The sequence below is a fragment of the Capra hircus genome, chromosome 11, assembly GCF_001704415.2.
Source record: "Capra hircus breed San Clemente chromosome 11, ASM170441v1, whole genome shotgun sequence".
Lineage (NCBI taxonomy): Eukaryota > Metazoa > Chordata > Mammalia > Artiodactyla > Bovidae > Capra > Capra hircus.
The window spans coordinates 102964937-103104483 of record NC_030818.1 but is presented as its reverse complement, the minus strand read 5'-3'; the positions used below and the strand labels follow the sequence as shown (position 1 = coordinate 103104483).

The 139547-nt window shown below is 57.6% G+C and overlaps 2 protein-coding genes across 4 annotated transcripts; both read left to right on the top strand.

Annotated features, from left to right (window-relative positions):
- On the top strand, positions 30768 to 34905 carry C11H9orf69 (chromosome 11 C9orf69 homolog). Of its 2 annotated transcripts, none has more exons than XM_018056083.1 (2): positions 30768 to 30853; positions 32619 to 34905. In XM_018056083.1, the coding sequence occupies exon 2, from the start codon at positions 32740 to 32742 to the stop codon at positions 33157 to 33159; it is 420 nt and encodes a 139-aa protein (XP_017911572.1). In that variant the 5' UTR covers positions 30768 to 30853; positions 32619 to 32739; the 3' UTR covers positions 33160 to 34905. The 2 variants fall into 2 exon arrangements, with proteins under 2 accessions (XP_017911572.1, XP_017911571.1); XM_018056082.1 differs by lacking the exon at positions 30768 to 30853 and adding an exon at positions 30889 to 31241.
- NACC2 (NACC family member 2) lies at positions 51631 to 132755 on the top strand. Of its 2 annotated transcripts, none has more exons than XM_018056079.1 (6): positions 51631 to 51741; positions 93834 to 94776; positions 123759 to 123923; positions 126113 to 126218; positions 126498 to 126595; positions 127772 to 132755. In XM_018056079.1, the coding sequence occupies exons 2-6, from the start codon at positions 93894 to 93896 to the stop codon at positions 128275 to 128277; spliced, it is 1758 nt and encodes a 585-aa protein (XP_017911568.1). In that variant the 5' UTR covers positions 51631 to 51741; positions 93834 to 93893; the 3' UTR covers positions 128278 to 132755. The 2 variants fall into 2 exon arrangements, with proteins under 2 accessions (XP_017911568.1, XP_017911570.1); XM_018056081.1 differs by lacking the exon at positions 51631 to 51741 and adding an exon at positions 92018 to 92531.

Sequence of the window (139547 nt, the reverse complement as noted above, 5' to 3'; positions counted from 1 at the left end):
ACCTCAGATATGCAGATGACATCACCCTTATGGCAGAAAGTGAAGAGAAACTAAAAAGCCTCTTGATGAAAGTGAAAGAGGAGAGTGAAAAAGTTGGCTTAAAGCTCAACATTCAGAAAATGAAGATCATGGCATCCGGTCCCATCACTTCATGGCAAATAGATGGGGAAACAGTGGAAACAGTGTCAGACTTTATCTTTTTGGGCTGCAAAATCACTGCAGATGGTAACTGCAGCCATGAAGTTAAAAGACGCTTACTTCTTGGAAGGAAAGTTATGACCAACCTAGATAGCATATTCAAAAGCAGAGACATTACTTTGTCAGCAAAGGTCCGTTTAGTCAAGGCTGTGGTTTTTCCAGTGGTCATGTATGGATGTGAGAGTTGGACTGTGAAGAAGGCTGAGTGTCGAAGAACTGATGCTTTTGAACTGGTGTTGGAGAAGACTCTTGAGAGTCCCTTGGACTGCAAGGAGATGCAACCAGTCCACTCTGAAGGAGATCTGCCCTGGGATTTCTTTGGAAGGAATGATGCTAAAGCTGAAACTCCAGTATTTTGGCCACCTGATGCGAAGAGTTGACTCATTGGAAAAGACTCTGATGCTGGGAGGGATTGGGGGCAGGAGGAGAAGGGGCCGACAGAGAATGAGATGGCTGGATGGCATCATCAACTCAATGAACGTGAGTCTGAGTGAACTCCGGGAGAGGGTGATGGACAGGGAGGCCTGGCGTGCTGCGATTCATGGGGTCGCAAAGAGTCGGACACGAATGAGCGACAGAACTGAACTGAACTGAGGTGATGGATATTAACTAGACTTACTGGTCATCACTTCACAATACATACATGTATCAAATCATCACTTAGGACTAATACATGCTGTATGTCAATTGTTTCTCAATAAAACTGAGGTGGGGAAAGACTACAGACTGTATGAATTAAACTATGTGAAATTCTGGAAAAGGTAAAACTATGGAGACAGTGAAAGGATCAGGGGTTGCTGGGGGTTGGAGGGAGGGAGGGATGAACAGGCGGTGCACAGAGGATGCTTAGGGAGTGAAACTGCTCCGGGTGAAGCTATAACGGGAGGTACGTGAGATTAAACTTTTGTCCAAACCCACAGACCGCAGGGCAGCAAGCCCTAATGCAAACCATGGGCTCTGGGTGCTGGTGACATGGCAATGCAGGTTCATCAGTTGTAACAAAAGGACCCGCTCCAGTGGGGCGTGTTGATGGCGGGGAGGCTGTGCATAGCAGGGCAAGGGGTACCTGGGACATCTCTGGACCTTCTGCTCAACATTGCTGTGGACTTAGAACCGCTCTTAGTCTTCTCTGGTGGCTGAGACGGTAAAGAATCTGCCTGCAATGCAGGAGAGGCAGGTTCGATCCCTGGGTCAGGAAGATCCCCTGGAGAAGGAAATGGCTTCCCACTCCAGTATTCTTGTCGGGAGAATTTCATGGACAGAGGAGCCTGATGGGCTACGGTCCATGGGGCCGCAAAGATCTGGACAAGGCTGAGTGAGTAACACTTTTCCACTAAAACTGCTCTTAAAAATAAAGTCTATTTTTAGGAAGGAGAAAGGATTCTTTACTTCTGTCACCCCTCGGCACCCACGTCCATCCCTGTCAACGTGCGATCTGCGTTCCGTCCCTGTGGACGCCGGTCCTGAGCAATCCACACAGACAGACCATCAGATGGGTGTGCTTTTGTGTCTGGTTTCTCTCCCCGAGCATGATGCTCCCGAGGTTCTCGCGTGTCGTAATGCGTGTCAGCACTCATCTCGTTCGCGAGTGAATACTGTGCCTCCTGCGGACGGTCCACACTTTGTTTATCTGAAATCTGTCGACATTCCCACCTCTTGACCACTGTGAACAGCGCTGCCTGAACAGTCCTCATGAGCGTTTGCATGAAGGGAAGCTGTCATTTCTTTCAGGCACGTACACACTGGGGGACACTGCTGGGTCCCTCATTAATTCTGTGTTTAATCCTTTGCAGAACGGCCAGATTGCTAGTGGTTTATTCTTCCATTTTCCCCCTCATGATCGAAGTCAGATATGTTCATTGTCCTAAACTGAGAAGATACAGCTGCTGCTGCTGCTAAGTCGCTTCAGTCGTGTCTGACTCTGTGCGACCCCATAGACGGCAGCCCACCAGGCTCCCCCATCCCTGGGATTCTCTAGGCAAGAATACTGGAGTGGGTTGCCATTTCCTGCTCCAATGCAGAAGATACAGAGAAGTGTCAAAAAACAAAAACAACAAAAGCCCCTGCGTGGGATCCCCCCCCTTGGTTTTCTGGCGGGGGAGCCCGTATTCACACGCCAAGACCACTCGGAGCACTGCCCTGCCTTTCGTCCTGGAGGTTAAATATTTAGCATAAGCTGTTCCTATGGTGGTGAAAACCCTTTTACGTGCCGTTTTAAACTGTATTCTGGGACTTCCCTGGCAGTCCAGTGGTTGAGACTGCACTTCGTTTGCAGGGGCACAGGTTCGATCCCCGGTCAGGGAACTAAGATCCTGCAAACCATACAGTCAGGCCGTTAATAAATAAATAAATACACAGTTTTCTGGTACTCCAGGCAGTGGAGGGGGTGGTCCCAGTGTTTACTCTGTTTACTCTGGAGCTTCTGGGCACAAAGAAGACCACGTGCCAGGGGCATCTGAGCAGAGGCTGCCCAGCAGGCGCTGTCCACCCCATCATAGCCACCCACTTTTGGCTCAGCCCCTTTTGGGGGCCACAGCCCTGGCCTTGGCATTGGCTGGCTCAAGGGCCCAGGGACGGAGATCAGGAGAGGCCCTCGGGGCTTGAAACGTAGCCCAGGCTGGCCGCTGCCCGGCCCTCTCTCCAGGGGCAACCTGGGCCCGCAGAAGTCCCTAGTCTTCCCTCTGGGTCCCCAGCGGACCCAGGGCGCGTCTAGGGGGCACAGCCAGCTCTCCCAGCCCCACCTTGCAGGTCCCCAGGAGATGAGAGGCAGCGGGGAAGGGCTGGCCTGCTCCCCGCTTGTGCCCAGCCCAGTCCTGGGGAGACGGCAGCCCCAGCTTCTGAGAGTGGCGCCAGAGCAGATTCCACTGTGTCCCGGAGGAGGGGTCCGTCTCTGGGACGTGTGGGGATGAGACCAGAAGCGCCAACCCAGTCTTCCCTCACTCTGCTCCCTGACCTTGACCGTAAGAATCCCACGGAAAGAGGAGCCTGGAGGGCTACAGACTGTGGGTTCGTAGAGAGTCAGAGAGGACTGAGTGACTCAGCTCCGCGCAGCACGGAGCCCATGTGATGCGGCAGCCACGAGGGGGTGCCGATGTTGCCCCCAGTTCATGCGTGGGACGAGCTGCTCGGAGCCTCAGGGCTGGTCAGAGGCAGAGCCCTGGAGGGCCCTTCCCTGCAGGGTCTCGGGGCAACGGTCTGCCACCTCCCAAGCGGCCCTTCAAAGAGGGGGCAGTGGGCCTCACGACAGTCCGGACCTGCAGCTCCATCGGAGCTTGAGGCCCACCCCTGGGGCAGACAGGGCCTTGAGCCCAGCCCCCAGCCCCAGGTGGAGCCCCGATCCTGGGGGGAGGAAGGTGCTGCCTCCCGTCATAAGCAGAGCTAGGCAGGGTCCCCTCATGGTTGAAGGACAGTGGAGCTGAGTCCATGGGGCTCCAAGAGTGACCAGGGTGTCCAGAGAGTAGGTCCGGGTGCCCCCGGGCAGTCCTCACCCCTCAGTCCTCTCTCGGGGCCTCACGCGGTCAGGGCCCCCCTGCTGAGTCAGCTCCGGGGACAGCCCACTGCTCCACCCGAGACAGGGGCCTGGCTGAGGACAGCTGCCCTGACCCCCAGGGGAGCCTGGTGGTGGTGGTGGTTTCAGCTGTCTCAGTCATGTCCGACTCTTTGTGACCCCACGGACTGTAACCCTCCAGGCTCCTCTGTCCAGGAGGAGGGATTCTCCTGGCAAGAATACTAAAGCGGGTAGCTGCTCCCTTCTTCAGGAAATGTTTCCGACCCCAGGATCAAACCCGTGCCTCTTACATCTCCTGCGTTGGCAGCCGGGTTCTTTACCACGAGTGCCACCTGGGACGCGTCAGGGGAGCCCCTGCCCCTCTAATCCAGACGTGCCGGGCCCTGAGCCCACAGGGTCTAGCATGGCTTTGGCCCCATGGAGGATGGACCAGGAGGCTGAGAGCAGCCCAGAAGGCAGGGGCCCATCTGTCCCGACCTCCCAGAGTCCCTTCTGTCCCTACCTCCCAGAAGGGAGTCTCCTCCACGGCCCCCAGGGTGAGGGATGCGCTGTATGTTGGACGAGGGGGACTCTTGCACTCCAGATTCTTGGGGAAATGGGGAAGTCAGGGGATGATCCATCTGTCACCTTCACGGGGACTAAATTCCCCTTTCTCTGGAAGGCTGGGAAACCTCTAGCGTTTAAAAGAAAAATCAATAATAACTCCTGCTAAAACCCAGAGCAGGACAGAGACGCTGAAGGGAAGTGACGAGGGGCCCACGCTCGTCGCCTCCCTTAGACACTGTCTCTGCGGCTCCTCCTGGCGCGGGCATCCTGTGTGCCGCAATCTATTCCGAGCGCGCACTTGGAAATTAAATTCCCTTTAGCCGAGGCAAGCCTGGCTTCAATCAGCCCAGGCACGGTTTCCGTCCCCAGCCGGCCCCTCCCCACCCGTAGCATCTTTTAAGTATGCAAATGGGGACACCTTGCTAAATGGCCAGCAGATTGATCCTGCTGTTTCATCAGGGAAATGAAATTAAAGTGGAACCGGGAGGCTGCCGGGCCGCCCCACGCGCCCTGCCCTTCAGCGGCGCGGATATTCGTCCGGACATGGCTCTCAGAGGCCCGCCTGGCCCCTGACCCCAGCCGTCCGCCGAAGGCGAGAGGGGAGTGTGGTCGTTAGCAGATGGTCCTGACCTTGAGAACTTCCGCAGGGTGCAGGGTAGGGGGGCATGCCTGCTGCAGGGCCCCCCGCTGGGTCAATCCCACCAGCACCCCTGCCCTAGCATGGGAATGCAGGCCCCTGAAGGGTCCCCTCCTGTGGCCCGTGGCCCCGATTGGACTGGCCGGTGAATGTGATAGGAATTCAGGCCCTAGACCCCAATTCTGGCTGGAATGGGGTAGGGGGATTCTGGGGGCCCAGTGCCCGCCCCTGAGCGTCCTTTCTAACCCACGTACCCATGTCATTCCGTGGACATCCAGGGCTCCTGTCCAAGCCTGTACCCCACCCTGAGCCAACCAGATTGTGGCTTCCCCAAGAAAGGCCTCCAGGGAGGGTGGGGGGCGGGCTTTAGGACCCACCAGGACGGCTCTGAGGTGGGATTTCAGGCTGGGGAACCGGGGTGGGGGTACTTGAGGCCGAAGCTTCTGCCCAGGGGCCCCGCCAGCCACCCAGCGCTCAGGGCAGAGATGGCTCAGGACCCGGTGGCCACCAGTCCCAAGCCAGAGCAGGCCTCAGGGGTTCGTCTGGGGTCATGACCTCACGCCTCCCTGCATGGCCTGCCAGCCAGGATGCAGCTGCTTCTGCAGGCTGGGGATGAGGGTGGCTTCTGAGGACGTGGCCAGCCTTTCCTGAGCCACTCTGGGTATCCCGTCCCCACTCAGGCCGCCCTGGGAGGCTAGACCGCACAGGCCCAGAGCCACCCGGGGGCCACAGCGACAAGGCCCCGAGGTGAGGGGCAGAGGGTGGAGGTGCGGTGAGCCCGTGCTCGCTGGGGCTGGGCCAGGGGGCAGGATGATGGCGGCCCACCCCACAGGGCTCAGCGCTGCCAGCCTCTCAGCCCAGCCGCCCTGGCCTCCCTGGTGCCTCCCGTCTCCACCTCAGTGCCTTTGCACCCGTCACTTCCCTCCCCCGGGGTCTCGTGTGACACATTCCTTCCTGCCACTCAGGAATCAGCTCACAGGCCACTTCCCAGGTGGCGACAGGACCAGCTCCTTGGCCTCTGTCACGACACCCCAGACTCCCAAGAGTGTTTCGCTTGTCTGTCTGCCCCACTGGATATCAGCCCTGTGAAGCCAGGACTTTGCTGAGAAGCTGCCTCTGTTCTCAGACCCTCCCACGGGCCCCCTGGGCTCGCCCCACCCTCACCTCATTTCATAGGCCATCCCCTCTAGTAAGGGCTGAACTGGGCCCAAGGCCTGGCTCGCCAGCCCGGGGATGGACTAAGGCATCTTAGTCCCCCAAAAGGGACTCGCGGGGAGACCGGGAGCAGAGTGCCGGGGGTTCTGGGTCTCCCAGGAGCCCCTCTGTGCCTCCCATGCCAGGGTGGGGAGCAGGAAGGTGCCCCCGTCTTTGATTTAGGGCTGTAATGTTAATTACGAAGCGCGATTCTCACCGCAATTAACCTGATTCATTCCCAACAATCAAGGCTACACTGCATAATATATTTAATTAGCCAGATTTCCTATGCACGTCGGCGGGACAGAACTGGCAAGTTCTCTGTGTAATACACTTAATTCTGAGATAAATCATTGTTTGGAGAGACGCTCGCACGGTCCACCCTACCCAGGGGACTGGGAGCATTTGGGGAGGGCTTGCCGGCCCAGAGGCTGGAGTGGTGGGCAATCCGGGGGCACATGGGGTCTGGAAGTCCTACCTGGAGGGTGTGGGTGCAGTGAGTGAGGGGGCGGGTCCTGGGGCTGGGGGCGGGGTGGAGGGGGTTGAGTAAGGCTGACAGACACCTGGCAACTCCTCTGAGGGGCTGTCATTTCAACAGACCTGAGAGCCGGAAGGGCCACCTTGGGATGTGGACAGACAGGCGTCTGGGGGAATATCTGAGCCCTATGACCTAGGAACCCCCGCCATGGGCTCTGGCCTGAGACTCTGGGGACAAGGGTGCCCCTGCTGTCCTCGGGGACCATCCCTCCAGCACGCCCACCTCCCCTCTCCCTCTCCTGGGCAGCGCCTCCACTCCTGTAACCAGACGGACTTCCACGTTTGGAGTTTGAACGAAAGGCAGGTCTTGCCAGGCTCTAGGACAGCTGAGTGCGAGCCCCTGGCCCCAGGTCCTCTGGGCTCTGTGTCGTCCCCTGCTGCCGCCCAGCCCTGGCTGCCCAGCTCAGGCGTGAGACCCCCCGGCCTCCCACCCGCTTCCCCATCAGAGCTCCGTGAGGACCAGGCCTCCACCCGCCAGATCCACAGAGAGACAGGGGCTCAAAGACGCAGTGCCTGGGCACAGACTGCTGGCTCTGTCCCTCACGGTGAGTTCCCGGGCGCCAGGCGCAGCCTGTGTGCCTCCCCTGCCCTCCAACAATCGCTCCCCCTTCCTGCCCCCGCCCCCCTGGCTCTGGTGACCGTGGGCACCTCCATCTGCCACTTGCAGGCCGGGCCTCGTGCATAATTCAGGCACCTTGGAGAGGCCCCAGCAAATGCGCGCAGAGGAGGCCCTGCCAGCCCGATCGGATGTCGACACTGGACACACGAGGAGCAGGACGACTGTCCTTTGCCCTGTTTGTGCCTTGGTGACCATGGGCAGGGAGCAGGGCCAGGGGTCTCTTGGGTGTGGGGGCTGTGCTGCTCCAGGGGCGGGCAGTGGTGGGCTCAGATCCCAGCCCCGCCCCTCCCCTGCCGGTGGCCTTGATTAGGTGACCACACCCCAGCCCTCAGGCCTCACTTTCTTCATCTATGAAATGGACCCAGGGCAGCACCTGCCATGTGGGGGTGGTGAGGCGTGAGGATGACCACCGAGTAAGGGCTGCCCCCAGGCACGGCCAGCCATGGCCCCTGGAGGCCCAGTGGCCAGCTCAGCTCGGGGCCGGAGTCCTGGAGACCGGGCCTGAACCTGGGCAGCTGCTGCGGCTCCGAGGATGTCCCCTCTACCTCCCAGGCTGTGCCTTCTCGCTCGATGAAACTGGAGACGTGGTTCCTGCTTCTCACATCTGACTCCAAAATGAGATCTCAGACGTCGGTCTGCAGCACCCAGAACCCCTAACCCCTGACGTGGGCCACACAGCATCTCCAAGGGGCAGGCAGCTGCGGCCACCGAGCTGAGTCCCAAAGCCTGCGGGCTCCCCTGGAAGTCTGGGCTTCGGGGCTCTTCATCCCGGCCCTGCCAACGACCACTAGGGGACGGGCCAGCTCACTGCCTCCCTCTCCAGGGAGGATATGGGGCAGGGGCTGACCCCTAAACGGCTTTCCTGGCCTGAAGCTCTGGTCTGATCACCTCAAGGAGCTCTAGGCCTGGACAGAGGGTCGGGTGGGGGCACGCTTGCTCTGCACGTCCCCCCATCTGCAGCTGGCCAATTCCAGCAGGACCTTGACCTGGCCACACGATCCCAGGACCCCTAGGCTACAGAGGTCCTCCAGGACCACAAAGATGCCCTGATTGCATCCCCACTAGGCACTCGGTCCCAGGGGAGCGAGGCCAAGCAGAACAGAGGGAGAGAAGGGGTCTACTGTAGTGTGATCACCACCAGGACCCCTGCCCCCCATCTCTTGCCAGGGTCCCCCTTGGACAGACCTTGTGCGGGGGCTCACTCAGGACCCTAGGAAACCCTCCCAATCCTGCCTGGGGCCTGAGCAGCTATTCCTGGGACGCTGCGCCCGCACCACCCCACCCCGCCCCCCGCACATCACAGCCCAGGGCTCAGCTCCTCCCAGGACCGCCCTAGGTAACCTGAGCCGCTCTCTGCTGCTGCTGCTTTTTTAAGAGAAGAGGGTGCACTCTCCTTCAATAATTGATGCGAGGTGTTAACGATCGGCCTGGAGAGCATCTGGTAGGTGGAGGGCTTTTCACGCGTGTCAGATTCAACTGACTTTGCAGAGGGAGGGGTGCCAGCCGGGTGGGGGCGGGCCCTGAGCTGTGCCCCCTCGCCACCCCCACCTCGTCCCCATGACAGGGACAGCCCCTGTGCCACGTGGGGCTTCCTGGAGCAGGGGCGTCCCTCAGTGAAGGGGGCTGCTGGGTGCCTGGGCTCAGACAGGTGCTAGCGCTGCCCACACTCCCACCCGCCCCACGCGCACACACTCCAGTGTCTCATACACACACGTGCACAGTCATACACACAGATATACCCCGTGCACACTCATGCACCGCCCATAACACACACATGCACACTGGCACGCGTGGGCACACACGTTCCGTGAGCACACTGCAGGGTGTGTGTGCACGAGCTTGCTTGCACACATGCGTGCACTTACCCCGAGGCACACGTACATGTACCACAGACACGTGCACGGTTCCTCCTGAGGGCGACCTGCCACCTCGGCTGGCCCCGGGGGCGGCAGGGACCTCTTCCAGCTCAAGGGGAAGGTTCTTCCTGACCCCAGCCTGGAGCTGGGAGAGGGGACCAGCAGTCCTGCTTGGGGAGCGGTCCTGGCAGACCCACCGGGCAGCCTCCTTCCTGCGGAGGGGACCACAGGAGCGGGTGGGCGGCTTGGACGCAGCCCTGGGTGGGGGAGAGCTGGGGGGCCCGGTGGCTGCAGGGCGCTTGCAGGGGCCACAGAGGCAGCCAGACCTCTGGGGCCTGGGAGTGGGGTTGCAGCCCTCTGGTCCCCAGGGAGGGCTTCACTCTCTCAGACCCATCAGAGTCCACGTGGGGGCGCACTCAGAATCCCCTCCCCCTGAAGTGGCTGCTCTCGTGACAGAACGACCTGGCACCTGAGCCCTTTCCTCTCATTTCCCTTCATTTAATCCTCATGACTTGGCATCATCAGCCGATTTTACAGCTGAGGAGACTGAGGCCTGGGGTGGGGAAGAACTTGCTCAGTGCTGCCCGGATTCAAGGGAAGAAGACCCTCGAGAGTCCCTGGGACAGCACAGAGACCAAACCAGTCCAACCTAAAGGGAATTAACCCTGAATGTTCATTTGCAGGACTGATGCTGAAGCTGAAGCTCCAATACTTTGGCCACCTGATGCAAAGAGCCGACTCATGAAAAGACCCTGATTCTAGGAAAGACTGAAGGCAGGAGAAGGGGACAACAGAGGATGAGACGGTTGGATGGCATCACTAACTCAATGGACGTGAGTCTGAGCAAATTCCGGGAGTTGGTGATGGACAGGGAGGCATGGCATGCTGCAGTCCATGGAGTCACAAAGAGTCGGACACGCCTGAGTGACTGAACAGCAACAACCCGGCTCCATCCCCGTGCCCACGGAGCCCCGGTGCCCCGGTGCCCAGCTGCCTGAGTCCTCATTCTTACCCCCCACTGCAGGCCCCCACCAGGTCACATGGGCTCCAGACAGCCCAGATGGCTGGCCCACAGGGCCGGTCTCCGCGTCCGGGCCCCCGTGGAGCTCAGAGCTGCTTTCCTCCTGAACTGGTGCCAATCCCCCTTGAACTCTGCCCAGAGCCCACGGGCAGGGGCGCACCTGTGGGCTGAGACTGAGGTGAAAGGGCAGCTCCAGAACTTCCAGGACTCAGGTCCTAGGTCTGAGATGGAAGCACCACCCCCAGAGTCAGGCGCTCCCCTTGTTTGGGGAGAAGGAAGAACTGGAGGGGCTGGGGGAGCCTATTTGCATCCTCAGCCCAGGGACCAAGAATGAGTGGTTAGGAAACACAGGCCAACCCCAAGCGGGAGCCTCGGCTGGCACCTCCATATTCCTCACCACCCCAGGCCCAGCCCCACCCGGGGGGCACCTCTGACCCTGGGCCCCGCAGGACTTGCCCTCTAGCGCTAGTGGCCCTGCCCGCCGGCCCCCAGGGAGCACCCACCTCCCCACTCCACTCGAGTCAATGATTTCCTCATTACGGAAACATCTCTTAATTGTCCCTAAGTTACTGGACTTCAGAGGACATCTCCAGCCGATGTTTCCGCCAACCTTGCCCCCGGGCGGCAGGGCTGTCCGAGTAAGGGGGCCAAGCTGGCCAGGCTTCCCAAGGAAGCTGCCCCCTCCCCCAGGAACTGACTGAAGGCCCCCCCCCAGGCGTGTGTCAGGATGGGGGTCCCTGACCACACAGCCCCCCCGGGTGGGGGCCTCGCTCCCAGCCTCACCGTCAGGGGCAGAGCCAGGACTCCCTGTCCCCATGTGCGTGATGGGGCCGTGGTCCCCCAAAGCCGCTGATAGAGTGAAACACACGAAACCCCTCCGTCTCCCTGGTCATTTCTAAGGCTCTCCGACCACGTGTTCCCCGGGAGGGGCTTTCCGGTGCCACCTGGTCAAGATCGCTGAAGGCCCGGCCTGTTTGGCAGAGGAGCGTCTGGTCTGGGAGCCGAGGCCACTTGCCTGCCCTCGTCCATGCATTAGCTCAGGACTGGGGTCCGAGTGCCCAGCCAGGCTGGCCGAATCTGCCTGCTCATGAAGAGGCGTCTGGACTGTAGTTCTGTAACCCCACGAAAGGGCTTGTGGCAGGAGGTCTGTGGGGGCAGGGTAAGCTTTCCAGGGTCTCCTAGGGTGGGCACTCTGCGTCCATGTGGCCCCGCGCCCCCTTCCTCAGAGCAGAGGTCTGCAGACCATGGGGCTGGGTGGGGAGCAGCGCCCCCCGGTGAGCCCACCCCAGACGGGACCTGTGACCCAGGGGCATCTTGGAACTGCCCGCCACCTAGAAGGGGCGGGGTGGGCTTCTGTGGGGGAGGGCACCACTGCCAAGGCCTGAGAAAGAGCCTCCACTCAGATAAACGCTCCGGGTCCCCAGACAGAGACTGGTGTTTTTGTTTGAACTCATCACTGCCCACTCCAATGGGGCAATCAGTGGATGGGCTAGGGTTGGTGGGCAAAGAGTAGATGAGCCCCTAGCCCTGCACCCGTGGAGGAGTTGGAGGGAGCTGCCCTGGGGGAGAGGGGGTCCAACCTGGCTCCACACATTCCACCAGCCTCACCTGGTTCAGGGACTCTGATTTCCCGCTAACTGGTCCCAGCTGGGCCACAGTCTTTCCAATGATGCTTATGTGCGGTGGCGGTGGGAGCCAGTCCCTAGAAAGCCCCTCAGGCCTTGACCCAGATCTCTGGTGGGGAGGGACGAGGAGGTGCCCCCCTGGGCCCCAGACGTGGAACAGGCCTGGCTGGGAGACCTCAGAAGGGGATCCTGCCAGTCTCCCTCCGGCAGGGTTGGGGCAGAGGGGAGGCGGGGCCACTTCCTGCCAGGGGCCGTCTCTTCTCCTGCCCCTGGGTCCACCCCTCTGGCCGGGCTCCCTGCACATCCGAAAGGACACAGAACTGCAGAAGGGCGTGCCCACAGGACTGGAGGCCTGGGTGGGGGCCTCGCTCCCAGCCTCACCGGCAGGGGCAGAGCCAGGACTCCCTGTCCAGCAACCCCTTCCAGCTTCCCCTTTCCAAGATGGACTGGAGACCCTGGGGTCTGAAAGGCAGCCTGGCTGCCTCCAGTCCAGGGGAGGGAGCAGTGGGAGGGGCCAGACCCAGAGCTGCAGGACCGCCACCCCCTCTTGCCCGGCCCATCAGCAAGGGTGACCCTGGAGTTTTCGGGAGGGCTTCCACCTCTTGGTGGCTCAGATGGTAAAGCATCCGCTTGCAAAGCCAGAGACCCGGGTTCAATCCCTTGGTCAGGAAGATCCCCTGGAGGAGGGCATGGCAACCTACTCCAGTATTCTTGCCTGGAGAATCCCATGGACTAAGGAGCCTGGTAGGCTGCAGTCCATGGGGTCACACAGAGTTGGACACACCTGGGTGACTAATCCTTCCCCTTTCACTTCTCCACATCTGCATCCACATGCTAGGGCTGGGGTGCCGGGCGCTGGCACCCAGCAGAGGAAAACAAGGGTTCCCACCCTGCTCGGCCCCAAGAGAGACATCACCAGGGCCCCTCTTCCTCGGTGGCCGGCAGGCAGCCTCTCCCCAGACCTGGCCCAGCAGCCACCCCAGCGAACCAGACTCAGAAGAGGCCCTCTCCTCCCCGGGCATCTGTGGCCTGGCCTGGCCTGGGCCAACTCGGTCCTTGGCCAGCCTCCAAGGTCACTGGGGGTGGAGGCTGCCTGGGACTCGTGGAAACATGAATAACAAGTTTAGGTTTTTTTCCAGTTTTACAACCTGGAGATAGGCTTTCAAACGGCCTCACCGCACAGAGGAGGTGGGGGTCTGGCTTTATGAGGGGAGCAGGGCTTCCCCAGGCACACACACATGCCCTGCCCTCTCCCCAGGACTCCCTCCCCAGGGAGCCTCTGGCCATGAGCGATGATGCCGGGAGGCCCAGGGTCTGTCCCTTCGGCTCATAGAATAGTGATTCTGGCCTCCCTCATTGATCTCCCTGAGATTTTAAAGCAAATTTTATTTGTTTGGGGTTTCTAGTCATTAAGTTAAAACCAGTAAAATAGAACAAAATCAATACCTGTAGGGCGCAGCACAGCCAGTCTATACGACGACGTAAAAGAGGCGGAATAAACTGCAGCCAGGATTTGAGCTGGGGGAGGGCCCGGGCTCACGGGTGGACGGCGCACGCCCTGCGGGATCTTCCCTGACCTCAAAGGGGACTCGTGGGGTTGGCGGGCTGGGCTGGGCTGCAAGGCCAGGTGTCCTCAAGCCCTCTACTCACCGAAAATTCAGAAGCTATGGAGTGTGAGAGCGTGACTCAGCTCCTAGGAAGCACTGAGCTTTGCAGACGGTGCCAACCACACAGGCTGCCCACTGCCTGGGTCCCTGAGGAGGACCCAGCCAGGACATGGCCCCGCCCTGTGCTGGTCTGACCTGCCGTTCACTGGGCACCACCCTCCAGGGCTTTATCCACTCGGGCGCCTGCCCTCACACCCCTGGGAGGAGGGCACCAACTTGGCTGAGTGCCTTGAGGTGGGCGCTGGGAGCTTGGCCGGAGCCCTGCGGGGGCAGGACTAAGCATCAGAGAACAGAGATGACCACACGGCTGCTGCCCGCGCTGCAGGGCAGGGGCTGAGGGTCTCAGATGCCACGTGGGGTGGGCGGGGCCAAGGATGGCTGATGAGCTGTGCTGGGGGCGGGACGGGGGAATGGGACATGGGTCCCAGCAGGGAGGAAAGCGTCTCACCCGGAGCCACACGTGTGCCTCTGTCCATAGGAAGTGGCTACAAAGCCCACAGCGCCTGGGGTCTAAAGCTCAGCAGCTTGCAGGACAGGAAGGAAGGTCGGCAGGTGGCCTGGACCCAACCTCTACTCATAATTCACTCGCTGTACAATTTGCCCAGCTGGAGCGCACAGGTCAATGGTTTTTAGTATATTCACCAAAGTGAGCAACCATAGTGTTACGTGCTAAGTCACTTCAGTCGTGGCCAGCTCTTGGCAACTCCGTGGACTGTAGCCCGCCAGGCTCCTCCGACCATGGGGATTCTCCAGGCAAGAAGACTGGAGTGGGTGGTCGTGCCCTCAGGGGATCTTCCCGATCCAGGGATCAAACCATCGTCTCTTGCGTCTCTGCAACGGCAGGCGGATTCTTCACCACTCGCCCCAACGGGAAGCCCGTGCCACCATCAGCGAAGTCAATTAGTGAATGCTTTGAATCATCTTGAAAAGAAACCCTGGCGTGGGTTCCAACAAGGATGGGCCCGGCAGGCACTGTGCTGAGTGAAAAGGCCGATGTGAAAAGATCAGTCCTGCGGGACCCACCCCTGTGAGGGCCTAGAGGAGTCAAACCCAGGGAGAGAGGAAGGAGATGGGGGTGGGGTGGGATGGGCAGCAGGAGGGGAGGGGAGCGAGTGACTAGTGTGGACAGGTCTCCAGTCTGGGAAGATGCGTGACCAGAGACGGACGTGGTGATGGCTGCACCACGGTGCGTGCGTGTCTGAGAACCCTGAGCTGTGTGCTCAGAAGTGGCTGCAGAGGCGGATCTTACGTCATGTGTACTGTACAACAATGTGAAAAATGAAAGAAGGAAAGAAGCCTTGCACCCCTTAGCCCTCACCCCAGTACCCCTTCCCCCCTAGCCCCTGGCAATCACTGGCCCACATTTCACACAAATGGGATCCCACAACACGCGGCCTTTCGTGTCTGGCTCCTCTCGCTCAGCGTCGTGCTTCTGAGGTCCATCTGCGTTGTAGGTCAGGGCCTCATCCCATTTCATCACCCAGTAATATTCCCCCAGTGGATGGACGCCGTTCTGTTTGTATCCGCTCATCACATGATGGACATTTGGGTTGTTTCTGCTCTGACCTTTAGACATGAAGCCGCTGAGGTCACTCGTGTGCAAGCTCCAGCGTGTTCATGTTTGCAGTTCTCTCAGCTGTGGGCCTGAGAGGAACTGTTGGGGCAAACGCTCCATCCGTGCTCTAGTGTTGGAGGAACCCCCAGACTCTTCCAAGCCCGACCTCTATTTTTTTTTTGGCTGCGCTGTGTCTTTGTTGCTGCACGGGGGCTTTCTCTAGCTGTGGGATCGGGGGCCACTCTCTGCTGGGGGTGCAGGGGCCTCGCATTGCGGAGGCTTCTGTTGCTGTGGAGACAGGTTCTAGGCACGTGGGTTCCAGAGTGCAGGCTCAGTAGTTGCAGGCTCTGGCTTAGCCACTCTGCCACATGTGGAATCTTCCCAGACTAAGGACTGAACCCTTGTCCCCTGCATTGGCAGGCAGGTTCTTAAGCACTGGACCATCAGGGAAGCCCTCCAACCTCTGTTTTTAAAAGGCAGTTTCAGGATTCATCCTGATTAGGGGGGAGCGTTTCCCTTTATAATTGTTCTCACTGCCAGGAGGGCCACTGCGTATTGGACAGGAAGGTGACCAGAACTTCGAGGTGTTTAGACATGAGAGACGGCAGCCCCACGCCCTGCCCAGGACGGTCCAGGAGTCTAACCTCACAGGTGAGCTTGGGGCCCACCACTCCTGTCTTCTCTCAGACCATGAATGGAGGCTTTTTGCTGCAAACACGACTGGTTATCTTGCCTCCCCTGCTCCCCTTGGCCATCAAGCCCCAGAGCCGCCATCAGCTGGCACTCTGCCCTCTGGGGGGGGCGGCGAGTGCTCACCGTGGTAGGGTCCCTGCAGGGCAGGCCCACTCCTCTCTCTAGCACTGGGAGAAAGCCTAGGGCAGCCGCTCCACCCAACTCAAGGCCCCACTGGGTCAGAGCACGTGTTGTCATCTTCTGGGACCTTTGATGGAGACGCCCGCCCACCCTCCAGGCGGGCATGCAGAAGCCAGGGCCCCTGCTGCAGGGCTTCTAGAAACCCCGCTGGGCAGTGGGTGTGGGAAGCCGGGAATGCCCATCTTTCCCATTAGGAAAACCGCCTGATTGAGGGGAGCCCCCAGCTTGGATGGGAATCTTCCACTGACAAAACCTAAGTTGCATGTTGCAGGGTGGAAAGGGGTGGGAGGAGGGTGGAGGGAGGGGGCAGCTCTCCAGGATGCTTTTCCTTTCCATCCGTCCAATTCCAACCCACCCTCCTCCCCGGAATTCGAGAGCGCACAGGATGGAAGTTTGGCACTTGGATTCCACAGAAAATTAAATCAATTACCAAGTCTAATAACGAACCCCAGGTTTTTAATTAAAGGAAGCTTAATTAAAGGGCGAGCCCAGCTCTGTCAATGCTCTGATCCGGCCCAGGGGGGGCTGGGAGCATCTGAGGAGCCCACGTTGGTGCTGCTCAGGGAGGGGGAGATGGACAGGCTGCCCGCGGCAGGCTGGGGTGGGAGCGTGGTGCTTCAGGACAGCAGGTGTGATGCTGGAATGGTGTCGCCCTGCAGAGGGTCAATGTCTCCTGGCCCAGCTGGAAAGACCCTGGAGTCGCCTGGCCATTTGACAGAGGAGCCGAGGCCTCCAAGAGCCAGCGGCAGCTCGAGGTTGCAGGGCAACCTCAATGCTGGGCCCAGGGCCCCCGGCGGCCGAGTCCAGCCCCGCTTCTTGAGGTGGCCGCGTCTCCTGGGTCTCACTGGCACCCACATCCAGCCTGGTCCTCTATGCCTACAGTTCCCCGCAGAGCCCCAGGCAGGGGCCCCCTTCACCCACTCACCGTCCCCTGCCCATCTGGGCTCCTCATGCCCTCCTGGCCCTGAGCCCAGCATCTTAGCCATCAGCAGAAGCAAAGTCCTGGCCTGGCCAGAGCTCTCATGCGCCCATAGAAGGTCTGTGTCAGAGTCTGGACGCTGGGTACCAGCCCCACGGGGCCTCAGACCGCCCTCTGCCCCGGCCCAGGCACTGAACTCCACCGAGGGAGTGGGAAGGGGTGGCTGCCTAGGTGGCAGGGGGCCAGCGGAACAGGCCTGAGGGCTTTGCAGGGGTGCAAGCGGAAGCTTTACTTTGGAGGCTGGGGAAGGGCCCTCCAGGGTCCTGGGCGGGGAGTAAACAGACTTGCATCCGGTCCCAGCCATCACAGAACTGTGCTTGTGACCTTTCGTCTCTTCTGTACAGCAGAGGTTTACCAGTGGTGTTTCCTGAGGTGGCCGGGCAGATCGAAGATCATCCTGGGCAGGCAATGGACGGGAACTCAAATCAAAGCAGCCAAGTTAACTAAGAGGTCCCAGGAGCACCCTTCCAGACCCTTCAGTCCCCGCCTCCCGGGCTCATGACCTCAGGAGGCGCATGCTGTTTCTGGTGAATGCCCACCCGCCGTGCCGGGCAGCCCCAGGGCCCGGAGCAAGCCCCTCACTCTGCACCCTTAGCACCAGCGGTCTGATTCCAGCTCAGTCCCAGCTGAAACGTCTAGAGGGAACCTCACCTCTTGCCTTGATGGCTCTGAGCATCCAGCTGTGGGACCCCTGCAGGAGTGGCCAGGCCACCTGGGTCCCTCCGGCTTCTCCCTTCCCCCGTGCAGCTCCCTGCCCCGCTCCCTGCCCCGTCCTCAGGCCCTAGGCTCAGGAGCACCTCCCCACACCCCGCCCAGGTGCCCAGAACCTGATCGATGCTGACTCTCTGAGCTGGAAACGTCCTACCCTGGGCGTCAAGAACTAAACAGCACAATAAAAAAAAAAGAACCTTCACTGCGATTGTCTGATCTAAATTTATTTCATAACATGCAGAATTAATAAGATACCGGCTTTAAGGCAACCATGGCAACCGAATGCAGAAAAGCTTGTCCTGGCAAATAGATTAATTCATAAATAACCCTGAAGTGCTGATATCAACAGTCGCGGGACCCTGCGGCAATGTTAATGGAGTGCCTTGCCCCTGTGCCCGCATCCAGCCAGGGCTGGGCGGCACGCCTCCACCCCAGGGGGACGGTTCCCCAACTGTTACCACGAGCTGGCAGGAGGGGGTGAGGGTTCCGTGGCTGGTCAAATGCGGGGGGGGAGGGCTTTGGCGGAGCTCTGGCTCCCTGGGGGACCCTGTCTGCAGATAAGTGGCCCTGGGGCGGGGCGGGGGGCACAGGTGAGCCACGCTGTCTCCCCACGGCTCTGACAGCCAGCTGGTGCGGCCGCCGGTCCTGCCCCCCAGGGCAGCCGTTGTCACACAGGAGAAAGCATTTGTTCATGCATGGAATCATTCACGCGCTCGACAAAAGAAAGCAGGTACAGCAGCAAGCGAGGCCAGCCAGGCAGGTGCGCCAGGGGCGCCACTGGTCACAAAATGCAGTCTGCCCACCTCCGAGCGGCCCACTCAGCACTGCGTGACCCCTGCTGTAGGCTCTCCCACCTTGACCGAGAGCCAGCCGGGCACCTTGCCTCCCAGTGGCCTACAGTTCTCCCTGTCCTGGTTCTTCCATCTGGCTTTTTACAACGAAACAGCTAGGATGGCCACGATCCAGCCCCACGGAGGGGCCCCTGTGCTGCCTGGCTGGCCAGCCAAAGGACGTGGCTAAGCCTTACTTCCCAGGAGTGGGTCCTCCGCGTGGAGGCTGGTGCTGCCTTCAGGACCTGCGTGCCAAGGCCAGTGGTCAGTCTGTGCCTGGCTGGCCCGTCCTGAGGGTGCGTGTTCCTTCATCCCCGAAGCCACGTCTCGTCATCCCAAGTGTGTGAATCCTGGACCCAGCCTGGCCAGACTCCCAAGAGAGACTCCAGAAGGAAAGGAGAAAGCCGGGGATCAGCCAGGGTAAGGGGAGGGCTGAACAGGAGGAGCAAGGGAACTTTATGGCAGCGAAACTGTTGCGTGTGCTGCTCCAATGGTGGACACAGGACGTCACACTTGTCCAAGCCCTTAGAATGCACGACTCTGAGAGTGGCCCCCACGACACTGCGGACTTTGGGTGATGCTGACTGTCAACATGGGCTCGTCAACTGTAATCAATGGATCGCTCCGGTGGGAGATAACAGGGGAGGCTGTGCCCATGGTGGGGGGGCATATGGGCCATCTCTGCACCGCCCTCTCAATTTTTGCCATGACCCTGTAACTGCTCTAAAATGATGGTCTACATATACATACCTAAGTGACCCGATGAGGGGTCACCGTCATTTTTAACTGAAGTGCTTTTGCAGAACTATGTATGAGCAGCCTTTCTTAGCTGGTCCGGGGCCGCCCCAGACCTAATGGAGCTACCCTTCTCAGGCGCTAGGTCTGCAGGTCTCCCCTATGCCTGGAAGACTCCTCTGCCCAAGAGATGTGTGTCTCACGCCCGAGGAGCTTTCCAGACACAGTGGGCAGAGGTGGCGCTGCCTGGGGTGGAGGCAGACCCAGGCTATGCCCCGAACTCCCAGAGGGAGCGGGAGTCACTTAACCCAAGCTGGGAGACCACTCACCAGACACCTGGGCCGGGATTTCTGTGGTGTGTTCCAGCAAGGCTGATGGCAAGGCTGATGGCTCCCACCCCTCAACATTCTCAGCAGCCTTACGATGTCCCCAGCCTCCAGTGCCCAGACTAGCGTGGGAGCAACGCCATTTGCCTCCTTTAATAGGGGGGCTCATAATGCCCATCCCCTGGGGGGGGGGCTCCTCCACCCTGGCAGGAGGGGACTAGTTGATCAGCTTCCTGGAGCCAGGACCCCAGCCCCGCCTTACCCGTCCTGGACCTGTGCAGTCAGGCTTCTTCCCTCGTCCCTTCTCTGCCTGTGCGTGTCCGTCTGTCTCTTCTCTCCACACACAAGCCCAGGCCTCTGTTGGGGGTCACTCCCCATCAGGGGTGTCCCTGTCCCCACCCCCCACGCCCCACCTGATGACGGCTCATTCTGTTTCGGGAGGAAGGCCGCGGGGGTGGGAGGTTCTCAGCGCTGAAGGTGGGGCTGCGGAGCGAGCCCGCCCACCCCCGCTCCCGCGGATCCGGAGAACCAGGGGTCCCAGGAGCCGGTGGAAAGGGAGAGGCCGCCCCCTAGCGCCGCCGGAGGAGCGCGGTTCTCGGCGGGAGGGAGACACGCCTCCCCCTCTCCCCGCGTCGAGGGAGTGGGTCAGTCCAGGGAGGTCTCTCGGCCGGTCAGAAGAGCGGGGGGGGACCCCGGAGTGGGCGGGTCAGGACGCATAGCTCTCCTCTTGGCGCTGCCTCCGCCCCCCACCTCCGCGTGCCCCCCAACTTGCCCTGCCCCCGGGGTCCTCATGTACAGGGGGATACGAGTGCCTCCTGGGGTCAGCGCTCTGTTCACCGCCCCCCACCCCCAAAAAGCCTGGGCTCCAGGTGCTGCTGCACTGGACTCTCAGCAGCGCATGCCTCCTCTAGCTGACGCCCTAGGGCCCGGGAAAGAGACCCGCAACGAGGAGCGCAAGCGACGCCCGGCGCCGGGATGCGCCAGCGTGCTCCCGGGGCGCGCGGGGTGCGCAGGGGTCCCCGGGGCCCTCCGCGGTCACCGGTGGTGGGCAGGGGTGCCCGGCGCCCACGCGGTCTCGGGGAGACCTCGGCCGCCGCCCGAGCGCGCATCCCGGCCCCGGGGCGCTCCCTGCCGGCCGCCGCGCGCACCAGCCAGGCTGAGCCCCGGCAGCAGAGCTGGGGGCGCCTCTGCCCCTCGACCCCCGGGGCGGGCCAGGCCTCCTGTGCGGCAGCTCCATCACCCACGCCCTCCGGGCTGAGCTGCCTCACTGCGCAGGCGCGGAGGTGCGCCCCTGCTCCTTTGAGACGCTCACCTGTCCTTGTTCTTACCGGCAGGAGGGTGAGTGTTTGGCAGTATGTTTTCTTTCGCTGCCGGTTATAAAACGATGGTGGACCTCGGTTCACGCACTCTTAGGTCTGTAACAGTGGGTCGCTGCCCTGTAATGAGAGTTGATGCTATGATTGTCTCTATTAAATGAAGGGAACCAGCGCGGGGACCACCAGCCCATAAGGGAAAGGGCCCTTGCCAGCCACTTGCCCTTAACTCCTCCTGGGCGCGGGCAGGGAGGGCTGCGGGAGGCTGTCCCCTCAGACCCAGACCATGCGAGAGGGGAGCCCCGCTGAGTATGCCCGGCAGCAGCGACACACAAGGCGAGTGCAGAAGAGCCGGTTTGTGACCACCTTAAGGACAAGCTGGATCCAGCCACCTGCGTCCTGGGCCTGAGACCCTGAGCATTCCCAGGCAGCACGGCTCTCAGGGCCCTTGGACAGGGGGTGGAGGTGATGGAGGGAGGTGCCCTGGTCCGCCTCAGTGTCAGCCTCCCCCGATGGAGGAGGGTGCTCCATGGGTGCTGAGACCCCAGAGATGCAGCCAGGACAGGAAGTCCCCGAGGGCGCTCTGGACCCGCCAGTGCTTGGTGAATGGGCTCAGGAGTGTCCCTTCATGGGGGACACTGTTCCTGGGACCCAGGAGCAGTTTCTGGATGGCGGGGGCAGGAGGGGGGCACACAGCTTTTGCTGTTCTTCCCGGAGGGTCAAAAGGCCAGTCCCTAGGACCCTTTCGCTGCTCACAGCGCCTCCATGCTGGAATGTGAGAGTCCAGGAGAATTTCGTCTCCACGGAGCAGGGACTCCACGAGAACCCTGGCGAGGTGTGCACCACCAGGCTGGGGCTGCTGTCTCTGCCAGCCAGGAAGCTGGATGGGGCCGGCATCCCCCAGCACAGGCCTGCCTCCAGGGGCAGGTGTTGACAGAAGTTTCTGTCCCTCCCCAGGTTCATTTTAGTTTATTTCCTTGCGCTAAACTCTCAAACCCCAGCAGGGCTGGAGGGTCTAGGACCCTTGACCAGGCTGGAGAGCAGAAAGAAGCTCAGAGTCCCAGTGGAGACAGCTGCAGGAGTGCGCTGGAAACGTCCGGAGGGATATCTGGTGTGATGGGGAGGGACAGGTCAGTTTCAAAGGCATTAACCCGGCAGGGACGCATGCACTCCTCGGTGGACATCCACACAAGGCCACCCACTCGGACTGTGTGAGGGCTGGGACGTCAGGCCTGAAGCCCGCCATCCACACAGGGACAGCCCCTGCAGCCTTTTTACTCTTCCTGTGCCTCTTAGGCAAACTCAAGCACTTAGAAATATATGGCTTTTATCCCCTCTGTTTTTCTTTTCCTTTTTATTGTGATAAAATATATACAACACAGGAGAATTCCCTAGCAGTCAAGTGGTTAGGACTCTGAGCTTCCGCTGCAGGTGGAGCCGGTTCAGTCCCTGGTTGGGCAACTAAGATCCCCCATGCCCGAAAAACCCCCAAGGAAACCAGGACAAGGACATCCATCGCATAACATAGTTATTAACTGAAAAAAAAAAACCTAGATCCATATGGGATAAGTTAAATTATCAAAAATACATAAATTAAGATAAAAATTTATGATCTTAACCATTTTTTTAAGTGCACAGTTCAATGGCGTTAAGTCCATTCTCATTGTGTTCCACCATCACCACTGTCCATTTCCAGAATTTTCTCAAACTGACACTCTGTCCCTGTTATACACTCACGGCCCCTCTCCTCCCCCAGCCCTGCCCCCGCCACCTACTTCCCGTCTCTATCAGGTTTGGCTCCTTGTGTGTGTGCCTGTGTGCTAAATCAGTTCAGTCATGTCAGACTCTTTGTGACCCTGTGGACTGTAGCCTGCCAGGCTCCTCGGTCCATGGGACCCTCCAGGCAAGAATCCTGGCGTGGGTTGCCGTGCCCTCCTCCAGAGATCTTTCCAACCCAGGGACCAGTCCCAGTCCCACGACTCCTGCGCTGGCAGGCTGATTCTTCGCCGCCTTGCCCTCCCACGAGTGGGATCACACAGACCTTGCCTGCCGTGCTGACTCATCCCACTGAGCGCAGTGTTCTCCAGGGTCCCCGTCTTTTGCTGAGTGAGTTCGGTGCCCTATGGGCAGACCGTCCAGGAGGCACACTGTTCTTTGACCTCAGTGGCCCTCAGTGAATTTCCTGAGACCATCCTGAGCTCAGACACTGTGTTCCAAATAAGTGTCCCCCTCTGCTGTGTCTCAGACCACCACCCTTTGTGCTTCTACGGAAGCCCACTCCTCTGAAGCCCCCAGGACAAGCAGCTTGCAGCTTTCCCCCGAGGCATGGACACTCGGGACTTTGTGGTAAAGAATCTGGCTGAAATGTAGGAGACTCAGATTCCATCCCTGGGTGGGAAAGACGCTCTGGAGAAGGTAATGGCAACCCCCTCCAGTATTCTGGCCTGGGAAATCCCATGAACAGAGGAGCCTGGCGGGCTTCAGTCCAGCAGGTTGCAGAGTCGGACACTACTGAGTGACTAAATAGCAACAAACCTGACCCCATCTCCAGGGCCTGTGTCTGTATCGGCAAGGGCAGGTGAGGCGTGGCAAAGGCAGAGCCTCGGGTGGGGAGCCCCAGCCAGCAGCCCAGAGCCTCGCCCCTCACTCTTCTGCGGCTGCAGAGACAGCAGGGGTCCAGCCACGACAATTGTCAGGGGCCCTAAGAAGTTGGCCAGCATCCGCGCTCCAGCCCAGGGGAAGATGAAATGGATGTGCACCCAGCTTTACGTGCCAGGGTGTCCATCACGGAACTGTGTACGATACCGAAACACTGGGGTCAGTGCCCGTGTCCGGTCAGAGAGGAATGATGAGGTAAGTGACAGGACATCATGTGCTGGAACATGCAGGGCCCCAGATCTGTGCAGAGTGGCCGCTGCCGTGGAACACGTTCCTTACTAAAGGCCAAGTGGGAGAGCTGTTCAGTCACCCTGTCGTGTCTGACTCTTTGCAGCCCCCATGGACGGCAGCATGCCAAGCTTCCTTGTCCTTCATCGTCTCCCAGAGTTGGTGATGCCATCCAGCCATCTCATCCTCTGTCATTCCCTTCTCCTCCTGCCTTCAATCTTTTCCAGCACCAGGGTCTTTTTTTAAGGAGTCAGTTCTTGGCATCATGTGGCCAAAGTATTGGAGCTTCAGCTTCAGCCTCAGTCCTGCCAATTCACGTTCACTCGATTTCCTTTAGGATGGACTGGTAGCAGGATGCAAACCCAGGTACCCAACAGAATCCCACTTTTGAAAAATAAAATACTAGAGCACTTTGCCAGTGGAAAGCAGGTGCCAGGGAACATAGCGTGTCCTCCTGTGTCCCAGGGCAAAGCCAGGCTGGTCCCCAAGAAACCAAACAGGGCAGCCAGGGAAGCAGGGAAGGCAGAGAGTGTGCTGATGGTTAAGAGAGGCCCTCTGCCAAAACGTGGGGCTCTGGGGTGAGGTGGGGGTCCCCAGGTGGGGTACCGAGATCCAGGCATCAGTCAGGAGCTCAGACTGAAGCCCTGAGTGGCCCACTCATCCCTGTTCAGCTCCATAGGTGCACACCAGCCTCCCTCTCTCTCCGTGTTTCTGTGTGCTTTCCTGTCTCATCTGCTAGAATTACACAAGAAGCAGGTATGGTTCTTGTTGAAACAGACTCACCAGATTTTACAAGAAAGAAACAAAGACCCTCCACAAAGACACGGTCCTCCCTTAAAGCACAAAGCTTTGTGAAGGTCTCCTCGGTGACTTCTCCAGTCTGGATGGTCTTGTTGAATGAGACGGTCTCCCGCAGGGACCAGGAGAAATGGGCACACAGCTCCGTCAGACGGGAAGCAAAGTGATGGGGAGACTGGACGGCCCGGGTCCGCTCCACATGGCGCGCTTGGCGAGCTCAGCTCCGTGCCTGCCTTGGGTCAGGCCTCGAGCAGAGGACACCTCCTCCCTCTCCAGGCCTTGGCCCAGGGCACGGGTTCACCCCAACCTGACGGCCTGCCGCCACCCTCCCCCATGAAATGGGTAAAACATTTAATTCAAAAATCTTCATTTAATCAAGAATCAGAGGGAGGAATGGGCAGACCCTGAGAGAACCATTCCCAGTCCGTCCCACTTCCCTTTGTTCTAGTAAAGACCAAGAAGGAGCTGGCACCCACGCCGATGACGTGAGCGCCAGGGCTTCTGGAGCCAGGCCAGACCAGAGTGGGGCGTGGTTCCTGGTGCTGACTTCCAGGCCCGGCCATCCAGGTGACACACGCGAAGGCCACCACCGCAGCCCCAGGGCAGCAGCTAACGGGGGCGCGAGCAGAGGGCCTGGCTGACAGGCTTGGCCCCCAAGATGGGGGTGGGAAAGGCCACCCAGTGGGAGAGGCGGGCCTTGACCTCCCAGTCCTGTCCAGGCTGGCTCTGCCCTGCTCCCCGGGGTGTGCCCGCACAGCCATCCATCATTTCTGGGCCTCCAGATTATTCTGGAGCTGATTAAATTAGCAAATGCAATCACAATCTGAAGCAAGTTAATTGAGAGAATTTATTTGGGCCTGACAGTTTTATGCATGTTTGATGAAGTATTATAAGGTTTATTTTTGATTTTGCATAATTTACCTTTAAATCCTGCACTGGGGGGCCCATCAACCATTAACGACCAAAATAAACCTCTTTTAAGATGCATCTATTTATGATTTATTTCTGAATGCAATATCCTCCAGATTTTTTTGGTGCTGTTGCCAAACTGACAAATATGTTAAAAGTAACATTTTGAGCCATTGCATTCACCCTATAAATCTTCTGGAATGTATACAATTCATTAAAAGTTTTGAACGAAGTACAAGTTAGCATTTATATTGCAACAAGTGACATATAAATGCCTGTGTTTGTCTTCCGGGCCCACCATAAAACATATCCACCCCGCCGGGGCTCCTCCGAGCCAGACAAATCGCCCACGCTCTGGGGGATGATAACTCTGCCACCAATCTTCCCTCCTGTCAGCACAAAACTGTTCAATCAACAGGAGTGTGAGCTGTGTCTTTTGTGAAATTAGCACAGGAGGAAATACAACCTGGGCCGGGGACTGGGGCCGTGGGTGCAGGAAGGGGCCACTGTGAGCGATGACCTTGAACACGCGCCTTCCCTGCCGGCTTATCGGCCTGAGTCTGGGTCTTAGGAGGGCACATCCGTGAGACGGCAAGCATGCTGCCCAGGAGGAAACCAAGGCCAAGATGCAGGGCTGTGTGGTCTCCTCCTTCCCATGGTGAGAGGCTGAGTCCCCCCAGTCTGAGAGCTCAGACCCTGGCAGCACCGCGTGGACTCTGCACCCTGAGGTCCTCACTCACAGCCACTGAGGATAAAACCTCCAGCTCACAGGTGGAGGCTGGACACCTAGGGAGGTTACGTAGATTAGCCCATCCACCGAGGAGCCTGGGGGAGGTGGGCGGGGGTGCTGGACACACTTCTGAAATCAGGGCAAGACTGTCACCGATAAACTATAATCCAGGCGCCGTTCCCGCCTGCCCCCTCGCCACCCCCAAGCCCGTAGCCAGTGTCCAGCTCGATCTGCTTTCCCTCCAATGCCCCTTACCCCTGCACTGGGCACCTAGGGGGGCCAGACTGGAGCTGGGCAAGCTGATGCCCATGGATGTCACTGGGCGATGCCAGGCTGAGGCCACTCCCCCCCCACCTGTATCCCCAGTTCTGAATGCCCAGTACAGGGCAGGCACTTCATCAACCAACCAACCAACCAACGCAAGCAGCCCTGGGCCTGTGGTGGGCCAGACACGGGCTACAGGGGGCGGAATGGGGGGTGGGCAAGGGAAGCCTCCCTGCCAGGCACCACCATGCTGAGACCGAGTGGCCAGCTCATGCCAGCCTTGGACTTAGAAGAATGGAGGACAGCCACCTGGTGGGGGAGTCAGGAGGAGGGGAGGCCAAGGCGGGAGGGGGTCACTGCACCCCTCCCCAGCTGCCTCGGAGACACAAGCCAGAGGCACAGGGACAGAGGACTTTGCCCAGTTAGAAACTGGTGGGCCAGAGCCGAAGCAGGCAGGATGGGGCCGCAGCAGCACACGATCTGACTCCACACTGCCCTCTGCAAATGCCGTCCACTGTGTCTGTGGCTCAGTGGTGAAAACATCTGCCTGCCAATGCAGGAGACGCAGATTCAATCCCTAGGTCGGGAAGATCCCCTGGAGAAGGGAATGGCAACCTCTTGTATTCTTGCCTGGGGAATCCCATGGACAGAAGAGCCTGGTGGGCTACAGTCCATGGGGTCGAAAAGAGTCACACGTAACTGAGGGCACACGCCTGCACACACGAGTCTGTGGTGACCTCCGGGGCTCAGCTGGCTCTCATGACACACCGGCCAGAGTCCATCTGGAGGAGAGGGGTGTCCTCTCCGGGTTCACGGGGTTAAAGGAGGAGTCACATCAGGGATGAGAGATACCACCCAGATAGGCTGGGATTCCGTAACCAAGGACCAGCAAGGGAGTGAGACCAGTGCCAATCAACAGTGATGTCTGCAGGGATTCTGGAGGAGATGGGCCAGTACGCGTGCCACGTATTAGCCATGGGTGGTGTGGGTGGTGGGTTCACCCAGGTTTGGGAGTCAGGCCTGACTTGGACAAAAAACTCTCTTTCCTCATCTGTAAAAGTGGAGGTAAGACGACTTCCCTTGAAGGCGGTGATGAAGATTTGAAATGACATATTCGCTCAAACCACTGGGGGATGTGACCAACCTCCCTACCCTGATGCTGTAAAACAGCATCCGTTTCGTTGCGCTCACAGGGCCCAGACAGGGCTTCCCTCCTCTGCACCACCTGGGGGCTCAGCCAGGCAGTCTCAAGTGGATGAGTGACCCAAAGGGCTGCGGTCAAAATCCCCCAGAGAGTCACCCACTCACGAGTCTGATGCCTGCGCGGGGATGCCCCAAGGCTGGGCTCAGCCGGGCCGCCCATCACGGGCTGGTCCGGGGATCCACGTGGACCTGCGTCTCAGGACGCCATGACTGGGGCTTCCAAGAGCATTCCCGAGGCTGAGGACGAGGCCGCACGGCCCTGGACTCACACAGTGTCACTTGACCTCAGGATCTATTCACTAAGGCGGCCCAGAGCCAAGGGGAGGGAATTCATCAACTCCAACTTTTTTTTTTTTTTTGGTGGTGGTGGTTTTTAGTTTTACTCCCTTGAGCACAAAATCATTTTCACACATTCTTTTCTTTTAATATTCTTTTTAAAAATATTCTCTTCCATGATGATTCATCCTCGGATACTGACTACAGTTCTCCGTCCTGTACAGGAGGACCTTGCTGGCCACTCTCTATTGGAGCGTCCATCTGCTGGCCCCAAGCCCCGCTCCGGCCGTCTCCCAACACCCTCCCCCTTGGCAACCGCCAGCCTGTTCCCTGTGCGGCTGAGTCCGCTCCTGTTTCACAGACAGGTTCGTTTGTGCCGTATTTCAGCGTCCACATCTTCTGGTACTTGTCTTTCTCTGTCTGACCTTCAGTGTGATCATCTCTAGGTCCATCCACGTTGCTGCAAATGGCATGTCGTTCTTTTTTGTGGCCGAGTATATATACACCACGTTTTCCGTATCCATTCCTCTGTCGATGGGCGTTTAGTTGTTTCCATGTCTCAGCTACTGTGAGTAGGGCTGCTATGAACACTGGCACGCAGATATCTTTTTGAATTAAGAGTTTTCTCTGCCCATATGCCCAGGAGTGGCATTGCTGGGTCACATGGAAGTCCGTCTCTTGATGGTGAGGTGACTGTAGGACCGCTCACAAGGACTAAGCAATCGCTGAAGGCTAACACGCCTGACTATGCTGTTGAGACCCTCGTGAGGATTAAACCCACTGTCACAGGGTGGGAGGTCACACCAGCCCTGCCTGAGGACTGGACAGTTGGAACATGACTGCAGAGAGGTCAGTCCCTCCCCACACCCAAACCTGCAGGGCAGCCTGATGTCAGGAGTCACTCAGCCTCTACTGTCCTGGGTGGCAAAGAGTCATTCCATGTCTGGCCCCTGAAGTGACCGGATCCTTGCTCCCCAGCAAGCACAGGGACAGTGGAGGGTGGGGGTGGCTAAGACCGTCCCAACCTGGCGGTCTGCCCGTTTACCATCCTCTGTGAGCCGTGTGATAAATGCTTGTTTAAAGCAGGGGCGAACTAGGTTTTTGCAAAGGCAGAGAGTAGAGGGTTTGCGGGCTAATGGGCCTCTGCAGCAGAGGCTATTCAGCTCCACAGACAACTGGGAGCTGCTGGGACTCGGCCCGCAGTGCCCGGGTTTACGGGCTCAAAGCACCGATGGCCTCAGGCCCTTCTTGGACCCTTCACTCGTCTCAGGCTTGGCTCTGGGACACCTCGTGCACTGTTCCAGCAGGTGGCGCCCAGCCACCGCCCACATCACAGATGTCCTCCTGACATGGGGGCGGGGGAGCGGGGATAGAGGGGTGCCTGCGAGGACGGCAACATGAGGGAGCCCCCGCTGGACGGCCCCCCCCACCCCTGCCAGGGGCAGCCTGCAAAAAATCGCAGCACACGCCTGGGGTCTTCCCCTGCCCTGCCATTGAGCTGGCCCCGAGGACACAGCCTCATCTTCGTCCTTATGGCTCTGGAACTGGCGGTGGTCAGGCTGCAGATACGGTGGCTTCCAGCCTGTCTACTGAATGAAACAACAGAACATAGCAGAGCGTGTGGTCAGGAGAAGTGCAGTCTGTGAAGCTTCTGGAGTTGTTTAATCGTGCGCATGTATGGACTAGATCATGGTGTAGAGAGACATCTATCTTACTGTGTGGCCTGTGGTAAGGAAACTGAGCCAGTGGGAGAGGCCGATCCATCAACGGATCTTTGAGCTTTTGAGGTGGAGAAAGGGTATGGTTGAGATTAGTCAGAACCACTAACTCCCACCAAGGCGGGGGCGGCCAGGGAAGGGATGGCACACAGTTGGAGGCAGTCTCCTGGAGGTGGGCATAGTGACTGGGGTTTTAAAGGGTGACTAGGAGCTCACTGGGTGGAGGAGAGGCAGAGGGACAGAAAAAGCTAGTGTGAAGGGACAAGGACGGGAGCAATGGGGCCTCCTCACAGGGCTGAGGAGGGGGCCTGGATAGGGCGTCTCCAAGGGACAGGGCTGGACCCAGATCTGCGGAAGAAAACCAGCACCCTCGGTTAGGGTGCAAAGCAGGGATCAACTGCAGAGGCCCAGCCACAGAGAAGATCAGTTTAAGAACCCTTTCTTACAATACCCTTCTTCTCTCCCATCCTCTCCTGCGGCCCCCTGACCTGATCTGGGCCCCTTCCTCCCCTCTCCACCATGACGCGGTCAGACTCTCCTCACCAGCAGAGCGGCAGCTACAGGGATAGAACCACCATGCGTGTCCCCAAGCACCGCGCTCCACCCCTAGGACAGGGCGGGGCGAGGGCTGGTTGGGGTCAGGACGTGCACGCCTGGTGCTGGCAGGTAGGGGTTCCAGCCCTGGGGCATCAGCCAAGGGGAGGTGAACACCCAACTGTCTTCTGTAAAGGATGCCCGAGGAACTGGCCTCTACTAGAGCAATCGATGGGAAAAACAACGACCAAGTCCAGGACCCCGGGCACTGGGGGTGCAACCAGCTTCTTCCACGTGTGGAGTCAGACTCTCCATACCCGACAGAACTCAGGTAGGTGGAACTTGCCAATTACATCCAAGGAGCGTTAAGTTTCCCCTATCCTGACCTCGACCGGATTAAAATACTTAAACACGTCTATACCGACATCCTCTCTCCCAGGGCTCTGTGGATCCCTACATGGGATCTTGACATCTGCGGGTGGTGTCAACCAGTCCGTCCTGACTCCCTACATTTGGGGACCTTGGGTGGTGTCCCCAATCCGCTCCAGACTCGCCGGACGGCAGACACGCAGGGCCGGGGCCAACACCAGCAGCACCACGATTCAGGCATCTTTACAGACCACAGGACCATCACTGAGCCAAACGCGCGCGCCTGCGTACTGCCCACAGCCTGGGGCACCGAGGAGCATGCGCAGAGGAGCTGCCTGGAGGTGGGGGGGGGGAGCCGTTGGGCAGATCCTCTATCTGCGCCTGCGCAGGACGGGCCGAGGCGCCGACCGGGTACCTGGGGCGGTGTTGTCCGGGGGTACGTCACGGGCCGCGCGCCGGGCGCGTACGCACGCACGCACGCACTTACGCTCGGAGGGCAAGCGCCGAGTTCCGGGCGCTCCGGGTCTACGCCGAAAAGGGGGAAGGGAGGCGCTGTCCGTTTCGGCGCGGGCGGAGGGTGGGTGGGGGGGTGTGTGTGAGGAAAGTCCTACGGTGGCCGCAGAGGGACGGCGCTACGGCTCCCACGCTGGGCCAAACGCCGCCGGCCGCCGGGCGCGGGAGACCCTGTCCTTTCGGGGCGGCCCCGGGCCGGGGCGCTTGAGGGTCCGGGCTGCGCCGTCGGCACCATGCGGCCGCCCTGCTCCTGGAGTCCCGAGGGACAGGGGGCCGCGCGGCTCGGGACGCCGGCGCGGAGAGGGCAGCCGGTGAGCAGGCGGGGGTGCCCGGGCGGGGCGGGGCGGGGCGGGGGCGGCTCCCAGGGGCGCCACGGGTTGGCCCTGCCTCTGGGGGTCGAGGGCCTAGCACTGAGCGGGCGGGGGTTGGGGGAGCGCGTGGGTGTCGCCCCGGCCCCCCACCTGGAAGCCCGTGGCGCAGACCCTTTGCCCGCGGCGAGGTGGGCAACGGGAGGATGGCTAGCAGCCCGCCCCTGGCTGCGACCCCTCAGGAGCACCAATATCTAAGTGCCATCAGATGCTGTCAGACCTGGTTCTGGCCGCAGCCTGCGGGCAGGGCTGGGCCTATGAGCAGGGGAGGGTGGACGCGGCCGGCCTCCCCTTTCCTCCCGCTCTGGCCAGAGCAGCACGTGGGCGGCCAGAGTGGGAGCTAGCAAGCACCAGCCCCTCTGCAGGCCCCCAGGCTGCACGCCACGTGACGGGAGGCCGATGCCCTAGGCAGCGCCTCTCCTGGGCCTGTTGTCAACTTTGCCGCTCCGATTTTACGCATCCTGTACTTCCAGTTCTGTTTTCCATCCACGACCCAGGCACAGCTATAAACGGCAGTTGCTAGGCAAAGCCAGAGGGCCACTTGGTATTTTCTCCTCTCCGGTGGTCCAGTCCCATGACCTGCGATGACACCACTGGGCAGCCCTGGGCTGCCATCTCCTCCTCTGCCAGGCATGGGCAGCCTTTGCCCAGTAATGCTTGCTTCCTACAGCACCCCTGGAAGCCCAGTGCTGCTGGCATCCCCATGGTGCAGAGCAGGAATAGTCTCTCAGAGGGCGAGGTGACCTGCCTAAGGTTACCCTCCTGGTGAAGGACAGCACCGGGGTTCAGGCGCCGCGGGGGGAGCCCAGAACCCTGCGCCAGCCGCCTCATCCCCAGCACTTGGCCTGTCAAGTTGCTGAAGAGAGTGACCCAGTCAGCTCAGTGGGCACACTCTCCCTCTTCCTGTCCTATGCTGGTTGCCACCCAGGGGCTTATTCTCCCTGGATAAAGCAGCCACAGAAGTGAAGGCAGTCTTGGGCATCCCAGTTGAAAGCCGGGCTGAGTCCACTGCAGGGGACTCTCCAAGCCTCTGGGGAGGGGGAGGTTAGCCGGGGTTTCTCTTGGCCCTTTCTGTCCTTTTAGCATTGACTGCACTGGGGGGTGGGGGGTGGGAGGTCTGCGCCCTCTGTCCTGACCCTTCTTCCTGGTGTCACTGATGGAATTTTGCTTCCCACGTGATTGTGGGTCCCTTCGGAGTGTCCTCAGCCTTTTGAAAACGATAACTCAGTGGCTCTCCAGTCCCAGACTCCGTCTCCTGGCAGCCCTAGGCTGTAGGTGTCCTGGCTGACCCGGCTCCCCTTCATGTCCCTCTCCCTGCAGGCCCCAGCCTCCCCCGGTGCTCAGCCTCGGCCACCCAGGCCCAGGCTCCCACGACGCCTATGCTGACCGCCGCCGGGACTCTGCCACCGCCGCGAGCTAGCGCCGCCGCCGCCCGGACCCGATGCCGGTCATGCCCATCCCCCGGCGGGTGCGCTCCTTCCACGGCCCGCACACCACCTGCTTGCACGCCGCCTGCGGCCCGGCGCGCGCCTCCCGCCCGGCCCGCACCAAGTACAACAACTTCGACGTGTACGTCCGGGCGCGCTGGCTCTATGGCTTCATCCGCTTCCTGCTGTACTTCAGCTGCAGCCTCTTCACGGCCGCGCTGTGGGGCGCGCTGGCCGCCCTCTTCTGCCTGCAGTATCTGGGCGTCCGCGTCCTGCTGCGCTTCCAGCTCAAGCTGTCGGCGCTGCTGCTGCTGCTGGGCCGCCGGCGCGTGGACTTCCGGCTCCTCAACGAGCTGCTGGTCTACGGCATCCACGTGACCATGCTGCTGGTCGGGGGCCTGGGCTGGTGCTTCATGGTCTTCGTGGACATGTGAGGGTGCCGCGGGCTCCTCTGGGGGCGGCTGATGGCGACCTGGCTGTAGCTGCGCCTGCGAGGGGTGCTCTTCTTGCCGGAATCGGTCAGGGCCCCTTCTGCCCCATCCCAGAGGAGCGACCTCCGGACTGGAAAGAGCGGAGACTTTTCTGTGAAGAGGACGCTGGCGCCCTCGCTCCTGCTGGTCTTTGCTTCAGCCCTTCTCTGTGTGCTTTCGGTGCAACATCCCCCGGGCCACCTGCTTGTGGTTCCGCCTGCACTTCCCCAGCAATTCCAGAGGGGACCCATCGGTCCAGTCTGTACTTGGAGAGCCGGCGTCCCTGTCCCTCTCCAGGACACCGGCATCACCACTGTTGGTGTGAGAGGCCCCTGGGAAGGGTGTGGTATGCTGGTGCAGACCTGGAGGGGGCTTCTCCCAGCTGCCCTGTCCCCTCCTGTGCACCCCCAGCCCCTGCGCCAGCCTTAGGGAAGCGTCAGGCTCCACCAGCTGACGCCCCACACTGCCAAGCTCTTCACTCCGCCCTGGGCCACCAAGTGCTGGCTCAACCCACAGACTGTCCTCCATATGTTACCCTGTGAGGTGTCCTGAGTTCCAGACCGGGCTTCCGTGTCACCTGGGTTCACTTGGCAGGTTGCTAGATCAGGAGGGGGCGTGCTGGTTCCAGGGCACGCCTGTCTTCCTCCTGGGCAGGTCTGCTGAGAATGTTGGCCAGATGACATCTCTTCAAGTCTGACTTTCTGAGGCGGGCACCTCAGTGTATTTCTGGCTTTGGGGGCTTTGGGGGTGGGGATGGGGGTTTCAGCCTCTTCCCTGGAGAGAACGTCCAGGATTGAGGCGTGTGTGTCACTAGCAGATGTCAGGTGGCCCGAGTGCTGTGCGTAAGAAACACCTCTTGCAGTCATGGGCACACCAGGCTGGGCCGCCAGGTGAGGGACTCGGTGGCCCTTGCTCCTGCCTCGGCAGCTGTTAGAGCAGCTGGGAGTGCAGAGCAAGAGTGAATGTGGGCCAGGAAGGAACCAGTGGGCCAGGGCGGTTCCGATTGCAGAAAGAACATACCAAAGGGCTCAAGCCTTGCCCCTCCCCTCCCCCGCCTCCATCAGATGAGGTCAGGGTGGCCTTGGGCCTCTTGGGCAGGCGAGGGGCACTCTGATTCAGCTGGGACAACAGCCAGAGGCAGGACTTAGGGCTTCAGACGGGCGACTTGCAGGCTCATGCTGCTCCACCCCAAGTTGTCCCCACAGCCCCAGGCACGGGCAGTGGCCCCTCAGCCCGGTCTGTCCCGGCTGCCTAGTGGCCAGGGGGGCTGTCAGGGCAGTTGTGTGCCGCTGGGAGAAAAACCCAAATCAGGTAAAGGAAGCAAAAAATAACTTGGCTGCAAGCCATGCTTTTTTATCTGTAGCCAGCTTCTGTCAGGCGATTGTCCACTCAAGGTCAGTGGTGGGCTCCTCGGAGGGAGTGGGGAGCGAGTCTGTCCGAATTACCTGGACGGCAGGCGAGGACCCGATCAGCGTGGATCCCACTTCTCAGCGCTGCAGAGAATCTTTTGCACTAAGTCATGCTGTTTCCTGAAAGCTTTGTTTTGTGTCAGTTGACTCCTGTTACTCTGAGGCCCCCCCTCCCCAGGTGGGCGAGTGCCCGTGGGGCTGGGGGGGTCACAGTGGTGCGGACACGCTGCTTGGTGTCCTCAGTGCCTGTGAAATTCTTTATGAAATGAGCCACCTGCATTAAACTTATTTTTTTAACATGTTGATGGCGTGACTGTTTAAGGCTCAAAAGGTTTATACCTTTTTGTAGAGGATATAACAAGCCAGAAACACCACAGATGCCGTTTTTTTCGTAAGTACAGTGGGAAGCTTTTAAAAGCGGCCATTACCAAGCTGGAGAAGGAGTCACTGCTGGACCGTGGTGGGCCCTTTGTGCCCGGAGGCCAGGGGTTCCACTGCTGGCACTTGTCCTTGGGGTTTGGCAGGGGTGGCCACGAGACTTGGTCAGTGCTGGGCGAGGAGAGCCGGTGAGGGTCATGAGGCTGAATTCATGAACCAAGTGCATACAGTCCTTATAAGACAGGACGTGCCCTCTCAGGCCGGAATGGCCGTGTGCATGCAGTGTGTACCCAGTTTCAGAGAAGACACCTGCAGGAGAAATGCTGGCGGAAAACCCAAGGTACGGTTCTTGTTTAGCCAAAAAACAATTGGAAAAATGAGACGCACGTTCTTATCTATTGGGTGAAGGCTTCCCTGACTCCCATGATGAGGAGGGTCATGTCCTCTCCTGCAGCTGAGGTGGCCGGAAAGCGCCCCTGGAAGGGGAGCTGCAGGTCTGCAACAGGGCGGCCTCTCTGCTGACCCTGGAGTTGTGTGGGGCTTGATGTATCAGTGGAAACCAACCCGAGTCCTATAGGGGTTTAACTGCTTCTGATGGCAGAGTCGGTAGACTCTTCACAGAAGCCTTGGCCCTCGAAACATAACAGAGGACCCTTGGGAGGTGCGGTTTGTTGGATACAGCCTGGCTGAGGCTCGGGTGGGGCGATGCTCTCCGGCCAGGAGGGAGAACCCTCTTGGGCATGCCAGCTTCACGGGGAGCCAGTGCCAGTGGGCAGCACCGTCCCAGGTTCGTCCTCACCACGCCCGAGCCTTGGGGAGGCCCACCTTCCGTGGCTTCCACAGGCCGCCGGGCCTGGCCTCCCTCCCTGCTTTCTGGGCAAGTTGGCGTGTTGGTGGTGGAGACGGTGGGCCTTGATTGTGGGAATCAGGGAGGCCTGAGGGGAGCAAGCAGGCACAGTGACCATGAAGAAGGAAGCTGGCCCGGGAGGGGAGGAGCAGTGCCTGAGGGCGAGCTGGGGAGGGGTGGGGGCGGGGGGCGAGGCCTCCCAGGCAGTCGGCACCCAAGCGTGGGAGACTCCGGACACTGGGGGCCTGTGGCCTGCGAAGAGAGGGCAGTCAGATTCCGGGGCGGTGATCCCTGGGCAAGGAGGGCAGCAGGTCAAGGCTGGGGCAGAAGCCGGGGGAGGCGCTCCCCTGGAACACAGAGCAGGGCCTGAGGGCTGGGTGGTGGCCTCCCTGGCCAGGTGCTGGGGCTCCCTTGGCCGGCCACCCATGGAGCCCTCCCTCCGGGGAGTACCCCGGCCCGCAGGGTGGGAGGGGCTGCCCGTGGGAAGTGAGGCAACCAAGGAGAGGGGTCATGTCATGAAGGGAATTTCTAGAAACCAGAGGTTTATCTGAGGAAGTCAGCCCCCAGGTAAGGGGGCGGACGAGGCGCCCTCAGAGATGCCCTCTTGGCTCCAGAGTCGCTTCTGGCAGCCCCAGGAGGGAGACCACACTCGGACCGTCGTGTCCTCCCACCGCCCTGACCTCCTGAGCGCACAGCCCATGGGGAGGGACGCAGCCCCCGCCGGGAGGGTGGCTGGGGCAGGCGGCCGCCCCCCGCCCCGCCGCCCCGCTCTGGAGGAGCGTGCCCCCACTGTGGTGGTGGCGGAGGAAGGGCGGTCTACTGGGACGCCCGCGGGTATTGACGTCCGCTGACCTTGAGAGTCCCTGTCCCCTCCGGCGCCTGATTGGCAGAGGGAGGCCTGCTCGGTGCTGACTCAGCGCTTCCTTCCCGCCGCTCAGGCCGGCGGTCCTCTCGCTTCTCCCTTTTTGGTGTTGTTTGGGAAGGGCCTGTCTTCCGGGAAGGCCCTTCCTCTCATTCCCACCCCACCCGCCCCCGCCGCCCCTCCAGGCCTGGCTCCTGCAGGAGCCATTTTCCAGAAAATCCCCAGCCATCTGACAGCTCCCCCAAACCTCACCAGCATCCCTGCCCGGGCGGGGACGCGACCACGAGGGGGCAGCTGACTCAGCACCCGTGGGCCTGCCCCTCCCCCAGCCCCGCCGGGCAACGTGCCCAGGCAGGCTGGCAGCTGTGTCACATGGGGCCTCCGGCAGGGTTGCTGTGGCTCTCGCTGTGTGGCCCGCACTGCGCCTGAGGGGGTGGCAGACGGATGCCGGGAGGGCCTGAGCAGGCGGGTTGCCAGGCACCCCTAGTCCAGGCACGTCCACGGCCCAAGGCAGAAGAGGAGGGTGCTCAGGCACCGCCACCATGGCCCCAGAGTCAGCTCGTCCTCCTAAGCCAAGAAATGGCGAGTGCACTTCCCCGGCCACAGGCAAGCTCACAGGAGTACCAGTTGGGCAGAGCTCTCCCACCCCAGCTGGCCCCATTGTGGGCACCTGCCACCCTGGCCCTGGTGACCCAGAGCCCTGGGGCAGGCACAAGCTGAAAGGGGCGGGTGCTGCCACCTGTGGGGACTGGCCCCGGGCCAGAGTGGGGCAGGGCTTAAGCCAGGACCCCCAAGGACCCGGAGTGCCAGGCGGCCTGGCTAGATGCTAGGGCAGGCAGGTGTTGCTCTGTGGGTCCCAAAAGTGACACCAAAGATGCCGGGCCTTCCTCAGTATCCTCAGTACAGAGAGGGCCATGAATGCAGGGCGAGCATCCTGGGAAGAGGGGATGCAAGGCCTGAAGGGCCATGTGGTCAGAGTGGGAGGGGCCTGGGGCAGCCCCCACCTGTTGTCCTCTCTGGACCCCGTACTTCTGTGCTACCTGCCTGCCTGCAGTTGGTCGGTGGGTCGATTAGACAGCGTCTTCAGACAAAAGCCCCGGAGGCTGATGCAAGTGTCGGCGAGGCCCAGGCCACGTCCCCATCAGCGCGTGACCCCCGTTCACACAGGAGAACCCGAAGCAGCTCCATTCTGCTTTCTTGGAATATTAACGACTAGCCCTGGCTGAAATGCCACATGAATATTCATAGAGAATCAATGGTCCAGCAGAGGTGGCCAGGGGAGGGGATGGTGACATCGGCCTGAAGCCCAGGAGGCCAGGGCGGGGATACCGAGCAGAGTTGGCTGTCCTGCTGTGGCGGCCCCCTCCCCAGGCAGCAAGCAGTGACCTTCCTGCCCTCACTGAGCTCAGGAGCCCGACACCAGCTGTCTGATGCTGAGATGGTGAGACAGATGGTCTGGCCCAGGGCCGGGTGTAGCCAGGTGTGTGGGGAGCCCCCCAATACAACCTGGGGCCCCTGCTGGTAGGAATGGTGCTGCTCACCCTGACCACCGGCCGCCCCTGTGAATGGGGCTCACGTGACTAGAGAACGGGTTTCCAGATCTTTCCAGCAGCCCCCAGCACCCTCTCCCCTCTCTTTGCTGTGCTGCCCCCTGGGCTGGTGGCACTGGGTGTCTCTCTGACCTGGAGGATCCCTGCCCCCTCTGCCCACTGCCCAGCCCTGGGCTCCTCCAAGCCTGCACTGCTGCCCGATGCCTACCTGTGGACTTTGCTTTCCAGAACTAAGGGGGCCTCTGCTGCCTGTGGGGAGGGTGGTGGGTAGCTGCTCTTTGATGATATGCCCCTAGGTTTTAGGTGTGAATTCATCGTTTACAACACTGTGACATAATGGGAACATGAATTATTTGTATGCTTTTCAAATTGTACTTCCATGACCCTGTTTCCCCGGCTCCGTGCATGAAAGTGCCCCAACGAACACGATTATCCTCCCTAATCCACACCCTGGGGCTGACTCAGCCTGTGCTGGACACCCACCGGTGTCCCGAGCGGACGGGTCACTGAGGAGCATTTCAGAGCGGCTGCAGCCCTGTGTGACCCCCCCACCCCTCCCCCTTGCCATGCGGCTGACCGGCACATGCATGTGTGTGCACATGTGCACGCTATGCAGACGTGTGCGTACCAGTGTCCTCGGTTTGGAGCAGGGGCAGCTCCAAGCTGGGAGGCAAGCGTGCCGGCTCCGTTTGCCTTTCCAGCTTCCTCTGGCCGCTGTCTTCAGAGCTGGTTCGCGTGGGGATGGGTCTTATTCCCGACCCTGTGCTGGGAGGAGGGGTCACTTCTCTCTACCACTAGCTCCTCCTGCGAGAGAGGGGAGAGGAAATGGGTGGGGGGCAGTCTGGACTCACCACCCAGAGTGGATGGGTCTGCTGGACACAGCTCCTCCCAGGGGCTGGGAGGGGTGCTGGGGAGCGCAGCTCAAGGCCAGCATTTCCTTCTGGGTGGGGGCTGCAGGGAGGAGGGCGCAGCGGGCTCCAGTGGCCCTTGCAACCCAGAGGGGCCAGGTCCCCTGCTCCAGGAAGCTGCTGGCAACCGGGGCGACAGCTGCAGGGCCTGCCTGGGGGCAGATCAGCCGCCCTGGTCTTGACCTCAGGGACATGACCTGAGGGAACAACCTCTAGAAGGGCCTTCTCAAGGAGACCTGGCCCTCTGTCGAATGATGAGCGAGAGAATGAACAGGACTGTCCTATCTCAGCCCTTTCGAGACAGAACATCACAGATCTGGTGGCCCATAAACAGCAAACATCTGCGTCTCCCGAAAAGTGAAAGTGCTAGTCACTTAGTCGTGTCCGACTCTGTGTGACCCCGTGGGCTGTAGCCCGCCAGGCTCCTCTGTTCATGGGATTTTCTAGGCAAGAATACTGGAGTGGGTAGCTATTCCCTTCTCCAGGGGATCTTCCTGTCTGTTTCTCCTAGTTGGGGCTGGAAGTCCAAGGTCTCGGGGCCAGCAGAGTGGGTATCTGGCAAGGGCAGCTTCCAGGATCCCAGACACCATGGAAAGGGTGGAAAGGGCATGAGGTCTCTGGGTCTTCGTCTATAATCCCATTCTTGAGGGTGGGGCTCCCCAAAGCCCCACCTCCTAATACCTTCTCCTGGAGTCCAGGATTTAACATGTAAACCGGGGGACAGGCACACACTCACCAGAGACGCCCCATGTCCCTGGGGCTGGCACTCAGTAGCCCCTCCGCCTTCTTAATGACTCTGTCCAGGGTCACTCGAGGCCTCCGTCCGCTGGGTCTCAGGGTCGGGAGGTCTCCCACCAGAAGTGCCCATGGGCATGGGTGCTTGCCTTTTGCTGAGTTATCCCTGGAGAATCAGCCCCACTCTTTAGGACCTGGCCCCCGGAAGTCCTTCTGCTTGTCTCACCTGGGTGTCTCTAGCTGCAGCTGTCAAAACCTTTCCCAAGTCCTGTCTCCATCCCGTCTGTCTCCTCCCTGGGGAACCTGTGCCCAGCTCTCTCCTGCATCCCCGAGAGGCACTGACTGTCCCCTACGCTGCCACATCTACCCTGTCCAGACCCTGCTATCCCTCCTGGGAGAAGGTGAGTCATGCGGCCGCCTGGCCCCTTGGCCTTCTCAGGAGCAGGCAGAAGCAGCTGCTTAACAGCTGCACTAGATGTTGGAGGGAAATTTAGGACAAAAGAGGAAGCAGATTGAGCATCCAATTTAAACCGAGGGGAGGTATCCAGAAACCAAAACGGCGCTGCCCTAATTCACGTGCAGAGCAAGCCACGGGTTTGCAGCTTCTGACAAGAAACCGAAAGGCTCACCCAGTTTCCTTCTGTGCAAGGGATCCAAACTCGCCCAACAGGCGCCTGCAGATGGCCCCGGCCTCAGCACTTCAGGCCCCTTGCGCTGGCCGGTGTGTCTGCCCGGCAGGGCAGGCTGAGGCCAGGAGTAGGGGTGGTCAGGAGTCAGAAGGGCAGACAGCTACCCCAGGCCAGCTCCAGCCCAAGGCCACGTGGGCCCTGGAGATGGTGCCTCACACCCCAGCGGTGGCTGTGCTCTCAGACCCAGCTCCCAGCTGGAGAAGGTGGTCCAGTGGACGTGGGGGCTGCCCCCAGTGAAGGGCTTCTGGGAGGGGTATGGGGCCAAGGGAATAAGCCTCAATCCCAGAGCTGCCCTCATCATCCACCAACCCCTACGAATGACGCCCTGCCCTCGGCGGAACCGCTAGGTGGCTGTGGGGCGGGCAGCGGGGGTGGGGGGTTGATCTGTATGAGAGCATGCGGGCAGGGGTGGGCCTCAGGCCCCCTTTCCCCCGGGGACCCAGCCCCGAGCTCAGGAGCCTCCAGTTCTCAAAGCCAGTGCTTGCCTAGGTCGGGAGCCAGGAGTGGGAACCCAAAGGGGCGGGCGTTCAGCCTGGTCCCTAAGGTGAAGGAACACCAGGAAATCAACACGCTCTGCCTGGGTTTGGAAGGGAAGTGGATTCTGTGATAAAAGGTGCTGCACCCGGCACCTGTTCAGCCCTCCAGCTGTGAGCAACACGCCCGGGACAGGAGCCCTCCCCTGGTGGAGATGAAAGAGAGGGCGGCCTGGTCGGTCATCAGGAAGAGAGACGCCATCCCCAGGTGTCGGGGCCTGCTGCCGCCCGCCCAGAGGCAGGTGACCCCCACCCAGGAGAAGCCCGCGGCTCACTCAGGTGGGTGGGGGTGGTGAGAGGAGCACGGCAGGTCCGCTGTGGATATGGGGCGCAGCAGCCACGCCCTGCACCCTCAGCCTCCACCTGCCGTGGCACTCAGTCAGTCCGGCTCCTCCCTTCCCGATGCCCCTCTCATCGTTTGGTGTTCAGTTGTTAAGTCAAGTCCGACTCTCTGACCCCAGGGACTGCAGCACACCAGGCTTCCCTGTACTCGACTATCTCCCGGAGTTTGCTCAAACTCATGTCCATTGCGGAGAAGGCAATGGCACCCCACTCCAGTACTCTTGCCTGGAAAATCCCATGAATGGAGGTGCCTGGAAGGCTGCAGTCTATGGGGTCGCTGAGGGTCAGACACGACTGAGTGACTTCACTTTCACTTTTCACTTTCATGCATTGGAGAAGGAAATGGCAACCCACTCCAGTGTTATTGCCTGGAGAATCCCAGGGATGGGGAGCCTGGTTGGCTGCCGTCTATGGGGTCGCACAGAGTCGGACACGACTGAAGTGACTTAGCAGCGGCAGCAGCAGCATGTCCACTGAGTTGGTGATGCCATCCAACCGTCTCATCTTCTGTCGTCCCCTTCTCCTCCCGCCTTTAATCTTCCCAGCATCAGGGTTTGTTTTTTTTCCCAATGAGTCGGCCCTTCGCATCAGGTGGCCAAAGTATTGGAATTTCAGCTTCAGCATCAGTCCTTCTAATGAACATTCAGAACTGATTTCTTTTAGGATTGACTGGTTTGACCTCCCTGCTGCCCAAGGGACTCTCAAGAGTCTTCTCCAGCATCACAGTTCAAACCCTCCCATAGTGTGCAGGCACCTAATTCCCTGGATGGGCTCTTCCTGCACAGAAGCGCCCAGAGGACCCGTGTCCTGGACCCAGAGATGCCCAGCCCTGAGGTGGGAGCCCCGTGGTGAGGACTGGCCTCCAGGGGCGATGGGACCGCGGATGGATGGGGACATAGATGTTAGCACAAAGCCCAGGCCTGAGCTAAGGCCGCACCTGGTGACTAAAAGGCCCACCCTGTCCCTCCCCGGGCTGGGGCAGCCTGGATCTGAGCCACCAGGTCCCTGCTCAGAACTTCCAGAGAAAAGAAAGATGACAAGGTGATGGCCAGGGCCAGCAAGGACCGGGGCTGCGGCACCAAAGGGCAGGGCTGGATTCGGTCCGCAGTGCCACCCCAGAGCCCCGGGCGTGGACTGCTGGAGCCACAGTGGGGTATTAGGAGCCTAGCGAAACCACCGCACCGGGGGTGGGGGGACCCTGCTGTGGCCGGAGATGGCCACGGGGCCTTCATCTGTTATCAAGCCTGACGACTCCCTATGGAGAAGGTGAGGGTGCCCTTGGGGAGGCCCAGGAGGTGCCAGGCCCACCTGTAGCCCCAGGCACGGGAGTGACGGTCCAGCAGGGCTGGAGGTCAAGAGGGCAGAGCGATCACATTACTCGTCCCCCAAGGAGGCCCCAGGCTGGGGCAGCCCCCGGGTAGCTGGCCAGGAGAGGGCTGATGCCCGAGCTCCTGGGGTGTGAGCCCCGCCACTGCCCCGTGGGGAAGGCTCTGCTGACGGCCTCGCCCTGCGGGCCTCCCTTGGGTCACCGTGTAGACCCCGCCACTCCTGCAGAAGGGATGGTCTTTAGTTCCATGTGCCATGGACTCCAGGCACCTGTTGCTCCTCACAGGACCACCAGACCCGGGTCTGAGTCTGTGGGGCCCTTCCTGCTGACCTCAGTAGACGCCCCCGGGATGTGAGAGCAGACCCCAGACTCGGTGTCCCTGCCTGCGGTCTGAGCTGCCAGAGCATCTCCTTACCGCCCCCCCAACATCCATCCTCAGGGTCCCCCGGGCCCCCAGCTGGCAGGGTCTGCGAGTCTCAGGCAGGAGCCTGGGTCCTGCAGGCGGAGGGCAGGCCGGGCCGGGCCCAAGGACACTCCCCGCAGATCCCAGTGTGGACCAGCACACCAGTCACCCGGGGATCTGCACTCCGCAAGTTGTGCTTCAGAGCCTGGGGGTGGATCAGAGTGGGCGGTGCGGGGCATAAGGGTCCCAGGACAGCAGTGTGGCTCGGGGGAGCCACTAGAAGGTGTTTGGAGGAGGACAGAGGGTCGGCTGTGTGGCCAGATGCTGAGAGGGGAGGATGAGACCAGGACAGACGGTGTGACCACTGCTGACAGCGAGCCCGCTACCCCCGAGCCTCTAACCCCAGCCGAGTCTGGTCTGACTCCCAGGGCCTCGACCCTGGAGCAGCAAGTGCCACTTGTCATTTCCCAGGGGGGCTTGATCACCCCAACTGTGCCCCCACTGCCCCATCTGAGGAAACGGCCCTCATGGACCACCATCCTAGCGACGGTCCAAATGCTGCCTCCCTGACCCTTTCATCCTCTGGGCTCCCCATCTGGACCCAGTCCATGCCCCTCAGCCTTCCCTGGGCCCCAGGAGAGGCCCCAGCGTGTCTAACAGAACATTCTCCTCCTCACCTCCACGTGGGTCAGAACAAGGCAGCCCTGGCCCCGCCCCTTGCCACAGGCCCCACCCCCAAGCCTGGTCCTCCTGGCTCCAGGGTCCTCCTGGCTCCAGGGCCCCTGCTCCCTCAGCCCTGCCCACCTGCCTCCTCTTCACCCCTAGGTCTCCCCTTGGCCAACAGCCTCCTCCTCTCAGTGCCCGGCATGGTACTTCGTTTTTCCTTGCAGAAAGTATGAGTAACATAAAATCCACCATCTTAATCTTTTATTTGTTTGTGTTTGGCTGTGCTGGGTCTTTGTCGCTGCACAGGCTTTCTCTAGTTGCAGCAAGTGGGCTCAGCTGGTTAAAAAAAAATAATCTGCCTGCAATGCAGGAGACCCCAGTTCGATTCCTGGGTCAGGAAGATCCCCTGGAGAAGGGCATGGCAACCCACAACAGCTGTTCGTGGGCTTTCCTGGTGGCTCAGATGGTAAAGAATCCACCTGCATTGTGGGTGACCTGGGTTTGATCCCTGGGTTGGGAAGATCCCCTGGAGGAGGGCATGGCAACCCACTCCAGTTTTCTTGCCTGGAGAATCCCTGTGGACCGAAGAGCCCGGTGGGCTACAGTCCATGGGGCCGCAAAGAGTCGGACACGACCGAGCGACTAAGCAGAGCACAGCAGTGCCGGGTCGTTGTTGCTGCGCGGGCTTTCTCTAGTCGCAGCGAGCGGGGACTACCCTTTGCTGCGGTGCATGGGCGTCTCACTGCGCTGGCTTCTCTTGTTGCAGAGCGCAGGCTCTAGGGCCCACGGGCTCAGTAGCTGTGGTGCACAGGCTCAGCTGCCCCGTGGCATGTGGGATCTTCCCAGACCAGAGACTGAACCCGTGTCCCCCACACGGGCAGGGGGACTCTTATGCACTGGGCCACCGGGGAAGCCCCATCGTAACAAAAACACAGGGCAAGGGCATGAAGCTCACTCACATCGCTGTGCGAGCATCGGCGCGCCCATCTCCAGGACGCTGTCGCCTTCCCAGCTTGACCCTCTGTCCCCACTAGTCGCTCACGCCCCTCCTCCAGCGCCGGGCCCTCACCTTCTGTTTTCTGTCTCTATGCGTTTGGCTCCTCGAAGGACCTCCTGGAAGTGGATCCTACAGGGTTTGTCCTGCGGTCTTGGGCTCATTTCACCAAGCACGATGTCCTCCAGGCTCATCTACGCCGCAGCCTGTGTCAGAATTTCCTTCCTTTTTAAGGCTGAACAACATACTATCAAACGTGTTCAGTACATATTGTTCAACCCTCTGCAGACACCCGGGCTGTTTTCAGGTTTGACTGTTATGAACAGGGGCACACATTTCTGGTAGACCCTGTTTTCAGTTCTTTGAAGTGTACACCCAGGAGTGCGACTGCCGGATCGCATGGCAGTTCTACGTTTAATATTTTGAAGGACAGCACACTGTTCTCCGTGGCACCTCACCATATACATTTCTATCAGCATTGCATGAGGGTTCCAATTTCCCCACATCCTCCACAGCACCGGTTATTTCCTGTGTTTTGTTTTATCTTCTTCTCGTCATCGTAATGGATGAAGTGGTATCTCCTTGTGTGCATGGCACTTTTCAGTCTGATTTTGTTTTTAACCATCTGTCTGGGACAGCAGCCCCAGGGGAGCAGCCGGGCCTGTCGTGTTCTCCACTGACCGCCGGGGCAGAGTCCCAGGCCTGGCACAGAGCAGGACGTCGAGCAGGACCTGATATCTGTAGCGAGTGTGCTGCCCGACCCCCCCACCCCACTGAGCATGGGGACCGCCTTACCTGCAGACTCCCCAGGCTGTTGCAGCCTCTGTCCGCAGTCCCCGCTTCTGAGCAAGACCTGTCTCCTCTTCCTGGGGCTTGATTAAACCATCTGCTCACAAGCGTAGAGCTCAGTTGTATGTGAGCCAAAAGGAGAGGGCCCAGCAGTGTGACAGCCAGCGTGGGGAGGGGTCAGGATGGCTTCCCTGAGAGCCCAAGTGGACGGCCTCGGCCTGAAGGGCGAACCAACCAGAGCTCACTTGCCAGCATAGAGGAGGTTTCCCAAGCAGGGGACTAGCAGGTGCAAAGGCCCTGTGGCAGCGGGGACGGGGGATGTGGCCAGCACAGACAGGCAGCTTGGGTGCTTCAAGGACAGCATGGGTGGGTGGGGAGAGGACCGAGGCCAGCCGCTCAGTCCTGAGGGGATGTCACTGAATGAGGCCCTGCCAGCCCTTCTGGGCACGCCACCCACTCCTCCCCCACTCCACCCGCCCCTCCCCCACTCCCTGCACCTCGCTCTTGGGCATCACCCTAGTCCCCAGCTCTCATGGCTACAGGATGGCCAGGCTTTCCCATCAGATGCTCAGAAGTTTCACAGTCCCCCCCAACATGGGGTCCAGCTGCCACTCACAGCGGCACGTGGGCTGGCTGGGGGGCTGGAGCCCTGCAGTCTGTCCCCAGATTCACTGCAGGGCAAGCTTGAGCCCAGGTCTGAGGTTGGTGGACGTCCCCTGGGCAGGCCTTGCAGGGGGTGACGGGCACCTGCCATGCAGAGCCAGGTGCCACTGGGCCCTGCAGGTCATGGTGGGCTTCGGAGCAAACTCAGCCACGACCACAGAAAGAGCCAGGAGTGGCCACGGGAGTGACCCGTGGCCCAGCACGACCCTTGAGATGAGCGCGAGGTCATCTGGAGGGCGGAGGGGTGGCCCTTCCCTGTGGGAGGCGGGTCTCACTAACTCTCCAGTGAGAATACTGCCAGGAAAATAGCAGTGGCAGTGGGAGGAGGTGGCCAAGGGACCAGGAGGGTCTTGTCTCCAGGAGGCTGGCTGCCAGCCCCTTTGTGGGAGGGTCTGGGGTGGGTGGGCCTTGCAGACTCATCTCCCCACCATCCTGCCCAGTGCCCGGAAGCTGCAGGCAACGCACCCTGATAGGCGAAGGGGAACTCCAGGCTCTGCCAGGAACAAAGGCAGAGGCAGTCTCCTTGGAGGGCAGGCTGGGGTCTCCTGGGAGAGATGCCAGGCCAGAGGGCCTGTGCTGGGCTTTGGCTGGAGGGTGGCCTGGGCCCTGGGTGGCCGGGGAGGTAGGTCCCTACCCACTGTCCTAGGCTATCGTCGCCCAGAGAGGCGGTGACAGTGAGCAGCCCCCTGCTGCCTTCCAGCCCTGGGCGGGAGCCACCGTGGGGGGCTGGCAGACTTCCCAGGGGGTGGGGGACTCGTCGGGTAGGCTGTAGGATTGGGAGGGGACTGTTCCAGTATTAAAAGTGGGGGTGAACTCGATGAACCCCGAGCTTGGGACAAGGTGGGCACAAACCCAGCTAAACTGGAAGGCCTGACTTCTGCGGGTCTGGGGGAGGGCGGGGACCCTGCTCAAAGCCGGCCTGCGAGTGGCTGGCCTGGTTGGCACGGAGTGGGGGCCCAACAAAGAGGCACTTTGTGGACTGCTGGCACACGGCCGCTAACAGGGCGGCCAGGGCCCCGCTCGGAGCCGGAAAGGGAGCTGCACGGCTATCCTGACAGCCGCCTGGTCTGGGGAGGGGTCTTTGCTGCCTGTGCCTCCGCTGGGAATGCTGCTCTGAGAGTTGCAGGAAAACCCTCCACAGGCCCCTCCCTATGAAGGCCTGGGAAGCCCCTACGTGGGGGCAGCTTCCGAGGAGGGACTGGACAGGAAGTCAGGTGGCCCCCCTGCCACAGACCTGGAGGCTCCCCTGAGAAGGCACACACTGGCCGTGCCAGCCGGGGCTCCTCCATGTCCTGCTGACAAAGGTCAGGCAGGAGGCAGACAGGCCTTTCTCCGCTCCCTGCCTGGCCTGGACCGGGCGCTCTCACAGCTGTGGCTCCCACGCAAGACAGCCGACAGGACCTGCTTCCTCACTCTGCTGATTACGATGCTGGAGTCTGTGCTCAGCCCCGTGGTTCCCAGCCAAAGGTCCGGCCTGGCGTCCCTGCCTGCTGCTTCCTTTCCTGCTGACTGGGTGCCCTGGACACTCTGAGGACAGGAAAGCGGCGCCAAGAACTCAGGCAGGTGGGGGGGGGGTGTCCAGTCCCTCGTCAGCGAGCACAGAGCACCCCTCAGGCTCCCACACCTCACAGATGGCCTTGGGCACCTGGTCCGTGCCGGGTACCCCGCAGGTCAGGGCCAGGGCCGTGGACAAGACAGGGAGCCTGTGCCCAAGCGGGGAGACAGGGCCTCTGAACCTCAGAGTGGATTCGTACAGGGTCAGGTCAGGGAGAGCTGGCTGGCAAAGGCCCAACTGGCTGTTTCATACAGGAGGGTCAGGAGCACCCACGGTCCAGGGACATCCGGGCAGAGACCCAGAGGGAGCTGCAGGTCAAGCCTCAGAGACACTGGGGGAAGAAGGTGCAGGCAGTGGGAACAGCAGGTGCAAAGGCCCTGGGGTAGGAGGGTGCCAACATGAGGAGGCCCCACGCAGGAGCCAGTGTGGCTAGAACTGGAGAGCGACCGAGTTGAGGGGGTGTGGGGTGAGGAGCCAGGTCCCGGCCACTGCAAGGACTCAGGCTTGCGTTCTGAGTGAGAAGTGAGATGCGGGCGCACAGGGAGCTGAGTAGGGGGTGCCGTGATCTGACCTGTGTAGAAGCATCTCCATGCTGCCATGTGGGAGCAGAGGCTCGAGGCGGGGATGGGGGGGCCGGGCAAGGGCTCGAGGGGGGATGGGGGGACGGGCAGAGGCTCGAGGGGGGGATGGGGGGCCAGGCAGGGGCTTGAGGGGCTGGGTGGGGAGGCCGGGCAGGGGGCTGCTGCGGGGACCTGAGGGGCGGGGCAGGGTAGATGGAGGGTGGGGAGCTGGAGCGGGAGGGGTAAGAGGCGGTCGGAGTTCTGACACAGCCCGGGGGCAGAGCTGTAAGCACTGGGCTCTGGACAGATGGAGCTTCTGGAAGGAAGCGCTGCCACGTGCTGAGGTGGGGGGGACAGGGCACAGAGATGGGCACAGTCAGGCCACGTCACACCGAGATGTCCATCGGCCACCCGAGGGGACAGGGCAGGGAGGCGCCTGGCTAAGTCAGTCTCGGGCTTGGTGTGCTTGATGGACCTTAATCTTCTTTGAGATGAGCCTCGATGGAGGACACGAGCCTCTTTCCAGAGCTGATGTGGCAATGCCTGCAGACCCGCCCATTAGTATTGGCTTTCAGGGGTCCCCAGGGTGGGGAGCCCCAGGCTGCACAGGGCCCAGGACAACAGCAGAGTGGGCGGAGGCCTCAGCTAACTGGGCTGGACTTGGGGAGCACGAGGGAGGAAGGCGTCCCTCCACTACGGGAGCCGGCTCCACCCCGCCGCCCGGCACTCGGCCACCTGCAGGACCACCGGAGCGGCACCTGGCCAGCTGCCAAACATGTCCACTGTCCAGGGAAGGACAGTCAGCGGACAGGCCTTGCCCCCTAGTGCGCCTGGAGCCCCAACCCCTGAGACCCTGCTCATCAGTCTATCTGTAGGGTCACCTCTGTGACTATTCTCTCTCCCCAGCCTGACACTTTCTGGATAAAAGGCAGGAAGCGAAGCTATAGACCAAGAAAGCTCAGGATGGGAGGCCAGGCCAGGCCTCCCTGAGCTGAGAAACCCCTTGCTGGCATCTCAGACGGACTGTGGCGCTAATCAGATCCCTCATGAGGGGACTGTGGCTGCCCAGCCTGCATATCAGCCAGCCCAGTTTGACCCTTCTTAACGTCTACAAGTCCTAGTGATCAGACGGGGGACCCCACCCTGCCCTGCCTGTTGGGGGACTGGGAGTGAGGAGGAATCCCAGGCTGGCTGCATTTTCTTTCTAAGCTGCCTTTTTCTCCTTAGTGAAACAGGACGAGAGAACCAGCTTTAAAGAACTGCTGTGAAAATCGAGTTAGACAACTCGTAGGACACGTAGCGCAGGCCTGGATTCTCACAGGTGTTCAGCCTTAGTGTTTAAAATGTGCAGGTGTGGATTGCACACACACACACCCCCACATGCACACAGAAGCTGCACCGAAGCTGCTCCTCACACCTGGAGACAGGCTTGTGGGTTATCTGTTGTCTTCTAAAAACTTTTCAATATTTTCCAAATGTCCTTTTTAAAAGAAGAATCTCTTTCATGTTCAGAAAATACAAGTGATAAAAACAAGTGGAATGTTCGAAGGTGTGACCAGCTGCCTGGGTGAGTGAGTGGAACAGCCAGCACCCCGCCCCATCTTTACCTGGGGCCCGTGAGGTGGCCACACCTGTAGACCCCATCCACACAGCGACCCAAGCCACCGGCATGAGGTCGGGGGGCTTTGGAGCCTGGTGGATGGCTTCTCCCATCCTGACCCCTTGTCTGAAAGTGGCTAGAGAGGTCCCTCTGGGCTCAGAGGTGTCGTCTGCAGAAGCCCCAGTTTCCCAGGGCCCTGGGGCGTTTGCACAGCTGAGGTTCTAATAACACTGAGGAGCCAGTGGCAAGCTGGGGCTGCAAAGCTGCTCTAGGCCAGGGCATGGCTTCCCTCCCCCGCCGTACCCCGCCTCCCAGCCTCCACCGGTCCTGTGCTGAGCAGGAGGCAGTTACCTGTCAGGACCACAGCCAAGCCACGTGACTGTGTCTCCAACTGATAAGAGTGCCCTCAGGACAGTCAGACTGCCCTGCAGGCAGTCTGCGCTGGGCTGGGAGGATGTGGGGCCTGGGACAAGCTTAGGTCTAAGTGGGGCTCTGGGGGTGTACCCAGAGCATCCTTAAGGCTTCATACCCATGCCCCCTGAGGCAAGGCAGGAGTGAGCTGATGGGAGGAGGCTTTCTCTGCAGACCTCGAGATGGGGTCACGGGTCAGTCCATGAACAAAGTCAAGGACTTATCATGAGACTGGGGACAGTATTCAGACCAGCTTCTGACCACTGTCCTAGGAATGACCTTGGCTAACTGTCCTGCAGGGCTTCAGCCCCAGGCTCTGACCCCCACGGGGCCCAGAATGTACTCTGGGGGTGAAACTGAGGGTGGGGACCCCGTTCTTCACACCAAGACCCTCCTCCCAGTGACCCTCTGCTCAGGACCACTGACCTGGTGCCGTCCCATTTTTCTGCAAGGACCCCGCGGCGCTGAGCGAGCCAGGAGGTCTCTGGCCTAGCAGGGCTACATCAGCCTGTCCTGACCCCCAGGCCTTAGGATAGTGTGGGGGCGACTGAGGGGGACTTTTGAGGGTTCTTTCAGCTTTGTGGCTGATTTTATTTGTCCGCCCTTGTTTTAAAACATCACCTCTGTCCACAGGAGGGGGGCCTCGAGCAAACCGGGAGCCGCTGGGGTCGGGAGGAGTCACTAACAGCCAGTGCGCCCAGATCACGCCGGGCCTGAAAGCAGACCCGGCCGCATCCACGCAGTTAGCAGTTACCCGGCTCAGCGCAGGAGGCGCCGGCCACCGCCGCTGCTTCCGCAGCCCGGCTCTCCGGCCTCCGGGCCGTCTGTAGCAGCCAAGGCCGCGCACCTGCTCCCGCTGGCGGCCCCACGCGGCGCGGCATCCTGGTGCCGGCGCGGCCGCCGCGGGGAGGGGGCGCCCCAGGACCGGGGGTTCCACACCTCCAGAGTGTGTGGGTCGGCGCCCCGGTCCTGCCCGCGTCCAGCCCCGGCTTCGGGCCCCGCGCAGGGTCCCACGCCAGGAGTCGGGGAGGAGGCGCGCGGAGGGCGTGCGGACCGGCCGCCCCCTGCCCCGGGATCCGCCCCCGCTCCGTCCTCGCCCCTCCCCGGGCGCCCACCTGGCGCGGGGCGGCGCGCCCCGGGGCGGCGAGTGCGCGCACGCGGCCGGCGCGCTGTCCCTTTAAACGGCCCGCGGCGCCTCCCCCGCGCGCCCCGCCCGCCGCGGTGCGGCCCGGTGCTGGGCGCGGCCGGAGAAAGTCCATGTGAGCCGGAGCGCCGGACCGCCGGAGCACTTCCTGCCGCAGGCCGGACCGGGCCGGCGCCCGCAGGTACCCCAACTTCGCGCCGCCCGCGGGCCCCGCCGCCGCACTTCCCGCGAACTCCGCGGCGCGCCCGCCCTCGCCTGCCGCAGTGCCCAAGTTCGCGCCGCGCGCCGCCCGCCGAGCTGGCCGGCTGCGCCCGGGCCTGGGGAGGCGCTCGCCCCGGCCGGGCCGCACCCCTCCCGCCCCGCCGAGCGGGGACCCGCGCTCTGGGCGTCTCCTCTCCCGCCGGGCTTCTCGGGACACTCGGCCTCCCGCGACCGGACGGACGGATCCCAGCCCTTCGGGGCGGAAAACGCGCGCGGGCTCGGCGGGGGGATACGGCCCTGGGGACACGCCCCTCCCTCTGAGGCCGGGGTCCGAGGCCGGCCGCGCGGCTGCGCATCAGCCCGCCCTGCGTCTCCCTTCGCTGGACACCCCCCCCCCAACGCCCTTCGGGGCATCACTGCCCTCTGGGCGCCCTCGTGCACCCCCTACCTGGGAGAGCCTGGGGGACGGCTGCACTGGGGCGGGGGAATCCCACCTGTCTTCGCTGCGTTTCCTGCGGTGCTGAGGTCTTGGGGCCCCGAGCCCCTTCTCCAAGAAGCTCAGAGGTGAGCTCTGAGCCTGCTGCCCTTCCCCGCCTCCGCCAGGGCCGGGGTGGGGGTGCGGGGGGGTGCGGTACTCAAGCCCTTCGACGTAGACCTGGTTGGTGGGGGGGGTGGTCATGAGGTCAGAGGTCACCTCCGGGTCCCCTCTTCCAGGCTTCTCAGAAGTTTGGTCTTGGCGCTGGTAATGGCCACCTCTCTGCTGGTGGCCCTTAAACCTGTGGATTTGCGGTGGGTCGGTCCTGGATCTGGGCAGTTGCCCACTATGATGGAGTCTTCCTCCTTCTCCAGATCTGGGTCTGAAAGGTTTTGCAGTTGGGCTCTTTCTTTCTAGTGGTTTTTCTGAGGACCGCTTGGGCACCCAGCTGTGAGTCCCCTGGCCATAGGTTCTAGCTGAGCCTGTGGTGGCCGGCGGGCGGGGGGAAAACAGGCTGCATGGGCTGGCCATCTGGCAGAGCTGGTCTTCTGAGCACTCTGAACACACACCGCTGTGCTCGCTGGGTCTGGTCTGGTCTGGTCTGGTCTGGGTCTCTCCAGGTCTCCACTTCCCCACCTTCCCTTCCTCCTCCCCACTGAACTCCAGGCCCCTCTCCCCTTCCTCTGTCGACAAAGGATGTGGGTCTGGTATTCAGCACAGGTCCTTCTCAGCGCTCCATGTGGAGTGTCGTCTAAGCCCCCCAAGGACCCTAGGGGAGGCGTCTCTGAGGACCGGCTCCGTTTTAGAGGCGAGGAGTGAAGGGTCAGCAGCCAGCGCTGTCGTCCACCTTCCAACACTCCCCTTCCCCTCCTCCCCGTGGCCCTCTGTGGTGCCCCCCCTCCCAGGAGGCCCACTGGCATCCTCCCGTTGGTCATGCCACCGTTGGGTGGCACCTCGGCTGGAGCCTGAGTGAAGGAGCTGGGAGGGGCGAGGCCCAGGGTGGCTGGCCCCCGCTGCTTCGGTGAGCTGGTGGGAAGGGGCATCGCAGGAGGACCGTGTCACTTCTCTGTTCGCAGTGGCAGAGGTGGGTGCTCGGTGGTCACAGCTGGCGGGGTGGGTGCCGGCCGTGGCGTCTGATAGGCCGCTGACTCTGAGCCGGTCCGTCCAGCCCCTGCTCTGCAGCCGTTCGAGGTGCCTGCAGAATCTTGGCCCAGGAGAAAACGCTTGTGCGTTTTCCGAGAGTGACACGGGCCACCCTGGCTGCCCGGGAGTGCCACTGGGTTGCTTGTCAGGGATGTGGTGGGGCGCTCAGAGGGGCCTTTTCTGGGAGGTGGGCTCGTGGGTGACTTTTTACAGAGCCCTTAAAGCGCCCCTCTGTTTTCCAGCTAAAACGTGAGCTGCATTATTCATGTCAGAGAGACAGTGGTGATGGCAAGTGCTGAGCTGGCATTCACAGCCGGGGCTCCTCTGGCACCTCTGCCTCTAGCTAGGGCTCTGCGGGCCTGACTTGCAGCCTGGGCCAGGGTGGGCCTGGAACCCCTCCTGGGACAGAAGGTAGGCACTGTGACTTCAACCCTTTCAAGGGTGTTCCCAGGACTCCACCCCACGCCCCTCCTCTGAGGACTGTGCTCCCGGGAGTGCAGAGCCTGAACGGGCTGCAGCAGACAGGGTCTCCCCGCTGGCCCCGGGTCCTCCTGGTATGGCCCACAGCCTCAGCCACCTGAGGTCTCATTCCTTCCACCTGGGGATGCGAGCCCGGCCTCCACAGCCCATCTGCCCCTTCCATGTCACCCTGTCCTGTCTCGCCTGGGCTCTGCTCCAGCCTGGTCCCCCCCTCCTCCCTGCCCCAAGTTCTCTTGTCCTGCTGGGGTGTGGGGGTCGGGTGAGCCCCCTAGCTGGGGGCAGCGTGGTGAACGTCTGCTGAGCCCTTCGAGCATAAACTGCAGCCCAGATGACAGCTTCTAGCTCCCAGTTCTCCGGCCTGGTTCTCCCGAGACCCGGTGCCTCCTGCAGACCCCCAAGTACAAGCGCACTTGGGAGCTTGACCCAGGCTGGGTTCTCGGGACAAGACAAGCCGCCTTCTAGCTGAGGATCTGTCGTGTTAGCTGACCGGGGCCTGGCTCCTTCGCGAGGCCAGGGTCCCCAAGGGATGCCCCAGGCCCAGGAACTTGGTCTTTCAGTCCAGTCTTTTGCCCGCAGTATGGTGGGGTTGGGGGGCACTTCCCTGCACAGGGAGGGGCCCCCGGCACCTGGCTGGACCCAGAGCTGTTCCTGGCTGTGGGCAGCCCCACTTTGGGAGCTGGGAGAGTATGGTTGGGTCTGGGGTCTGACTGGGGGCTGGGGAGGGGCTTCAGGGCCTCTCACTGGCCCCAGCCAGCCCGGCCTGCACGTGTGCAGGGAACACTGCTGACCACTCCGTGGTCTGGGTGCTGCCCCGGCCTCTGCTGGTGCCTCATCCGCGTCTGGCTCACTTGCCTGGACAACCCCTCGGTCCTCCCCGAGGCGAGCTGTCTGGCCCTCGGGTACTTCCAGGTGGGGCCCGAATTTAGGATTAGAGCCAGCATCTCCCTTCATGTCTGCACCCCAATTCAAGACACGAACGTCTCCTCACCCTGTACCGCTGGCTGTGGCCCGTGTGTCCCCCACTGCCCTCCACCCCTCCCCACCCGGGCCCCCTCTCTGGGAAGCGTTCCCCCTTAGCAAGGCCCGAGGCTCCACTGCCACCCGCCCTGCCTCCCGAGCAGGCAGGGATCCTGGCGACCTCTGTTTCTCTTTTAGCAAATCCTTGCTCTCACCAGGCCTGGCTCTCAATGAGATCATTTGCAAAATATGCTTCCCGGCTGGCTGGGGGCCTCCACATTGTGTCACCTGCAGCTGCTTGGAGCTGAGAGCTGGGCTTCCTGTGCCCTGGCCTCTGGCCTTTGTCATTTAAAGTGCAGGTTTTGGAAGCAGGCGCTCCCCCCTCACATGGGCGAGGGTCTTGTGGGTGAGGATCTCAGCAGACCTCTGGCGTGGCAGGCGTGGAGCAAGTTGGGCTCCTTGGTGGCCGCCTTTGGGGTTGGCATCCTCAGAGCGCCCCCTGAGAACAAGGATGGTGGGGAGCACTCCCCCCTGCCCGGTCTGGGAGCAAGTCTGAGCAGGAGGAACCGAGGGGGGATCTGATGTGGCCCTGGGCTCTCCGGGGCTGCCCTCAACTTCCACCGTCTGGACCTGAGTCCAGGCAAGGAGGCACGCGGGAGCAGGACCTCTCGGGCCTCTCACTGAGTCCCCGGCTGTGTGACCTGGGGTGGGTAACTTGCCCTCTCTGAGCCCCGCCCAGGCCAGTGTGTAGTGATGCTCCTGCTGGGAGACTGCAGGTGAGCAGGCCCAGCCTGAGGGCCGTCTGGAGATGCCCCCTCCCTAGAGCCAGCAGGGCAGGGGGGGGTTGGTTCATGCCTCTTTAAGGAAAGCCTGCTTCTCTGCCTGCAGGGAGGGTCTGCGGGGAGGGTGGAGGCGTACTTTTCTCTGAGGTGTTGGTCTCTGTCCCATGGGGAGGAGAGGCTGGCTCCTTTGGGGCTCTGAAGGAATCTTCCCCCTCTCCCTCCCCCTTGGCCCTGGGCCCTGGCGTCCAGGAGGGCACATGGCCATGGATGGGCCCGAGCTCTCGGTGGGGCCCCGCCCCATGCCTGCCCGTGTGCCGGGGGAAGCAGGCAGGGCCGGGGGCGGGGACCGCCGGGGCCCAAAAGTGCCCATATATAGTCACCGGGGTGAGCAGTGAGCCTGGCTAGCGGGGCTGCATCCCAGGCCCAGGGCTGGCCCGGCCCCCCAGGTCCTTGAGGGTGGGCTGGCCCTGGAGCAGGAGGAGGAGGGGCTTGTGTGCTGAGAGCAGCTGGATTTGGAGCAAAGCGTCACATATAGCAGCAGGCACAGGTTTGGTGCTCTAGGAGTGTTTGTTGATTGACAACAAACGTCTCAGGGACACTCAGTAGTCAGGGCCGCGTGTATTTCCTGAGACACCGCTTCTGAAAGTTGGAGGCTGTAACCTGGCTGCTCTCTTGGCCTGAGCCACCCAAGGGCCCCTGGCTGTGGGCTAGGGGCAGGGTGCCTGCAGCCTTCGCCCCAGAAAATGCCCCCCTTCATTCTGGTGACACCCCTAGTTGTCCCTACCCCATCCGCACAGTACCAGGAGCTTCTGCTCTGATGGATGGCATTTTCTGGAAGATGCGTGCCCCCGCCCCCGCCATGCCCCGCCTCCCCCCCACCTCCTGGACGCTGCTTGGAGTTCAGCTGATGGGGAGGGGGCAGCACTGCCCTCTGGCTGCTGGTGGTCTTTGCGGGAAGTCTGCTCCTGGACCGCTTGGGGCCTGCCCACCCTCACCCTCAGCGTCTGTCCTGAGGTCTCTTCGCCAAGAAGGGAGAAGCAGCCCGCCTCTGCTGCATTCCGACTGTAGCGCTGTTAAAAAATCAGTGTTAACACAGAGCGCTCCTTTAATTTAGTTTCCATTACACTGCTAAGCGCCTTTGTTAAATTTTGTATATTAATACTTTTTGTTGTTGTCAGCAGTTTTTTTTTTTCTTTTTTGGGGGGGATATAAAGCCATTAGGGTGAGAGAAGATTAAAAAGATACATTACAATTAAAATGTTAATGAAATCTGCATCATACAACTTTTGAAACCCTTTAGGCATTAATCTTGCCTGTGTCACGTCCATTAACTTGGGCTATTCTTATTCCACACTGACCCCTGCTGAGAGATTTGTGCTATAATTGGATTTTTTTTCTTAATAAAAAAGAAAAGAAAGCTTTTAAGAAAATAGAGATTGAGTGGTGGCCCCGGGTCCTGCATGAAGAGAAAGGGAGGGAAGGGTCTCCCCTTGGGGGTGGCCGTGGGCCCCTCCCGGGCTGTCAGCCCTCTTTCCTGTCCCGTGGATGGCCAGCAGTTCTGGACACGCGGGCTCAGCCCCTGCTGCTCCCCCAGGGGACCCAGCGTGGCCATGTGCTCAGACCCATGTCCTTGCCAGGCCCAGCTCACCTGTGGCGGGAGGGTGTCCCATGGCCGCAGTCAGGGTGCAAGTGTCCAGGGCTCAAGGAGGATCTCACCTTTCAGGGGTGGGTCCCCAAGTCCGGGCGCTGGGTGAGTGGCTGCAAGGGGGGTGTTCCGGAAGGACCGATGGTTTTGGTTTTGAGTTTTCAGGATCCCTCGTTCCCCAGGAGATGCGCACCTGGAAGTCTGGTGTCCTGAGCACTGGGGGCTCCAGCACAAGGCAGGGCTGGAGTTGGGGGGCAGGGAGCTCCCCCACTGTCTATGCCCAGGGGAGCCAGGACTCCCCCCCACCGCCCCTGCCGAGGGTGGGACCCCCCTGGTGCTCCGTGAACTTGTCTGCACAGACTCACCCTTGACCGTGGCTGGAGCCTGTGGTGGTTCCCATCCAGACAGCACCCCTGACTGGGGTGAGGCTCAGGCCGGGTGGGGACACGGGCCTAGCCTGGGGCGCCTGGGTCTAGCTGGCCCTGAGCAGTACATGGTCACAGCCATGGCTCTGGGAAGCTGGTCAGGTGGTTGGCAGGGGGCTGCAACAGACAGATTTCGTGTCTGTGTGTTTTTGCAACACCTTTCTATAAAGGGAAACATAATTTAAAATATGATTACTTAGTGTTGTAACAGCCGCCTTAGCGCTCCACGCTATGCCGAGATCATTATCAGAGGCTGATATTAACTTGCAAAGAATATTATGCAAATTGCCTGCTGGCTCCTCCGGGAGCCCTCCCCCCAGGATGGAGATGTGCGTGGGGAGTGGGTGGGGAGCGGGCAGGTCCCTTTCCGGGGTTGGGGGAGGTGACAGCCCGCATCCCGGGCCCCCCAGCCGTCAGTTCCTGGCTGTGCCTGCAGACACCGGGCAGGCCCTGTCCCCTTTCTCCATACCCGGCCTGGCTCCTGTGGGCAGGGTGAAGGCGGGATGCTCACGCCCCGGGCTCTGTGCTGTCTGTGCAGTGAGTGCGGTCTCTGTGGCAGGCCCTGGGTGGCACCTGGCCGCCTTCATGAAGCGGCCGGTTCGCCCACTGGTAATGGTGGCCTGTGACTGGCTCTGGCAGCAGCTGGACCTGGGGGCCCACGAACCCCAAGTGCTTGTTGCTGCTGAAGGGATTGGAGTCGCAGATGGGGCACCCCCACCCCCGGGTGCAACAGGCCTTCCTGTTGCCTGACTCAGCTGCGCTTGGTGTTCCCTAGGGGCTCAGGGCAGCCCCCAGGGGAAGGCGATGAGCAGCTTGGCATGTGGCTCCGACCATCCCCTCACACCTGCCCCCTCCTCGAGTCTGAAGGTGGCTCCCTGCCTTACCAGGGCCAGAGCATCCCCCACCCTGACTTTGTGAACACTGCTGTGGGGGTTCCCTGTGGGGTCTCCCAGCTCCAGGAGGGCAGTGATGCTTGTTTGCCTGTGGAGAGGGCACGTCGGAAGGGACGTGAGCCTCGCGGTCACCCTGGAGTGTAATTGGGGTCACTGGGTGGGGTAGGGTCACTTTCCTGGGCCCGGGTAGCAAATCGTCATAAACTTGGAGGCTTAAAGCAACAGAGACTTACTCTCTCCCAGTCTAGAGACACAGCGGCAGGATCAAGGAGCCGCCAGGGCTGGTTTCTCCTGGGGGCTCTGGGGAGAATCCTTGCCTCTTCCAGGGCCAGGGGTGCTGACAGTCCTTGGGCCTGTGGACACATCCCTCCCATCTCAGGATCTTACTAATTATGCCAGCAAAGACCCTGTTTGCAGACAAGGTCACATTCTGAGATTCTTAATGAACCCTAGTCAACCAGTGTGGCAGGCTGGCTGCAAAAACCCTTTAGTGCCTAGAGGAAAGGGGAGGGTCTGGCCAGCCCAATGGCTCAGCGCTGCGTTTGCCCAGGAGGGTGGGCGGGTGGCCGGACACACAGACAGTAGCCACCGCTCACGTGAGCCGCTGGACGCTGGGTGGGAAGCCAGCACACGCAGACTAGGGAGTCTGGAAGGACCTTTGGTTCAGGAGCTAAGCCCTAGTCGAGGGCGGGAAATGGGGCCACCGATGGAGGAGGGTTTTCCTGAGACAGTGTCTACGGTTATGTAAGTTTGGGGACAGGAGGCAGAATTTGTGTTAATTGTCATAACCCAGTTTAGTGGGCCAGTCCTTGTCCCGGGAAGCGGCCTGGAAAGGAGAGGGAGGGAGGTCTCCGTGGAGCCCTCGGGGCTGGACCCCGAGCTGCAGCGCAGACTCGGGCCCCGAGACCTTCCCGTCCCTTCCTTCGTGCACCTCTTCCATCCCTCGGAAGAAAACCAAGGTCGCGAAGCGGGAGTGAAGTAGTGGAGAAGTCGAGGCAGACAGGCAAAGTAAGAGCAGAGATGCCGTGAGGAGGTGGGGCCTGGGCGGGCCAGAGGGGGACCCTGGTGTCCAGGCGGTGGGGCGGGGACCTGGGACTTTGGGCCCAGATGAGCCCAGACCCGGGGGCCCTGAGGTTCCTGGGCCTCGACCATGCCTTCAGGCAGCCGTGGAAGGCCTGGGAGTGGACACGTGATCCGAGGGCCTGTGGCAGGGCCTCAGGTCCTCTTCCTGCTTACCTCTCCAAGTCCAGAGCCCCAGGCTTTGTTCCAGTGCAGGTGACCACCTGGCCCGGTGAGGGCCTTGGAGGCTGGAGGCTGCAGGCAGTTTGGGGCTGGGCCTTCCGTGTGATTCCTGATAACCCAGGAAAGTGGGAAGCACCCCTCCCCCCGCCAGCCGCATCCACAGGTGTCAGCCCCCAGCTCTACTTGGGAGGTCTCTGGGGTATCTGGGGGCTCCTGTCCCTTCCCCACCCCGCCCCCAGCTGCCTGGCGGCGGGGTGGGGGGCTTCTCTCCCCAGAGGACACACTGCATGCTTCCTCAACTCAAGCTCAGGAGGAGGATTCTGGCCACAGTCAGAGGTGCTCTTCTGAGGGGATTTAGGATGTCTGGCCAGGACGTGGGGTGGACCCCGGTGCGTGGGGGCTCCCAGGACCAGGCGCCCCTTCTCCAAGGCGGGGGCGTGCTGACTCGGCCTCCCCCGCCTCCTGGCCCTGCCGGGCCTGTCTCAGGTCTGAGCGTGGCGGGCAGGGCCCCCTGCCCCCACCCAGCATTGGCCGCAGAGGACACTGGTCCTGGTGACTCAGGAGGGGGTGGAGGGTGAACAGTATTAAACTCACCGAGAAGCTGCACGTACTGAACGCAGAACTGTTTCTGAGTCAGCGACCCCTGCTGCAGTGCGACCCACTGAAACGAGAGCGGCCCGCCACCGCCTGGCCGAAGCCCCAGGGCCGCTGGAGAGTCTCCCCGGCCCCCAGCTCAGGCCCCTGTACAGCCAGAGGGTCTTTGTGGAATCATGTTCCAGGCGGTCCCCAGCCCAGGCCCCTGTACAGCCAGGGGGTCTCTGTGGAATCACCGTTCCAGGCACCTGTCGGGTGTGCTTTTAAAATTTTAATTCGAAGCATTCTAGTTACTTATACATAAAATCTACCATCGTAACCACTTTTGAGTCTAGAGCTCAGGGGCATTAAGTTCATTCACATTGCTGTGACAGCCATCACCACGTCCATTTCCAGAACTTTCTCATCTTCCCAAACTGACACTCTGTCCCCATCCAACCCTCCCTCTCCCAGCCTCAGGCCCCACCGTCCACTTCCTGTCTCTGGGTTTGACTGCTCCGGGGCCTCATATGGGTGGAATTCACACGGCCTTTGTCCTCTGCCTCGGGCCTTTGGTCAGCATCATGTCTTTAAGGCTCATCTGTGTGTGGCCTGTGTCGGAACCCCCGTCCCTTTTAAGGCTGAGCCTGGTCCACTGTGCGGATGGCCCTCGCTGGGTTTATCCTTGGTCTCTCCGAGGACGTGGCTGTCTCCACGGTCTCCAATTGTAAACATGTGATCGCGGGTGTGCTCGCGTCTGTCCGAGCCTTGCTGTGTCTCTCAGGCTCCTTTGGTCCAGAAAACCTGAGGTCTTCTCTTGGCTTCTCGTGATGTTGACCCCAGAGTCCAGGCCACTTCTGCAGAATCGCCCCCAGTCTGGGTGCATCTCAGACCGTGTTAACTGGGGCCGTGCCACTGTCCTGCTGGCTGGAAGCGGCACGTGGCAGATTTTGTCCAGTTCCCTCGGGGAATTTGTCTGGTGTGTGTATTTCTAAAGCAACCCCAGCACTGGGGGAGGGGGGTCACGGCCATGGGTATGTTAGGGGCAGGGGTGAGCGGCTGGCCACTCGCTGGACACGTGCTGGGGGAGGGAGAAGGGGATGGGTGGGGGGATGGAGTTGGGTCTTTGGAGGCTCTTGAGCACGGAAGGGTGCCAGTTATGCTCAGCACCAGCTGCTCTTGGAAAGGTAGGTCCCATCCGCCCAGTGTCCCCTGTGGACGAGCTCTGAGCCGGGCGCTGGGCAGCTGCTCTCTCAGCCTGGCCCTCTCTTCCTCTGGGCCGTGGGCTCTGCAAGGAGGGGGTAGGAGGTGCACCGTGAGCCGAGTCGGGATGAGCAGCTCCCCAGCCCCACTCACCAAGCTGCCTCCGTCTTCTGACCCAGAGCTGCTCTGCGGCTGCCCTGGTCCTTGGTGGACCTCGTCCCGGTTGAGCAGATCTGTCCGAAACCTGGAGGTCCCGTTCTCTCAGGCCCTGGGGCCGGGTCCTTGTTGGGGGGCCTGGGGGTCGTGAGTTTCCTTGTCGGGCTCCTGAACCTCAGCATCACAGACCTAGCCACCGAGCCTTCCGAGGCCAGAAGCCCCCCCGGTGCCGGCGCGGCAGGGCGGGGCTCCCTGCTGCCTCTCGCAGCTTTGGGCCGCACGGCTTCTCTCTGTGTCCAGATTCCTCTCTTCCTGGGACACCAGTCATTGGCCTCGGGGCCCATCCTGGGTGCCCAAGACCTCATTTGACCAGTTGCACCTGCGGAGACCCTGGTTTGCTTACGGTCACATTCTGAGGTCCCAGGCAGACATGAATTTGGGGGACCCTGTTCAGCCCTGTAGAGGGGTCAAGGTCAAATTGTCCACGTGCCTCTGTGCCCACCTCTCCACCCCAGTCTTGGAAGGAATAGCCATCTTGTTCCCGTGTCTCCTGATCGTGGATTCCAGCCTGGCCCTCTGATCTCCTGTCCAGGCTTCTCTAGAACCCCCAGCCCAGCTGTTTTGGCCTCTGGCTCCTCTGTTTTGGGGGCAGGTGGGGTGCCCACCTGAGAGGCCTCCGGTCTGGCAGGATGGCCCCCTTTCTACAGCTGAGGGGCTCATGAGGTTTCCAGCCTGGTGCCAGAGTGGTTCCTTGACCGCATAGAGGTCTCCATCGGAGAGGGGGATGGGAGGTTTGGTCTGAAGGATTAGGAGTTCCTGCAGCCTCAAAACACACCGGATCACCCCTCTCGCTCCGGAGTTTAACAGAACTGAGGCTGTCGGCACGAAACCCTGGTCAGAAGTGGTCCACAGGGGAAGGTTAAGTTACCAAAATAAAGTCACCTCTTATGGAAAGCATGTCTTTTTCGTTTTGGGGAGAAAGATGGGAGCGAACCCCAGAGCTTGGGCGTGGCCAGTGGGGCTGTTCTGGCGGTGAGACGGCCTCACCTGTGGTGGCTGGCTGGCCGCTGGTGGGTGTTGGTTGGATGTGGCAGCTCAGGACCACCCGTCCGCCTGTCTCTGGCGCTCTGGGCAGGGCCAGACCTTCCTCCCACCTCGGGCTGCAACAGGGGGTGGGGGTGGGGGTCTGGTGCCAGCAGAGGCACCGTCTGGGGAGCAGGTGGGGTTTTGGCACGCACAGAAGGGTTGCTCCGCAGGCTCCCTTTTGTGTTGCTGGGCGTGACCCCGAGGGCCCGCCCCGTGATTTATGGGCAAGGGCACCCCCTGCCCCCCAGGAAGAGGCAGGTCCAGCCGCTGGCTCGAGACCCCAAGGCAGAGCCTTGGGGTGACCTGCTGGCTGTTCCCTTTCATCAGAGCCCTCCACCAGCCCACCACCACTGCCCTCTTGGGGGAACCACACCCCACGCCCCTGGCCGGCATGGTCTTGCCTGGGTGATGAGCTGCCCAGAGCAGCTATCAGGTCATGTCAGGGCCAAGGGGTCTTTGGAGAGTGTCTCATGCTTGCTTGTTTCATGGAAGGAAATGGACCCAGGGGTGAGTCAGAGCAGACCCAGGGGTGGAAAGCTCTGCCCACTCTTGGGATTCTTAGGGGTCCAGGGTGCTGCCCTGGGCAGGTGGGGCGAGATAAAGACACCTGGATTCCCCAGGGCAGCAGTGGCTACCTGGCCCAGGTCATCAGGTGGGCCGATCGTGGGTCAGGATGGCTGCACAGGGGACCAGTAGGAAGGGGCAAGCGTGTCCTTGTCCTGGGCGAGGGTGGGCTTGCCACCCTCTGGGCTCTCGGATATTCCTCAAGGTTTCGGTTCCTCCTCACTATTTCTTAACTGCGATTTCGTAATAATTATAACCACACGGAGCCCCCGAGCGGGCTTGTTCCGAGCCCCGGCAGCTGTGATTACACTGCAGCCACTGATTTCCAAGAAACCTCACGAGGGAATTCGTTAGAGCCGCAGTGGAAGCGGGCGCCGGGCACCGCCTCCCTGCATGGCCTGGCGCAGGGGGAGCGCCTGCCTGGCCTGGCGAGAGGAGGGGCCGGGGCTGGCCTGTCGCCCTGGCCTGGCCGGCCCAGGCTGCCTGGGGAATGGTGCGTGCAGGGCGTTGGTTCACATGGTGGGCCAGGTTAGCCCGTGGGCAGCTGGCCGGCCTGTGTCCACCTGGCTGCCCTTCCCTCTGGGTTTTTCCAGCGGCCTGGGAGCCTGGCGGGTCCCATGGTGGCCCTCCCGGTTCCGAGTTTGGTTTGGTCTTTCTCCTTGGGAACTCATCCCCACGTCCCTCCTAAGTTCCAAAACATCTGAAGTTCACTTCATACGAACAGTTTCTTCTCCCCGAGACTAGGGGACATCCTTGGCCCTGGGCTGCTGTGTTTCTGGATCGGCTTCTTCCTCTGGCCCCCTGTCTCCTTAGGGCGGCTGGAGGGGCAGTGGGCAGGCTCCTGCCCCAGTTTGTGTGGAGGGGACCTTCCTGGGACCACGGTCAGGGCTGCTTGTGATGGAGACAGACCAGCAGGTCCTCTGGTGCTGTCGTCACGGTGATGGACAGCACAGGTGTGGTTCCTTGCTGCTGCTGCTGCTGCTGCTAAGTCGCTTCAGTCATGTCCACCTCTGTGCGACCCCATAGATGGCAGCCCACCAGGCTCCCCCATGGGAGAGAATTCCCCTGGGAGAATCCCAGGCAAGAGCACTGGAGTGGGTTGCCATTTCCTTCTCCAATGCTTGAAAGTGAAAAGTGAAAGTGAAGTCACTCAGTTGACTCTTCTCGACCCCATGGACTGCAGCCTACCAGGCTCCTCCGCCGATGGGATTTTCCAGGCAAGAGTACTGGAGTGGGGTGCCATCGCTTATTAAATGTAAAGTCATCTTAACGCTCATGCTGGGAACTGGTCTGTTTCTCTCACTCACTGGCTTGGCGGGTCCCAGGCAGGGCTGGCCTGGGTCTGTGCCTCCCACAGGCCACCTGCTCCGACAGCGAGCTGGGGTCCTTTCCCTAGCCCTTCCTGCCTGGGGTATTGATGTTCACCCCCTACCGGGTGTCTGGAGAGGAGATTCTCCCCCCTGCCCCCGCCACCTATGGCACCTCCCGAAATAAGATGAGAGGGTGCCAGTATCCTTCGTTGGCTGTCTGCGTGCAGTCTGGGCCGAGCACCTCTGTGCTGTCTGGCATTAACAGCACTTCCCTGGTAACTCAGGCGGTAAAGGGTCTGCCCACAATGCGGGAGACTCAGGCTCAGTCCCCGGGTTGGGAAGATCCCCTGGAGAAGGGAATGGCAACCCACTCCAGTATTCTTGCCTAGAAAATTCCACGGACAGGGGAGCTGTGGTTGGCTATGGTCCATGGGGGTCATGAAGAGTTGGATACGACTGAGCGACTAACACTTTCCCTAAGACCCCAGTCAGTGGGTTGACCCATGGGCCCCTGTAAAGAGCCTGCAAGGCTGGAGACAGGTGACAAGGGGCGGACCTGGGGTCCCACGGTCACGGGCTGGGCCCTGCCTCCAGGCTGTGCTTAGACGTAGTCAGGGACCGAGGAACCAGGGAGTCAGGCTCTCCCAAGGGTCCTGGGCTGCTGTGGGCCTGCAGACCCTGCCCACCTGCCTCAGGCCCCTTGCAGAGAGAGCGTCCTCTGCCTCGAAGCTGAGGGGCAGCCCCCCAGCCGATGCTGCTGGGCTGGGCCTCCGGGGCTCGGGTCCCCGCTGCAGCTCACATTTGGCGATTCGACGGGTGGGCCTCCCTCCTGCCCCCTTGGCCCCTGCGTGTGCCAGGTCCCCCTTGCCCAGCCTGGGAGGCTCGGACACATGCATGAGTAGTTTTCAGGTTCTGTGCCCTAAATTAATATAGCGTGCACTTCGTTCTAAAAAGCCATGATTGAAGTCAAATTAGCGTATTTACCTTCAGTGCTCCCAGGGGAGGCATGAGAGAATTGCAGAGGTGCGGTGGTGGCTTCCGTGTGTGGCGACATGACGGCTGTTGGCGGGTGGCACTCGGCTCTCGGGACCTCCTGGGGCAGGCGGGCCTCCTGAGCGCTGGCCCCCAGCCTCCCCTGCACCTCCCCCGACACGTGCAGGGGCCTTGGGCAGGGGTGGGGGCGGGGCACTTCTCCCTGGAGCAGGCAGAGGAGACTGGGCGGTGGGCTGTGCTATGGCCCTGAGGACTCAGACCCACTCACCCCACCCAGCTTGGCGGCTCTTTCCCCTGGGCTTTGCTCAGCCCCTGTGGGCAACACCCGGGGCCTGAGCCTTGGCCTTCGGCCCAGGAGCATTTTGTCCCGAGTCTTGTCTGTGGATGCAGAGGCCTCATGTCTACTCCCAAGATCCAGGGTCCAGGTCTCAAGCCACGTGGGCAAGTTCCTTCCCCACTCAGAGCCACAGCTTCCCCATCTGTAAAATGGGGTGATGGTATTTCTCCTAACCTTGAATTCAAAGAGGACATAGGACCTGGGAATTTAGGCCGTTGAAACAAAGGCTGGGGTGGTTGAGGGAGCCTCTTGCACACACAGACACGTCTGCTTTTCTCGTGGAAACTGGGTACTGAGCTCAGAGGGCCTGAGGTTTGCTGGATTAGGGCTTGTGGGAGCCAGGGTCCTGGGGGGCCCCGGGCTGCCCCACTGCAGGGTGGGGTGTGCCTGGTCCGTGGGCCTGTGGACACATGATCTGCAGGCGGGCATTGCCCCCTCCCCAGCACTATGTTTTAAAAGTTGTACATGGGTTTTTATTTGCAGCGCTGAAAGCTTTATGAGCAAAAAACTGTTAATAGAGTGATTGTATTTATCTGATTTTCTCCTTTAAAAAGCACACCTTCGTGTAATGAGTAGAAAGCAATATTTAAGCTCCTCGTTCAGTTCTCAAACTGCTTCCGCTCATCTTGTATTACCACTTACGTGGGTGTTTTACACACACTTGGCCAGGCCGCCTAAGAAAGCACACCCATCTCAAGTGCACGGCGTGATGTGTTTTTATACAGCCAGCACACCTGTGTGACGAGGGTGATGGTGAAGCCTCAGCTCCCAGGCCCCCACCCAGACCTCGAACCTCTAGCGCTCGGAAGAGCTTTGTTTGTCATTTAGCTGCTAAGTCCTGTCTGATTCTTTGTGACCCATGGACTAAGCACTCTAGGCTCCTCTGTCATCCACTGTCTTCTGGAGTTTGCTCAGATTCATGTCCATTGAGTCGGTGATGCCATCCGACCATCTCATCCACTGCCGCCCCCTTCTCCTCTTGCCTTCAATCTTTCCTAGCATCAGGGTCTTTTCCAAGGAGTCGGCTCTTTGCATCACATGACGGGAGAGCTCACTGTTCTTGAACCTCCTGTAGAGAGAGGGCCCGGCTTCTGCTCAGCGTAAAGACTGAGACGTGTCCCTTGGGCACAAGTCTGGAGGGTTCCTGGTAGATGATATTTCAGGGGGCTCGTCCACAATTTCAGTATCTAATCTCCTGAGGGCCCGGCATCTTTTTTGCTTCGGGGCTGTTATGGACACCCTCTGCTAGGGAGGTCCCAGGTGTGAGTGCTGGGTGAACACCTGGGGGGGAGGGGAGGTGCCTGGACGCAGGTGTTTGTAGCTGACCCCGCCCAGGACAGGTGTGCAGCGCTGCCTGGGTCTGTTTGCACCCCTGAGACAGGTGCCCTGCCCGCTGGCTGTGTTCTTCTCTTTGTGAGCCCCATTCAGGTCTTGGCTTCCCTCCCCCTTCCTGAGCCTCCCTTTCTTTGATTGACTTAAGAATTTTTAGATATTCTGAGCACACAGCCTCTGTGTTAAAAGCATTGCAAATACCTCCTCCCTGTGGCCTTTTCGCTCTCAACGGTGAACCTTTTGAATTCTCGATTTGAATGAAATACAGTTTATCAACAGATTCCCTTCTTCTTTAAGTGAGAGTGAAGTGTTCGTTGCTCAGTCCTGTCTGACTCTTTGCAACCCCTTGGACTATAGCCCACCAGGCTCCTCTGTCCATGGAACTGTCCAGGCAAGAATACTGGAGTGGGTAGCCATTCCCTTCTCCAGAGGATATTCCCGACCCAAGGATCGAACCTGGGTCCCCTTAAGGCGGAGTAATATTTCTTCTTGGTTTGAGCAGGAAAGCTTGCTCAAAGAGCATTTGAGGAGCTGTGTGTATTTATAGTCCCTGAGGAAAGAGTATTGCACTCAGACTGTTCAGTTAGTTACACAATTGCTGAGGGTCCCCCAGACAAGGACTCCCGCCCCTTTGGGACTCTCTCTGCTCCTGGGCAGAGATCACCAGCTGCGTGTCTCTGGGGCGCCACCTTGTTGAAGAGTTAGCACGTCACAGGGTCTGGGATGCAGGCGGTGTGAGCTAGTAACCCGGCGGAGGGACCTCAGTCCCCTGGAGAATGAAATAAGCCTGGAGGCCTCCTGTGACATGGAAAGGTCACAGTCACTCTTTACCGCATTTCCAAGCTTTTGACAATTGTTCAGCCCCCCCCTTTGTGATCATAATTTCCAAGTGTAGTTTTTAGAAGTGGGTTTCGTGTTCTGATTCATAACACGCCGTGGTTAAGAGGAGCCGCAGAGTGGCTGGGCTCTGGGCAACCACTGAAGCTACTCGATTTCTCTGCGTTTCACAAGGAAGCTCTGATCCATTTTCAGGAACCTTGCTCACTGCAGAGGTGGGTTTTTGTTCTTGCGATCGCCAGCACCCCCCATCCTGGAGCTCGGGAGCCCATCATGCATTTTGCCAGTGTGGCCTTCGGGTTAGGCTCAGCCGCCCAGCTCCATCAGGGAGTGAGAGAGTCCAGATTCCCATGGAACCGCTGCCAATAGCTACATTGCCATGAAAGGTAAAGGGACTCTGGAAAAGTATTTGTTTCTGAATTCTGAAGCCTCGGGGAGAGGGCACAGGGTGTCCAGAACGTTTTGTGTATTCTGTAGAAGTGAATCTGCTGTGTGGAGGACCCCAGCCGCATCGGGGCAGAAGAGGAGGGTTTTCTTCCCCGACATTCCCAGACCAGCCCCGTGTTAGAGCTCGCTCACTGCGGGTCTTGGTCAGCAGCCCATCCCTTGTGGACCTCGTGGTGTCTGGAGACCTCCCGCTTCGCTGGTGGGGTGACGGCTGTCTAAGGGCAAGCGGTGCAGGGCGCTTCCGTGGGAGATGACTGCGGGCAAGCCTCATTTTGTGGACAACCCTCTTCTGGCCTGCAGCTTCCAGGGGGCAGAAGCTACCTGTGGATGACCGGAAGGGATCAGCTCCTCTCATGGGGCAGCCAGCAGGGTCAGCCTGGGGGAAGGGACACTGCATGGCCACTGAGCGGAACCGTAGTATGAGGCTTTGATCGCTGTTTCCCTGAGTAAGAGCGTAAGTGGACGGTGAGGACAGATACTGGTGTCGAGCTCCTGGAAGGGAGCGTGAGGATTCTGTTCCCGTAGGTGCACCGGTTGGGCCAAGCTGAGCCCGGGATGATCGCTCTGGATTCGATGCCTCTTCTGTGCACTTCTTCCTGGGGATTGAGAATCACAGGGCATACCACGTCAAACATTTCCCTGTTCATCGGCTGAAAACATGCTTGTGATGGACTCTGGGAAACTGCAGACGTAAAATCTGACTTCATTTATTTCAGGGTCTGATTTGGGGGAAATGAAGTTGGTTTCGTTATCAGAAGAGACGTGGATATTTGATCAAGTGGGTCAAGGCATGGCTTTAGCCTGGTTGCCTGTTAATCGAAAGGATGATACATTTAGAAAAATAATGTTAGAAATCAGTAACACCTTTATAAGGATCCCTAACTGCTTTGGGAGTGGAGATTGTTAATTTTAAAAAAATGTCGTGGCTGGTGCAAAGTACTGGCAGTTACGCTGGGGCGACTTGGACCAGCCGTCGGGGCGGTGGTGAACCCCCCCTTCCCGGTCACCTCGTCTTGCAGGGTGGTGGACCCTAACACCAGCACCAGCTGCCAGCTTCACTCAACACCTAGGAATAAGCCCATCAAAGCCAAGCAAATCATGCCCAGATTTTAACATCTCATGGCTTCTTTTCAGGCTCATCCTGTCCAGGTATTATGTGTGTGTTAGTCACTCAGTCGTGTCCGACTCTTTGCGACCCCATGGACGATAGCCCGCCAGGCTCCTCTGTCCATGGGATTTCCCAGGCACGAATGCTGGAGGGTTGCCGTTTCCTTCTCCAGGGAATCTTCCCGACCTAGAGATTGAACCCAGGTCTTCTGCCATTGCAGGCAGATTCTTTGCCATCTGAGCCACCTGGGCATTCTAAGTGCAGGAAATGCTATTCTCTGTGGATCCCCCACAGCGCTCCCTGTACTCATCTTTGTTTTCATCCGTCCCCTTTCACTTGCTGGAGCAACCAGACATTTCTTTGGGCAGAATGACACACCCTTCAATGTGCCCCCAGCTTCTTGGCCACTGCAGTGCCTGCTAATGAGGTCACTCAGTCATGTCCAACTCTTTGCAACCCCATGGACCATAGCCTACCAGGCTCCTCTGTCCATGGGGTTTTTCAGGCAAGAGTCCTAGAGTGAGTTAGGGGATCTTCCCAACCCAGGGATCGAACCCGGGTCTCCCGCATTGCAGGCAGACACTTTACCATCTGAGCCACCAAGGAAGTGCCTGCTAGTAGCCCCCTTAAAAAAAAAAGTTTAATTATTTACTTATTTGACTGCCGGGGGTCTTAATTGCTGCATGCAGACTCTTAGGTGTGGCAAATGGACTCTAGTTCCCTGACTGGGGATGGAACCCAGGCCCCCTGCATGGGGAGCACGGAGTCTCAGCCATTGGGCCACCAGGGGAGCCCCAAGTTGCACCTTTAACTCTCTTCTTGATGAAGAGGACTGCAGGTGATGGGAGGGGCATGACGGGGACCTGTGTGTCTTGCACAAATGTCTTAGCACATTGGGCAAACCCAGAGCATGCCTGTCAGCACCCCCCAGCACACACACACGCATACACACACACGTGTGCCTTTCACACCTTGTTAGAATGGCCAGATACATGGGCAGGGGATCTGATGAACACACGTAAGAAGCAGAGTGTGTCTTAAAGCCCGGCTTATTGACCACGGTTTGGATCCTGTACTTACAAATTATCCAACTATTGAATCATCAGTAGTTAATTCAGTTTAATGTCAGTATGGGGTGTTCGCTGCTGGCTCGGCAGTAAAGAATCCACCTGCAATGCGGGGGCCACAGGAGACACGTGTTCAATCCCTGGGTCGGGACGATCCCCTGGAGGAGGGCATGGCAGCTCACTCCAGAATTCTTGCCTGGAGAATCCCGTGGACAGAGGAGCCTGGCAGATGCAGTTCATGGGGTCGCAGAGAAACAGACATGCCTGAGCGACTAACACTCTCACTTTTCACTTTCATCTGTGACTTTAGCCAGTTTTTAATTTTTTTTCAGCATGTGTGTATGCATTGTTGTTGCTCCATCGCTAAGTCCTGTCTGACTCTTTGTGATCCCATGGACTGCAACGTGGCAGGCTTCCCGGTCCTTCACCAGCTCCTAGAGTTTGCTCAAACTCATGTCCCGTGAGGCAGTGATGCCATCCAACCCTCTCATCCTCTGTCGCCCCCTTCTCCTTCTGCCCTCAGTCTTTCCCAGCATCAGGGTCTTTTCCAGTGAGTCGGCTCTTCGCATCAGGTGGCCAAAGTATTGCAGTTTCAGCTTCAGCATCAGTCCTTCCAATGAGTATTCGGGACTGATTTCCTTTAGAATGGACTGGTTGGATCTCCTAACTGTCCAAGGTGTGTATATGTATACCATTTATTTTGAAAACTGCGTTCTGAGCACACATTTGGTTTCACACTTTGATGTCTTCCCGTAACATACTTTTCTTTCATGTTGTCAGTATTCTTCTGTGATTTTTCTTTAATTGAAGTATAAGTTGATTTATGATACTGTGCTAGGTCCTGATGTACAGCACAGTGTTACACATATTATTTTTCCACTGTGGTTTATTATAAGATATTGTAATACATCCTTTTGTCATATTCTCTTCCTTTACGGTCTATTGTAAGATACTGGATATAGTTCCCTGTGCTATGCAGTAGGAACTTGGTGTTTATCTGTTTTGTATATAGTGATTTGTGCTCGCTGGTTCCATACTCCCAATCGAACCCTCCCCAGACCCCCTCCCTCCTGGCATCCACCAGTATTTTCTTTGTGAGTCTGTTTCTGTTTTGAAAATAAGTTTATTTATTCTGAACATAAATATCATATTTTAGATTCCACAAGTGATGTCATATAACATTGTCTTTCCCTGAGCGCCTTACTTCAGTTTGATCAGCTCTAGGTCGATCCACGTTGCTGCACACAGCACTCCTTTCTTTCTTTTCGTGGCTGAGCGGTATTCCGTTGTGTGTGTGCACCACGTCTTCTTTATCCAGTCCTCTGTCGGTGGACGTTGAGGTTGCTTCCACGTCTCGGCTGCTGTGAATAGTGCTTCTGTGAACATTGGAGTGCACGTATCTTTTCGAGTTAGAGTTTTGTCTGGGTATATGCCCAGGAGTGGGCTTGCTGGATCACGTGGAAACTCTTTTAGTTTTTTAAGAAACGTTCTTACTGTTTTCCATCATCGGCTATACCAGTTTATATTTGCACCAGTGGTGTAAGGGGGTTTCCTTTTCTCCACACCCTCTCCAGATTTGTGTGTAGATTTTTTGATGATAGCCATTCTTACTGGAGACTAGTGGAGGGCAAGCATATCAAACCAGTCCCTCCTAAAGGAAATCAGTCCTGAATATTCATTGGAAGGACTGATGCTGAAGCTGAAACTCCAAAACTTTGGCCACCTGATGCGAAGAGCTGACTCACTGGAAAAGACCTTGATGCTGGGAAAGCCTGAGGGCAGAAGGAGAAGGGGGCAACAGAGGATGAGATGGTTGGATGGCATCACTGACTCGATGGATATGAGTTTGAGCAAGGTCCAGGAGTTGGTGATGGACAGGGAAGCCTGGCGTGCTCCAGTCCATGGGGTTGCAAAGAGTCAGACATGACCGAGCAGCTGAACTGAACTGATTCTGACTGGTGTGAGGTGATACCTCCTTGTAGCTTTGACTTGCATTGCTCATAGTTAGTGATGTTGGGCATCTTTTCATGTGTCTGTTCGCCATCTGTGTTTCTTCTTTGGAAAATGTCTACTTAGGTCTGCTGCCCGCTTTTTGATTGTTCCTTTTTGTTGTTGTTACTGAGTTGCAGGAACTGTTTGTATAGTTTGGAACTGAACCCCTTGTAGGTAGCATCATTTGCAGATGTTTTCTCCCATTCTGTAGGTTGTCTTTCCATTTTGTTTATGGTTTCTTTTGCTATGCAAAAGCTTTTGAATTTGATTAGGTCCCATTTGCTTATTTTTGCTTTTATGGAGAGACTGACATAATAAAATATGGCTATGATTTATGTCAGAGAATGTTTTGCCTGTGTCCTCGTCTGTGTCTTATATTTTTGTATATGATGTGAGTATGTTCTAACTTCACTGACTTACATGTGGCTGTCCAGCTTTCTGGGCTTCCCAGGTGGCTCAGTGGTCAAGGATCCACCTGCAGTGCAGAAAACACAGGAGACCTGGGTTCAATCCCTGGGCCGGGAAGATCCCCTGGAGGAGAAAATGACAACCCACTCCAGTGTTCTTGCCTGGAACACCTCATGGAAAGAGAAGCCTGGTGGGCTACAGTCCATGGGGTCACAAAGAGTCTGACATAACTGAGTGACTGAGCTTGCAAGCACATCCAGCTTTCCCAGCACCTCTTATTGAAGAGACTGTCTTTTTCTCATTTTACATTCTTTTTTTTCCCCATTGTCCATTCTTGTCTCCTTTGTCATAGGTTAATTGACTATGGTGGCTTAGTTGCTAAGTCATGTCCGACTCTTGCAACCCCATGGACTGTAGCCTGCCAGGCTCCTTTGTCCATGGGATTTTCCAGGGAAGAATCCTGGAGTGGGTTGCCATTTCCTTCTCCAGGGGAGTCTTCTGGACCCAGGAGTCAAACCTGGGTCTCTTGCATTGCAGACAGATTCTTTACCAGCTGAGCTTATTGATTACTTGATTACTATTTGAGCTTATTTGATTACCTTTGCTTTGTATGATTGTCTGAAGTCTGTAACGGTTATGCCTCCAGCTTTGTTCTTTTTCCTCAGGACTGCTTTGGCAATTCTGGGTCTTTTATGGTTCCATATAAATTGTAGGATTATTTCTTCTAGTTTCATGAAAAATATCATGGTTGATTTGATAGGAATCATTAAATCTGTAGATTGGAGAGTATGGCCATTTTAACAATATTAATTCTTCCAATCCAAGAGCATGGGATATTTCTCCATCTCTGAATCATCTTTGATCTCCTTTATCCGTGTTTTACAGTTCTTAGCGAGTAAGTGTTTTACTTTCTTAGTCAGGTTTATTCCCAAGTATTATTTTTTGGATGCAATTTTTAAAGTGGTTTTGTTTTGTTACTTTTTCTTTCTGATATTACATTGTCATTTCTTTCTGATATTACATTGTCAGTATAAAGAAATGCAAGAGATTTCTGTATTTTAATCTTATATCCGCCTACCTTGCTGAATTTGTTTATCATTTCTAGCACTTTTTGTGTGGAGCCTTAGGATTTTCTGTATGGAAAACTACGTGTACTATAATGTTGTCTGCGTATAGTGACAGTTTTACCTCCTTCCTTCCAGTTTTGATGCCTTTTATTTCTCTTGTCCTGACTGCTGAGGCCAGGACTTCCAGTACCATGTTGAATAGAAGCAGTGAGAGTGTGCATCCTTGTCTTGGTCCATATTGTTGTTTGTTTTTTTTTTAAACATTCTCGCAATGAGGGGTTCCAAGCAGAAGTTTTAAATTTGGGTCAAGTAGTCAAGTTTATCAGTTTTTCATTACAGAAAAAAGTATTTGCATTGTCCTGGATCCCAAAGATCCTCTCCTGTGCTCTCTTCTAGTTTTAAGTTATACATTTAGGCTCTGATCTGTCCTGGATTAATTTTTGTGTCAGTATGAGGTTTAGGTTGAGGGTCACTTTTTTTTTTTTTGGCCTCTGGTGAGGTGTTGCTCCACCACCACTTGCTGAGAGGTTGTCTGTCCTTCACTGATTGGTCTGAGTCTTTGTAAAACATCAGTGGGGCATGTTTGTGGGTCTGTCTTGGGGTTTCTCTATTCTGCTTGTTGGCCTATCTCTTCTTATACAGTCTTGATTGCTGTAGCTATATAGTAAGTCTTAAAATCAGATAGACTGATTCCTCCCACGTAATCATTTTCCAAAATGGTCCTAGCTATTCTACCTCTGTTGCCTTTCTATATGACTTTTAGAATTATCTTGTCTATGGTTACAAAAAAATGTTGCTCGGATTTTGAAAGGAATTGTGTTAAACCTGTATATCAGTTTGGGGAGAGCTGACATCTTTACTGTGTTGAGTCTTTCAATCCGTGAAAATTCTATGTCTCTCCGTGTGTGTAGACCTAGGTTTCTTTCATCAGGAATTTGTGCTTTGTGTTTAAGTCCTGTACGTGTTTTGTTAGATTTACACGTAGGCATATTTTTCTGTGTGTGATTGTAGGTGGTATTGCATTCTTAATTTTAGTGATTGCTGGTACGTGGAATTGCAGTTTATCCTGTATCCTGTGACTTCGATAGTCTCACTTATTTGTTCTAGGAGTTTTTGGTAGATTCCCTGGGATTGTCTACCAAGACATCCCTGTCGTCTGCAAACAGGGCCAAGGCTATGTCTTCCTTCCAATCTGTGTGCATTTTCTCGCCTCATCTCACTGTGTTGAGTAAGAGTGGTGAGCAGGCATCCATGCTGTGTTCCCCATCTTGAGGAGAAAGCGTTAACTGTAAGATTTTTGTAGATGCTCTGTATCGAGTTCAGGAAGTTCTCTGAGAGATTTTTATCATGGATGGATGTTGAGTATTTTCACAGCTTTCTGATGTATTGAATGATATTTTCATGTGGTTTCACTGATTTTCAGATATTGGACCAGCTTGCCTCCCACTTGATTGGGATATATAATTCCTCTTACATGTTGCTAATCTCTGTTTGTTAATACTTTGTTGAGGAGGGCTTCCCTCATAGCTCAGTTGGTAAAGAATCCGCCTGCAGCGCAGGAGACCCCAGCTCTATTCTTGGCTCAGGGAGAGCCGCCGGAGAAGGGGTACATTGCCCACTCCAGCATTCTTGGGCTTCCCTGGTGCCTCAGCTGGTAAAGAATCCATCTGCAATGTAGGAGGCCTGGTTTCAACCCCTGGGCTGGGAAGATCCCCAGGAGAAGGGAAAGGCCATCCACTCCAGTATTCTGACCTGGAGAATTCCATGGACTGTATGGTCCATGGGGTCACAAAGAGTCACACACACCTGAGGACCTTCATGTTCACTTTGGATCTGCATCATGAAGGACACTGGCCAGCAGTTTTCTCTCTTTGTACAGAGTTTGGTTTTGGTATCAGGGTGATTCATAAAATGAATTGGAAATCTCCTTTCTCTATTTTCTGGAAAAGATTGTATATATGATGCTAATTCGCCTTTAAATGCTTGGTCGAATTCTCCAGGGAATCTGGGCTTAGAGATTGCTTTTTTGAGAGTTTTTAAATTAAAATTTTGATTTTTCAAATAGTTATAGGCTATTTGAATGCTCTGCTTCATTGTGGTAGTTCCCCCAGCCCCCCTTAAGAATTGGTTCATTTAACTTAGATTGTCAAGTTTATGCGTTAAAGTTGTCCCTATCATTACCTTATTAGTCCTTTGACATCCCCACGGTCTGTAATGATATCACCTGAAACATTTCTTATATTGGTGATTTGTCTTTTTTCTCTTTTTTCTTTGTCAGTTTTGCTAGAGGCTTTTCAATTTGATTGATCTTTTCAGAGAACCAGCTCTTTATTTCATTGATTTTTTTTTTTCCTCCCCTCTATTGATTTTCTGTTTTCAGTTTCATTGATTTCTATTTTTATCATTATTTTTCTTCCTTCTGCTTGTTTTGGGTTTGTTTTGTTCTTTTTTTGAGTTCTTGAGATGAGAGCTTATTGATTTCAAACTTTTCCTTCTTTCTAGTACATGAACTTAGTGCTGTAAATTCTCCTCATAGCTCTTAAGTGGTATCCCACAGGTTTTGGTATATTATATTTTCGTTTTCTTTTAATGTGATTTCCTTGAGAGTTCCTCTCTGACATCGGATGACTTGGAGGAATGTTGCTGCTTTCCAAGTGTTTGGAGGCTCCCTATTGCTTTTCTGTTGCTGAGCTCCTGTTTGAGCCCATTGTGGGTGGAGAGCGCCTTCTGTATGGTTCCGGTTCTTCTCGGTTTCTTGAAGTTGTTTTTCCTGGCCCAGAATACGGTCTGTCTTGGTGTAAGTTTCATAGGTACTTGAAGAGAATGTGTATTCTGCTATTTCGGGGTGGATAGTTCTGTAAAGGTTGATTAGACCCTATTGGTTGATGTTTAGTTCTCGGTATCTTTGTGGATTAATCATCTAGGTCTATCATGGAGGAACCTAGCAGGCTCAGTCCATGGGGTTGCAAAGAGTTGGACACGACTGGGTGACTCCGCTGATCTGATGGTGATCAGTCGTTCAAGCGAGTTTTGAAGTCCTCAACTCTAATTATGGATTTGTCCTCCCCCCCCCGCCCCCGTTCCACCTGTTTGTGCTTCTTACATTTTGCTGTTGTGTTGTCTGGTACACAAGTAAGACTGCTGTGTAGTCTCAGAGATTGATAATCCCTTGACCACTGTGAAATGTCCCTCTATGGGTCTCTGATAATTTTCTTTGTTCTGGAATCTGTTTTACTGGGTATCGACATAGCACCTTTGGGAGGTGCACGGGGAGGCATGCCACGGAGTGTGTGGGATGTTAGCTCCCCAGTCGGGGACCAGACTGGTGCGCCCTGCAGTGGAAGCGCAGAGTCTTAACCCTGGCCCACCAGGGGATTCCTGATCTTTGTTTTCTCTTAGGCTGGCGTGATTTGTCTTTTTCTCTCCCTTTTTCTTTTTTAGCATTCTGACTTGTGTTGAAAGCCAGGTGATCATCAGTGTTGCACTAGTTTCAGGTACACGGCAGTTATCTGCTTATTTTTGATTGTTCTGGGTCGTCCATGCTGTGCGCGGACTACTTTCTAATTGCGACACGGGCTTCTCATTGCAGTGCTTTCTCTTGTGGAGCCCAGGCTCTCCAGCACGGGCTCAGCAATTGTGGCACGTGGGGATCGTTGCCCCAGACACACGGGATCTTCCTGAACTGGGGATTGATTCTCCGCATTGGCAGGCGAATTCCTAACCGCTGGACCACCAGGAAGTCCCTATATATGCTTTTCAAACTTGCCTTTATCATTATACTTGAAGTGAGTTTCTTTTGACAGCATATTATTGAATCTTAAAAAAAAAAAAAAAGTCTGCTCTATCTCTGTCTTCTAACTGGTCTATTTAGGTCGTTTACATTTAATGGAATTACTGATATGTCAGGGCTTAAATCTGCTTTTTTATTTTTTGATTCTGTTTGTTTCTCTGTTTGATCCTGTTTGTTTCTTGATTATTTCTCTGTTTTTTTTCTCTTGCCTTCCAGTGGGTCACTTGAATGTTTTATAAAATTTTATTTTGATGTATCTGTGTTTTAGTAACAGCTCTATTGAGATATAATTCCATACCATGTAAAATTCAGTGGTTTCTAGTCTGTTAAGAGTTGTGTAACCATCACCACGATCAATTTTAGAACATTTTCATCACTCCAGAAAGAAACCTCATCCTTTCATCAGTCACTCTCATTTCCTCCATCTCTCTCTAACCTTCGCTGCTCCTAGTTCTTGGCAAACACTGGTCTACTTTATGTCTCTATAAACTGCCTGTTCTGGACACTTCATATAAATGGAGTCGTATAACATGCAACCTTTTTTGTCTAGTTTTCTCACTTACCATCATCTTTTTAAGGTTCACCAGTGTTTCATGTGTTGGAGAAGGAGATGGCAACCCACTCCAGTGTTCTTGCCTGGAGAATCCCAGGGACGGGGGAGCCTGGTGGGCTGCCGTCTGTGGGGCTGCACAGAGTCAGACACGACTGAAGCGACTTAGCAGCAGCAGCAGCAGCATGTTGTAGCATGAATCAGTACTTCATTCTTTTCCATGGTGAGCAATGTATCATGGTATTGGGAGACCACATTTTGTTTATCCGTTTTCCCATTGATGGACATTTGTGGTGTTTGCAGTTTTGGGGTGTTGTGAATAATGGTGCTGTGAGCATTCATGCATAAGTTTTTGCATGAACATTTGTATTCACTTCTTCTGGGTAGATAGCTCGGAGTGAAATTGCTTGGTCACGTGTTAACTCTGTGTTCAACCTTTCGAAGAACTGGCAGACTGTTTTCTGGAAACGGCTGTGCCGTTTTACAATCCCAGCACATCATCACCAGTTTTCATCTGCCTTTTTTGTTGTAGCCGTTCCAGGGGGTGTGCGGTGCTATTTCATGTGGTTTTAATTTGCATTTCTGTAACGGCTAATGATGTTCAGTGTCTTTTCATGTGCATATTGGACGTTTATATATCTCTTTGGAGAAGTGTCTCTTTAGACGCTTTGCCCATTTTAAGATTCAGTTATCTGTCTCGTAATTGTCGAGCTGTCAGTTCTTTAGATATTCCAGATACAAGTCTCTGGCCAGAAATGTGACTTACTGATATCCCTTCCCATTCTTAGTCTTTTCACTTTCTTGATGGGATTCTTTGAAGCACAAAATTGTTAAATGTTTATGAAATCTAATTTATCTCTTTCTTTCCCTTGGGCTTTTTGTGTCATATCTCAGATTCCACTGTCGCAGACATTTACCCCGGAATTTTCTGAAGTGTTTTATAGTTTTAGCTATACTTTCACAATTAGGTCTTTGACTCCTTTTAAGTTTTGTATATGGTGTGAGGTAAGGGTCCAGCTTCATTCTTTTACATCTGACTATCCATGAGCCTTGCACTATATTTTGAAACAATCCCCCCCCCGCCCCGACAGTTGGCACCCTTGCTGGAAAGTCAGTTGGCCATAGATGCATGGGTTTATTTCTAGACTCTCAGTTCTGTTCCACTGATCTGTATGTCAATACCAATACGTGACCCGTGAACTCCCTGATGTTCAAGCTGGATTTAGAAAAGGCAGAGGAACCAGAGATCAAATTGCCAACATCCGCTGGATCATCGAAAAAGCAAGTGAGTTCTAGAAAAACATCTATTTCTGCTTTATTGACTGTGCCAAAGCCTTTGACTGTGTGGATCACAATAAACTGTCGAAAATTCTTCAAGAGATGGGAATACCAGACCACCTGACCTGCCTCTTGAGAAACCTGTATGCAGGTCAGGAAGCAACAGTTAGAACTGAACTTGGAACAACAGGCTGGTTCCAAATAGGAAAAGGAGTATATCAAGGCTGTATCTTGTCACCCTGCTTATTTAACTTATATGCAAAGTGTATCATGAGAAACGCTGGGCTGGAAGAAACACAAGCTGGAATCAAGATTTCCGGGAGAAATATCAATAATCTCAGATATGCAGATGACACCACCCTTATGGCAGAAAGTGAAGAGAAACTAAAAAGCCTCTTGATGAAAGTGAAAGAGGAGAGCGAAAAAGTTGACTGAAAGCTCAACGTTCAGAAAACGAAGATCATGGCATCCGGTCCCATCACTTCATGGCAAATAGATGGGGAAACAGTGGAAACAGTGGCTGACTTTATTTTTCTGGGCTCCAAAATCACTGCAGGTGGTGATTGCAGCCATGAAGTTAAAAGACACTTACTCCTTGGAAGGAAAGTTATGACCAACCTAGACAGCATGTTACAAAGCAGAGATATTACTTTGCCAATAAAGGCCCATCTAATCAAGGCTATGGTTTTTCCAGTAGTCATGTATGGATGTGAGAGTTGGACTGTGAAGAAGGCTGAGCGCCGAAGAATTGATGCTTTTGAACTGTGGTGTTGGAGAAGACTCTTGAGAGTCCCTTGGACTGCAAGGAGATCCAACCAGTCCATCCTAAAGGAGATCAGTCCTGGATGTTCATTGGAAGGACTGATGTTGAAGCTGAAACTCCAGTACTTTGGCCACCTAATGCGAAGAGCTAACTCATTAGAAAAGACCCTGATGCTGGGAAAGATTGAGGGCAGGAGGAGAAGGGGACGACCGAGGATGAGATGGTTGGATGGTATCACCAACTCAATGGACATGGTTTTGGGTGGCCTCCGGGAGTTGGTGTGCTGCGGTTCATGGGGTCGCAAAGAGTCGGATACAACTGAGCGACTGAACTGAACCAATATCACACTTCCTTGATTACTGTAGCTTTGTAGTAAGTTGTGAAATTGGGAGGTATGAGTGCTCTAACTTTGTTCCTCCTTTACAAGTTATTTTGGCTGTTCTGGGTTCCTTGTATTTCCATATCAATTTTAGAATTAACTTGTCAGTTTCTACAGAGATGTCAGCTAGGATTTTGATTAGGAGGGCATTGACTTTGTTGATCAATTGGGGGAGTATTGCCATCTTAGCAATGTTACATCTAATCCATGAACTTGAATACCTTTCCATTTATTTAAATCTGTAGTTTCTTTCAAAGTTTTGCAGTTTTCAAAGTGTAAGTTTTATACTGAAGTGAAGTAAAGTGAAAGTTGGTCACTCATGTCCAACTCTTTGCAACTCTTTCCAATTCTCTAGACCAGAATACCAGAGCGGGTTCCTTTTCCCTTCTCCAGGGGATCTTTCCAACCCAGCGATTGAACCCAGGTCTCCCGCATTGCAGGTGGATTCTTTACCAGCTGAGCCACGAAGGAAGCCCAAGAATACTGGAGTGGGTAGCCTATCCCTTCTCCAGCGGATCTTCCTGACCTAGGAATTGAACCAGAGTCTCTTGCAGACTCTTCAGGCAGGCAGATTCTTTACCAACTGAGCTATGAGGGAAGTTTCATACTTCTTATATTGAATTTATTCTTAAATCATTTACGCTTTTGATATCATTATGTATGGCATTTCTTACTGAATTTCATTTTCAGATTGTTCACTGTAGATACATACAAATGCATTTGATTTTTTAGTCTATCCACCTTATATGCTGCAACCTTGCTGAACCTGCTTCTCAGTTCTGATAGTCTTTTGGTTGATTCCTTAGCATTGTCTTTGTAGAAGACCATGTTGTCTGTGAACTGAGATAGGTTTTCTTTCCTCTTTCTAACTATATGTCGGTCATTTCATCGTCTTGCCTGACGTCTCTCAGTTGGACGTGGAGCTTGCACCGTGTTGGCCTGCTTCCCTTGTTCTTATGTTGGGGGGGGGAGGATGCAGTGTTTCGCCTTGGGGTATGACGTCACCTTTAGGTTTTCCACGCGTGTCCTCCATCAGATGGAGTGCCCCCCTTCCTAGCTGGTTGAATATTTTTCAGGTGCTGAGTGTTTTCACGTGTTGTTTATCTCTGAAGAGTTTTCAGATGACAGACGTTAGAATTGTCTGACAGGGTTTCTTTTTGTTTTGTTTTTGGGTTGTTATTGGTTTCAATCTGTCACCGCAGTATTCCAGTATCACACATTCAGAACTAACATTGATTCCTGTTTGTCAGAATTCTGCAGTGTAGTTGGCTTTATCACTTTATGATTTTCGTGATCTTGGGTATCACGTAGAAGTGATGCTAGCTTCTCTGGTTGAAACAGTATATGGAGTTTAGGAAATTCAGAGTAACTGCTTCTCTCATGAAAAAACATCCAGATCATGAAAGTGAAATATGCACTGGATTTATAAATCAGGACAAAGACATCGTGTCGTCTTTTTAACCCATTATCAAAACAGTCTAATTTGCCCAGGATTCCCCTTGATTGCAGAAATTTGGGATATTACATGGAGATGCTTTTTGAGCTGTTGGTTTCTCTGAAAAGTGTCCCCTCCCCCTTACACGCTAGCCTCTTTAAAATATTAGAAGTTTCTTTATGTTCCAGGAACTTTGAAAACATTTGGCTTATAAAACTGCTCATTCTCTATTAGCAAGTAAGGATACAGCTCTTTAAGAGAGTCTGTAATTCTTGGATACCTTTCAGAGGTAGGAAAAAGTTCTGCCTTCAGTGTGAGGACAGGGCTTCCCTCGAGACTGGGGAGGCCACTGCTTCAGCCACAGAAGTAAACACTGTCCCCGGTGCAGAAAAGGGACATGGCCCAAACCACACATTAGGACACCGGCAGACTGAGGGGCTTTGCCAGCAACCCGCTCGACCTGCTTCTGCAGGTGAGTCCACCTGGGCACCTGTCACGTGTAGCTGTTTAAAGACGGTAGACAGGATCCTTGTACAGATTCTGACTTGCTTCACAGTATGTGGGATCCCCCTGGTTCAGGGATAGAACCCGTGTGTCCTGCATCAGCAGGCGAATTCTTTACCACCGAGCCACCAGGGAAGCCCAGGGGTATCTTTTCTATGGAGAAAAGTCTTTGAAATCTTTCCTGGACAAAAAAATGAACGAGTGTGCGCATAGCTGGGCACAGCCTGGGCGGAATGCAAGCAGGCGGGTGATTCTCCTGGACGGTGGGGATCCTTGTCCTGGGACAATCCCCTGGATGGCCCCTGTGATGGTGGAGGGTCAAGTATTTGACATTGTGCTTAATTTCCAAGCTTTTGATAATTCTCTGAACAGTCTGCCGTCCACCTGAAATTGATGTTCATGTGTCCCCGTGGGCTCGCCCCTCACCCGCTGCCTGCCCGTCACGGAGCTGGCACAGCCTCACCATCTGGCCTTTCCTGACTGGGTGGCATTGGGGCCAGGGGCTGGGGTGGTCTTACAGGAGCAGGTGCGGCAGGGACTCTGCCCTTCCCGCTACCTCCAGCCTCTCCTGCAGGCTGAGATGACGCCTCCATGGCCTGCCCACCCCCCATGAATGTCAGCCTCTTGCTCTGTAGGGCGGATAAGATCGAGGGAGGTGAGCTCCCAGTAGCTGGGGATGTCAGCTGCAGGCCCTTCTGTGGTCCCAGAGATGGGGGGGACACGTGGCCCGCTCCAGTTCCAGCTGCCCGCCCCCACCCCTGCAGCAGGAGGCCGCCTGGCCTCCGGCAGGATGTGAGCGTGGCTTCCAGGGCCATCGGGGGCAGGCGGGGCTGGGGCGGGGCCGAGCCACTGGGGCTGCTTCCTCCCCCTGGCCCCCAGGGGAGGGTCTGTCCCATCCCGGAACATGGTGGGACCGGTGGGCCTTGTCCCCACCGTGTGTCAGCTCAGAATGCACGGGGTGACCTCAGGCAGGGGGATCTGGGGATGTCTCTGTGTCTTTCTGCCTCTCTCACACTCATGCACACATACACACGAACACACATACATGTACTTACATGCATGCACACACATATCCACACATGCTTATGCACACATACATGTACCCACATGCGTGCACACACGCACACAACACAAACACATACGCACACTCGCTCACACACATGCATGTACTCACACGCACACAGGCACATACACACATGTGCACACATACAATCATGTACTTGCTTACACGTGTACTTGCATCACATACATGTGTTCACATATACGCACATTCACACACACACATGCGCACACGCACAGGCACATACCTCCCCATCCGCGGCTCCACTTCCACCTGTGCAGACCCCCAACCCCCAGTCTCTTGGCACCCACTGTGTCAGGATGCAGAGGGGGAGGCTCTGGTGAAGGGGTGGCTGGAGAGCGGACACCTGGCCACCTGGCCGGTGGAGCGAGCAGGGGAAGGGGCCCCAGAGGCCTGTGGGCTGGGAGGACAGGCCCCGGGGCTCCTGGGGGTCTGCAGAGGCTTGGTGCCCAGCTGTGCCTTTGATGTGTTTTCCTCAGGAGCCGTCTAGCCGTGTGTCCTGACAACTTTAGGCACAGATAAGCCGGTAAGCCTGCAGGACGACTCTCGACCTTGGAGGCCAGCAGGCCTGGGGCTCTCTGCCCCTCACCTCAGCCAGCCAGCTTGTCCTGGGGGCCTGGCCTCACCTCAGGGAGAGAACGTGCCGTCTTGACATGCTATCGGTAGTGACTGGTGATCTGCGTTCTCGGGTCATAAAGTCGGGTATTTGTATTTGTTGCCTTTATTTTTCGTAGAGGTAATTGCCTTTTGCAGCCCTGCCATGGGCCGTGGCCCGGGCCTGCAGCCCCAGGTGCGCTGGACTGCCCTCCTCACGCAGGATGTGCCTGCATCCCCGGAGCACTTTGGGGAGATCTGGTTTGTGGTTGAGATTCTCACGCTGGAGTAGGAGGAGCTGGAGCTGACTGTGTTCAGCTTTTATTTGCCCCCCAGGATTCTGACTGCATTATCCGTATTTCCTTTAATTTGTGGGATTTCTAGTAAATGGGCTTAAAAATAGGTCTGGGCATGATGCCAGGCAGATGCGGGCAGCAGGCGTCTCTGCGTCTCGCTAAAGGCAGTGGGGTAACCCCCGTGTCACCCGGGCCTGGGCGTCCTGCAGGCTCCTCGGGTGGCCTTCCCATCATGCTCCAGGATGGGCAGGGGTGCGCAGCCCGGGGCCTCGACTCCAGGCTGCCTTTTGGGGGCCCGGGACTGGGCTGAAGTTGTGCTGAGTGCCAGTCTGTCCCCTGGGGCTTCCCAGAAAGCTGGGGGCCAGGGTGAGGGGTGGGAGGCAGATGCCTGCCCTGATGGAGTCTGGGTCACCTGCCTCTGGCCCTGCTCCTCCTGGACTCCCCCGTCCAGGTGACCCTACTGTCCCAGTTGCAGAGACCCTGAGATCTGGTGTCAGGGCCACCCGTGGGGGTCCCGGACGCCCCTCTGGTGCCCACCCGTGGTGGCAGGGGCTGATAGGCTCTGAATGGCCCTGGGCATCTGCTCTGAAGCCCTGCTCTGCGTCTCCCGCAGATGGGACTAGGCCCAGGGGGCGGCCGTGGCGCTGTCCCCTCCAGCCCTGTCCCCACGCCCTTCCGTAGCTTGATGCTCTGCCTGTGATTCCCGGCTGCCCAGTTCCGTTCCCCTGAGCAGGCCTCGCCCGGGGCCGGGACACACAGACTGACTCCTCTGCCGCGGAGGCAGGTTCTTCTGTAGAGCTGGTAGGGTGTGGAGGCAGGGGGAGCCCGGGATTGAGGGGTCATGGGCCCTGTGTGGGGTGTGGGGCCAGGGGGCCTCAGGTGTGGGGGTGCAGGGAGGCTCGTTACCAGAACCCCTCAGTGGGGCAGGCTGGCCGGCCTTGGGGCAGGGCTGGGGGGGGTCCCTAAGGTGCCACGGGCATGTCCCCGGCCCCCCTCGCTGTCTCTCTGCTTTAGGGCCACGTGGGTGAGCCTGGCTCAGGAGTGGCCTGGGACGCCGCTGCCTAGCTCCAAGCCGGGGGCGGGCCAGGACCCCTGGTACCCCCGCAGCCACCCAGCCGGGAGGGTGGAGGTGGGGTGCATGCTCCGTGGCCCCCATCTCAGTGTAATTGCTGCCCCCCGCCCCCCGCCAGTGGCTGATTTAGTATTTCTGTGTCGGTCTGATTTACATTAGATTTTTAAGCATAATTAGAAATGCAGGGGAGCTTTGTGTCTTACCTCGACTATTTATGGCATGATATGCAGATGAAGAGAGCTATGAATATTAAAGACCGGAGTGTGTATGGAGGCGCTGTTGTTAATGAGCTGGGTGACCGGCCGGCCTGGCGTGCTTGCCCCCCACCCGCCCGCCACCCGCCACCCAGACCTGGCTGCTTCCAAGACCCCTGCCGGTCCTCCGAGGGGACGTCGAGGTGCTGTGGGGACCACGGGGGGCGGCCACAGCCTGAGGCCCGGCTCCCCATGCCAGGCAGCCCTTGCTCTCAGTCCGCCCCCAGCCCCCCGACCCTGCCCTGTGCCCTCGAGCCTGGGCACCTGGGGAGACCCTGCTTCAGCCCACAAGGGAGGAGAAGGTGCCGTCTGCAGGCGCAGAGCCGGCTTTCTAAGTTATTAAACGATGCCCGAGGGGGACACTCTTCAAGCTTATGGTATTTAAATTACAAATACGGGTGGGAGAGATTGTCAGCTCTGTTCTAAACACTGCTTCATTCTTCACAAGCCTTCTGGACCCGTCGGTGGCTAGTGAGCGCTAGGTGGGACACAGGCATCCAGGTGGGCTCCTGGCCAGGTGGCCCCTGTCCTCCTGCTGGGCGCCATTGCTGTTTCTTTAGGTTCACACCCTGTTTGTTTGGCTCCCGACCCCCGACCCGCACCAAGTCGAAATGTCCGGCGGAGGGTCAGAGGTTGGCCTGTTGGTGGCAGGAAGTCACCTTCCCACTGGCATGTAGGATGGAGCTGGGCCACCAGACCCCTATTTTGGACCCTGGTCAGAGCCCACCGCATAAGCCACCTGCTGTGTGGCGCAGGGCCCTGCAGCCCACCCAACGGTGCGTCCACCCCGTCCCTGCCTGGCCCCTGGGGTCCCACAGCCAGTGGGGCCGATGAGGCCCCGGCTGTGGGTGCCCAGTCCGGTGCCCTGGGCCCCCAGGGGGCTAGGGATCATTCTGGAGGGCCGGCCAACTGCGCCTGCTCCTCTCTCTGAGGGCCGGCCCTGCCTCCTGGGGCGGCAGGGGAAGGGCTGGGAAGCACATTTCTGAATTTGCGGATTCTGGCAGGCTGTCCTTCTCTGTTTGAGAAAAAAAAAGCTTCCAGGCAAACATTTGTTAGTGCAGTTAAAACCGGCTTTTATGCTTGATGCCGGTCCAGGCTGTGGTCTGGGCGGAGGCTGCCCAGGTGCCTGGCGGAACCCAGGAGGCCTCTCGCCTCTGCCTGTAGGGCTGGGGTGCGGTGACCTGGGGTGGGGGTGTGTTGGAGGTGGAGCCACAGCCAGGGACACACATGACCCTGAGGTTTTGGAGGCCTGTGCACCCCCTCCCCTGGGCACCGGGGACTCTCAGACTGCCAGGCACAGAGGCTGAGGTCAGAGTCTCTGCTCTGCAGCAGAGTCCTGGGGACCAGGGGCAAGTCCAGGCCTCAGTGCCGTCTCTGCCCAGCAGGGTCAGCCCCTTCCCACCCCTGCCCAATGACCTAAGTTGCCCAGGATGAGGGGTTTTGAAAGCAGGCAGCTGGTGGGTGGGTGATCAAGTGTAGCCCCGGCCGGAGGCCTGGGCAGGAAGGTCACCCTTTGAGTGCCCCGGCTTCCTCACCCACACCCACCTGGAGGAAATAGGGCTGGGAGCCGGAGCACACAGGTGGAGACCAGGGGGAGAGGCTCCTGGCAGCTGACACCCCACCCGGAGCTTTGCTGCCCTGCCCTGGCCCTTCCATTAGCAGCCCCGTGGCGGCCCAGCCCTGCCTGGGGAGGTGTTAAAAGTTTAATGCAAACCTGAGGCTCACACTGAGTGGGACCTCACCCACCTCTTGGGGGGCTGGCACGCCTGACTGGGCAGCCTTGCTTCACCCGGGCACCTGGGCCTCCCAAGGGTCAGCCCCCAGGCCGCTTCCCCCTTGCCCCTCTGAGAAGCAGAGCGTCAGTCAGGGACTGGAGCTGGAGTGTCAGAGAGCCGGCTAACTGGAGACTGGGCTACAACGGGGAAGCCAGGCCGTTGCTCCAATGGCAGCTGGCCAGGAGGAGCCCTCCCCTGCCCCCCACGCTCTCCTGTGGCCTCTGGGTGGAGACCTGAGTGTATTCCTGGGGCCCTGATGTGCCCACGTGTGTTCGTGCTGACTCAGGAGCCTGCCCGCCGCCCTGCAGGACAGACGTGGTCCTGGCGGACATGGCCACTGGGGCCTGGCCCTGACTCTACAGTGCCCTGCCTTCTGGTCGCCAGGCCGGCTGCCCCCCAACCCCCCGCCGAGGTCCTGAGGTGCAGGGCCTGGAGGCTGGGCAGTAGGGCTGCCAAGGGGATGGGCACTGGGCTGGGGGCCGGAGGTGCTCCTTTTACTGCTTCCAGAATGTTCCTGGCACACCTGCCCCCCCCTCCCCTGCAGTGGGTGCCTTTAATGGCTGTGCATTTGCCAAGGTCCAGACCTCTGATTAGATTGGTAAAATTAAATCCTGCAAAATAATTTTTATTTAATGTGATTTATCTCGCCTCCCTTTCCCTCACTGGTAGCAATCCTGCAGAAATGAAACGGTGCGTTCCTCTGCCGTGCCCCTGCTGCGGGAGGCTCTTTGGGATCTGGGGTGGGTGAACTCCGACACCCCCGCCCCTGGATACCCCTTCGGCCCCCGTGTGCGTGTGTGTCTGCACTCTTGGGGCCCGTACCCCCGTGTCCTTCTCTCGTCCATCTGGGGGCCACACTGCCTGCAGGGTGCCTGGTTGTGCTCTGGTGGATAAGCTGTCGTCCCAGGCCCAGCTCTCAGCCGAACCTGAGGGAGGGCTCACAGAAGAGAATCCCCCCCGCCCCCCACTTCTTCCTTGGGAGCTCTTGGGGTCTGTGTGGAATGGGACCGCCCCCCCAATACTGGCACAGCTGCATGGGCTGGACTCTGGCTCTGTGGTGTCAGCTGGGGTTTCCCAAAGCAAGTTCCATTCTGAAGGGCATTATGAGGGGGAGGGCTCCATGGTGCAGCAGCTTTGAGGGCGGCCGGGATGAGAGAAGTTAGGGGTCTCGGATGTTCCCTCCACGTCTTCAGAACCTTCTGTAAGTAGCCAGCCCAGGAGTCCTGCTGTAAAGGGAAGAGAAGAGGAGGGGAAGCTGAGGCACAGAAGGAAGAGGCAGTCACGTGCGGGTGGGAAGGGGAAGGCCGCCTGGGTCCCCCGCCTCTCTCTTCTCTGCCGCTGCCCGCAGGCTGGCCCTGGGCTCGTCCTGCTTTCTTGGCCTGGGTGTGTAAACCAAGCCTTTATTTTATTCTTTTCTCCTAAAGTTCAGCTTTGTTCTCGCTCTGGCCGAGGCTTCTAAGAAAGCAACCTGAAACCAGCTCTGGCTGGGCTGTCTGTCCCGGGCTGGGCGGCTGGGGCAGCCGCCTCACCCTCGCAGGTGGCCTGAGGACACGGCAACAGCAGGGCTGGCTGTCCCCGTCCCCAGGGACCAGGTGGCCTGTCACCTCACAGGGGAGAGCAGTGGCCCCTCTCTGGGCGAATGGTCTGGCCGCAGCCCCCGGGGGAGGCCCACGCAGCAGGGCTGGGGTGGCGGGGGCGGTGGGGGTGGTCCCAGCAGGGAGCGTCACCAGATGGATTTTACACATTGCTTGTGCCAGGCTCCAGCTGGGCACTTGCTAATAACGTTGTCTCCCTTGACCCTGCGGCCGCCTTAGGAGGGTGATCCACCCCTATCCCGGGTGGGCATCCTTTGCTAGATAGAGGCCACGGGACCTGCGTTCGAGGTGGCCTGGCCCATGGGGCAGTGCCCAGTGGAACCGGGACATGCTCTTGAAGGGGACAGCTCCGTAGGCTGCACCCCGGCCCCTGCTCTCAGCTGGGGATCTGGCTGCTCCCTGCCCAGCCCTGGGCAGTTGAGACCCTCTGGGGCTAGTGCCCACTGTGCCTCTGCAGCCTCTGCCCACCCCCGCCAGGCTAGGTCACCCCTCCCTTCTCACGGCACAAGAGCCCCATCTAGCTCAAGAGACCCCACCGTGGTCTTTGGGAGTCTCCCAGCAGTGGGTGCAGGGGGCCATGTGGGGGGCCCGTCCCCACTGCGGTGTGTGTTCCTGGGCAGCACAGCCCGTCCCTTACTTAGCCCTCCCTGGCCATTCCCAGCACGGGGTTAGATGCCCATCAGGTGTCGGGCAGACCCGCCCCAGCGTCACCAAGCTCCTGTGTGGCACCTGGAGGACTTCCCTGTGGAGGTGGCACCTGCAGGTGGCAGGGAGAGCTCGTGGAGGGCGTGCCTCTCTGCGCTTCCCTGCCCATCACGGGTCTTGCTGCTCTTTGACCTGAGTTTCCCCCTGTTGCCCCAGGTTGGCTCCCTCTGTGCCCAGTCTGCCCCGCTTTCTGTGGCTGGGTGGGTGCAGGGGGCTGTGCCTGCGACCCCTCACTTGAGGCCCCAGCCCTGTATCTTGGGGCCGGTGGACTTCACCTAGGCCCCAGCAAAGGGGGACCACCAGGAGGACACTGGGAGCCCAGTCCGGGGGCGCCTGGCGATGCTATGGGCAGGGGGACACGTGAGCGGAGGCGTGCAGACATGGGTGTCTGTGTGGACCCGCGATATGGCTGCGGCCCAGATGCAGAGGCCGCCAAGGGGGCTGACCGCGCGGGGAAGAAGGGTCCTCAATGCCTCGCCAGGATGCGGCTGCCCCACTTGAGCCTCGAGCTAGGGGAGGCGCGGCCGGACCCCGCTGTCCTCGGCCCACGTGGCCCCCAGGTCCCCAGAGCGCCGAGCGGGCGCCGTTTCTGTGAACAGTGCCCACATGGGCCTGCGTCGCCCTCACCCTGGAGTTGTCACAGGCCCCACACAGGATGCACAAAGCCGCCTCTGCGGCCGCTGCTCCCTGGGCGGGCTCCCCACACCTGGACTTCCTCCCGCTCTCCATTCGGCGGCTTTTCCTACGGTCTTTCTCCCTTGGAAGCCGAGCCCCATGGGGTGTGAATGGAGAGGCGCCAGATGGCCGTTTCCTTCTCTCCGGATGCCGCGGAGGGGACCATGCGGGATGCCGCCCTGATGGCCGTGATGCTGGGCGCTGCGGGGACCAGGCCTGCCTTGGCCGTCTCCCGTCTCAGCGCAGCCCCTGCCTGCAGGCGGCCGCCCCGTGGGTGGCAGGCCAGTGGTCTGCCCCTGGGCCCACGAATCCAGCCATGCGGCGGGGCGGGCTGGGGGGCACTGTCCTCTCTTTAGCAGGGCAGGCAGCGTGCCAGGCACAGGCTCAGCGGTCCGTGGACAGTGTGGGCCACACGGGTGACCTGCCGCCTCCCCGTGCCAAGTCCACCAGGGAGCAGGGCTGGTTCTTCAGGGGGCTCCTGCCTGCTGTGCATAGCGGGCCTGGCCCCAGCTGCCAGCACAAAGCTGCACCACTCTAAGAGCTGTCCTGGCCAAGGCGGCGGGAGTTGGGGTGCCGAGTGGCTCCCTGGGTGGGTGAGCGGGGTGGGGGTGTTGGGGCTGGACCATCACGGCTCCTGAGACCTCAGGAAGTGGGGAGGGGGGCACTGGGGGCGGGGCCCTGGGCCACCGCCTCCTCCTCCTGGCTCCTCTCTCTCTCCCCCCTTTCTGCTCGTTCCCTTCTTTCCCTCCCCTTCTGGGCTCCCCTCTCTCACCAGTTTCTGCTCTCTGTCTGTCGGACCCCCTGGCCTCCCTGCCCCCTTGCCCGCCCAGCCACCCCCCACCCCTCCCCAGGAGTCAGGCGGCTCTGCCAGCCCAGCAGACTGTTTGGAATAGTTTAAATGCTTTGACACTCTGGCTGTACTGGGTGGCAGGGTGGCAGTTTACTGGGTAATTCATATGCAAAACTGCACTATAAATTTCCAGGCTGTCTCAGTTGCCGTGGCACCACGAAGCGTCTCCCCGCGTACAGTACAGTATTTCTGCCATCTTTGTTTGCATTGCAGTGAGTCATCAAAAGTCTGTCTTGTACCAACACCCGGAGCCGTGCATTCCTCTGGCACCAGCACTCCACTGTTTTTTAAAGCCGGGGCTGGGAGCTGGCATTTACTTCGGCTCCCAAATCAAAGGCGGCTATTCATTCCCGAGAGCTGCCTGAATGTCCGTCTGCATCCGGCCTCTTCATTTGGATGCTGCGCGCTGCCCCGGAGAGCCGGGCTGGGTGCAGCTGAGCCGCGGCCCAGCCCCGCGCCGAGACTCGCGCCCCCCCGCCCCCCTCCTCCTCCTCCTCTCCCGGCTCCTCTCGCCCTCCCCACCCCAAGGGCTCCCGCTCCGTTTGCTGCATTCCCGGAGCAGCTGGTGGCTGCGGGCGGCCGGGCGTGCGGGCGAGCCTGCCCCTGCCAGGCTGAGTGGGCAGTGCTGGGGCCACGGCGGCAGCGGCCAAAGGTAGGTCTTCCCCGCCGCCGGTGCCACCGGCCGGGCCAGCAACTTCTCCGCAGCCGGGGGTGCGGGAGCGGGTGGGGGGGAGGTACTGCGGGCTCTCCCTGCTGCCCCCCCCAGCAGCCGCCCACCTGCCCAACTCCTGTCTCCGCGCTCCGCCCTCCTTCGCCGGATGCCCGCACTTTCCTCCCGCGGGACAGAGCGGCCCTTTGTACGGGCTCTGACTGCGCGGAGTTGGGCCGGCCCTTCTCCAGCCCATCGGGCCCGGGGGAGTCTGGCTCCAGACCCCGGGGGCTGGCAGCACACCCCTGGCGGCATCTGAGCCCTCGCTGGGCCCTCCTCTGTCTCCCCCAGGACCCCTCTAGTCACCTGGGCTGGGAGCGAGCCAGCAGGGATTGGCTGGCAGCAGGAACCGGCGGGGTGGGGGTGGGGGGCCCGGGAGGGCACGCAGGTGGGGCTGCGACAGGCTCCCAACTCCAGCACTGGCTGCCCCGATCCCCAGGCAACTCGGGTCGGGGGGAGCTGGGTCCCGGAGTCGGACTTGCAGCTCGGGTTGGGGAGTCCGCAGTCTCCTTTGCTCGGAGGGAAGCAGAGACGGCGGAGCGACTGAGTTCTCCCTGCCCCAGCTCCCTTCTCTGGGCGCCCCCCCACCCCTGTCCGCCTCTCCAGGGGGCTGAGGGGGGCTGCTTCTCACCCTGCAGGGGCAGGACGTCCCCCCCGACCCCCGGCGGGCTCTCTGCATGGCTGCTCTAAGAGAAAAGGAAAAGAGCAAACCGAAACCAAAGCCTCCGAGAGGAGCCCCCCCACCCCGCCGTGCTCTGGGTTCTGGCCCCTCCCTTTGCTGCTAACTTTCCTGGGAGAAGAGTTGTGCGGACAGACAGAGGCCCGCTGCCCCTGCCCTTGCCCCTCCGGCACTGTGGCTGGCCGGCCTGTCCTGTCCTTCTGTGTGCCGTCTTCTCTCTCCAGGCCTCTCCTCCTGGGCCCTGCCAGGACGGTGTGTCTCCGCACCTCAGGGGCCCTTGCGCTCTGCCCTGGGGTGGCATGGGGGCACCCACACAGACACCTGGCTGGGAACCCGGCTGGGGCTCCTGGGCGGTGCTGAGAGCTCTGCCAGGGTCCCGCTGCTGCTGGGTCTGCGGCCAGACCTGGTCTGGCGCGTCGTGGCTGGGGCAAGGCTGGGGTGCCCCGGAGCCGGGGACAGGGGAGGCGGGCGCTGGGGCAGAGCCGGGTGGCGTGGAGCGTGGCCCGACCACTGGACGTCCCGGGAGCCCGACCCTGACCCCCGCGTACACGCCCTGTCTCCCGCAGATGCGCCCCACCCGGCGGCTCCCCCGCTGAGAGTCTGAGGCCACCCCCTCGCCTCCCGCCATGTCGCAGATGCTGCACATCGAGATCCCCAACTTCGGGAACACGGTGCTCGGCTGCCTCAACGAGCAGCGTCTGCTGGGCCTCTACTGCGATGTGTCCATCGTGGTCAAGGGCCAGGCCTTCAAGGCCCACCGGGCCGTCCTGGCCGCCAGCAGCCTCTACTTCCGCGACCTGTTCAGCGGCAACAGCAAGAGCGCCTTTGAGCTGCCGGGCACAGTGCCGCCCGCCTGCTTCCAGCAGATCCTGTCCTTCTGCTACACGGGCAGGCTGACCATGGCGGCCAGCGAGCAGCTCGTGGTCATGTACACGGCCGGCTTCCTGCAGATCCAGCACATCGTGGAGCGCGGCACCGACCTCATGTTCAAGGTGAGCTCGCCCCACTGCGACTCGCAGACCACCATGATCGAGGACGCCAGCTCCGAGCCCCAGAGCCCCTGCAACCAGCTGCAGCCGGCCGCCGCGCCTCCCTACGTCGTGTCCCCCTCCGTGCCCATCCCGCTGCTGACCCGCGTCAAGCACGAAGCCCTGGAGCTGCCTCTGGCCGCCGGCCCGGGCCTGGCCGCCAAGCGCCCTCTGGAGACGGGGCCCCGGGATGGCGCAGCGGTGGCCGCCGGCCCGGCAGTGGCCGCAGGCACGGCCCCTCTCAAGCTGCCCCGCGTCTCCTACTACGGGGTGCCCAGCCTGGCCACCCTCATCCCCAGCATCCAGCAGGCGCCGTACTCCCAGGGGGAGCGGACCAGCCCCGGGGCCAGCAGCCTGCCCACCACGGACAGCCCCACCTCCTACCACAACGAGGAGGATGAGGAGGACGACGAGGCCTACGACACCATGGTGGAGGAGCAGTACGGCCAGATGTACATCAAGGCCACGGGCAGCTATGCAGGTAACGCGTGGCGGGCCTGGCCCCCACCACCACTGTGGCCTCCCGCCCACGGGCATGGCCGGGGCCCTCCAGGCACCTCTCGTGTGGGCACTGAGGCTGACGAGGGCTTACCCGTGGCCTCACAGCCTGGCGGGGAGACGGGCACGTCCCAGGGCTGGGACACCTCAGGGCGGCCACTGTGCCCGAGGCGTGCAGGGGTCAGTCCCGGCTTAGACCGGACGAGCTGGCGGGAGCTGACCCTGAAGCACCAGCAGGAATTGGGTCCCTCTTGCAAGGCCTTAGCTGAGGACTTTGTATAAAGTCGACCCTGGGTGGGATGGGAGGCCCTGAAAAAGTTTAGCTACAGCGGAGCACCTGGGCCAGGACCCGGGCTCTCTCTGGACAGGTGAAAAAGACTCTGGGCCTTGGTAGACCAGGGACCTGCCCGAGGGCACCATACAGCCCTGGCTGGCCCCTCGCCTGATTGAGGCCTCAGTGGCCCTGTCAGTGAGGTTGCCCCCTCGGATCCATCTCTGTCACCTTTGACCTCCGCCCTTTGCCCCTCCCACGTGCTTTCGCCTCGAGGCTAGAGTGTCCTCGGAGCCTCGCAGTCTTGGCCAGCACCCCGGGGCAGGTCAGGAAGTGCCTCCTGAGTGCAACGAGTGCCTCCCCGCTCTTGTCTTGGAAGGACTCCCGCCTTTGGGATCATAAAGCCAGCACACCCTAACTTGAGACTCCTGGTGCTGCCTGTAAACTCCTCACGGACCCCGGAGAGGGTTCAGGGTTCGTGGGTGGAGGGCCCCAACATCGAGGCCCTGGTGTGTCCCCCTCTGCCTTCCGCGTTCCCCGAAGACCGGCTGTGTGCCTGGCCCGCCGCCTGGCCTGATTTGCATGCGGGGCCCGAGTCCAGTGACTGGCTGGCCGGAAGCTTGGTGCCAGTGGGGAGGCACCTCCCAGAGCTGGGCCCAGGGGCACTTCGGAGACTCTCTCCTCTCCTGAGACTGCCCGTGCCCTCACGCCCTGATGGGGCCAATGCTGTCCGCTTCCCCTCTTCCCCGCCTGCCGCCTCCCACTCCTCCACCTCCAGGCAGGCGCAGGTCCGTCAGTCCTGGGGGAATGGGGACGGGGAGCCAGGAGCACCGGCCAACTCAGGCCCTTGGGACAGCCGGTCCCTAGCGGCCGAGGACAGGGTGGCTGGGTCTCGGCTCTGGTCTGGCCCACCTGGGCCCCTCCCAGGGTCTCTTTCAGAGCTTCAGGGGTGGCGGTGCCCTGGACAGCTCCCGTGGGCTCGGGTGTCGTCTTCCCTGGAGCGCAGTACTTTATTTGAACACGTTTTTGTCACGCATGTGTGAGTTCTGCAGGATGCCAGCACACAGACCGCCTCTATCTGGACAGGGCTTTCCTCTTCGTGGTGGAGGGAAGGGCTTGGTGTTCCTGACCCCAGGAAACCCACAAGCTCAGGTGTGGGTCAGGCCTGGGCAGCTCCCTCTGCCCACTCCCGCCCCAGCAGCCCCCAGGCGGTGCCTCCCAAGCCCCTTCCCTGGGATGTGCAGCCTCTAAGGACCAACACACACACACACACACACACACACACACACACACACGCGCCAGCAGCAGGACAGGGCTCAGCGGAGGGGTCAGGGCCGAACCTGCTGAGGGCCCAGGGGCGGGGTTGCCCGCCTATGGTCCTTGGAGGTGCGATGCCAAACCAACAAGGGCCCTGGTACATGCCTCCCCAGGGTCTTCCCTGCTCAGCCCGCCCTGCTCTGCAGCCTCAGGCATTGACGAGTCGGAGACGGGGAGAGATGGGGCAGGGTGCTGAGGCTGGTGCTGGTGTGCGGGCAGGGCAGTAGCTCGTCTGGGGGCACCTGCTGCTCTGGGTGCACAAGCCTGGCCATCTCCTGTGATCTGGGATTTTCTGAGAGGCCAAGGGACAGTGGCCGTGGACAGCCCGGGGAGGGCTTGGGAGACCGAGCTGCCCCACAGCCTTGACTGTGCCTGGGCCCTCTCCCCAGCCCCTCTTCCCCTGAGACCACATGCCGAGTCCTCCGGGGCGGGCACGGCTCAGCAAGTCCTGCATGCTTGTGTCCCGCGGTCCCTGGATCCCCTTACCCCACGCCCCTGGGGTGTTGGAGGCAGACGGGGTGGTGATGGCAAGCTGGGAGACTGGAGGGACAGTGGGCCTGGGAGCGGCCCTGCCTCCAGCTGACCTGCGAGGCTCCGGTCTGGGTGTTCTCCTCGGTGAGCCCATAAGTGGGGCAGGGAGGGGAGGGTGTGATTTCTTGGTTAAAATCTAGGTTATCGGCAGTGACGTGGCTGGCATTGCTGGGTGCCAGGTGTGCTGGGAAGAGGGTTGTGGGGCCGGGCAGGCGGAGAGGGCCCATCCCCAGTGGCGGGCTGCTCCTTGGGTGCTGGCTCCCCGGACCCCAGGCCCCCACTGCGCACTGGCTGAATCTGGGCGGGTGACGTCCTCACACTCTCCACGGGCCGCTCGATAGCCAGGTGCCCCTCTCCTGGCACCCGGACAAAGGCAGGGCAGGGCTCCAAGCTGGTGGAATCTGGAGTGTTTGAAGGTGGACTTCTGGAGCTTTTGGGCTCTCTGGAGTCCCTTCTTCTTGGCCAAGGGAGAGGGTGGCCTGAGTGACCTTCAGGGGTCTTCTTACCAGCACCCTACGTGCCGGGCCGTGAAGGAGCCAGAGACCAAAGCCCCAGCCTCATTCCCTGAAGAGCTGCTGGCAGCCCCTCCTCGCTGGGCCCCTGCTTTTAGAAATCGAGGAATGGACCGTTACAGATGAGCAAGTGCATCTCAGTTCTCCAACAGCCCCCTCTGGGTTACTGTTCCCAGCCCGTGTGTCTCCTCCATTCCGGGCAGGTCCGGCAGTGCCATCTATCAGGGAGATGCCCTGGTTGATTCATCCACATCCCCGTCGGACACGGAGGGGTCGGGGGATGAGCCACAGAGTGGGGACCCACGCCGCCCCGGGCCCCTCCCCTGTTCTCTGTGGTCTGACCACCTTCTGGCCTGCAGGCCTGCCCTGCCCTCACTGTGCAGGTGTTGGGTCAGCAGGCAGGTGTGCTCCCTGTGGGCATCTGAGACCTGGGCGCCTGGGTATTTACACACCAACCACATACTTCCATGTTAATCCTTTCCCGGGCAGGGACCGCCTCAGGGTATCCTGCGGATGCGCGTGGACGCTGCTGGTGGCCCAGTGTGGCTCTGCTCCTCCTCTGAGTCTGCCCGCCGTCCCCACGCCTGGACGCAGGGTGGACTTGGCGGTGCTCAGGAGCGGGTGCTGGCACGCGGCTCCACATCTGTCCCCAGGTTCCGCCCACTCCGATCAGAGGCTGCACGTGGTGTCTGCGTGCAAGAGGACCGAGTCCTGCCCTGGCCCTGCCCCTGCCCGGCATGACCTGTGAGGTCAGTGTGGCCGCTGACCCATCTTACGGCTGGGGGGCCAAGCCTGCGATATCCACCCCTCTGCACAGCGGGGCGTCTCTCCAGCAGGCCCCCGGGGTGCCTGGCAATCACTGCTCCCACCCACAACTCAGAGCCCACGGGAGCTCGCTTGGGGGTCCTGCTGAGAAGGGAGAAGATGGGGTTGGTTCTGCAGGCCCCCTGCCGACCCCCCACACTGCCTTCTGGCCTGGGGGCAGGGGTATCACCCCACGAGAGTGCAGCAAAAACCCCGGCTTGTCTAGGGTGGGGGGCCCTGCCTGGGTCGGGGGGTCCTCTCTCTTTGGAGGTAGCATCCTGGCAGCTCAGATGAGAGGGGGCCCAGCACCAGGGGTCTGTCCTGTTGTGTGCCCCAAAGGCTGCCCCGAGGGCCAGCCAGCACCCCCGGTGTCATCTGAGACTGGCCCCTGAGGGCCTCCAGGGGTGGCCTCCCCGGCCCCCTGCAGTGTCCCATTTAACCCTCACCACCCAATGCCCTGAGATTTCTTCTTAAGCCAGTTTTATTGAAGTGTGACTTACATACCCCAGTGACACGGGTATGAGATGTACCCATTTGAGACCAGCTGTAGGGCCGTTAGCACAGAGAGGACGTGTCTGTCACTCTGGGGACACTCACACCTCTTTGTGGGTACCGCCCCCCCGCCAGCTGCAGGCAGCCTGGGATCTGTTTTCTGTCCTCTGGGGATGTTTGTCCGTCACCTAAACCGTCAGGCTGTCCGCACTCCAGTCTAGCTGTAGCATCAGCAGAGAGACTCTGAGACTCGCCTGTGCTGGGGGGCAGTTCTGCCTTACCCTTCCCACCTTCTGCTTATGTAAGTGTTTACGTGGAATGAAACGTGCCCGTTTCGAGTGTACAGGTGATGAGGTTGGTCACTGTGATTCGGCAAGCAGCACAGTCAAGTTTACGCGACAGTTTGCTCCCCTCAAAGTTGTCCCGGATCGCCCCTACCCCAGCCCGGCCAGCACACACCAGCTTCCGGTCACCGTCGCTGCTGCGCAAGGGGGGCTGCACAGAACGGCATCTCTTGCTCTTGCCTTCTTTCGCTTACTGTGTCTTGAGGTCCATTCATCCCTGTGGTTCTGAGCGAGGGTGCTTGGGCCTCGTAGCCACTGGGTCGCTCTCCCGTGCCGTGGACCTGCCACCAGCGCTGGCTGAGCGTGGCTCTTGCCATCGCGCTGCCGTGGACGTCCTTGTATAAGTGGGACTACGCTTTTGTCCGTCTGTTGAAGTGGTTGGGTTTTCGCATTAACTTATTGATGTGGTGTATTGCATCAGTTAATTTTTAAATGTTGAGCCACCCTTGTATTCCGGGGATAAACCCCACTTGGTCATTATGTGTTATCGTTTTGTCTATTGCTGTGTTTAATTTGCTAGTATTTTCGTAAGGAATTTTGCATTTATGAAGGCTAATTATCCGCAGTCTGCCTGCGGTGTCTTTGCTGGTTTTGTAGGACGATACACTAATGTCCTTTCTCGTTTATTTTCTGTAAGAGTTTAAGGTTGATGTTGTTTCTGTCCTAAGCGTTCTTTCACCAGTGAACGCACTTGGGCCTGCAGTTTTCATACTCAGTTGGTAAAGAATCTGCCTGCTATGCAGGAGACCCTGCTTTGATTGCTGGGTTGGGAAGACCCCCTGGAGAAGGGAAAGGCCACCCACTCCAGTATTCTGGCCTGAAGAATTCCATGGACAGTCCATGGGGTGGCAGAGTCAGACACGACTGATCCACCTTCACTTTCACTTCACTTCTGTTAGTTGAGGTATAGAACTATTCAGATTTCTCTTTCATCCCCTTCAAGCCACGGTAATTTGTATCTTTCATGGAACTTATCCATTTCTGATCTATGTAAATATTAAAATAGCCACGCCAGACCTCTCAGGTTTAGTCTTGCTGTTGGCTCTTTCCGTCTTTTTACTGTTAATCTGTTGTTCAGGCGTTACGTCACATCCGACTCTTTTGAGACCCCATGGAATGCAGCACTCCAGGCTTCGCTTTCCTTCACTATCTCAGTAACTCAGTGAGACTATGAACCATGCTGTGCAGGACCACCCAAGACGGACGGGTCATGGTGGAGAGTTCTGACACAGTGTGGTCCGCTGGAGAAGAGAATGGCAAACCGTTTCTGTATTCTTGCCTTGAGGGCCCCATGAACAGTATGAGAAGGCAGAAAGATACGACACTGTTAGTCTAGCTGTGTCTTTCTCATTTCATGTAGGTAGCACGTGGTGGTGGTGATGGTTCTTCAGTCACTAAGTCGTGTCTGGCTGCGACCCCGTGTACACCAGCCCTTCCTGTCCTTCATTATCTCCCAGAGTTTGCTCAAACTCATGTCTGTTGGTCAGTGATGCTATTTAACCGTCTCATCCTCTGTTACCCTCTTCTCCTCTTGCCTTCAATCTTTCCCAGAATCAGGATCTTTTCCAGTGAGTCGGTTCTTCACATCCGGTGACCAAAGTATTGGAACTTCAGCATCAGTCCTTCCAATAAATATTCAAGGTTGATTTCCTTTAGGATTGACTGGTTTGATCTTACAGTCCAAGGGACTCTCAAGAGTCTTCTTCAACATCACAGTTCAAAAGCATCAATTCTTTGGTGCTCAGCTTTCTTTATAGTCCAGCTTTCACATCTATACATGACTACTAGAAAAACCATAGCTTTGACTAGATGGACCTTTATCAGCAAAGTAATGTCTCTGCTTTTTAATATGCTGTCTAGATTTGTGATAGCTTTTCTTCCAAGGAGCAAGCGTCTTTTAATTTCATGGCTGCAATCACCATCTGCAGTGATTTTGGAGCCAAGAAAATAAAATCTGCCGCTGCTTCCTCTTTTCCCCCTTCTATTTGCCATGAAGTGATGGGACTGGATGGATGTGAGAGCTGGACTGTGAAGAAAGCTGAGCGCCGAAGAATTGATGCTTTTGAACTGTGGTGTTGGAGAAGACTCTTGAGAGTCCAAGGATATCCAACCAGTCCATTCTAAAGGAGATCAGCCCTGAGTGTTCTTTGGAAGGACTGATGCTAAAGCTGAAACTCCAGTACTTTGGCCACCTCATGCGAAGAGTTGACTCATTGGAAAAGACTCTGATGCTGGGAGGGATAGAGGGCAGGAGGAGAAGGGGATGACAGAGGATGAGATGGCTGGATGGCATCACCGACTCGATAGACATGAGTTTGGGTGAACTCCGGGAGTTGGTGATGGACAGGGAGGCCTGGCGTGCTGCAGTTCATGGGGTTGCAAAGAGTCAGACACGACTGAGCAACTGAACTGAACTGAATTGAATGGGACTGGATGGCATCATTTTAGTTTTTTTAATGTTGAGTTTCAAGCCAGCTTTTTCACTCTCCTCTTTCATCCTCATCAAGAGGCTCTTTAGTTCCTCTTTACTTTCTGCCATTAGAGTGGTACCATCTGCATATCTGAGGTTGTTGATATTTCTCCTGGCAGTCTGGATTCCAGCTAGTGATTCACCTAGCCCAGTTATTTCGCATGATATACAAGTGCATGGTTGAGATCTGCTTTTTTATCCAGTCTTAGCATCTTTTATTGGGAGTCTTTAGACCATTTACATTTAATGTAATTTTCAAGGGGGTTAAGGTCAGATCTGTTATCTCATTAGTCTTTTATTAGCCATGTTTTCTTTTTCCCTCTTTTCACCACTTCCTGATTGAATTTTCCCAGAGTTCCTCTTTAGCTCTACCGATAGGTGCCGTCACCTTCCACTCCCACCGTGCTTTTTTTGTCTAGAGCTGCTGCACAAATCTCTGACTTATCCCATCAGCCTTCTCAGGTCTATTGCCCCCTCCCATGGGGATACAATGGCAATTCACAACTCAGACTGTCCGTGCGTTTTTACCTGCTCTAGTTCTTTGCGAAATTGTAAAATATTTTACTTCTTCGTAGGCTGCTTTGAATCTTATCTTGTGCTCAGTCATGTCTGACTCTTTGCTGCCTTTTGGACTGTAGCCTGCCAGGCCCCTCTGTCCATGGGATTTTTCAGGTAAGAGTACTGAAGTGGGTTGCCATGCCCTCCTCCAGGGGATCTTCCCGACCCAAGAATCGAACCCTAGTCTCCTGCGTCTCCTGTACTGCGGGCGGATTCTTCACCTGCTGAGCCATCAGGGAAGCTTTATTAACGTTACTGTTTTTACTTGAAACAACCAGCTGTGTGTTTTCTACTTTTAGTCACACTCACAGTTTAGAGTAGAATTTCTCCTCTTGGGCACATTATTCTCTGAGCTCAAACAAATGCATAGAGTCACGTGATCCCCTCCACACTCAAGACCCAGAGCAGTGTGACCTCACACACGTCACCATCCCCGTGACCTCACACACGTCACCATCCCCGTGACCTCACACATGTCATCATCCCCTGTGACCTCACACGTCACCATCCCGTGACCTCACACATATCACCGTCCCCTGTGACCTCACACATGTCACCGTCCCCTGTGACCTCACACACGTCACCATCCCGTGACCTCACACATGTCACCATCCCGTGACCTCACACATGTCACCGTCCCCTGTGACCTCACACATGTCACCATCCCGTGACCTCACACATGTCACCGTCCCCTGTGACCTCACACATGTCACCATCCCGTGACCTCACACATGTCACCGTCCCCTGTGACCTCACACATGTCACCATCCCGTGACCTCACACATGTCACCGTCCCCTGTGACCTCACACATGTCACCGTCCCCTGTAACCTCACACATGTCACCATCCCGTGACCTCACACATGTCACCGTCCCCTGTGACCTCACACATGTCACCTTCCCCGTGACCTCACACATGTCACCATCCCCGTGAGGCCCCGCGGTAGTCTCCTTCCTCTCCCCCAACTCCTGCAACCACCGGCCTGTTTTTGTCCCATCAGTAGAATCACACACTGTACGGTCTTTCGAGTCCGAATGCATTTGAGATTCACTTTTTTTGTGTGCCTTCTTGGTTCATTTGTTGTTTGACTGCTGAGTAGTACTCCCACAGTGGGTTTAACATCTTACAGAAAGACGCAAATGAACTTTTCGGCCAACCCAGTATTTGCCAGTTGAAGGACCTGTGGTTTTTTTCTGGGTTTTAGTGGTTATGAATTGAGCTGCTGCCAACGTGCAAAAAGAAAAAGGTTTTTGCACACACTTCAGTTTTCAGTTCTATTTGGTAAATTAGCCTAGGAGTGACGTCATAGGTGGTATGGTAAGACGTATTTAACTTCATAACAAACTGCCCAGACCCTTGTAGTCCTGTCACTTTGCATCACAGCCAGCAGAGCAAGAGTTCCTGTTGCTCCATGTTCGCATTGGTGCTTGGTTTTGTCTTGTCTTTTTTTTTAAAGCCGTCCTCAAGGACGTGACTGTGACACCACTGTGACTTCCCTGGTGGCGCAGATGGTAAAGCGTCTGCCTACAATGCGGGAGACCTGGGTTCGATCCCTGGGTCGGGAAGATCTCCTGGAGAAGGAAATGGCAACCCACTCCAGTACTTTTGCCTGGAAAATCCCATGGACAGAGGAGCGTGGTAGGCTACAGTCCATGGGGTCGCAAAGAGTTGGACACGACTGAGCGACTTCACTTTCACTTTCACTTTCAAGGTCGGTAATGGTGTCTCCCTGCAGCTGTAATTTGTATTTCTCTGCTGTCTAATGATGGGGAACGTCCTTTGTGTGTTTGTGTGCCTTCTGTATACCCATTCTGCTCAGGTGTCTTTTTGAGCCTTTGTCCTCTTTTTATTGGGTGGTTTGAATAGTGAGTATCGTTGATATTGTGTATTCTTCATACCTTCCAGAGGAAAATCCTGTGTTGGATATGTGATTCCTAAACATTTTCCACCAGACTGTAGTTTGTCTTTTCTTTCTCTTAATAATGTCTTTCGTAGACATTTAAAATTTTTGATGACGTTTAAGTGGTTAATCATTTACCTTACAGACCATGCTTTTGGTGTTGTGTTTGAGTCTTTACCTGACAAGATTATAAAAAATGTTCCCACTATGTTTCCTTCTAGATGTTTTAGTCTGTGCCCCATTTTGAGTTAATTTTTGTACAAAGTGAGAGATATGGTCAAGGTTCTGAATATTTCTTTCATGTGGATGTCTCATTTACTTTTGAAGAAATTTAAAATATGAAAAAATCTATTATATTTGCCCACATACTTACCTTGTCCAGTTCTTCACACTTCATATAGATTCGTTTCTATCTGGTGTCATCTTCCTTCTGCTTAAAGAATTTCCTTTAACATTTCTTACAGTCCTAGTGATGGACTAGTGATGAAGCCTCAAAAATTTACAAAGAGGTTTTTATATTACCTTTTAAAAAATCTGCCTTATTGAAGTATAATGTATATACAGTGAGATTAACCTTCACTATACAGTCGTCACCTTCGTTTTTTTAAAGGGTATTTTTGCTGGATATAGAATTCTAGGTTGACTATTACTTTCTGCTTTCAGTAGACATTCTCTCGTTTTCTGAAATGCAGTTTTCTCCCCCTCAGGAAATCAAAGTCATTTTTCTCTGTGTGTCTCTTTACAAGTTGTGTCTTTTCTTTTTAGGCTGCTTTTATCTCTGCTTACAGTTTGCTGAGCTTTTTGGACGTGTGCATTTATACCATTATTCCTTCAATTATCTTGTGCCCCTCCCTGCATAACTCCAGTTAAACATGCTTTTGCCCCTGAGATCCCAAGGCTTTGTTTATTTATTAGTGTAGAGCCTTTTTTCTCTTCAGGCTTTAGATGGAGGAGTTTCCATTGCTATTTCTTCATGGTCTCTGATCTTTCTCGTGGTTCCATTTTGTTCTTATTTGCATGTGGCATTTTTCCGCTCGTGAGTTCGGGCTTTGACATTTTAAAACTATTTTCTGATTGTGTTTCTAGCTGGTTTAAAGTCTTTGCCTGTTCATGCCCTCTTCTTTGTCACTTCTTCGTCTGTTTCTACCTACCGATTTTTCTCCGCCTTAGGATTTCCTTTTTGTGGTTCATTTTTCTCTCTTTCTTTCTTTTTTAAGTTGGCTGTGCTGGGTCTTATCTGCAGCATGTGGAATCTAGTTCCCTGACCAGAGGTCAGACCTGGTCCGCCTGCGTTGGGAGTGTGGAGTCTTCGCCTCTGGAGCACCTCCTGCGTTGGGAGTGTGGAGTCTTAGCCTCTGGAGCACCAGGCGAGTCCCTTTTTCGTGGTTCTTCATGCTTCTGTTAATTCTGTAACAGATGCTGGACACCGTGAATATTGAGCGCTGGCCGGCAGTCTGTTGTCCCGAATCTCTTACAGTGAAGTGGAATTTCCATAATGAGTAATGACTTTGAGCACTTTCTCATGCTTTCGGCAGTTCAGCCGTCTTCCTCTGTGAAGGGCCCATTTAAACTTTCTTTCCCACACGTTTGCAGAGCGAGTTGTCTGTTCTTTTCCCACAGCTTCTCGGGAGCTCTGTGTACTCTGGATAGTCCTCTTTTCTCAGTTTGAAAGTTCTAAATAGCTTCTCCCACTCTACAGCTTGTCTTGTCATCTTCTTAATGTAATGTTGATGTAGTAAGTTGATTAGTTTTTCTCTTTTTCAATGGCAATTTTGATTTCATGTTTAAAGAACTCTTCCTTTACCTCATGGTCATTGTGGTATTCTCTGTGTATTTGTAAAAAAATGTTTTTTCTGATTTGAAGTCATTTAAAATTTGACAGAGATGTTTCAAGAAAAGTACTAAGAACTCCTGTATACATTTTCCACAGACTCATTAGCTGGTAAGAATCTGCCATATTTGCTTTATCACTCTTACTTTTTCAGTTCAGTTCAGTCACTCAGTCGTGTCTGACTCTTTGCAACCCCATGGACTGTAGAACGCCAGGCTTCCTTATCCATCACCGACTCCCAGAGCTTGCTCAAACTCATGTCCATTGAGTTGTTGATGCCATCCAACCATCTCATTCTCTGTCGTCCCCTTCTCCTCCTGCCTTCAGTCTTTCCCAGCATGAAGGTCTTATCCATTGAGTCAGTTTTTCACATCAGGTGGCCAAAGTATTGGAGCTTCAGTTTCAGATCAGTCCTTCCAATGGATATTCAGGACTGATTTCCTTTAGGATGGACTGGTTGGATCTCCTTGCAGTCCAAGGGACTCTGAAAAGTTTTCTCCAACACAACAGTTCAAAAGCATCAGTTCTTCAGCACTGAGCTTTATTTATGGTCCAACTCTTACATCCATTCATAACCACTGGAAAAACCATAACTTTGACTAGACGGACCTTTGTCGGCAAAGTAATGTCTCTGCTTTTTAATATGCTATCTAGGTTTGTCATAGCTTTTCTTCCAAGGAGCAAAGCTTTTAATTTCATAGCTGCAGTCACCATCTGCAGTGATTTTGGAGCCCAAGAAAAGAAAGTCTGTCACTGTTTCCCTTATTTCCCCATCTATTTGTCATGAAGTGATGGGACCAGATGCCATGATCTTAGTTTTCTGAATGTTGAGTTTTAAGCCGAGTTTTTCACCCTCCTCTTTCACTTTCATCAAGAGGCTCTTTAGTTCTACATTTTCTGCCGTAAGGGTGGTGTCATCTGCATATCTGAGTATTGATATTTCTCCCGTCAATCTTGATTCCAGCTTGTGCTTCATTCAGCCCAGCATTTCCCATGATGTATTCTACATATAAGTTAAATAAGCAGGGTGACGATATATAGCCTTGACAATACTCCCTTCCCAATTTGGAACATGTCTGGTTCTAACTATTGCTTCTTGACCTGCATACAGATTTCTCATGAGGCAGGTAAGGTGGTCTAGTATTCCCATCTCTTTCAGAATGTTCCACAGTTTGTTGTGATCCACACAGTCAAAGGCTTTGGTGTAGTCATTAAAGCAGAAGTAGATGTTTTTCTGGAACTTTCTTGCTTTTTCTCTGATCCAGCAGATGTTGGCAATTTGCTCTCTGGTTTTTCTGCTTTTTCTAAATCCAACTTGAACATCTGGAAATTCTTGGTTCACGTTCTGTTGAAGCCTCGCTTGGAGAATTTTCAGTATTGCTTCGCTAGCGTGTGAGATACTCCAGGAGTTGGTAATGGACAGGGAGTCCTGGCATGCTGTGGTCCATGGGGTCGCAAAGAGTGGGACATGACTGAGCGACTGAACTGAACTAAGTTGAGTGCAATTGTGCAGTAGTTTGAGCATTCTTTGGCATTGCCTTTCTTTGGGATTGGAATGGAAACTGACCTTTTCCAGTCCTGTGGCCACTGCTGAGTTTTCCAAATTTGCTGGCATATTGAGTGCAGCACTTTCACAGCATCATCTTTTAGGATTTGAAATAGCTCAACTAGAATTCCATCACCTCCACTAGCTTTGTTTGTACTGATGCTTCCTAAGGCCCACCTGACTTCGCATTCCAGGATGTCTGGCTCTGGGTGAGTGATCACACCATCATGATTATCTTGGTCATGAAGATCTTTTTTGTACAGTTCTTCTGTGTATTCTTGCCACGTCTTCTTAATATCTTCTGCTTCTGTTAGGTGTATACCGTTTCTGTCCTTTATCGAGCCCATCTTTGCATGAAAAGTTCCCTTGGTATCTCTAATTTTCTTGAAGAGATCTCTAGTCTTTCCCATTCTATTGTTTTCCTCTATTTCTTTGCATTGATTACTGAGGAAGCCTTTCTTATCTCTCTTTGCTATTCTTTGGAACTCTACATTCAGATGCTTATATCTTTCCTTTTCTCCTTTGCTTTTCACTTCTCTTCTTTTCTCAGCTATTTGTAAGGCCTCGTCAGACAACCATTTTGCCTTTTTGCATTTCTTTTTCTTGGGGATGGTCTTGATCACTGCCTCCTGTACAGTGTCAAGAACTTCCATCCAAAGTTCTTCAGGCTCTCTGTCTATCAGATCTAGGCCCTTGAATCTGTTTGTCACTTCCACTGTATAATTGTAAGGGATTTGATTTAGGTCATACCTGAATGGTCTAGTGGTTTTCCCTGTTTTCTTCAATTTAAGTCTGTCTTTGGCAATAAGGAGCTCATGATCTGAGCCACAGTCAGCTCCCGGTCTTGTATTTGCTGACTGTAAAGAGCTTCTTCATCTTTGGCTGCAAAGAATATAATCAGTCTGATTTTGGTGTTGATTATCTGGTGATGTCTATGTGAAGAGTCTTCTCTTGTGTTGTTGGAAGAGGGTGTTTGCTATGACCAGTGCATTCTCGCAGCAAAATTCTATTAGCTTTTGCCCTGCTTCATTCTGTACTCCGAGGCCAAACTTGCCTGTTACTCCAGGTATCTCTTGACTTCCTGCTTTTGCATTCCAGTCCCCTATAATGAAAAGGACATCATTTTTTGGTGTTAGTTCTAGAAGGTCTTGTAGGTCATCATAGAACCGTTCAGCTTGAGCTTCTTCGGTATCAGTGGTCGAGGCATAGACTTGGATTACTGTGAGAATTGAATGGTTTGCCTTGCAAATGAACAGAGCTCATTCTTTCCTTTTTGAGACTGCACCAAAGTACTGCATTTTGGACTCTCTTGTTGACTCTGATGGCTACTCCATTTCTTCTAAGGGAATCTTGCCCACAGTAGTAGATATAATGGTCATCTGAATTAAATTCTCCCGTTCTGGTCCATTTTAGCGCGCTGATTCCTCGGGTGTCGACGTTCACTCTTGCCGTCTCTTGTTTGACCACTCCCGATTTGCCTAGATTCACGGACCTGGCATTGCAGGTCCCTACGCAGTACTGCTCTTCACAGCATCGGACCTTGCTTCCATCTGCAGTCGCATCCAGAGCCGGGGTTGCTGTTGCCTTGGCTCCGTCCCTCCATTCTCTCTGCAGCTCTTTCTCCTCTTCTCTAGGAGCCTGCTGGGCGCCTCCCGACCTCGCTCCTCTTTCCGCCTCCTGTCTCTTCACCTTTTCACGCTGTTCATGTTTCACTTTTTGTGTGTAGTTGTGTGGTTTTTTTTTTTTTGTCCTGAACTGCTTCAGAACTGTTGAAGATCCTATGCTCTTTTACTCCAAAATACTGAGCGTTGTTTATCCAGGAGATACTCTCTTGCATAAACACAACACAGTGTTCACAACTCAGGAAATTCAGTTTTGACATAGCACTGCTGTATAATCAACGGTCCATGCTAAGTCAGGTGTCTCCACGTTGTAGTATATCTGGAATTGTGTGTGTGTGGTTTTTTCAATGTGGGTGACATGGGGCTGAAGATTTACTTTTTTCTCGTACGACTTGCTAGCCGATCTACCACTTTCTTTTGAGAAGACCGCCTCTTCCGACCGATGCGACAGTTCCCCTGTGTTGACCCCAGATGTCTGTAAAGTGTGCGAATTCTCTCTGAGCTTGGCTTGTCTCTGCCAGGCCCCAGTCTCCTGATGTCTATATAGTATAAATCTCCCAGGTTTTTGCTCCTTACTGCTGCCCTGCTTTGGTTCTTTTTTGCATTTGTTTATCCTTTCAGGACCAGTTCGTCAGATGTGCACAACTCCTCTTGGAAGCTGGTGGATTTCATTGACCTTCCAGATTAGTCTAAGGTGAACCGCTGTCTATAAGACTGGGTGCGTCCCTCCATTCATCTACATTTTTTTCCATTTTTCTTGGGGCTATTTTGTAGTTTTTCAGTCCATCTTTCATTAGATTTATTCCTAGGAATTTATTTTTTTGGTCTTGATCCACATGGTATTTACGTTTCTCTCTCTCTCTGTTTTTTCATTATTTGTTACTAGTATCTAGAAACAAATTGGTTTCGTGTTTGTTTTTTTTTTAAATCTGGCCACCTAGCTAAATTCCCTTATTTATTCTAACAGTTTGCTTGCAGATTCTTTTGGATTTTCTCTGTGTACAGTCGTGTCATCTGCTAAAAATGACCACTTTATTTATTTATTCCTGTTCTTCCCCTTTTAATTTTCTTTCTTGCCTGACTGTACTGGCCAGGGTTTCTCATTCACTCTTGTCTTCTTTCCAAACTCTGGAGAAGCTATCAATATTTCATCTTTAAGTAGGATATTTGCTCAAGGCTTTTGTGTGTATATGATACACTTTATCAGATGAAGGAAGTTTCCTTTCCTAGGTTGAGTATTTTTTTTTTTCATAAATAAGTGTCCATTTGAACAAAAGCTTTTCCAGACTTCCCTGGTGGCTCAGTTATTGAGACTCTCTGCTTCTGCTACAGGGGATGCAGGTTCAATTCCTGGTCCAGGAACTAAGATCCCACATGCTGTGCAGCGTGGCCAAAAAAAAAAAAAAGATTAAAAAAGCCTTTTCTTTAAATATTGAAATGGTCATATAGTTTTCCTCTTCTGCTTTGTTAATGTTATGACTTGCTTTTGAATATTAAAAGACCTTGTGTTCCTGGAATAAGTTAAACCTTGTGACGTAGAATCCTTTTTCATTACCCCTGGATTCAAGTGCCTAATATTGTTGCCCTTTTGAGAGAGGTTTTCCAGACCTGGAACACCCTCCTCAGTGTTCATCTGCTAGAAGGAGGCCGCAGGTAGGAGAGACAGGTGAGATGTCAGGTGTCTGCTGCTGTTGCTGCTAAGTCGCTTCAGTCATGTCCGACTCTGTGTGACCCCAGAGACAGCAGCCCGCCAGGCTCCCCCATCCCTGGGATTCTCCAGGCAGGAACACTGGAGTGGGTTGCCATTTCCTTCTCCAATGCATGAAAGTGAAAAGTGAAAGTGAAGTCGCTCAGTCATGTCCGACTCTTCCTGCATGGACTGCAGCCCTCCAGGCTCCTCCGTCCACGGGATTTTCCAGGCAAAAGGACTGGAGTGGGGTGTTTAGCGGTTGCTAAATCAAGGGAGCCACCCCTCTGCAGCCAGACTCTGCACGTGGAGCCCCTGGCTCTGTGGAGGGTGCCCGCTGCCCCCTACAGTTGTCCCGTGCTCCAGCCTGGAGCATTGGGAATCCTGTTAAATGCATACCTCCCACCCACACACAGCACAAGCACTGTGTGTGTGTGTGTGTGTGTGTGTGTGTGTGTGTGTGTGTGTGTGTGTGTGTGTGTGTGTGTGTGTGTGTGTGTGTGTGTGTGTGTGTGTGTGTACACACGCGCGCATGCTCAGTTCTGCTCAGTTGCTTCAGATTCTGTGTGACCCCATGAACGGTAGCCCTCCAGTCTCCTCCATCCATGGGATCCTCCAGGCAAGAATACTGGAGTAGGTTGCCATGCCCTCCTCCAGGGGCTCTTCCTGACCCAGGGATTGAACCCCTGTCTCTTGCATTGCAGGCGGATTCTTTTACCATCTGAGTCACCTGGGAAGCCCGGATGCCAGTACAGGTTCCTCAAACCCACCTCAGAGGAGGCGAGAGTTTGGAGCCAGTGCCTGGATCGCCAGCCATGTGGGACAAGCCTATGCTTTTCATATGGGCTCATATTTCCTTTAGGAGTTTTGTAACATATGGACAAGAGAAGAGGCCCTCTGATTTTCCTTTAAGGTCACGTTTTCCTTTTTGCTGGCAGAATTATCTGGCCTCATAAAATGAATTGAGAATCACCCCCGCCCCTTTTATAAAATGACCTGGCAGAGTCTGTATAAGATTAGCTGACTTCCTTCTTAAATATATGAAGTAATACACAGGTGAAGCCATGCAAGCCAGGAGGTTTTTGCAAGATGGTGTTTTTCAGACTCGTGTTTATCAGGTCCCGGCTCAGATTTCTGTCTCTTCTTGCGTCAGTGTTGGTTAAGTTACATTTCTCTAGAAGCTTAAGGGCCTCATCTAATTTTCAAATTTATTGGCATGAATCTACTGCTAATATCCTCTTAACATCTTCCTAATGTTTGTGGAAGAAAGAGGCAAACTGCGACACAGACTGATCTGCCCCCTGGCCAGTGTAGGTACCGCCCCCGCACAAAGGCTGCTGTTTATATTTTCAGAGAGAAGTTTAGAAGGAAAAAAGGGGAAAACAAAGAAGGAAATGCAGCCGAAGGTAGCCCAAAAGACTGACCCTCTGACCCTCTGACCCTTTTCAGTAAAAGTCTGCCAACCTCTGTTCTCTAGACTCTGCTGGGTCATGTTCATAGAACGGTAGCATTTAACATTGTTAATTAGGGTCTTTTCACCTCATTATCCTTCATTTAGGCTTGCTGGGGATTTTCCAACATATTAGTCATGAAAAAAAAAGTTATGTGAATCATTTTTTAAAAGCCTTTGTTGAATGTGTTACAGTACTGCTGCCGTTTACGCTTTGGTTTTTTGGCCCCAAGGCACGTGGGATCTTGTTCCTCAAGCAGGGATCAAACCTGTACCCCCTACGCTGGAAGGTGAAGTCTTAACCCCTGGATCTCTAGGAAAGTTCCAACATACTAGTCTTTTCAAAGAGCCACCTTTTGGCTTTTTCTCTCTTATGTATATGGTTGACCTTCAAACTGCATGGGTCCACTTGTATATAGGTTTTTGGCAATAAATGCAGTCCTTGTAAATAAATATGCATTTCTTTTCTACACTATCTTTCCTTTTTTGATGTCTGGTACCACTGACATGTTAATACGTGCAGTGTTTCATGTCATATAGGACAATATAAATGTAGGTACTGACAAACAGGTGATTCACCTTGGAAACAGCACAAACGTAAGGACATCAGTAAATACAGTCCAGTGCTGTAAATACATTCTCTTCCTTACGATCTTGTTAATAACGCTTACTTTTCTTCAGCTGAATTTAAGAATACAGTATAAATATATATAACATGCAAAATCTGTGTGAACTGACTGAGATGTAAGGCTTCTGGTCAACAGTAAATTATTAGTAGTTAGGTTTTGGGGAGACAAAAGTTTTATGTAGATTTTCAACTGCTCAGGGGGGGTGGGTGCCCCAACCCTCACATTGTATAAGGGTCAACTGTGCTTTATATATATATAAAAACATATATAATTGTATATAAAATTTCAGTTTATTATATATGTTTTTATATATTCAATTATTAATTTTAAATTAAATATACATATATTTAATTTCAGTTTATTTCTGCTTTCTCTGAGTTAACCTGCTATTCTTGCCCTAGTTTTTGTGGTCAGTTGATTTCTCAGCCTTTTCTAATATAAACACTCAAGGACTGTCCATTTCCTGCTCATCATGGCTTCATTCTACTCAGCACATTTTGATATGTTGTTATCTCCATTATTATTCAGTTAAAAATAATCCCCAGTGCTTCTGTTGCTTTTTGTTGTTTTTCCTTGACCCTTGGGTTATCTAAGGGTGTTATGTGGGTTTAAAATTTCAATCCTGTTTTGGATTTCTGGTCATCCTTTTGTGGTTATCTCTGATTTGTTATTCCCCGTGGTCTCAGAGCCTCCTCCAAGCACTCCATTGCGCTGGCATCTGCCGAGACTCACTCTGTACCCCGGAACATGTTCTCCATGCACCGGCAAAAACTGCATCGTTCAGCCTGATAAACTGCACCGAAAGTGACGTCGAGTCTTGCATACGCTTTCTGATTCTCTGTTTTCTTCTTGCATGGGTTGGCTCCCCAGAGGGGATGTTCGCGTCTCCAGGTATACGGTAGATGCGCCATTTCTCCTTTCAGCTCTGCCAGTTATTGTGAAGTTGTGATCTGGACCCCTGTTCTGTCTTACCACTGGCTTGCTTTATCTTCTTGGCGAGCTGGTCGTCTTGGAAATACCCCGCAGCAGCAGGCAGGCCCCTTGCTTTGAAGTCTGTGTGGTCTCGCCTCGGCGCAGCTGCCCCGGGCCCTCCTCTTTGATGTTCACCTGCTGCATCTTGTCCCCGACCTTTTGCTTTCAGACTTTCTTTGTCCTTTTGTGTAAGGTGGTCTCCTGTTTTTTTTTTTTGTTGTTGTGGTGGTTTGTTTATTTTTTTATGCAGTCTTTAACAGTTCTTCATTGGAGTGTTTAGTCCAACTACATTTCATGAACTGCTGGTGTTTGGGGGTTTCATCTCCTTTTTTTCCCCTGATCTACTGTGGTTTCTCCATTTTCCCTCTTTCGTTCAGGCCACTCAAGCACTTTAATCTGCTTATTTGCTTTCCTGTGTCTGTTTTAAATTTGCCTACTGGTCTCTTTAGCGCTCCCCTGGTGGCTCAATGTAAAGAATCCGCCTGCCAATGCAGGAAACAGAGCTATGATCCCTGGGTTGGAAAGATCCCCTGGAGAAGGAAATGACTGCCCACTCCAGTATTCTGCCTGCAGAATGCCCATGGACAGAGGAGTCCAATGGGCTGCAGTCCACACATGCGTGCTCAGTCGTGTCTGACTCTTTGCAACCGTATGAACTGTAGCCTGCCAGGCTCCTCTATCCATGGGATTCTCCAGGCAAGAATACTGGAGTGGGGTGCCATCTCCTCTTTCAAGGGACCTTCCCAACTTCTGGGATTCAACCCATAGCTCCTGCCACATTTCCAGCATTGGCAGGCGGGTTCTTTACCACTGAGCCACCTGGGAAATGCCATCACTTCATGGCAAATAGATGGGGAAACAATGGAAACAGTGACAGACTTTCTTTTCTTGGGCTCCAGAATCACTGCAGATGGTGACTGCAGCCATGAAATTAAAAGACTTCTCCTTGGAACAAAAGCTGTGACCAGCCTAGACAGCATATTAAAAGGCAGAGACAGTACTTTGTTGACAAAGGTCTGTCTGATCAAAGCTATGGTTTTTCCAGTGGTCATGTATGGATATGAGAGTTGGACCATAAAGAAATCTGAGCACTGAAGAATGGATGCTTTTGGACTGTGGTGTTGGAGAAAACTCTTGAGAGTCCCTTGGACTACAAGGAGATCAAACCAGTCAATCCTAGAGTAAATCAGTCCTGAATATTCATTGGAAGGACTGATGCTGAAGCTGAAGCTCCAATACTTTGGCCACCTGATGTGAAGAACTGACTCACTGGAAAAGACCCTGATGCTGGGAAAGATAGAGGGCAGAAGGAGACAACAGAGGATGAGATGGTTGGATGGCATCACCGACTCGATGGATCTGAGTTTGAGTAAGCTCCTGGAGTTGGTGATGGACAGGGAGGCCTGGCGTGCTGCAGTCCACCGTCAGACACAACTGAGCGACTGAACTGAGCTGAACATCTGGGAAGTCCTTAGAGATTAGCAGACAAACTGCAGCCCATGGGGTCACAAAGAGTGAGGCGCAACTTAGCACATAAACAACAGCTGGTCTCTTAAGGGTTGGAGGTCCTCTCAACTCAGAGCCTTCCTTCAGGGACCTTCCCCTCTAGTGCTTGCCAAGACCTCCACGACTTTAGCCTCCTTTGTGTCCCCCTGACGTACTGGGTAGGGGTGAGAGTGTTTGCATGTTTTTAGCTGCACCCTTTGTCATTGTTGTTTTAAATACCTGTGTTTATACTTATCTGCGCATTTATTTTTTCCATGTCTTCCTGTGTTACCCTCTGTCTGGGATTAGTTTTTTGTTGTTGTTGTTGTTGTTTTCTAATGTGGACCGTTTTTAAAAAGTCTTTATTGAATTTTTTACAACAGTGCTTCAGTTCTGTATTTTGGTTTTCTGACCGTGAGGCATGTGAGATCCTAGCTCCCCTGCCAGGGATTGAACCCCCACTGCCTGCCCTGGAGGGTGAAGTCAACCACTGGACCCCTGGGGAAGTTCCAAGGGTCACTGTCTTTCACGTGACTTCATGTCTTTGATCAGTTCGAAGTTCTCGGTCACAATACCTCCCCACGTGCACCCACCCTCCTCCCGCTCACCGCGCCCTGTGAATTCCACGTAACCCTTGTTCTGTTTCACGACTTTTCTATTCCTTTTTTCTTCTGCAGCTTCCATCTGGATGTTTTGGATTGAGTTATTTTCCGGCTCACCAATCTTCTCATCTGCCCTGTTTAATTTACTCCTGAACCAATCATCTTTCTAGCATTAGATTCTTTTTACTGATTCTAGTTTTCTGGTGAAATTTCTCCGTCTTGTCCATTCCTTGCACAAACGAAGAGAGGTTATTTGAAAGACAGAATCTGCCTGTATTCTGTTACAGATCGCCTGTGGGTCCGATCAGATGTCTTTTTTGTAGATGGTGAGTTTTTTTCTTAATCACTCGTTTCTGACTGCGCCGGGTCTTTGTCGCTGCTCATGGACTTTCTCTAGTTGCAGTGGCGGCTTCTCGGGGGCTTCGGTAGTTGTGGTGCCGCAGCGTGTGGGATTTCTTGGATCAGAGATTGAACCTGCGTCCCCTGCATTGGCAGGCAGGATCTTAACCACTGGACCACCATGAAGTCCCCCTGGTGATTTTTTATTGAATGCTTCACGATGTGTGAATACATTTTGGAAGCTCTAAGCAGAGCTGCTCCTCAGAGGATGTGGGACCTGTCTTTAGAGTCCTTCGCGAGAGACCCTCGGGTTTGTCAGGAAGTGATGTGACCTGCTGGAGCAAGTCAGGCGGGGGCGCTCCTGGCCACCCTGCTCGTGGGCCCTGGCTGTCCCCGGGTCTTGGTGAAGTCCTTGGTATTCCCCCGAGCACCGCCTCCTCTGCAGGCCCTCAGATCCGATGCTTGTCTAGCTCACACGTGGGATACCACGTTCCCAACTTAAGTTGCTTTTCCGTTTCTTGGCAATAGCTTTTCTGCCTCTGGTCCTGCACGCGTGCTACTTAGCGGTTGGCAGATACATCGAAGAGAACTTGGGAAGCTGTGTCCAGGTGTCAGCTCCCGGCCAGGACCCTGCAGGCTCTCGACCCCTCTGTCTGTCTGGCACCCTCCTTGGGCTTGCTGCTCCCAGAAGTCCCCCCCACCCCACCCCACGGGGCAGCCACTGTCCTCCGTCCGATTTGTAATGTCACGTCAGTTTCCGGTGCGCGGCTGAGTGATTCATTGCACAACACACTGGTGTCTGTTCTTTTTCCAGTGCTTTTCCCACTTAAGCTCATTACAGAACTCTGAGTAGAGTTCCCTCTCCTGTGTGGTAGGTCCTTGTTGTTTATCTGCTTTGTATATAGAACTGTATGTATGTTAATCCCAAACGCCTGATGTATCCCTCCCCTCTGTAACCACAAGCTTGTTTTCTGTGTCTGTGAGTCTGTTTATGTGTGTCAGTAAGTCCGTTTGTGTGGTTTTCTTAAGATTCTGCGTGTAAATGATGTCATCTGATATCTGTCTTTGTCTGACTTACTTAGTGTGACCATCTCTACCAGGCAGCTTCCTCTGTGTCCTTCTTGGCCGTGCTGTGCGGCGTGCAGAATCTGAGTTCCCAATCAGGGATAGGACCCGGGCCCCCAGCACTGGGAGCCGCTGGACCACTGGGGAAGTGCCTGTGCTCGCTCTCTTGAGGAGGGCAGAACAGTCACACAGTGGAAAGCCACCCACCCTCACCTCCCACTCTGGTCCCCAGCAGCGTCCCCAGTCAGCCTGGCGTCCACGGGTGGGCAGCGGGCCTGCGAGCGTCTCTAGGTCAGCACTGGACGGAAGGATGGGGAACAGAAGAGGCACGCGGTCACAGTGGTGATGGGAGAAGCTGCTGGACTCTCTCTAGGGGGGCTGTGGGAGGCCAGACGGGACCGCTAGGGTCTCCCAGGGCCAGACTCGGACACAGGACGCAAAAACAACAAACGGAACCCAGGTCTGAGTGGGGTGTGCCAAGTAGGGTGTGGAGCTGCCCAGGGGGAGTGTCAGGGTTCCAAGCTGTCCCAGAGGGGCCAGTCGCCAGGCCAGGGACAGGCCTCTGCAACCCCCACGTCTTCCCAGCAGCTGAGCCCGGAACTTCCTGAGTGCAGGGCCCCCGAGACCCACATGGGTCCCTTTGTGACCCTGCTTCCAGGAGTCTGCTGACCAGGGTTTGCACATAGGTCCTCCCCAGCCTTGGCCTCGAATTTCTGTTTCCACCTTTATTTTTCTTTCTTTCTAGACTCTTGCTACTTTTTTTTACCCCATGTGCCAAATTGCGCTGGTTCTTGGATGCATCCTCCCCCCGAAGTTTTAGATCCAAGAAACAAGATGCGTCTTACTGTCTGTGGTGCGTCACGGTTACGTAGGAGGCACGTAAAGGCGGGACGATGGCTGCAGATGCTCACCCCGTCCCTCCCACCTGGGCCTGCATGTACCTGCAGGAAACCCACCTGCCCTGTTCCGAGGAGGCTGACGGGGGTGTCCAGAGCACGATGTCCATCACAGGTGTGGCCCTTTCGAAACTGCGGGTCTAGTTGGCACCGAGCTGGCAGCTGCAGGGACAAGCCAGATTGCCCACCTGTGGTGTGTTTGTCGTGAGTGGAAGCCACCTGGAGCTGAGCAGAGGGGGCTGAGCGGCCTCCTGGGCGCCGGGTGGTGTGACCTGAGCGTCCACCACCCAGAAGAGCTCCGTCAACCAGCCTCCAGGGCCCCAGGGCTCGCCCACGCTGCTCTGATGACCACCCCGACCCCACGGCCTGGCAGCCCCTCTCCTCTGTTCACCCCGGTGTTGGCTGTGTCTTTGGCCGTGTCCTCCATGTGGACCCACCCTGGAGATAACCCTGGACACTGCTTCTCCACTGGGTGCAGCAAGCCTGGGATCCATCCAAACTGTGCACCAACCACTGGTACCTCGTGGCCCCGTGGTGACCGTCGTGTGGACGGCTCCCCGGCTGTCCCTTCCCCGATGCGGGATGTTGGGTGTTTCCAGTTGGCGTCTGTGGACAGAGCTTGTGGGCATTACTGCACAGGCTTGCGCTCATCTCTCTCTCTTCTCCTGGGTAAACACCTGGAAGCGGAGTGCTGGCTCAGCACCGCACACGTCTAACTTTGTAACAAATGGCCTCATGGTTCCCCGAGGCCTGTGCCATGTTGTTCCCGTGGACGGGCAGGCGGGTGCGTGACTGTGCCAGGGGCCCTGGGTCCTCGCTGGGTGCGCTGTGCTTGGGTCCTGCCAAGCTGTCCGAACCTCGAGGAGTGTTGTCTCAGCGTGGCTTTAATTTCCGTTTTTCTAAGGGCTGGTGATGAACGTCTTTTCTTGTGCTGATTCGCTGTCTGTGTGTTCTCTGCTAACGTATCTGTTCAGCTCTTCTGCCTGCTTTTAAAGTTGGATTGTTCGCCCTGCTCCGGTTGAGTTTCCCTTGTCTTCCCTAGGGTTTTTCTTTGTCAGGCACGTGCTTTGCAGATCTTGCCTTGGTCATCTTTTATAGACAACAAGTTTCGTTTCATTGTAATGGTGTTTAGTTTCTTATTTAACTTCTTTTAGTGATTGTGCTTTTGGGGTTCTGTCTAGGCTTTTAGCTAAACCCAAGATCACAGATTTGCTGCTGAAAGTTCTGTAGGTTTGTGTTAACGCTTAGGTCTGCAGCCCACTTGGGTTCAGCTTCACATACGGTGCTGGTTGGGCCTGTGGGCGTTCGGCTTGGCTTCGCCTGCGTGTGACTCGCGCGTGGCCCTTGTTGGGAGCCTGTCGCCTCCCCACCGGACCCCTGTGCACCGCTGTCATGGAGTGGCTGAGCGTGCTCGCGTGGGTCTGGCTCTGGGCCACGCTGTGTCTGGCAGGCTTGGTCACCGCCAGCATCGGGTCGTGTAGGGCTGTGTTCTTTCCGTTTGGTTTTCAGTTGTATTTTTCTGTATCAGGAAGGACTAGGGGCTCAGTTTCTTATTCTGCCATCTGAACAAATGGCATACACTTTTGTGGAGCAGGCATCACCTTCTCTGCCCCCTCCCCACCCTGCCCCACCTCAACAAGGTCCCCGGTGGCGGGACCAGGGCAGCCTGGGCACCTGCCAGTGGTCACGGCGTTGGCGGGGCTCCGATGGTGACACCCGGATGCACCCGCGCTTGGGGACGAGAGCGGGGCCCCGCTGAGCCTCCTGGACATGATGGCACCCTGGGGGCGGGCGCCTTGCTGTGTGTTGCCCGAGCAGAGGGTCCAGCACGTGCTTCAGGTTCCCTGCCCGTGACCCGCAGGAGGTTGAGGACGTTTGGGGCTGCGGGCAGCGTGACGCTCCCAGTTCCCTCCTTCCATTCATTCCTTTGAAACAGTGTCTTTATTGTGGTAGAGTGTACCTAAGAGGAGATTTACTGTTGGGACCACTTCTGAGTGCACAGAGCCAAGTGCGTTCACGTGTGTGGTCATCGCCTCCATCTTCTTCACAAGTCAAAGCTCTGTCCCCACTGGACACCCACCCCTTCCCCTCCCTCAGCCCCAGGGCCTCACACGAGTGCGTCATGCAGGCTCTGCCGTCCGTGTCACCTCGCTCGCGTGACGTCTCTCCCCTCTTTGGGTTCAGGCAGTGTCCTGGGCAGGTGGGCAGCAGAGTCGAAGTCACCGCAGGGACCCCTCTTCCCCCGGCAGGGTCCACCGCCCACCCCATGGACACACTGGTGTTCTCTCCAGCCCCAAGGCCTCGATTCTGCTGCCCGTTTGCCCAGGTGAGCTTCTGTTCCAGATCATTCCATCGAGACCTTTATGGCCATGACTCACCCGCTCACCTCCCCGTGCAAGCGGCTAATGGCTTTCACGTGCTTCCCACCAGGTTTCACAGGGCTAAATATTTGGAGCCCATGACCCTAGAAAGCAGCATCATAAAGGGGTGGACACGGGGCCACTGACGCTGCAGGCGGCTGCCTGGGTCTTGGGGCAGCAGGAGGCCAGCAGTTTCCCCCAGCCCAGTGCAGGGGGAGCCTGGGTGTGACCCCTGCACACAGCCCACTGAGGCATCTCCCACTGCTATTGCCATCAGGCACTGTATGACCTGCCAAAGGCCACCAGGGGTACTCGAGGGGCCTCGTCACTGAGCCCCGGTGTACAGGCTCTCCTGGGTTCCTGGAGCCTCTCTGTGACTCGACACCCCCTCCCAAGGACGGAGGCTGCTAGAGGCTCAGCTCCGACCCGGTAGAGGGTAGTTTAGGGCCAGGGGCGTGCGGAGCAATCGGAGCACCTTTCCAGATGCGCCGCCGCTCAGGGGGGTATTTTTAGCTGGCGCAGTATCCGGCACGTGCCGGAGCAGAAATAGAAGAGGCTCTTTTGGTTGTTCTGGATCTGACAGCCTCTGGCTCTTGGGGAGCCGGGCTGGGGTGGGGGGGGAGAGCGTGCGGAGCACAAACAACTTCTGCTGTTTGGAGAAACATCGAGGCCGAGGGTTGTGGATGGGATTATTTCTGCTGGCGAGCGCTCGTTATTTAAATGCCACGGCGCCAGCGCTGGCACTCTGCTCCGAGTCTGAGCGTAATCACAGCGGGCTGGGGTGGGGGTGGCGGGCTGAGTAATTATGTTTTAAAATATCATCCGGGTTGTTTTTCCTGTGCTCCCCGAGCCCCTGGGTAATTCCAGGTTTGGAAGATTCTGACGGCTCTCTGCCGTTCTGCCCGACACACCGCCCCCCCACCCCTGCCCAGCATTCCCCAAACATGCCAGGTGGGAGATGCTGCCCGACCCCCAGAGTGGCCACCCTTCTGGCTTCTGCCCTGATCTGAGCTCCTGGGAGGCTCCCTCCTTCGTCCTGGAGTTGGCCCCTTCCGGGCCGAAGGCACTGGGTACCATGCTCACCCTGTGCATGCTGGCAAGCGCCTCCCCAGGAAGGGCTAAGCTCTGTGGGGACAGGGTAGAGAGGCCCCCGGGGGACCCTGCTGGAAATGGAGGGTGACTCCAGTGCGAGTGATCCCAGGCCCTGGGTAAGGCAGCGAGAGCAGCAGGTGGGTCCCCAGCCCATTCTCAGGGATGGGACTGACCACCCTACCTTACCCCGTGGGACTCGCCCTGTGGTTGGCAGAATGCTGGTTCCCCAGGGCCTGGGTCGCCCTGACCCTTCCCCCACGAGAGCTTGGTGCAGAGATAACCTGGGGCTAATGCACACTCACCTGCTCCAGCTCTGGGGCTGCGACCCTTCCTTGCCACCACCCCTCCCAAAGCCCCTTTACAGCAGCCCCCGTGTGGCTTCCAGGTCCTTCTCCCAGCCCCACTTGGTCTCCTCCCTCCCCAGGCTCAGGTGTCCATGCTGAATTGCCCTGTGACCCCAAGGGGGTGTCACAGTACAGAGGGCAGGGGGCACTGGCCAGCCCAAGGGGCTGCCTCTGACCCTCTGGGAGTGGTCGTGGCACCTCCCTAACAGACTCCACCCCTGAGCCCCTACCTGGAGGAGAGCATCCAGCCAGGCCTCGGCCCCTAGTGTCCTTGACCCCTACCCCCCGGCTGTCCAAGTTCTGGTGGGTCTGACAAGCTGTGTCCTCCTGCCCTGCCCAGGACTCATCAAGGCTGCTGACGAGAGCCACTGCTCTCAGCAGGGAAGACCCACCTGGCGTCCATCAGAGCAGCCTGGGGCCCTATCCAATCTGCAGACATTGCCAGGGTGCCGGGTGGGTGAGGGGTTGGGCCCTGGGCTCCCCTGCAGGCCGTGCTGAGTGGCCAGGTGTGCGGCGGCCCGCCCCAGAGCAGCTGGGGTTCTCACCCACACAGCTGCCAGGGCAGTGGCCCTCCCAGGAGTGACCGGGTGCGCCCGTGTGCACAGACGAGGCAGGCACTGGCCCTGCCCTGTCTGGCCGGGGCAGCAGGGTGAAGAGGGTAGGCTGATGGCCGATTGCAAGCGTGAGCTGGGGTGAAGGTGCCAGTCTGCAGGTCTAGGTGGAGGCTTGCTGGGTACGGGCCTCTCGCTGATCCTGCTGAGAGGCCTGGGCCTGCATTGCTGCGCAGGGGAATTGGTGCCAGGCAGGAAAATGGGGCAGGAGCATTGCAGAGAAGGGGGACATGGGGGAGAGGGGGACGGGCAGGGGCCAAGAACTGGGAACCTGCTTGAAGGGTGCTGGGGCATGGAGCCTGGCAAGGGGGGGGTCCTGTCCATAGTGGAGTCCTCCATGTGGGCTCTGCCCTCACCCTGCCTTCGCTGCTGGCTGGGCACTCCTGTGGGCAGGGGGCAGGCCCTCGGCTTCCCCCTCAGCCTCCCAACACCTGGTGAGGCACAGGGGTGTGCTGAGTGCCCACCAAGTGCCCGAAGGACCCGCCCCTCCATCCCGAGCACTAGAGGAAACCCCACCCAGGCCTCAAGAGACCCTGCAGGGGATGGGAGAGTAGGGGGGTGGTTGGGAGGCTGGCCTGGCATGGGGGCAGGGCGTGCTTGAACTCAGGGTGGGGTTCAAGCAGGGGAGCGTCGGGGGGCCTCCCCCACCCTGCCGCCCCATCACGGCTGCAGTTCTGGCACAACTGGGGGTCCCTGAGTACCCCCCAAGTGGTGATCTGTCAGGAACATTCCCTGAAGTCTCAGAGGCTTGGAGCCGGCTGTGGAGACACGGCGTCTGCCCTGCCTGGCTCTGCCACCCCTGGCTTCACTGCTGGATGGTACTGATGGAGCCACTCTTGGCCAGGAGCAGAGGGCGCAGTGCCCACTGGCAGAGGGGCTGTGTGGCATGGGGCTGCTGTGAGGAGTGGCTGGGTGGAGGGCTGACAGGACGAGGTCTGTCCCCTCCCCGAGCCTTCGCTCCCCCAGCAGAGGCGGCCGCTCCGCCTCTATTGGGCTGTCCCCCAAGGCCTGGTGGACACGCCCCTGCCCCGGAAGCCTCCTGGGCCGGACTGGGCATCCCCCCACCTGCTCTGTCTACTCTCTTGGGTTCTCCTGCAGGGGCAGCAGCTGGTGGGTGGGGAGGATGAGCGCAGAGCAGCCCTCACGCGGGCCTGGGTGGAGGAGGGCCGATCTCCCCGTCCGTGGCCCCAGGGCTCGGCCAGGACGCCCCTGACCGGGTGGTCCTGTGTCCACAGTGCAAGAGAAGCCGGAGCCGGTGCCGCTGGAGAGCCGCTCCTGCGTCCTGATCCGCCGCGACCTGGTGGCCCTGCCCGCCAGCCTCATCAGCCAGATCGGGTACCGCTGCCACCCCAAGCTCTACTCCGAGGGGGACCCTGGCGAGAAGCTGGAGCTGGTGGCAGGTGAGGCCCCGCCCCACCACGTCTGTTGTGTGCAGAGGCCCTCCCCTTTTGTTTTTTCTTCAGAGCTGTGAACAATACTCATCACCAATCAGTCAAACAAACAAACAAAAAGAACATCTTAAATTTCCTCTTAATTTCGTTTTAGAAGACTGTGTCATGAAGAGGAGTTATTCAATTGAATTAATTTAGCATTTTAATTGAATCCCCTGGGCTGGTCGAGCTTCTGATTGGCAGGGGCCGCAATCGTGATTGTGTTTTAATTTAGGTCGTGGCTAAAACCAAGTCCCGTACAGTTTGCCACCCCCACCCTCCCCAGCTCCCCTGAGCGTCCAGATGCCATGTTCAAGGGGCAGAGTTGCCAGCTTCCACACAGCGGCTCCTAAATAGACTCGCTTCTTCTATAAAAACAAACAACACAGTGGGGTCCAAAGCCCATTAGGGCTGGTGCCTGTTGGAAATATTGATCTTCTCAATGTTGGAATTCACTGGGCCTCACAGCTCCTTGTAGATTCCACTGCCCCCCGCCCCCCGCCCCCCCGCCCCCCGCCCCCCACCAAGCCACAAGTCTTGTAGGATCTTAGTTTCCTGACCATGGAGCTCAGAGTCCTAACCAGTGGATGGCCAGGGACATCCCTCCTTGCAGATGTTTAAGGCTGTCCAGCAGAGATGAGAATTCATGGGCCACTGGGCCCCCACCCCTGTCCAGCACCCTGCCTGCCGCTCCTGGGCAGCTTTGTGGGGCTTTTCTGCCCGAGACGTCCTTACTGCTCGAACCCCACCTCAGCAGGCCGCCTGGCCTTTTTAGCCGACAGGAGAGTCACCAGGAGGTGTTGGCTGGTCTGGACGGGCCTGGGTGGGGTGAGGGTGCCCCCGGCCATACCCCACGCGCCCTGCCCCCATGCCCATTGTTACCGTTCCAGCAAGGGCCCAGCTCCTGAGTTCCAGGACTGTCAGCATTGGACTGGGATGGATTCTGAGAGTGGGCAGGTTCCTCAGAGCCCTGGGGGTGGGCATGGTCCCCAGGGAGGCCTGTTTGGGCTGGGGAGGGGTGCGGGCCAGCCACCTTCCCTGGCTGTGTCCCACCCGAGCCCCAAGCCTCCTGCTGGTCCCCCCCTTTACAGATGTCCCCGCCGTGAGGCGGCTGTCCAGCCCATGTGGCTCAGGGTGACCCGTCTTGCTGTTGGGTTTGAGGCTCTGCAGACCTTGGGGGTGGTGAGGCCCTTGGGGACACTTGCTGTGTCTTGGCCTGGGCTCCCACTGGAGGTCTGCATCCAGCATCAGCCACATGCTTCTTGGCCCTGAGGCTGCGGGCGTCCCTGGAGACCTGGCTCGTAGTGGGGACAAAGCGTGAAGCCAGGGAAGGCCCCCCCACCCCCCGAGCTGGCGTGTCACGTCTCCCCAGGGTGTCCTCGCGCCTTCCGCTCCACCCCCGCAGAAGGGAGTGCTGCCTTGTTCCTGCTTTGCACTAAGGTGCTTCAGTGCGTGCTCTGTAAAGTCAGATCGTAGACAAAGGCCCGAGGAGGCCTTGGAGGCTCCCTGCACCCCGTGCCCGGTGCTTCCCTGCCCTTCTGCGTTCGTCACACCTGCGGCTCCCAGCTGGGGACACTGCCTCTGGCCTAAGCTCCTTTCTCCTCGGGCAGCATCCGGGGTGAACCATCCGGGGTGAACCCGGGCTCCGGCAGCCCGAGCCTGCAGTCATCCCTGCCCTTCGTTGGCCGAGCCCTGGGCGGGCCCAGTCTGACCGGGCTCCGTGGGGCGAACAGCACTGCAGGGTGTGTGGTCCTGCCTCTGCGCTGGGCCGGAGGGAGGGTCAGTGCTGGGCCGGGGAGCCCCTCCCTGAGTTCCAAGACTCCACCTCCCACCCCTGCCCGCAGCTCTTTGATCGGGGAGCAACTGAGAGGTGAGGCAGGGGTTTACCCAAACCCACACCCAGGGCCGTTCCCCTGAGGGCCGGAAGGCAGTTTGGGGACCGCCCCGTGGAAGCGAGTGACCAAGGCGGCCTCCTCCTGGAGACAGGGCCCCGAGGGAGCAGGGACAGCCTGGGGCACCCTGGGGTCCCCACGCCTGGAGGGGGGTTGCTGTCAGTGTCGGAAAGGCCGCTCCCGCCCCCACCTGCCCCCTCAGCTGTGGCCTGCAGCCCTGGGTCTGGGCTGAGGGCCTCTCTGTCTGTCTGTGCCCGCCGGCCGCAGGCTCTGGCGTCTATATCACGCGCGGGCAGCTGATGAACTGCCACCTGTGCGCGGGAGTGAAGCACAAAGTCCTCCTGCGCCGCCTCCTCGCCACCTTCTTCGACAGGTAGGCCCCACGGGCGGGCGGGCGCAGAAGCCTCATCCCCCTTGGCGCGGCTGTGCGCGGCCCTGCACCTTCCCAGCCCCATGCCAGTGTTAGCCCGGGGCCCGGGGAGGGCTTGCTGACCACCCCCCACGTGAAGAAGCATGCTGGCTGATGTCACGGGGACACCCCGACCCCCCAGGAAGATAAGCAGCAGGCTTTGGGTGGGGCGTGCAGGCGGGTGGGCGGGTGTCCCCTCCCGCTGCCGCCTCATTCTTCCTCCCCTGCCCACCCCTCCGCCAGGAACACGCTGGCCAACAGCTGTGGCACAGGCATCCGTTCGTCCACCAGCGACCCGAGCCGCAAGCCGCTGGACAGCCGCGTCCTGAACGCTGTGAAATGTAAGAGGAGGGCTGGGGGTCACTGGGGGAATGCTGGGGGGTGGGGCGCATCTCCAGGAGGCGCCAGACCCCTGGATCTCAGCCTGGAAAAGGCAGCTTCTCCCAGAGGGAGCTGGTCTTGGGGTCGACGGGGAGAAAAGAACAGCTCGCAGGAGCCCGGGCTCGAGGTGTGAACGTTCTTGGTAGGTTTCCAAGCGTGATGAATTCAGCTGTGAAACTATTTTAATATGTGAAATAGATCTAATTTTCCTTTTTGAACAAAACCCCTTATTTACATTTGGGGGTTATTTTGAGCCTTTGCCATCTGCTCGGCCTGCTTCTGCCTCCCGCTCCTGGGTGTGTGGGGGCGGAACCGGGTCCATCTTGGTGGCAGACCGCCGCCCCCCCCATCCCCGAAACCCCCTACCCACCCACTCACCCCTGCCCCCTGGGACAGGGAAGAAGCCACCCATGCTCGGCCCAGGCCAGACCAGCCGATCCCGTCTTCCAGAAACACTGTCTTAGTTTTCTTGCTTAAAAGAATCTCTCCCATGAGGCTAATTCTGTTTAGAGCAAAGAGGGGCCTTTGCAGCCCATAATTGCATCCCAGAGCGTGCGGTGCTGGCAGGGCTCTGAGAGGAGGCATGTGGGGTGGGGCTGACCTGCCCCACAGTGGGGCTCACAGTGGTGGGGGGCTCACTCTGGGGGACCCGCCTCCAAGTTCCCTGCTGTTTGTGAAGAGCTGGGTCTCCTGGCTTCTGGAGCGGAAAGGAGGAGAGGGCGGGTTGTTACTGTCAAACACGATGCTGCTGAAAGCAGGCATGAGCCAGCCCCCTCATCACTCCTTGCCGGCCCTTCAGTCCATCTCGGGCCCAGAGAGACCCACCCCACCCCACCCCACCCCACCCCCAGAGGAGTGGGACGGGGCCTCCAGCAGGAAGAAGGATGACGGACCGCTGGTCTTCAAACTGCCCCAGGAGAGTCCTGAGTGGCCACGTGGCCTCCTTTGCTGGAGGGACAGGGTGGAGGAGGATACCCCCCTCCACTGGCCCCAGAGTGGCTGCTCCAGCCCAGAGCACCGCCCCCACCCCCAAGGCGGGTCTCAGGCCTAGGGCCCCTGTGGAGGCGGAGGGTGGGGCCCTGGGATTCCTGCGGTGGGTGGCCGCTCACGCCTGCCCCTACGCCCTGTCCCTGCAGTGTACTGTCAGAACTTCGCCCCCAGCTTCAAGGAGAGCGAGATGAACGTCATCGCCGCGGACATGTGTACCAACGCCCGCCGCGTGCGCAAGCGCTGGCTGCCCAAGATCAAGTCCATGCTGCCCGAGGGCGTGGAGATGTACCGCACGGTCATGGGTTCCTCGGCGGCCAGCGCGCCCCTGGACCCCGAGTTCCCGCCCGCCGCCCCGCAGGTGTTCGAGCAGCGCATCTACGCCGAGCGGCGAGGCGAGGCCGCCGCCATCGTGGCCCTGAGAACTGACGCCGTGAGCGTCGACCTGGCCGCCTCCGCCAACCCCGCCTTCGAGGCCGGCGAGGAGGCCGACGGGGCCGGCTCGGTCATCCAGGAGGTGGCCGCGCCCGAGCCGCTGCCCGCCGACGGCCAGAGCCCCCCGCAGCCCTTCGAGCAGGGCAGCGCCAGCAGCAGCCGGCCCGCCACGCCGGCCCCGGGGAGGAGACCGGAAGGCCCGTACGCAGGGCCCTTGTAGGGAGGAGCCCCAGGCGGACCGGCGCCCAGGCGGGTACGGAAGCTGCTTGCATGCGTTACTAATACAGACAAATGTGATCAAGCCACTTACCTACTGAACTGCTACTGTTGCCTGAAAAAAATGTGATTTTTATTCTGCTTGTATTTAAAATTTATGAAGGAAACAAATGCATTCGTTATACTGTAAAACGATTAGGCCACTGGCGACCTAGTTGCGAGAAAGGTCCCAGGGGCTCCTTTTTGATATTCGAGAGGTTAGTCTCCAAGTTGTAGCTCCCCTTCTCCTGCGTGGGGAGGAGGCGAGAGGCCCCCAGGCCCCGGTGCCTGGCTCTGCTGGCCTCCCACCCCCCGCCCCCCGCCCCTCGATCCCCCTGCCCGGGATGAGGCCGGGGGCCTGTGGGGCGGGAACACGCGCTTTGGGGTCCTTGGTCCTCACCCCTGGGGACAGGGACCCACCCCCACCCCTCTGGGGCCACGGGCCAAGGCTGGGCCCCCAGGGGCCAAATCCTTGTTTTACCTTCTTCTGAGACTGGGGGGTCAGGCCTGCCAGGTCCGCCGTGCGTATGGGGTGTGGGTGTGTGTGTGCAGAGCGTGTGCGTGTGTGAGCGTGTGCAAGGGCAGTGGTGATGGCTTGGCGGTGGGCCGTGCTAGTCCGTGTGTGTGAGAGGAAGTGATCTTGGCTGTGTCTGCTCTCCTGCCCTGCGCCCGGGGGGTCCGCCTGACCCCCGTGGCTCCACGGACCCTCAGTCCACCTGGGACCCAGGGCCCAGGCCGCCCAGCACGCCCTGGCTCCCGCCTGGCCCCCTCTGCCTGGCCGCCCGCCGCCCCGTGGGGTGGGGCCACCACCCCTGGTGCAGCCCACGCAGCCCTCAGCCACGTTGGGTTTATGTTCGCTTGTTTATTCGTTTTCATCGTAATTCAGATCTATTTCATATTTGGTTTGGAAACTTTCAGCCCCAAAAGAGCAAAAAAAAATTGAGAGGCTGGGGTGTCCCTGCCCCGACCCACTACGGCTCTGGGGAGTCCATGTCCCAGACCCCAGGCTGGGCCCCACTCACCCCTGTGGAAGGGCAGCCAGGGTGAGCAGGAAGGGAACTGGGGGCCAGGCGGGCACTGGGCTCCCGACATGCGCGCGGAGCCCCAGGGTGCGCGGGCCTCGGAGGCTGTGGGTAGGTGGGCGCTGGGCACAGGCCTGAGCAGAGGCGGTTTGCAGGCACAGAGGTTCTGGAATGCGTCAGGGCAGGGGGTGTTGATGGGGGTCAAGGGGCAAGGGCTTTGTTGGTTTGAGGCTGGAAAGCTCACTGTGAAGTTTCATTGCTGTTTGAGGGAAGGGGCACATGCTGTCCCAAGTGCTCCCATCCACATGCCAAGGGGCCGCCCCCCACCCAGTCCCAGGTGGCCCCCAGGCATGGCCAGAGGCCCCCACCCCAGCCCTACTCCCTGCACTCTACCTTCCCTTCCCTCTGACCCCTGCCAGGCAGGTGTGACCCACCCCGCCGCCAACCCACAAAGCTGAGCCACCCCCAGCCTCTTGCAGGTCCCAGCTGGGAGGGGGGCATCATGGGAGGGGGGCTTCGGCACTGACCCCCACCCCGCCAGGCTCCTTATCCTGCTGACTGCCGCGCTTCCTCGTGGAGGGCCCTTGGAGGAGACCTTGGTGGTGGGGGGGTGAGGGGTGCTTTTTCCAGCCAGGCCAGACATGTGGCCTGCCCTCTGCAGAGGTCTGATGGCCGCGGGCTGGGCTAGGAGGACCCTGGGTGGACACATGGGAGCTGACCTCAGCCCCTTCACCTGCCTGTCCCTGCCCCAGGGGCTGCGGCTCCTTCCTGCTGGGGCTTCAGGCCTCTTCCGTCTCAGGCCCAGGGGGGCGAGCTGGCACAGCCCAGGGCCCACAGCCCACCAGGGACCAGGACCAAGTCCTCCTGGAGTTGGGAGGAGGCCACAGCCCCTAGGTGGGGGTGGGGGTGGGTGAGGCGGACCCCACCAGCTCCCCTGTGGAGCCCCCCTTGTTGGGGCCGACACCCCATGTTTGCACTTTTATCCGACTAGCCCCTGGGGACTCTCGGGGGCCAGCTGCCCACCCTGGCTGTGGACAGAAGGGCTTTGCTCTCTCCTCTTGACCCCCACTCCAACGTGGGCCCGGTGGCCCTCCCCGGCCCTGAGGCCAGGACAGGGAGGGGCGCCAGCCTCCCAGAGAAGGCCTGACTGCGCTGCTCAGGCCAGCACAATGTCCCATGACCTCTGTCCTTTAATTGTTTATAGTCGCCGTCTGTTTCGTTGTTCTGGGTAAGGAAGGCTAGAGCTGCAGGTGAAACTTTAATAAGAATCTAATGTGAATGGCTGCTGAACTCTTCCTGCGCTCCGGACGGGCCAGGCCGAGCGTTTTGCACTAATGTGTCCCACGGTGGACGTGGGGCGGAGCGTTTGCAGACGGGCGTGGCTGATGATTGTATCTGCCGGGGTGCTCCCCCCCCCCTGCCGTGTCCGGAATGTTCCGCGGGGTGGGCGGCGGCGGCGGGCCTGGGCTCAGGGGGGCCTTCCAGAGTGCCTTAGCATCTTTTGATCATTTTTCCCAAGGAAAACCAATTAGGAGAACCAGACCCTCCCCTCCTCTGTTTACAAGATGACTAATTCCTGTCCCCTGAGCGTGACCCTCCACACCCGACCCCTGTAGACCGAGAGACAAGCCACTCAGTATTTATGAGATAACCGCACCTTTATCCCTAAGCTTGACTATTAGCAATACGCATATACTACATAGAGTCTACATAGAGCTAAGTCTATCAGCGCCTTTCGGAGAGAGAAGGACTGGGCCAGTCCCAGTGGCCGTGGCGGGCGGCCCGCCTGGGCTCCGCGGCCGCCCCCCACCCCTGCTCTCCCCGGTGGCCGGGCTGGGCCCCGGGAGGCAGTTGGGACGAGTGCAGAGGTCGAGGAGAAGGGACCGCAATGTGACAGATACTGTGAGCTTGGTGGGGCTGCGTGCCCGCCCGCCCGGCCGGCCGGTGGCCTCCGTACTTGAAACCTGCCTTGCTTTCTGCACTGTCTGGTCTCACCCAGAGTTCTCTGTGGTTGCTTAACCTTGCACTTGATGCGACCGTCTTACCCTGCCCTTGAATGTGGACCAGAGGCAAGGGGAGAGGCCTCTGGGCGTGCGGCCTGCGGCCCCAAAACCGCTGTCCGGGTGCTGGGGCCCCGGGAGCCGGGCGTGTTTCTCCTCCATGAAAACTCATTCCTCGGCGGCCTTTCTGCTGGGAGGAAGGAGGAAAGCAGGGGCTCAGCCTGGGAGCGGCCTGCTCGGTTCCGGCCCTGACTCTGTCCCCATGTGATGGCCGGAACCTCCCAGCGTGGGCTGGGTGCATGCCACCCCCCTGCCGTGGATGGCTTAGATTCCCCTCCACTGGGTTATCTTTATGGAAATACTCTGCTGCAAGTCAAAAAAGGCCTATGGCCCATTAACCACCTGAAAACTCAGAGAAAACCTCTGCCTGCCTCTCTGCCAGCAGTAAATCCTAAACGCAGAATTGAGAGCTCAGAGCCGTCTTGAGCTTTAACTACTGTTTCTGAATGTTGCTGCCGCATACATCTGTGTTTCTGTCAGCCAGCCAGCTCCGGGCGTGTCACCCGCCAGCGGCCAGAGGCCATGGGGGGGTGGGGGGGTGCAAGGTGTTTCTAACCTGGCAAGGGTTTTTGGTTTTTGTTTGTTTGTTTTGTTCTGTTTCTTTGAGAAAAACAAAAAGGAATCTGACGCAGCGCCCATCTAAAGCATTCAGGTTGGACAGCCCGCTTGGATTCTGATCGATGCTTCTTCGTTAGCGTTTCACACATGGTTGTCATTTTTATGTCAAAAGAAGCCAAAACTTGCAATACTATTTTTAGCAGACAAAAAATAATAAAAACTAAATATAAACCGTATAAATATTTTTGACTTGAACATTTGAATGGCATTGGGTGCAAATAGACCATTCATCCTTTGGACGGACTGTTTTGGGGAAAGAAAAGAGACTTTTGAAAAGGAGACGGTTGTTGTTAAAGAGTCCGTGGAGGGGTTAAGTAGTACTGTAACTCACGACTGTTAAAAATCAATAAATAAATTGTCCTGTGCTGTATAGGAGGCCTGTTTCACAGTAACACTGAGTTCCATTTCAGCCTCAGAAGAGACTGGCTTTTTTTTTTTCTTCTTGTTTTTTTTTTTTTTTTTAAGAAGGAGGAAACCTCTGTTTGTTCCTCCTGCGCCTCCCTCTCTTTCGTGCTGCTACTTGGCAGAATTCAGACTGTTGCTTTTTCGCCACGGCTGACACCCTATCATAACTCAGAGGACACAACGTCCACCAGCGACCAGGAACCAGAAGGCTTGCAGTGTGCTCAGAGCCGATCCAGGAAGTGGAAATCCGTTACAAACAAACAAAAGGATGTGATCGTTCATTGTAAAGCGCTTTGTAAAATTCACATTTACAGAATAATAAAGTCAGTTCAAACCCAGGTTGCCTACTCTTGGCTCCTCTGTGGGGTTGGGAGAAGCCAGGGAGGGCATGGGTTTGTTGGAGGTAGGGCGATCAACCGTCCCAGGAGGGGCACCCTCAGGACCCAGGAGCCCTGGGTGGGAGAAGGGGCCATCCCCAGGCTCGCTGCCCATTGTCCACACCTGGTCCGCTCACCTCTCCCTGCCCCCAGTGTCTTAGACGGGAAGGAGGCTGGTAGGCAGGATGTCGGTGGCGGGGAGGGGGTGGGGGGGGTCAGGGTGCCCCGTGCCTGGGGTGGGGAGGCACCTGAGCTCCCGGTGAATTGAGGGGGCTCTCCCTTTCATTGTCTGCAAACTGGGGCACCTGGCTCACCTGCCTACCCCTCCAGGCGTGCAGCTGCCTCCCACCCCGCCCTTCCCCTCCTCTGCTCCTGGGCCAGGTCCGCCCCCAGGTGGACAAGGCAGGAATTGCAAGTGGGCGGAGCAGGTCACTGGTCCAAGAGCCCCTGGCTCCATCCCCTGACCATCTCTGGAGCCATCCCTCCAGGTTCCCCAGGGCTGGTTCGCAGATTCAGGCGTGGCAGCTCTGTCCGCCCTTGACTCCACTGCTGTACCCACAAGGACCTTTTTGGGCTCCAGCGGGCAAGGTTGTGCATCCGTATGTCCTATGGACTTCAATCAGTTCTCAGGTTCTCACGTGGAACTCATGCTCAGACATCTAGGTGGGGGGGCTCCTCACTTCCTCTGTCCTTGCAGGGTCTTGTCCAGAGGGGCCACGGCTGACTTTCTAAAGGCACCCCTGTCCTCTCCCCTTTCTCAGGCTTTGTAGCAATTGTTCTGCCCAAGCTGCTGCTGTTTCGCCACTCAGTCATGTCCAACTCTTTTCAGCCCCAAGGACTGTAGCCCCCAGGCTCCTCTGCCCAGAGTGAGTTGCCATTTCCTCCTCCAGGGGATATTCTCCACGGATTAAACCTGCTTCTCTTGCGTTGCAGGCAGATTCTTCACCACTGAGCCACCTGGGAAGCCCTGCCATGGTATTTACTCATCTGTTTATCTGGAAACTGCCCCCCAACACAGAGTAGGGGTCAGAGAGTAGGGGTCTGGAGGAGGCAGGGGTCTGTAAGTCTACTTGGAGTGGCATTCCCCAAAGGGGGCGGGGTCCCCTGGAGCCATGGCCAGGGTGCAGCAGGCACAAGGTCTAACGTGGGTGGACGTGGTTCCCAGATGGGCCTCTCGGAGGGGCCACCCCGCAGCCCTCTCATCAATGCCCAGGAGCCTGGTCAGAGACAGGCCCAGGAGGAGCCGGCATGCCCGTCCCACCCCACACCCAGCCCTGGTGGGTGAGCACTTCCGTGGGGTCTGGTTTTCAGCTCTGCTCGCCCATCAGCTTGGCTGCCACAAGCCCCTGCCCCTCCTGCCCAAGACCTTAAAACTGCGGGATTGGCCAATTCCAGGTCACCCACCTGGGCTTGCTGATGGAGACCCCTGATCTCTGGGCCACAGACTGCACCCCTCGAAGGCCCCCACTCAGGCAGCCCCGTGCCCCTGGTGGCAGGGACAGCTGAGACCAGGGCTGGGGGTGGTACTGTGAGAAAGGACTCTGCTCTGAACCCAGGAGTTCTGCCATGTTCTGGTTCGAGCCGCCAGCCCAGCCCCTGCCCCGGGTGAGCCTCCAGGTTCCCTGCAGGATGGGATCCAGCACCTGCCGGCCGAGCTCTGTCTTCCCCAGCCTCCGTCCTTCAACCGGCCTCCCTGCCCTTGCAGCCTCCACAGAAACTGGCTGAGGCATCAGAACCTTTGCATCCCACCCCTTTGTCCTGTCCTGGAAGTGGGTGCAGCGTCAGCAGGACCCGGAACTCAGCCAGGAGTCCTTTGTCCTCCGGAACAAAGGGTCGGAGCCCGGGGGTGGGGGTGGGGGTGGGGGGGCTAAGCCGTGAGGGAGGGGCACCCTGGTCCACGCCACTGCACAGGGGTGACCAGCCCGCTCCCAATCTGGGTGGACACTGCCGGTGTGTCCTTCCTGGCCCTGAATGAGCATCACCGCTCCCTCAAGGCATCCCAGCGGTGTGGGAGGGTGTCCAGGCCTGTCTGCTGTGGCCGAGGAGGCCTGGGTGGTCAGTTGTGGTTCTGTGTTGGGTCCATTCCATCTGGCTGGAGGGTCCACTGGGAAGTGGACGCAGATGGCTGTCAAGGGACCGCTGGGGGTCTTCGCCTGTAAAGGGAAGGAGAGCGGGGCGGGCAGGTGGGAGAGGGTTAGCACCCAGGTCAGGACGGGAGTGCAGGGAGGGCAGGAGGGACGCTGCCCGGGGGCACCTAGCTCCAAGACCTTTTGTGCCACACAGGTCGGGCACACGGGGCTGGGGGACAAGCGGAAGGTGGGTCTGGGGACACGGTGCAGACAGGACTCCTGCTGTGACGGGGGGGCCACAGGACCATCTCCCCTGGGTCTTCCCTGGGGTGTCTGTAGCCAGCCTCAGAGCTGGGGCTGGGAGGGGGCCTGAGGAGTCTGGGGTCGGGGTGGGGATGACCTTCACTCTAGATGGCCCCACAAGGCCAGAGCTGGAGGGACCTCCACCCTGGTCTGTCTGTCCTTCAGAGCTCGGCCTGGGGGAGGGGCTCAGGGACAGCGGAGGCTGAAGGAGGCTGTTCTGGGTGGGCCAGGGTGAGTAGGCTCTTCTTGATCGGAGGTCCCCGCCCCGCCAGCCCCAGGGCCCCTTGCAGAGGCGGGCCCCCCTGCAAGTTTGAGATTGGGGCGCACCGAGAGGAGTGAGAGCAGGGCGGGGGAGCGGCCACGGGCGCTGGCTCCGGACGCCCACCCCGCCCTCAGGACGCAGGCCTCGCCCAGCAGAGAAGCTGCCCGGCCTCCCGGGACCCTAATTGACTAACAGCCCCAGACAGACTGGGAGCTGGGAGGCGGATGGCACATTGCCTCTCAGGGAGGGCAGAGAGGCCCTGATTTCCAGGAAAAGCGGGCTGATTCTTGGGGAGGGGAGGGAGGAGTCAGGAGTGGGGGCGTTGAGAGGGAGGCCTTGATGAGGGTCTGGGGCAGAGCCTGTCTGCCCTGGGCCTCATCCTCCCCCCCTCACCCCCCCCCCCGCTCCATGAGCGGAGCCCCCAGGTGGTCGCTCTGTCCCGATGCCATCAGGTAAGGACAGAGCGGCCCTGGGGAGGGGCCACGTCTGCCCCTCTGGCTTCCCGAGGGTAGGCAGTTTCCAGACCACACTGGGCCCCACAAGAAGGGCAGCTGGGGTGCCAGGAGGCAGCTCTCCTGACCCAGAAAGTTCTGGAGTGCCCTGCACCAGTGCCCCAAACAGGCCATGCCTGCTGGAAGCCCCGCTCCCCCAACTAGGGGCATCTGGCTCTGTGGCCCTCACCCCACTCAGACCCCTGGCAGCCCTTCCCCAGAGCAGGGGCAGGGGCAGGGGCAGAGTTCATGTGCCCAGCTGGGAGGCTGCTCTTGGGGTGGGGGTAGGAGGTCACCCCAGTGGCAGGTGCTCAAGTCAGCCTCTGGGCAGGAGTTCCCGGGCAGCCTCCCTGGGGACAGTGCAGGAGTGGGGCTCTTGACCCCCAGAGGACCTGCAGTCTGGGTCGCCTTCCTGAGCTGTCTGTCCAGTATGCCTCACTGACCCCAGCTGACCTCTGCCAGCCAGTGTCCACCCAGGGCCTCACAGGAGTCCCACCACGGTCCTGGGAGATGATCCAACTACAGTCCCATTTTTCAGATGGGGAAACTGAGGCACAGAGAAGTTTAGGAAGTCACCTGGGCACAGCTGGCAGGGTATGAACCAGACGCCTGCCTGGCGCTGGCCTCCCTGCCCCTGCCACTGGGGCAGCCCCCCTGGCCGAGTAGAGGGAGTGTTTCAGGGCTCGAAGTTTGGATGGGCTCAGCCAGGACTCACAGAGGGTGGTCCGGCTCCCCCCACCACCAGGTGCCCCCATCCATCCATCCATCTCTCCAATCAGTCAGAGGCGTGCATGGCCCGAATCTCACCCCCACCACAAAGGGGGTCCTTGGCCTTCCGGGATTGGAGCAGAAGCCCCAGGGAAGGCGCCTGGGGCCTTGGCAAAGGGTCAGGATGGAGGAAGTGTGGTGGGCAGGGGTGTTTGGAGGCAACACAACCTCCGTTACAGAACCATGGACCCTGAGGCTCCCTCTGGCGGGGTGGGAAAGGACAGGAGCCCAAGACCCCCGCCACCCTGCCCCCAGGGCCCCATCACTTCCAGGAGGTCCCTAACTCAAGAGCACCCATCCCTGCTGAGGAGCATGGGATGGGGAGCTGGGCGGGAGGGGCGCCCCCAGGCCAAAGCAGACTCTAATCTTGTGGGGGGGAGGGGCTCTGGGCCTTGGATGGGCTTGCCACCCAAGTGGGGGTGAAATCAGACCCTTGAAGGCACAAGGTGAGGAAGAGGACGGGTGGGAGGCAGGAAGTGGAAGGTGAAGCCAGACACCCCCCCCTCCCCCCCGCCCCGCCCCGCCCCGCCCCTGGGGCATTGCTGTTCAGGCTCCCTCTGGGCTCAGAGACTGGCTGCAGGGGTCCCGGGGCTGCAGAGGTGAGCAGAGCTCTGTGCTGGGGGTCCATGTCCACCCAGGCCCTGTGCAGTCACTGGGCATCAGGACCCCCACCTGCCCCATCCAGGGCTCCTGCAGGAAGCTCTCAGCCCCCTGGCCTCCTTCCCCAGGTTGTGGGGAGGGGGCTCCAGGCTCCACATCTACCCTGGTGTAGGGCCTAGAGAGGCGCCTCTGAGACGGAGAAGCGGCGGGGAAGCTGGCCATCGGTGTGGAAGCGAGTGCCCGGCAGCTGGCAGCGCAGAGCGAGGACTGGGCCTCTGCAAGGCGGCCCGCCTGCGAGAAAAAGCGGATCACTCCAACCCGCCCGACCGGTGGTGCTGAAATTCAGATAAGCCGGACGCGTGATCCAGCCGGCTTTGCGGCAGACCCACCCCAAGCGGGAACACAGAAGTGATTAGACCTAAAAGCTCGGGCCATTTAGCTTTTATTCGATTGGCAGCGAGGCCCGGGGTGCCCTCTGCTTCTGCCGTTTGATTATACATCTGTGCTCAAAAATACTGTTCCTGGAACGGAGGGGCCGCAGGCTGCCTTGGAATGGAAATCAATTTGATTAGAGAGCAGTCAATTACCGTGAGGACCAGGCTGCCGTCCACCTCCGCACAGGCCACTTTCCGAGGAAATGCCAGCTTGCTGCGCGCGGGCGGGGGCGGGGCAGACCCGGTGTGGGCGGGGCAGACCCGGTGTGGGCGGGACGGGAAGGTCTGGTGTGGGCGGGGATGGGGCGGGGCAAACCAGGGTGGGCTGGGCGGGCGGACCGGAAGGGGCGAGGTGGGTGGGGCAGGCCTGCACCCCTGCTTCCCTCCCTCTGAGAGGCTGCTCTGTGCCGCCCTTCCCCCGAGATTCCTCGTGCTGAGGCTGGGCTACTATGTGTCTGGACCGCTCCCTGACCAGGGAGGCGGGCCTAGGTCTGGTCGCCACCTACTCCTGCATCAGAAACAAGCTGTGTCATGTCACCAATGTGGGAGCCCCCCCAGCAGGACTGGAGCGGGGTGGTGCCCCCAGGACCTGTTCAGTCCTCCCTAGAACTCGCAGCACCTCTGTGCTGAACTCAGGGTGCCCGGCGAGGGGACAGAATGGGGACTGGGGATTTACCCCTTCAGTCCTCCTGGCTGGACACCCTCACGCAGTGAGCCACCTGCAGACTGGAGCACTCCAGCCCTGCACTCAAGAGCCAGGTGGGCCTGTAACAGAGTCCCAACTCCATCCTCTGGTTGGGGGACTTTTGAAGTCACCTGGGTTAGATTTTGTAAAATAGAGATAATAGTTTCTGTCTTGCTGGGGTGTCATGGAAACCAGAGATCACCCCTGCACTCAGTGTTTCTCGAGCATCTACTCTGTGCACCGAGTGCAGTGACTGATGCATCGCCGTCACCCCCGAAAAGGAGCTCTGATGCTCATGGTTCCGTTGGCCAAGGGGGCACCAGGCTGGCAGGTCCAAGGAGAGGCTTGCACGCTGCTGGCGCACAGGGTCTGTGGCCTCCGCATCAGGGCCATGTGTGGAAGGCCTTCCAGGCGGTGGACACACCTCCCTTCCTCTCCCTTCCTCACACGCCCTAGAGAGAGAGGCGATGGTTCCCATGAAATGCACGGGGAAGTCGAAGGCTGCCAGGGCCTGGCTCAAATCTCATGGCCCATGACGCTGAAGTGGTGCAGCCTCGTTGGAAAACAGCCTGGCAGTTTCTCAAAAAACTGAACGCAGAATCGCCATCCACTCAGAGGCTTGCACCCCAAAGACTTGAAGACAGACGTTTAAACAACATTGCACACCTGTGTCCTCTGCAGCAGGTGCGCAGTGACCAAAAGCAGAAACAACCCCCATTCCCATTAATAGATAAAGGACAGCAAGATGGGGCCCACCCGCACAAGGAATGTTCAACCCAGAAGGATGAAGGGCTGCCTCAGGCTGCCCCACGGACGAACCTTGAAAACACGATGCTGAGCAAAGGAAGCCAGACACCACATTGTTCACTTCCATTTATATGAAATGTCCGGAACAGGCCAAAGCAGGCCGGTGGTTGCTAGGGGCCAGGGGAGGGAAGGAGGGTGGAGAGTGATGGGTAGAGGGTCTCAGGCTGGGGGGACTAGTTATGAAACGACAGTGGTGTTAATTGCACAGCATCATGAGGAATGTACTTAGTGCCACTGAATTGTTCACTTTACAGTGATCGGAATGGCATATTTTATGTTTTATTTATTACACCACAATGAAAAAAACAACCCAAAACCCTCATGTCCAGTGAGT

Bases quoted from the DNA above. Each gene is read 5' to 3' on its own strand.
- C11H9orf69 (XM_018056083.1), top strand. From the start codon at position 32,740: ATGCCGGTCATGCCCATCCCCCGGCGGGTGCGCTCCTTCCACGGCCCG.
- NACC2 (XM_018056079.1), top strand. From the start codon at position 93,894: ATGTCGCAGATGCTGCACATCGAGATCCCCAACTTCGGGAACACGGTG. The intron at 94,777-123,758 runs GTAACGCGTGGC...CTGTGTCCACAG, and splicing joins GGCCACGGGCAGCTATGCAG to TGCAAGAGAAGCCGGAGCCG. The intron at 126,596-127,771 runs GTAAGAGGAGGG...CTGTCCCTGCAG, and splicing joins CGTCCTGAACGCTGTGAAAT to TGTACTGTCAGAACTTCGCC.